General features: G+C 45.4%; 1 protein-coding gene across 3 annotated transcripts; it reads right to left on the bottom strand.

Moving 5' to 3' along the window:
* Nucleotides 1-48,912: 48,912 nt before the first annotated feature.
* On the bottom strand, nucleotides 48,913-142,111 carry LOC146174445 (uncharacterized). Of its 3 annotated transcripts, XM_084584737.1 has the most exons (5): nucleotides 141,885-142,111; nucleotides 132,762-132,813; nucleotides 108,572-108,711; nucleotides 90,272-90,323; nucleotides 85,012-85,249 (listed from the first exon to the last, which is right to left on the bottom strand). In XM_084584737.1, exons 1-5 carry the CDS (start codon nucleotides 141,974-141,976, stop codon nucleotides 85,187-85,189), a joined length of 399 nt encoding a protein of 132 aa, XP_084440863.1. In that variant the 5' UTR covers nucleotides 141,977-142,111; the 3' UTR covers nucleotides 85,012-85,186. The 3 variants fall into 3 exon arrangements, 2 of the variants coding, with proteins under 2 accessions (XP_084440864.1, XP_084440863.1); XM_084584738.1 differs by lacking the exons at nucleotides 85,012-85,249; nucleotides 90,272-90,323; nucleotides 108,572-108,711; nucleotides 132,762-132,813 and adding exons at nucleotides 48,913-49,125; nucleotides 55,344-55,395; nucleotides 61,291-61,342; XR_014702209.1 differs by lacking the exons at nucleotides 85,012-85,249; nucleotides 108,572-108,711; nucleotides 132,762-132,813 and adding an exon at nucleotides 88,580-88,786.
* Between the last annotated feature and the right edge of the window lie 2,068 nt (nucleotides 142,112-144,179).

Raw genomic sequence — 144,179 nt, 5'->3', positions numbered from 1 at the left:
TAGTGACGTTAAATAAATTTCACTGCTTCCTGGACTTTCTAGACAATTTTGTTGCTACCGCGAAACTGAGCGTTACTTCAAATATTGTGAAATATCTGCACATAAATCTTACACATACATTTGATACGTTATATCACTGAAAGGTCGAAACAACCATCATATAGTAGGAAGCATAAGGACACGAAAACGTTAGGATTTCGACAGCATCTTACATTGCAAAATTGGCCTTAACACAAGCAAAAAGTGACGCCGGCCAAAAATTTGGAATCTGACTTTTTGGTTACAATCTTCATAATAAGCAACTTACAGAATTTGAGTTTCCGTTTAAATATTGACGCTCTTTTCACCAATTTCTTTTTTTGTTGGTTCGTACCTCATTCGCAATGCAGCAATTGCGTTTATTAATCTAGTATTGTATACTTATACCTACCCTGTTTTTCTCGTGAGGTGCACAATCCTTTAGAAGGAAATTTTATTTGGCAAAGATATTTGCCCTTCCGCACATACGTTCAAATTGTCTGAGTTTTTAAGGCATATCGCTAAGGCTACATGACTTGTTGGCTGAAGACCCATTACGATGATCTGAACAACAATAGTGCTAGCAGCTCGGTTTTGAAGAGCTAGCACAAATACCGAAATCCACAATGAAAGTTTGTTACGGAAGGCATAGAAGATCAATTTCCTAATTGCATCATTGCTAGGAGGCAGTTGCGACGTTCCCTATAGCCCTCAGCGTAGTCTCTAAATTCCTGCTCACGCATCCCTATCATTTTATTGCTATACCTCAACCCACAAGTTTTGGGTATCTGTTAGTAATTGCGGGTTACCTCTATCACACTTAATGAGGTAGAAGAGCTTTTAGACAAGAACAAATACAAGAAGAATATGTAGAAGGTTTTCTTTCAAGGAGCTGTATGGATGGAAAGAAAATATCCAGGAAAGAGACAGGAAAGGGCTCGTTCTGACTATAAAAACGACGACGGCATGTTTGTACGTGAGCAACTCCCACGATAATCAACCAGTATCCATCCAGAGTCATTGCTGGCAATCGCACCAATTCCGTGAGGAACTGCAGTAGATGGTTCCAATGCTACATAAACAGGAGGCTGACGGATGGTCTAAGAAAAGGGGCCTCATGGAAAGGTGTGCTCCGCAGTAGTGTGCGGTAATTTGTGATCGATGGGACAGTGATATGAAGAGAAGTGCTCCTCTGTGGCTGCGCCGCTGTTGACTGTAGTCTTCTGACCTGTATGTATGTGCTTGCAACAACCCGGATAATCGGGGCTATTGTTTGCACACGATTACTATAGGTCAAGAAACCGCAGAAGCCTGCTGCCGAAGAAGACACGACACAAGATGTTAGCTGTGCAATCGTGCCCGAGAAGGCTGGACGCAAGAATGGACCAATTAATGCGGGGGCGGTGTGGCAGGAAAAATTCAACCTCCGGGAGAACAAGCTAGAAAGCTAGAATTCAACAAACCGAGCGCCACCTGAAGGCGTCTTGATGGGCGTGGTGGAGTCCCTGAGTTGTTTTCTTTGCTTTTTTCTCCTGTTTCGGAATATGGTGTTGAGAGGGTAGAGAGCGCCATTTTTATTCGCCGATATGAAATATTTTTTTGACGCAGTGACCAGTGAGGGGGCACACATATGTCCACTACTTTGCTTTACCTCAATTTAGGCGTCTCATGCTCCTTTATGCCACGTAGTTTCCTCTAGCCATGTGTGTAGTCGCTAGGTGCCTAAACAATTTTATGCCTCAAGCCCCACTGCTTTTCATATGTCCTTGTAATGACAGCCTACTTGCGCCTTATTTAAGGACGTAGGATAGCTTTTAAGCCAGGCGAAAGAAAACAAACCTTTGAGCATTTTCTTTTAGGGAGGCTGCAGGGCGTATCGAGAGCATGTCAAAGAATAAAGCTTGACATCAGCATCAAAAAGAGGAAGAGTGAAAACTTTATAGCGCTGGTAAAATTGCGCCTCCCATGCTTGCTGGCTCCCTATTAGACCCCACCGGACTACAACGTTCATACCTAAAACGTCTGTGACAATAGCAGCATGGCTGGTAACGCATCTTCTGCCTTTCTGAGTCCATGAAGCATAGTGAGGCCTCCAGTCCTCCCAATCGGGAGCGCCACCGCATCCGCGGGTGAAGTTGAAGCCGGATATTTTAGGTGGATTATCTTCAGGTTTGCCTTCTGTGCTTTGCAGAGAGGGCAGGTAGGTGGGATGGGTCAAAATTGACAAAGAAATTGGGGAGAAGATTTGGTTCGCGTATGGCCCCTGGTAACTGTTTACAAAAGTCAGGGGTGTGTACATTTCTCTTTTGGCACGAGCATTCGCACTGAGTTCATCGAAGGCACACGTACGCTGTTTTAGAGCCCCCCGCATAAGGTCCGCCTGTTCCCACTTTGTAGACCCTCGGGCTACCGAATCGGAGGTCTCATGCCTAGCTTTCAAGAGTGCGCGGGTACCCAGGTGAGCTTAGTGCTGCCGGAGGAGGGAGTTCTGGGTCAGTATTTTGTAGGTGGCAGAGTGGACACTGCCCCAGGAAAATTTAGCAGTGCTGTTTTTGAGTTGGGACCCAAATCGCGAGCGCTATAGAGAGTTCTTGCGATATCTTAGCGTTAGTTGAGTGGTAGCCTCCACCATCACTATGTGCGCATTTGACCGGATAGGAGTAGAGAAGGTATCGATGTTGCATTGCACAATTTTTAAATTTTCGTTTTGCGAAATGCTTTACCTCATGGTTTGCTTCAAACTGAACCTCCGGCTCAATTGCATTTCATAATGGCTCCAGCTTACCTCTTTTGGATGATAATTCGGGAACCTCTATTTGATTCTGAAGTAGGAAACATTCTTATTTAGGTGTGGAAGGTTTACTGTATGCTTTTAGGGGTACAGGTGGACACTGGGGGGGCTATGAGTGTTGGGTGACGAGGAGATGGCCAGCCTTGGAGAGGCGGTAAGAGGTTTTTCACAGGCCGTCCCCAACTCATCACACGACTCACAGATACGCGAGAGTGTGTCTACGACAGTGATTGATCCTACACTACATGTTCGGTCCGATCTGCACGGCCTCCTCCAAGTGAAAGATGTAAGCACAGAATCAATAGCCCTAAAATGGGACAGAAAGAATGCCTCAAGAATGCAGCGTCCAGGCTGATATAGCTGACCAGTTCAAAATAAGCAATAAGCGGATTCAGTAAAAAAAAATAAAACAATATTTTTACGCAAGTGGCAGCCTCAAGTGAAAAATGAGACCAGCGTTGCATGGAAAAAAATTTATTTGCCTAAAATATTATAGAAACATAGCGGCGTCGGAAGTCGTCATCATGCTCGTCGGTGGTAATTCTATGAATGCCCACAGAATGTGGCAGCGCTAAATTGAGATTCGGCAAAGAACTATCTAGATAACAGATCGAACGAACCTTTAAAAGTCTGGAACCTTAATGAAACTGTTGTGCCTGGCTGCGAACAGTCGGGAAAACTTTCGACTCATATTGGACTAAAATTGATAAAGGCGCGTTTCAGGGGCCGAATTACGGACTCCGCTCACAAGTTTGTGAGCGTGACGTCAAAATTACGAAGCTGTGACGCAGCAGTGAGACGTCAATCGCGACGAGAATGCGAAATCCTCCAATTACAAGCGACTTTTAGCGTGGCTCAGCCCCGGTAGTCCCGAATCCTCGGCAAACGTTGATGCCACAGTGTGGCACAAAACTGAGCAGGGACCAACTCCTAACTTTTTCTAACACGACGCAACTAATACGCAATAAATAAAACAAACAAGATTTATTTTGGCAAGATACTATTTTTAGCATTGATTAACATTGAGCTCAAGTTGAAGCGTTCTTAGTTTTGTAGTTGTACTTGCTATTAGGTAACTTTTGTTGCCGCGAGGGTGCGCCGGCGGCGTCATGGCGGCCTGCAAGCAAACAGCTGATTGTCCGGGAAGGTGCTGCTTTTTTAAGCGGCGTCTGAAATCGAAGTACCGTGCGGGTGCGGTGAGCATGCTGAAAATCTAATAGAATGCAGTCGAAGTTCAGAGCCTGCAGCGATAAAATTTCATAGAGCGTTTGACACAGAAATGGACAAAGAAAACTTGCGGAAGTGTTTTCGGTCGGCGCCTACTAGTATCGATGAGAAAAGTGCTGAAAGTTTAACGTGCAAGCTGTGTGGTTCTATTTGTTTCTCTTTGGGAAATGCAAGACGACTGTGAAGCTGTAGTGTAGGCCAAAATGAAGCTCCGTGGTTGCATGATCATCTGTTTGTATGTAGCTGGATAGTTTAGAAAAGAACATGATCATGGGAATGCTCCCACACCTGCCGGGACTGAACCTGAAGCCTTCATTCACTGCAGTGCCACCGTGACAGGGCTTTCGATGTAGTGTTCATTGTAGTGTGCTCTGTATTTTTTTTCTTTGTTCTCCATGACTGGGTTGCTTTGCTTTTGAGCGATACCGTCTGCCCACACACCATTTGCTTTGTTTGTATACCTATGGGATTTTCTACTTACGAGCACTAAAACTCGCAATATAATCCATTAAATTTGTCAGATTTACACTGTTTAGCATTAAGCAAATGCGTTCTATGCATCCTAACAGTATATGCAGGCCTGTAGTCCTGAAAGGCTCACTAATGGAGACTGCCCTATGCAAACATTGTACATAGCACTACTTGTGTCATGTTTGTGCACTGCTAAGTGCCATACTTTGCTTCCTGCTTCTGAAATGTGCTAAACCTATGACAACTACTATGCAAGCCTGTAATCATTAAGCAACTAATCTTTTGTGTTTTTCCTCTGTGTTTTATGCACAATACTTTTATTTCTTGCTTCTGAAGATCATACCTGCGATGAGTACTGTGCCAGCTTACAGGCTCTAAAAATGATTCTTGTGTGTCCTCTCTGTGTAGCACAATTGTGCAGCACGTCAAATAACTGCCGATGCTATTGCAGGAAGTTGGTTTCGCTGCTGCATATTCAAGCGTGTGAAATGCTGCAGGAAAATAAAGGTGCACAGTGGATACACGTGCTTCTAAAAAAACTTCTGTGAGGCCTTCCCATTCCGATAGGCATCACAATTGCTGCCTCATTGTGAAACACTTTAATTATGTACTCAAACACATGCACACACACACAAACACCTACATACACGGTTGTAAGCAACAGTGAAGGGGGTGTACGAAGACAAACTTGACTTGACAGATGAGGTGTTTTAACGCATGGTTCGAGAAGATGCATCTTTATCACAACAGGTTTCTGGCACAGACATGGAACGAGAAGACGCTGCACTTGGCTGCCTGTGATGAGTTGGTCAGCTACGTGTGGTATATCACGGCCGATTGCTGTGCTGTGATTGACGCCAAAGCGGTTGCCGCGCCATGGGCAGCTGTGCCAGCCTCTGGTGGTAGGTTCTGTGGAACAGGCTCACAACATGATTCTGCATGGCTTTTCACTAGAGGTATGCATGGCAATAGTGATCCCACTTCCAAGTAGCCAGTGCACAGATGTGACCCTTTCTTGTCCAAGCCAGCAGCACCCTCCTCGTCTGCAGGCAGGCAGGAAGACATCCAACGAAGTTATGCAACAAGGCACATGCTACACGCTCTGGCTGGTAGAGGAACGTCTAGTACTTTTGCAAGCACTGGAAGCGGGTCTTCAGCACGTCGATGCAGTTATCCACCATTAACCTTGTGGAGGTGTATGCCTTGTTCTATAACCGTTATGGAGAGTCCGGACCGGGATTTCATGGTACTGGCAGCCATGTCTTCAACAGGTGCCCCTCTCACCAGCATAACCGAAAATGGCACGCTGTTAAGCACATTCTTCGTCATGTCGTTGTCGACCTCAACAGCCTCATAAACTAACAGCCTTACTGACACAATGGAAGAGTCGCATCAAGTAGCTCATTGCCAGGTTTTGCTGACGATGACATTCATGGGCGTGCAGACAATGAATCATTGAACGTTTCAGCAACACTGCTGTAAGGACAGCCTTGCACTTCATATAGGTATAAATGATGCCCCATTCCTACTCAATACAAGCATCAAACACACACATCCCCATCTTCGTTTCTTACGTAGGCATTTCAACAATGTACTAGTGTCTTATGTTCCAGCTTTTATAAAAGCTCAAGAACGGTAATACATGTGAGGCATGTGGAGCCTACCGTAAATTATCTTGCAAACAGCAGCGCGGCTCAGTGTCGTGAATTCGACGACTCGCAGCAGGCCGGCCTCGGCCTGTGTCATGCCTGTGTGCAGCCGAGAGAGTCGCCAGATGAAAGCATCATGCCAAGATCCCACGTAGGGAGGTTCATGGCCAAAATCATGCTGGCATCTCATATCTGAAACAGGGACATCACAAGGCTACTCGTAGGCGACCGATGTGCCGTCGACAAACCCGACGACGCCGGGTATGCTGCCGTGACGAAGGAAGCCTTTCTTCTCCGCCGCCCTAGCTGCACGCCGCCGCAAACGCTTTCGAACTGTCGGCTGCGCGAAGCCGATGTTCGCCTCGTTGCCAGTAGCGGCTTGGAAGCCGCTAGCAGTTCGGAAAAAGCGCAGTGCACACATTATCTGCCGCCGCACACACAGCGCACTCGGCCGCGCACACCTATCTCAGTTCATCGCGTCGCACAGTCACTGTACTATATCCTTCTCGAGTAGCAACAAGCGTTGAAACATCTCGCCGGGCACATCAAACAGTCTTCGTACACCGTCCTTCGCCGATGATCGCGTCGGGGCGCCGCCGCTACCGCCTCACGAGAACGCCGGCCGCCGCATAGATCGCCGCCATTTTCCCTTTGTGAGCGCTCACAAACAAGTTGTGAGCGGCTCGCGTCGCTCACAACCCCCGCTCACAATTGGCCCGTAGCCAACGTCATCACTTCAAGTGTGTTCATGACGTAAATAGCAGACGTCGATGATGTAAAGGACGGCCAATAGGAAGATTGTGAGTGTGAGTGTGATTGTGAGTGTGAGCCGTCTGTAATACGGCCCCAGTACAAATATGAGTCAGGCGCTGTTCCGTGTGCTACAGCAGCAGTGAAAAGGCTGCATGCTGCTGGCTGTTGAAAACAAGAAAAATAATGCTTTCAATGGCATGCGGTTATATATAGTGCCTTAATGTTCATTTCAATTTGTGATTACTAAAACTATCGCTGCTTTCTTTATGTAAAACTCGCCTTTCTAACAGTCACTGGCAGTTCTGATTTTCGATTGGTGCACGGCCAACATTATACGTCCTCTGCTCAGTGACAGAAGAGAGGCAGATACGTCAAAATTGTCTTTTCCGTTCAACCAGTAGTTCTTTCATAATAAAATTGGACCAGGACCCATTAAACTACGCGCATATGAAGAGGATAACTCTGGTCAGGCACCAATAAAAAGTTTTGCCTAAGATTGGAATTGCGGAAGAAATTAATAAACTTCTCGAAGCACATAACACGCGATTTTTTTAGGAGGAATATGTTTTGACCGGAGCAGCTGTCCTTGCTAAACCAGTAACAGCAATTCTCTGCTCAATCCTGACATAGTGGTACTTCTTCATCTAACACTGTTCTAGCGCCACAATACAGAGATTGAGGAGTCAAAATTCAAGGAGGTAATAGAAAAGGCGTTTATAACGTATTTTTATTAAGTAAACTATTGATGCCATTCTTCACGTGATTGAATTCTCAACATCTAGTGATTTGGTTTACATGTGTCTTAAAGTGTAACCATGCTAAGTTAGGCCGAAATAGCATAACAACGAAAATGATAAAATAGGGAAGCAAGTTTAGCATGGCTATAATAGCTGGTACGTAACCTCGGTTTTAGCAGCAGCCGAGCGGAAGAGGTTGGAGCAGGGCTATTGTTCCAGGTGCAATCACTCCTTATTCGATGTACTTCACAAACAATATTGCGCTACTTAGGTTAAGTTGGGCGTAGACGCAAAAACAGAAAAAATTCCTGAATATTGTATTAAGCACGATGTATTGGTCATACAGATGCAAAGGAGTGGTGTGGAGAGTCATGCTAGCTCGGGGAAGCGCGCAGGTTGGTCGTTTCGGTGGCACACTGACTACTGGCTCGAGGCGAGATACTTTACAAATATGATTGTGGTGATAATCAATAAATAAAAAAAACAATTCAGGGGCGTTGGTCGGGTAAGCTGAAACACGTAATAAATTAAGGACCGTAAACTCTTCATTAGAACCACATCATCATCATTCTGCAATGAAAACCGACATCTTTGATTGTAGGTTTGCCTATAGACAAACTTTTTATCACAATAATGATGATTGTTGGAAGCTCTGTCACAAAAGAAACATTTTCGTGCTTCAAAGACATTTGTTATGAGAGCATTATTGTGAAAATGTGCCGAATATGATTGTGACCTACATTTTTTCGGTTGTCTTGTTTTGTGTTCCGCAGCAAAACTCAGCGCCGAAAATTCTTTGCCTTAGAGAAACGTCTAAAGCTGCACTACGAATATTTTTTGCGAATATACCGAATTATTTCAAAATAAAAAATTATTCATTTTGATTTTCTACTGGAAAGAACGTCATTTCTAAGCTTCCGCAGTTGCTCCTCCGATGGACCTTAAAATTTTCTTCAATACATGGCATCTTCAGAAATGCGAACACATGACGAGAGCATTAGGATAGATGGGTGCTCCGATTCTGTGCTTCAGTTACTGGAACGTATTTACCCTCTTATTCAGACAGGTAGCCTAAAGATGTTGTTCCACCAGGGACTAATTGAAAGAGCGCATTTTGGTATCTCAGCAGCAATAATGCTCAGTAATGCGTAGGGCAGCGCGGGCAGTTGATTTAGCGAATGTTACTTCAAGTATGCTCACAAGGCGGCGTCTTTTGCATTTTTACACTTTCTCAGCTCCTAGAGAATATTGACTTTTTATTTCCGAAAGCAAAATAAAATTTACATCTTGCGTGCCAGCTTAAACCTCCCAGGGCACCGTTCCTATTACTTGCTTTGCTGGCGGCTCCCTCATTTTATGTTCACACTGTTCAAGACGGCGGACGAGTGCGCGCGCAAGGACACATATAGGATGGTGTCCCATATAATAGGCAAAATACAAAAGCTTTTTGCGAAAGCAAAGAACACGACGATGGCGAAAAGGATTACGTGGACCAACGAAGCTTTATGATGATGAAGAAGTAGTCGATGACATAGCAAGCGCTGATTGGTGAACAAAAGACGAAGAAGACGGCGATAAGGCTGACGCGTATCAATGCGGAGGTTATAAAAAGGCGCGATATCGAGAGGCAAGCGGGTGAAAGCCAGAGAAGCGGAGGCTCCAGGAGGTGAGAGACGCCTTGGCTGGGAGTGAGCAACGCTGGCAGCTGTACCGGCGCCCTCATTTTGTACGACACTGCACCGTAGACTCCTGGCTATTTTCGAATCGGTTCCTGGGATTGAGCGACTACTCAGCCACCTGCTACATCCATGGGGCACCGCCAAAGCTCGTACCACCGTCCACCTTCATCTCTCAGAAGGTTCACCTAAACGCCGTCACGAACGCCGAAGTTGCTTCAGACCACGCTTCAACGGAAGACGTTCCATTGCGGGCAACAAGATCAGCTCATTGCAAGCCGAACGCCACTTCGATGCCGACGCCATAGCCTGGACCAACGAAACGCGTCGGCCGCTTCGAACTGTAAGCTCGAACGCTGTCTCTTAGTGGGAGGCATCGTGTCTATCATTAGTCTTTGTAGGTTGTGTTAGTGTTTTGTTAATTTTTTTGCGATAGAAGATGTGTGTGTGGGTGTATTAAATGTTGGTCCGTGTGGATACGGCTGGCGTCTAGTTTATGCTTTCGGCCTGAGGAGGAGGAGGAAGAACATTTATTTCCGCCGAATATGGTGCAGCAGCCACCTACGGGTCCGCACGCAGGTGTCCGGGGAGGCAGTCTGTCGCACCGCGGCCAGAGGACACCCAGCCCCGTCTAAGAGAAGAGGTATTCAGCCTCGGCCGCCAGACGGACGGTGAATCGCTGCGTTTTTTTTTGTCGGATCTTCTTAACGTGGTCTCCCATTCATCGCTAGTTTTAATTGCATCGCGCCCTGGGGCACGAACGCATCTCCATATTATATGATCTAATGTTGCCACATGGCCGCAAAATTTACAAATTTCGGTTTCTGCACCGTCCCTCTTCCGCCCTCTGGCACCCGTCCAACTCCTCCACAGGGGCGAAAAGAAATTTCGAGCTTGGAGTCTTCTCCAGTCGTACGATTCCTTTTTACTCAGGGATCTAACCGGTGGCGGATATATCCTCCGGTCTTTCTTCAGGTTGTCGGTTACATCCCTTTAGGGATGTAACCGACATTCTTTGGTGTCATTCATACATTCTTTGGTGTCAGATGTTGTGGAGGCGTCCGCAGCACCCCGAGGTAGCGAGGAGCGGGCGAGCATGTGGGCAGCCTCGTTACTGACGAGACCGGCGTAATCTGGGGTCCAGATTACGGTCACGCTTTCGGCGAGAGATGACTCGTTGAGAAGTTTTGCAGCACGATTGCTGACTCTACCCTTGCTAAAATTTCTAACCGCCGCTTTGCTATCGCTGATGAAGTGTTTCACGCCTGGTCGTGCAATGGCAATGGCTATTGCAATCTCCTCCGCCTCTACCGGTGGTAGATCTCGGTTTCTTTCTATTCCTATGGCGATTCCAGTGTAATAGGGTGACCGAGGTTACGTCGCCTTCTTTCCCGATCGCTGCATCGGTGTAGGCGACCGATCCCCGCGGGAGTTTGTCCAGTTTGTTAGCGAGGTGCTTAGCTCTGCTTTTCCTCCTCCCCTCGTCGTGTACGGGGTGCATGTTCTTCGGTATGGGCGAGACGTATAGATGCTTTCTGAGTTCTCGATCTATGCTTTCTCTGACACTTTCGCCTTCCCCGGGCGCTAGTAGGTTTACCCAGTCGAGGATTTGCCTACCCGCCGCCGTTCCTGCGAGTCGCTCTCTCTGGGACAGCCTGACCGCCGCAGCTAGCTCTTTCCACTCATTATGCAACCCCATTTTCTCTACAATGTCGTTAGAAGTAGTTATGGGGAGTCCTAGAGCGCACTTCGTGCACCTCCTAATTATGGTGTTTAATTTGTGTTTTTCGGTCTTGTTGATATTTAGGAATGGAGTCGCGTAGCACATTCTGCTCGTGACAAAAGCTTGCACGAGTCTGAGTCTACTAGCCTCCGTGAGACCACTCCTTCTGTTGGACGTCTTCTTAAATACTCTGACTACGAGCTCTGCCTGCTCTTTTGATTTCTTAATCAGGCTTTTGTTACTACCCCTGCGGTTGATAATCATACCTACTATTCTAATTTCATCTACTTTCGGGACTTCGTTTCCGTTGACTTTAATTTTGATATCTGGAGTTATCTTCCCACTAATGCTGGTCATTACCAGGAGCTCCGATTTTTCTGGCGAACAGCATAGACCTACGTCCTCTGCGTGATTGCTGATTATATCTGCTGCCTCGTGGAGCCTGGATGTAATGTACGAGTCGTTCCCTTCGCACATACAGACGGTCACATCGTCCGCGTAGATGCTTAGTTTTAAGTCATCGAGATGGCCAAGCTTACTGGGCAGCTTCCTCATTACGATGTTAAAAAGGAAAGGTGAGAGCACAGCCCCCAGCGGAGTGCCTCTGTTACCCAGCGGGAACTCCTCCGAACATAAGCCCTGAAAGCTGATGATCGCCGTCCTGTCTAGCAGGAATGATCTAATGTAGTTTTAGGTTCTTTCGCCTACTCTAAGCTCAGCGAGCCCGTCGAGAATGGCGTCGTGGCTGACGTTGTCAAAAGCTTTTTTAAGGTCTAAGCCTAGAATAGCTTTCGTATTTTTTTTCCTGAAGTCTCTGACAACATCGTTATGTAGTCTGAGCATGGTATCTTGCGTACAAAGGCCGGGCCTGAATCCGACCAATTCATCCGGCCACACATCATTCTCTTCGGTGTATTTGGTTAGCCTCCTCAGAATAACTTTCTCAAGTAGTTTGCCTACGCAGGATGTTAGTGATATTGGGCGGAGATTCTCCAAGCCCGGTGGTTATCCCTGCTTGTGGATTAGGGTGATTTTAGCCCTCTTTCACTCTTGGGGTGCTTGACCACTCTCCCACACCTGATTTAAATATTTGGTTAGGGCATTGATCGATTCGTCGTCCAGATTTGGGAGAATCTTGTTATTAACGAGGTCCGGCCCAGGGGCCGAGCGTCTTTTTAGGCCGTGCAGCTCCGCTCTGACCTCTGCCACTGTTATGGACGCGTCAAGCTCGCTGTTCGCCGGTCCGTTGTAATCTCTGTAATGCGCTGTGGCGGGGGGAGTTACGTACGTGAACTTGAGCTTGTCAATAAGCTGTTTGTCCGTACCCTTAAAGTTATACCTCGCCTTGACCTGTTCTATGTTGGCGGCCGTTTTGAACTTACTGGGTTCTATCAGGGACCTGAGCAGTTGCCAGGTCTTGGCCCCATTCATGGTGCCCTCTCGTCGCATTTGTTATCCCAACGTTGCGACTGGAGTTTCAGGGCGTATTTTTCTATTTCGACGTTGTGTCTGGCTATCTCTCTCCTGAGATTGCGGTTCCACTTTTGCTTTTTGAGCTTCTTTGTTAGCTCTTCTTTCTTTTTGAACATGCCGAATAGCCTGTTATCCATCGCCTCAGGCAGAGCTTCGCCATTAATTTCTTCGGTGGCCTCGTTTACATCGGTAATTAATTGGGCGGCCCAATTTTGAATGCACTCTATATCTCCAATTTCTTCCCGTTTTCTGATCTGTCTGAATTTATCCCAATCTACTTGGATTTCCGTCCGACACACAGCGGGCTTAACGCTCACTTTCCTACTTAGTTCTACCTTTAGCACGTAGTGGTCGCTACCTAGATCCTGATGCATGTTCGTCCACTTGACTATGCCAGTTCTATGGCAGAGAGTCAAGTCCGGGTTTGTGTCCGCTAACACACTGTTGCCCACTCTCGTCGGGCATCTAATGTCGTTAGCGATGTAGAGGTTTGACTCAGTGATATCTTCCAACAGCGTTTGACCCTTCGGGCTGCTGGTCGTGTAACCCGATTCTCGATGTCTGGAATTAAAATCGCCGGCTATTATTAGTGGGTTCTTACCTGCCAGGCTAATCGGTCTCTTAAATATCGGGCCAAACCTCACCTTCGTGCACTTCGGGGAGCTGTACACATTGACTAGAAATATGCTGCCTCTGTTCTTTTTACCGGTCAGGATTTTCACAAAGACCGTTTCGGTCTCCCTGTTGCCTACTTCGTGCTGGACGACGGCGACGTTGTTTTCGACGTACGTCACGACCTGTGTTTTACTTCCCTTCCAGCTATCGTAGCTTTTGTACCCCGAAAGCTTCCATACACCTCGCGTTTCCTGCAGAGCCACTGCCAAAGGCTGTGTGTTCTGGCTAGCTACGCACTGTTGCAAGAGCCATCGCTTCATTGACAACGACCGGCAATTCCATTGCCAAATTTTAGACGTTTTGGGATCCATTATGATTTTGATATTGTATACCCGATGCGTTTCCCCTTCATGGATCACTCCCTTGTCGTGGCGGAGGGGCTTGCGAAACTCGATGAAGTCGTTAGCTCTGCTGTGTAGGGCCACCCAAGATAGACAGGTCACGGCAGAGAGTTCTGACAAAATGTGATTCACTGGAGAAGGTAATGACAACCCACTCCAGTATTTCCTGCCAAGAAAACCCTATGGCCAGTCACAATACCATTATCGATATGGCGCCGGAAAATGAGCCCCCCAGGTTGGAAGGCGTCCCACATGTTACTGGGGATGAACAAAGGGCGATTCCTAGTAGCTCCAGGACGAATGAAGCGGCTGGGCTAAAGCCAAAAGGACGCTCAGTTGTGGATGTGTCGGGAAGCGACCGGAAAGTCCGATGTTGAAAGGAGATATATCACATAGCAACATGGAATGTAAGATCTATGACGCAAGGTAAACTGGATATCGTCAAGCGAGAAATGGACAGATTGAACATTGATATCTTAGGTATCAGCGAGCTCAAGTGGACCGGAATGGGAGAATTTAACTCCGGCGACCATTATGTCTTTTATTGTGGGCACGAATCCAAGAGAAGGAATGGGGTCGCTCTCATAGTAAACAGAAGAATGGGCAAAGCAGTGCTAGGGTACAACCCCAAAAACGACCGAATGATTTCGCTTCGGATCCAAGGTCACCCTTTCAACATAACAGTTATCCAAGTCTATGCACCGACCACTGCTGCTGAAGAAGCTGACGTTGAGAGATTTTATGCGGACCTACAATGCCTTTTAGACCGCACCCCATCATCAGACGTCGTTTTTCTCATAGGAGACTGGAATGCTAAGGTCGGGAGTGAAGAAATATCCGGAATTACAGGCAAGTTCGGTCTTGTTGAGCCAAATGAAGCTGGGCAGTGGCTAGTAGAGTTCTGTCAAGAAAACAACCTGACCATAGCGAATACTCATTTTCAACAGCACAAGAGGCGCCTGTACACATGGATTTCACCGGACGGTCTGTACAGGAATCAGATCGATTATATTATTTGCCGGCAGAGATGAAGAAGCGCTATACAAGCAGTAAAAACAAGGCCTGGGGCCGATTGTGGCACCGATCATCAGCCTCTTGTTGCCAAAACTAAGCTTCGATTGAGGAAACCGCAGAAAACTAGAAGGCCTTTCAGGTATGATCTGGATCAGATTCCATTAGAATATGCTGTGGAAGTGAGCAATCGATTTCAAGAATTAGATCTAGAAGACAAAGAGCCCGAAGAGATGTGGACTGATGTTCGTGATATAATACAAGAAGTTGCTACTAAGGTAGTTCCAAAGCAAAAGAAATGCAAAAAAGCAAACTGGTTATCTGAAGAGGCTTTGCAAATAGCTGAGGAAAGGAGGATGGCAAAAGGTATGGGGGAAAGAGAAAAATACAAGGTTCTCAATGCGGATTTTCAGAAAATAGCAAGGAGAGATAAGAATGCCTTCTTGAACATACAGTGTCAAGCAGTTGAGGACAACAGCCAATTAAGGAACACAAGAGCTCTGTATAAGACAATCAAAGATATCAAAGGAAGCTTCTGTGCTAAGCTGGGCGTGATAAAGGACAAACGAGGCAAGGACCTCACTGAAGCCTCAGAGATAAAGAAGAGGTGGCAGGAATACACAGAAGAACTGTACAAGAAGGACCCGGATGTGCAAACCCAACATAGGACGGTTGTGATTACTGATCTTGAGCCGGGCATCCTGAAGAGTGAAGTTGAATGGGCCTTAGCCAGCCTTGCTAAGAACAAAGCTAGCGGAATTGATGGTATTCCAGCTGAGTTGCTTCAAAACCTCAACCACGACGCTGTTAACACACTGCATACATTATGTCAAAAGATTTGGACAACCCTGCAGTGGCCACAGGATTGAAGGAGGTCAGTTTACATCCCCATTCCAAAAAAAGGCAGTGCCAAAGATTGTTCCAACTACCGCACGATCGCGCTTATTTCGCATGCTAGCAAGGTGATCTAAAAATCCTGCAAGGTAGGCTGCAGCAGTATGTGGATCGGGAGCTTCCGGACGTGCAAGCTGGGTTTCGCAAGGGCAGAGGAACTAGAGACCAAATTGCCAACCTTCGCTGGATCATGGAAAAAGCAAGAGAGTTCCAGAAACCCATTTACTTCTGCTTTATTGATTATGCGAAAGCGTTTGACTGCGTAGATCACACCAGATTGTGGCAAGCTCTCCTAGAGATGGGAGTTCCAATTCACCTCATCTGTCTCCTCAGGAACCTTTATGAAGGGCAAGAGGCCACAGTCAGAACTGGGCATGGTCTTACTGATTGGTTTCCGATTGAGAAAGGGGTGAGGCAATGCTGCATACTGTCGCCCTGCCTATTTAACCTATATGCAGAGTGCATCACGAGGAAGGCCGGTCTGGACGAGTCTTCAGCTGGAGTGAAGATCGCTGGAAAACGCATCAACAACCTTAGATATGCGGATGATACCACTTTAATGGCAGAAAGTGAATTGGATCTCAAGAGACTTCTGATGCGCGTACAAGAAGAGAGTGAGAAGTTTGGGCTTAAACTGAACATTAAAAAGACGAAGATCATGGCGTCTTGCCCTATCAAGTCCTGGAGCATCAATGGACAAGAAGTGGAAGCTGTGACAGATTTTCTGTTCTTGGGCGCCAAGATTACCTCGGAAGGAGACTGCAGCCATGAAATTAGGAGACGCCTGCTTCTGGGAAAGAGAGCAATGGTTAGCTTTGACCGCCTAGTAAAGAGCAGAGACATTAGTCTGCCAACCAAGATCCGTATAACCCGTGCTATGGTCTTTCCAGTTGCGATGTATGGATGCGAGAGTTGGACTGTGAAAAAGGCTGACCGCCGAAGAATTGACGCGTTTGAATTGTGGTGCTGGCGAAGACTCTTAAGAGTTCCTTGGACTGCCAGAAGATCAAATCAGTCGATATTGTCGACCATAAACCCTGACTGCTCATTGGAGGGTCAAATTCTAAAGTTAAAGCTCAGCTACTTTGGTCATCTGATGAGAAGAGAGGAGTCGCTGGAGAAAGATTTGATGTTGGGAAAGGTTGAGGGTCGCCGGAGAAGGGGTAGGCAGCGAACGCGATGGTTAGATGCAATTCTCGAGGCATTGCAGATGAAGCTATGTGATGTTAAGAAGATAGTGAGAGACCGGAAAGCGTGGCGTGACATGGTCCATAGGGTCACGAAGAGTCGGACACGACTGAACGCCTGAACTGAACTGAACCGATGCGTTGCAAAGGGCTTGAAGTATCGTTTCTAGCACTCCAAATCTCGCCTCGAGTTTCTTATTCAGGTTTAATTCGAAGTCTATGATTTCATCCTTGACTAATTTTCTAAATGCCACGTGCTTTCTGGCTTGTGCAATTACGCTAGTGTCATCTGATTTACGTTTCGCGGGTCTAGCCTGGTCGATATTCATTTCATCTGAGTCGTCACTGTCCCTGCCACAATTGGTCTCGCTTGCCCCACCGGGGCCCCGTATGACGGGCGGCCTGAGCATCGGAGGTGCCGGTGCAGGTATAGCTTTTGCCTCTTTTAAATTTTTAATTACCTCGACTAGGGATTTGAGGGTTTCTTTATTCTCTTTGATGTCTTCTTTAATGATTCTGATTTCTGTGCTATGCTCGGCTTGAGTCTGTTGTAATTCCGAAAGTTCCAAGTTTTTTTCTTCGGAGACCCCGCTAGCGAAGCTGACCGACTTACCGCCTGCGTTAACTTCTTCATTCGTCTTTGCTTGTCCGGCCGGCGTCTCCCCGGGCTTCGGCCAGTGGTTCTTGTCGTCCTTGGGTGGCGGTGGTTGTGGCGGCCCCCTGTTCTTGCTCTTGGATCTGGGCTCATCTCTGGTGACGGATGCGCTGGAGTCTCTCGCACGGCCCGTGGTGCCCGCGGCGTCGCCTCTTCCCCTCGATCTGCCCCGGGTTTTGCGTTGGCTCTTGCTGCTTGTTTTGAGCTTGGATGGCTTCTTTCTCTGCTTGTCGGACTTTGAGAATGTGCGGGGTCCGGTACATGCTTCTGCAGCGGTTGTGCCCCCGGGGGTGGCAGCCGCCGCACAGTACGCACTGCGGCTCGCAATCTTGTTCGTGCCCCTCCGGTGGATTAAGCATTCTGCACCCTCAGAATCGAGGGCTGGTGGGGTCCGGACAGACGTCCGACCGATGTCCCAGGTTGCCGCATGCGTAGCACACATCGAATTTCTTTTTGTAGAGGTTGCACCGGTATAGCAATCCGTTGAACCACACCTCTCGCGGGACTTCTTGGTCTTCGAAAATGATGAGCACGGTTTTGTACTTTTTCCCGAGCCTTCTCGCTCCAACGTAGCCAGGGTTATCTCTCAGTCCCTGCCGAATTTCCTCCTCCGTGACTTCCAGCGGAACGTCGTATATGACGCCCTTGCCGCCGTCCGGCATAGCCGCGTGAGCAGTTGCGTCTATCTCAACTGGCCCGATTTTTATGGCCGTAATTTGCTCGTACCGCTTCGCCCTGCCGAGCTCCGGGGTCATAATTAGTAGGGACTGATTCTTCGGGTTGGCGATGAATCTGTCTTCCCCGTTCAGGTTGAGGCCTGCAGCCGTAACCAGGACCTGGCGTAGCTTCGGTCCCGCTTTCCTTGTCAGCTGATCGGCGCCACCATGCGGTCGCAGCACTACGCGGAACATCTCCTTCGGTATTTTCGATCTGACCATGCCTACGGATCTCTCGGCGAGTGACCTTCCTATCGCTTTTTGCCGCGATTTCGGCCGGAGTGTTCTGAGATTCGTGAGAAAGAAAAGTGGCGAGCCTGCCAGGATATATTTTCTTGATTATATTCTATTTGTCTCGGATCTTTCAGATTTCTCGGCAGCAAACAGTATGGAAGTGGCAATGACATTACATGTGACTCTTAAGCTGGGGGAGGCTGTGACCATATGAGCAAAGAGTAGGCGATCAGCCTGTGAGCAAGAATTGAACAGGTTAAGAGATGAAAGAGCACAGGCAAGTAAGGATACGCGTTGTGAAGCCGCGGAGCTAGAGCGTGGAGCAGAGTGAGAGCGTGAAGCAGCGCGTGAAGGCGCGGAACGAGGAGCAGAAATCAGCGAAAGAAGCGAAGGAATCGGAGTAACGCGAGGTTAGAAGAGTAACGCATGAGAAGTAGCGAGGGAAGCAGAGGAACGTGAAATAAGAATAATTGAACGAGAGAGAACGTTTTTGCTGTGGAAACAACAGCAGTTTATCGGAGAACGCGAGGGGAGCATGGATGACGATCGGGGCTTTGAACTAGGAATCGGAGCGCCTAGATCTATGAGAGTTTGTTCGAGGAAGCTGCTGGCTCCTTTTGATGACAAAGGACATGATTTGGACGCATATCTGCAACGATTTGAGCGGATAGCATTATGACAAGGTTGGGAGTGCTGTGAATGGGCAGCAGTGTTGAGTACGTGTTTAGTCGGGGAAGCGCTGAATGTGTTTGGTAGGAGGCCTGCGTCTGATTCCATGGATTACGATAAATTCAAGAAGGCACTTCTCCAAAGATTCAGGCTTACAGCAGAGGGTTTCCGCGAGAGATTCCGCACCACGAAACCTGGGGATTCTGAAACCGCTGAGCAGTCCGCATGTCGGTCAGCCAATTACTTCGACAGCTAGTGGCTTGAGATGTCGAACACAGAAAAGAGTTTTCAAGGCGTGGGTGACAAACTGGTGACGGTGCAGTTCCTAGTATGATGCAGTCCAAACCTAGCAGTATTCCTGAAAGAAAAAAATTTGGGTTCATTAAAGAGGTTGCCGAGAATGCAAACCAATTTCTCGAAGCTCAAGATCTCAGGAATTTAAGCAAGGGGAAGGCATAAAATCAGAAAGTTTCAGAATTTAATTCAGCACAACCAAGATCCTCTGGCGGGGCTTTTAAGGCACCAACCAGATTTTTCCTCTATAACAGGGTAGGACACCATGCAGCTGTCTGTAGATCTAGTAGTGCGGCCCGAGGAAGCAGGTCGTGGGTGAAGGTTGCAAAAGGAGAGGGTATACTGTGGAAGAATGCCAATATAGAATACAGGACCGAGCTGCATGTGTTGTTCATTTAAAGGTAGAATTTATCACACCAGCCAAAGTTCCACTGCCCAAAGAGCAGCAAACGCCACTGAAAATGGGGTAGAGAGTGAAACGCCCAAGTCGAAACCAGCAATGCCAGTGGTGGTTGGACAAATAGGGTACCTTCATATATTGGTACTTAGAGACAGCTTTGGCTCGGAGAAGCCTAATGAGGAATGAAGACCTAACAGTGGAAGCGACCGCTGTCACTCTGGTGGAAAGCACGGTTAGGTAAATGCCAGAAGCCAGGATTCTAGTGTCAACCTCCTATTATACCGGAGAGCTATTGGCAAAATGCGTAGAGCAACCAATCTACGATTTCATCTTGGGAAACATTCCGGGTGCCAGAAGCGTCAATGACCCTGATCATTTTAGAGAATTATCGATGTTCGGAAGCACCAAAAACGAGGAAAGGAATACGACTGGCTAGCAAGGGGATGGTGCAGTCAGTTTTTTGTCGGCAGTAGAGACCCGAGCGCAAAGCGACAGCCAGAGCGACGCAGCGGCCGCTCCCTAATCCCGTTGCAATTTGTCTGAAAGTAACAGCGAGCGAAATGGCAATTAAGCAAAGAGAAGATTCGAGCTTGCAAGCTGCTTCGATAAAATAGGAGAAATGCAGAAAAGGAGACGGAGTCCTACCTTGTTTCAGTTTCAATTCGTAGACGTCCTTCTTAACAGGAAATGCATATTTAGCTCAAGAACGCAGGTCCAACCGCTCGTGTTACCGAAAGATTTGCGAGAGATGCTTTTACGCTTAGGACGCGAAACCATTGTGACACGACACTAGGGGGTTCAGAAGACGGGGTTCAGAATCGCCAAGGAGTTCTTTTGGCCAGGCGTCCAAAGCGAAGTTAAACGCTTTGTTAGGTCATGCTACGTTTGCAACGCACAATCCCAAAGGGAAGAGTTAGTCCCGTACCACTGGGCAAGGTGCCAACTATCGGCCTACTGTTTCAGAGTGGCTATTGACATTGACCAATCTCTACAAGATCTATTAAAGGCAATAGATATGTGCTTACCTTGGCCGACATGGCTACTCGTTATCCTGACGCCGTTGCATTGAAAACCATTGACAGTATCCCAATTGCTGAAGGTCTTTAGGACATGTTCGCTAGCTATGGGATTTCCAACAAGGTTTTAAGTAATCGTGCATCAAAATTCACGCCGAATATGATGAAATAACTTAACCGCCTTCTGTCTATAAGGCATTTACTAACAATGCCATACCATCCCATGAGTAATGGTCTAGTAGAGTGATTCAATGGGACGCTCAAAAATATGATATATGAAAATGTGCCAGGAAAGACCAACCGATTGGGATAGATACCTTCCAGCTCTTTTATTTGCTTTGGGCTCTCTCCCTTCGAGATGTTGTATGGGAGAACCTTTAGACGCCCTTGACAATATTCAAGGAGCTGTGTGCAAATAAAGAGATTGCAGCGGAGCTCAAAGCGACATACACATGTGTGCTTGAGTTGCGAGCCCAGCTGAAAGAGACATGTAGGATGGCCCATCAAAGGTCTCGAGAGGGCTCGAGAACGCTGTAAAGGCGACAACGACAGGAAAGCCACCAATGGTCACGGATCTCCGGAGAACGCTCTGGCTGAAAGCATGAACTAAACGCCAGCCGCACCTACACGGACGCCCATTTAACACACACACACACACACACACACACACACACACACACACACACACACACACACACACACACACACACACACACACACACACACACACACACACACACACACACACACACACACACACGCGCGCGCGCGCGCACGCACACACACACACACATACACACACAGATGCTAACTCGCAAACAAAATTAACAAAAAAACTAACACAACCTACAAAGACTAATGATAGACACGATGCTTCACACTAAGGACCAGCGTTCCACTTTCACACTAAGAGACAGCGTTCGAGCTTACAGTTCGAAGCAGGCGACGCGTTTCGTGGGTACAGGCAATGGCGTCGGCATCGAGGTGGCGTTCGGCTTGCAATGAGCTGGCCTTGTTGGCCGCAACGGACGACCTCCCGTTGAAGCGTGGCCTGAAGCGACGTTGGCGTTTATGGCGGCGTTGAGGTGAACTTCCTGGGCGATGCAGGTGGACGGTGGTACGGCTTTGGAGGTGCCTTCTGAATGTAGCAGTTGGCTGAGTAGTCGCTCAATACCCCGAAGCGGTTCGAGAACAGCCGTCAGTCTACCGTGCAGCGCCGTAGAACATGAGGGCATCGCAGCAGCCAGCGTTGCTCACTCCCAGCCAAGGCGTCTCTCACCTCCCGGAGCCCCCGCTTCTCTGGCTTCCACCCCCTTGCCTCTCCATATCGCGACTATTTATAACCTTCGCGTTGATACCCGCCAGCCTTATCGTCGTCGTCATCGTCTGCTGTTCACCAATCTGCGCTTGCCATGTCACCACCTACTTCTTCATCTTCTTAATCCTTCGTTGACCCACGTAATCCTTTTCGCCGTCGTCGTCTTCTTTGCTTTGTTGGTAAAAAGCCTCTGTATTGGACCTCTTAACATGTGACAGATGAACATATATATGCTTTTAATGCTTTCAAATCCTCAATAAAAATTGGCCAACAGCTCCAATGCGCGTGCTCAAGTCGCTTCCCCCTAACTGTGTTCCATCGCCTCGCTCGCATGTTATTAGCAACGGCGCAAAACATTTCACTTACTGGCAGCGAAATGTCGAGAATTTAGTTCAAAGAACGAAATACATGTATTTTTCTTGAAGTGACAAATCAGTTGATGAACTCTATATTTCAGGAGCGGATGTGGCCATTAGCGTTTTGTTCTATAGACTAGTCGCGGCAACTTCGATAACTGTCTAATGATATTTTTGGCAAAATGTCCTGCACATTGTGTTTAATGGTATGTCTGTTTTCGAAGTGGCACACGGAACGAAGTTGCAGGAAATACTGCTTCACCCATCGTTTCCAAAACTCACCGAGAAGACGTTGCTGTTGGTGTACCTGCGCACTGCCTCCACTCGTGCGATGATTATTGTTTCGTCGACGGGTGCATTGCGTAGTATCAACGTCAATCTGCTTAACACCATGAGGTTAGGAGATGGCGAAGAACATGGCTTCCTACATTTAACTTAATGAATGACAGCAGCCTGGAGTGGACCGCAGCTTCTACCTCACCCAACGCGGTGAGCAGCTCCTCGAAACGATGGCTAGCGTTTTCCAGAACCATCCTTAAAGAAGCTTTGTGGTTCTCTATAGCCGCTCCCTTCACCGCCCAGGCGTTACACACAACGAGTGTCCAATGATAGAGGTGTTCATTAACTGTCCAGTTAAATTGTCGTTTGAACGCACTTGATGTAGCCGGTGAAGATCGCTGGCAGCACATTCCAAACACTTAGCATTGTCTAAGTAGACATCACGAGGCAGAAACATCTGATCTATTAAACAGCGAAAGGACATCTGGAAGTTTCTGTGAACATGTCACGCCCCAAGTACAAGTGCACTGCCCGAAAGGCAGCATACACGAAGCGATGAACTTAACAATTCGCTCTTCATTTGGCGAGGATATGAGTGGTCCAGCGAAACCAATGCCGTTGACTTTAAAGGGGTTCGTGGAAGCTAGCTAGTTACTCTGAAAAGCTTGAGCAGGAGCACATTCATGATGATTCTGAAACCTTAGCATAGAACAGCACCGGGTCACGCGCTATGTTAAGGTGCGCGGTTAGCAAATCCGACAGTCCTTCGTAACTTTTTCAAGATATTTCAATCCCTTCATAAAGCACTTCGGAATTTGCTCTACTCGTTAGTACTTATGACCAATGAAGATTCTGCGGAGATTGGCTGTCAGTAATGGTGACACTGTGGAAGAATGGCAGCGGGCTTGCGCCCGTCGTCTAATCGCAATTGGGAGAGATTTTCATGGTCTAAGGAATCCTTCTTTGTCCACAAAAGGGCCAAGCATCCCACATAGAAGATTTTCTCTCGAATAAACGGTCGGGCCAAAGATCCCTCACAGAAGATTTTCTCTCGTATAAACGGCCCTTGGTCAAACAACAAATCTCAGCGGAAGGTTTCTCGTCGAACCTATCAGAATTTGTGTGGTTCCGCTTAGATGAGATCTTTGGTTGTCGGCGGACCAAGTGGTACTCCTGCGACAGTCACCTTCAAGAATTTGGAACATACATGCCGTTACATTAACTCGCTGTCTCTTTTGTGTCTTGTGACACAGTCTTATGGCGCACCTTATGAGCCTTGTGTCACAACAGCTGCAGTATGGACCTGGGTCACCTCATTTATGACGCAAGTGACGCTATTCAGAAAGCTAGTCGTTCGCAAAGGCAATTGATTCGTGTCCTATTCAGACATTCTTATCCCTGCCACCGCACGGGGCTATGCAGTACCGTGTGAGTGGACACCCACGGACTAGCAGGTTAGCATGATTGTCTGGTTCGGACATTACCTCCATCTGCAAGAAACACTGATTTCTTTCATTTCCGGCAACCTATTCTGGATGAATGGCTTCCACTTGCCGACATCGCCCAGTATCCACGGCAGTGTGATTAGGGGTGTTTCCGCGTGTGGTATTCAATATCTAATCTCGTAAAGTTGCTGCTACGATAGCAAGCGACCTTGACCTATCAGAGCTCTCATGTGCAGTAAATGCCGAAAAGTATTTAACTTAAGTGGCCCTGCCCAGCCTTTGTGATACCTAAACGTGCTTATCTTTTTATGTTAGCCATGATGTCAGTCGCGGCACCCTATCATAGAATAATTGCATCGCAAACCCCATGCATTTCTGGTACGCTGGATAGTTTGCTTAGTTGTTTATCGCGGACATCATGTGCTTACATCTTTGTTGTATCGACTAATGACATTCGTCTTGCAGGTATTCAAGGTGGCGGTCACCTCACGCGAGGTCAAGTGAACAGGTTTTGTAAATATAACATTGTAATGGTTGTATAAGGGCTAATAAATTGTAGAGGGTCGAATACTATTCAGGCGACATAGTCGCACTAAGTGGCTTCTGAAAAAAGAGGTCCCAGGTTCCCAAACTTTTGTTGTCCCAAAATAGAAAACTGCTTCCATCGCTTCCTGCCGTGCTTGTCTGTAGCTTGCAAACCGTAATTCATAATCCGTCTATCTCCCATAGCTCCCGTGAACGACATTATGATTTGAAAGTCCATCCAAGGTTTGACACCAACACGCATTGCATATGCGGATCTGACTCATGAAAATTGTGCACATTTGGACACGCCCAATGTGGATGTTGATGCGTGCTCGTGTGATACAACGATGATGTAGCTCTTTGTCCGAAAATTGTAGCTGCACTGCATCAATGTTGGGGTGAAATATGAATTCATGGATATCAATTTAGTGTCGCGACGAATATTATGAATTTAAAGGAAACCCTATATTACTTTGGAATGCGAGAACTGACTTCCAAAGCGCAGCTACCCATCCTTTCGTTTGTGAGCTGCCTAGTCGAATAGACTTGCAAAACTGTTGAGAGCAATCGTGATGAAGCCCACGAACTTCCACTTAGCTGTCGGGGCAGCTTCCAAAATTAAGTTGCGCAAGCTGCTTCCATCGAAAATGCCTTCCACGTAAGGGAAGACATTTGCATTTATTGCAAGGCACAGAACGTTTGCGGATTTACGGCGATCTGAATAGGTGCATAGCGTATCGTCATTGTTCGTACTCTCCTTACCAGGAATGCCTGTCTGATCGCACCCGCGTAACACATGCCAGAAGAGTGACAACCCTCGCAGTTGAACAAATGTTCGCCTGTCATGTCATTTAGTCTTACAACAGACTCACCTTATGTGGCAGCGTGCGCAATAGCAGCCGCTGGGCGGTTGCTCATCGCAAGCATTGTGCACCGACTTGAAGCGGAAGGAACATCGTCACGTTGGATGTCGAGAGCGAAGTTATGTGCCGACCGCCTCTCGGGGCTCTTGACCTGTTCTTTGTTGCCTCCTGTATCAACCCCCCTTAAAACCCTACTAGTTAAGAGTCCAAATGGCAACGTGAGTAGCCCTGATCTCGATGTCTGGGTCCTCTCGCAGCCGCTCATAGATTCCTGACCACCTCCCGTTCTTGTCTGCACTTGCCCATTTCTGCTGCCGTCGCTTCCTGTGTCTGGCACCTGAATTTTCTCCCCTACCAGAGGTGACGTAACAAACTCACTATTATAGTTTTATGCAAAGGCCTAGGTAGGTCAATATCATTTGCGGCATCAGCAGCCTCGTGTGCCCCAGTTTTACTGGCGGTGCTGGTGAAGATGGCTATTACTGGGTCGACTAGTTGGAGCGAGTGGCTGAATTCAGTGTAGCTCTGCCCTGAAACTTTACAGCGTGCATTTGGCGCTTAAAGTCTGCGCTAATACGTTATATGAGAATTGGGAGACTAGCCTTCAGAGCTGGGATTCCTTCCGACAGCAGCTTTGGGATAGATTTGACAGGCATGATCTTCGTGATCGCGCACGCCGCCTCCTAGAATCCTCTGTCCAACAACCTAACGACGGCGTGGCCATGTTCGCTGAGTTCGAGACCCATCTTTGTCGGCGGGCTGGTCTCAACATGAAGGAATCGGCGAATTTGCTCCACCTGATACAGGACGTAAAAGAATCCATTTTCGTTAGTTTGGTTCGCAGCTCACATCGAACAGTCGTGGAATTCATCAGTGAAGCTACTATCATTGAGCGAGTCCTGAGTAACTATACCGGCGCATTGAGCTTGCCTACGGTCAGCTTTTCAGGAGTGTGGCTACTTTCTATGGCACCACTGAACACCATTCGGGGCGTGACCTGGTGCGCTAGGTAGTTCGCGAGGAGCTCCTAAAGTTCCACTGAAGTAATACACTCTGAAGGGCTAGTTGGTTCATACTGTTACGGGGTAGTTCAGCTTGTAGCAGATGGCGGACACGGAAGACAAGGCCTTCAAACAGATGTTTCTGCAGGCACCAGCCAACGCTTTTGAACGTCGTCTTCTCTCCAACTCACGAGAGTCTTCTTCTTTCCTTATACGTATGCACCGCCTAATGTGACACTATCCCGCCGGCTGAAAAGCACGGTCCCGGTGCGCATTAGCGTCCAAACCAGGGTCCATGTAGTATGGTTTTAGGCTCGCAACATGGACCGTCTCGGTGAGTGGTGTAAAGGCATGGCGGACGGGATGCAAGGGCGCAATTTCGTATGTCACTGGTGTCACTTGTCGTAAAATACGGTAGGGTCCTGTATAACGGGCAAAAGTTTTTCCGAGAGGCCAACGCGGCGAGCTGGAGTCCAAAGCAGCACGAGAGAGCCGCAAGAATACTCGGTGTTGCGATGACAGGAATCATAGCGACGTTTCTGGGAGTGCTGAGAGGCTGCGAGTAGGTTGAGAGAAACAACGCGGGCAGCATCAGCTCGGGCTATGGCGTAACGAGCATATGAGCTGGCAGTGGTGACAGACGGGGGAAGGCTGTCAAAAGGAAGCAGAGGTTCTCGGCCGTATAGAAGATAGAAGGGGGAGTAGCAGGTAGTGTCGTGACGCGACGAATTGTAAGCGAATGTCACAAATGGCAGCGTTATGTCCCAGTCACGGTGGTCATCAGAAACTTACATAGACAACATGTCAGTCAATGTACGGTTAAGGCGTTCGGTAAGCCCGTTCGTCTGTGGATGGTAGGCAGTCGTGAAAGAATGACGAACGTTGCACAGGAGTAGGATCTCGTCGACTATACGAGCCAGAAAGCAACGGCCACGGTCGGTGAGCAGTTGGCGGGGAGCTCCATGGACGAGTATAACGTCGTTGAGGAGGAAAGCAGCGACATCAGTTGCACAACTGGTTGGTATTGCTCGTGCGACCGCGTAGCGTGTGGTGTAATCAGTGGCCACCGCAATCCATTGGTTCCTTGATGCGGACAGTGGAAAATGCCCTAGAAGATCCAGAACCACTCGAGAAAATGGGTCTATAGGGGTGTCGATTGGCTGCAGAAGTCCAGCTGGTAAAACTGATGGCTTTTTCCGGCGTTGACAGCGGTCACAAGCAGCTACGCAGCAGCAGTACAGGCACGAACAAGGCGCATGTTTGTTCCTGTTTGTGCCAGTGTGTTTTCTTACATCCCGTCTTTTTAGCGCAGTTTTACTCGTTCAATTAAAGTTCCACCCCGCTCGTTTCATTCGACTACTGCTGCTGTCACTGAATCCGTGCGCGAAGAGATCCGCCAAACATTTTCAGCACCTTTCGCTGTCGGAGCCACGTTCCCTCAGGTACGCAGCAGCTCTGCGTCGGCCTACAGCGCTTCGCGCGCAGCATTTTCTGTTTGAATCTCAGCCGCCGTCCGCTCCTCAGCACCCTTCGAGAAACATTCCTATCAGCCGCCATCCCAGTAGGGCCCCGTTATGCAGTCACCAGTTCTGAAGGCACACATCTAGCGCACTCTTGACCAGCGACCGCTCTGTAACCAGTGAGTAGAACCCGGCTTGTATCGCTTTTGCCCCCACCGTGAACTTCGGTCATCGGGATTTTTCTCGTGATTGCCCGCATCCCCGGCTCGGCGAACGCCCTCCCGAAATCAATTATTAGCAAGCAACCCGCGCAACCTCCCCAATCGTCCGGACATAACAGTCTTTTCCCGTTCGCTACACGCCGCTGAGCTGCCATGAATTTATTTATGCGCTGATGCCTCGGTCACCAAGCCTGCGCCGGGGAAACTGAAGGCGACAACCTCAGGGCACGTTGCTGGTGGGCGAAAATGACATCCCGAAGACCCCCTATGACGACTCATCCCTATACTGTAACTAGAATGTCGCCGCAGCAAGAACCGGCAACTTGAATTTTATTTCATTCCGATGACATTGTTAGCGCGGACCTTCCCGTTCTCGCCGACCGGTACCTAGTGACCGTTTTATAGACACCGCAGCAGGCTTTTCAATAATTTGCAAGAATTTCACGGATCAGCTCCGAAAGTTAAAATCTAAATGGCAGGGGCCGCAAACTTGTACTGCTGGCGGTCACCCTATGACACCGACCGGATGGTGCACTGCTCGAGTAACTGTCGCCAACTCAACCTTTGTGGCTGTTTTATTATTCTGCAGTACTGCTGCAAGGATCTCATACTCGGCATCGACTTTCTGCACGAACATGGTGCCATTCTTATTGTTCCCCGCCGTAAGACGCCTGCAACGACGACCGCGGACTCCGAACGACGCCGTGCACCTTTACGCATCGTCGATGCGGATGCGCCTATGCCGCCACGCTCATCTGCCCTCGTCACAGTCAGGTGCGACGACGAGTACTGTTCTGGCGGCATTGCCGAGCAGAACACAGACCTTCTATTACATCTTGGTGTTATGTTGCACGTGCTTTAGCCCATCTGAGCAACGTACTAGCGCATGTACTAATTACAAACTTTGCGAGCGAACGTCAACGTATCGCTAACGGCACCGCGATAGCTTACTTTGAAGGCGTCGCAGAAAAAGCTCACAACTGTTTTCTTCTTGGGACCAACACATCTGCCAGCGAAACGCTTAACGTCGGCCTTGATGTCAATCCCGTTCTATCGCCTGCAGAGGAGGACATACTCGTCGGGCCACTTTCCGCTTCAAGACTGGTTATCCTTCGCCTCCGCGGTTAAACAGACGCCACTGACCAAGCACCACATAATAACCGACGACCTCATACGACCAGTCCGACAGACCCCCGGCCGAGTGTCAGAGCGGTAACGCGGAGCCATTGCTCAATAGGTAGAAGAAATATCAAATTACGGTGTCATAGAGCCATCAAGGAGTCCCTGGCTTTCAACGTTTGTTCTCATTAAGAAGAAAGACGGAAGTTTAAGGTTTTATGCAAAATACCGTAAGCTTAATGGTCCCCAAAAAGATGTTTGCCTGATGCCACGCATTTGTGACTGGTGAGACAAGCTGCGCCATGCGCTACGTTTCATCGCATGATCTTTAGAGTGGCTATTAGCAGGCCGAAGTCGATGAGCGTGATAACGAGAAGGCAGCGTTTGCAGGCAGGATGGGCTTTACAATCATTCGGATTGTGCTTAGCTCCAGCGACATTTCAGCGAATGATGGCCTCAGTTTATCTGGCCTTAAATTGCAAACGTGTCTACGCAACCTGGATCACGTTATTGTATTTTCGCTATCGTTCGTGGAACATCTCCAGTGTTTCTGCACTGGGCTACGGGCTGTCAGATCTGCAGGCCTAACGTTAAAACCCCAAAAGCATCCTTTTGATTATGGACAGCTTTTGTTTTGCGCAACGTCGTGGTTGTTCACCCTGCGAAAACTGCAAGTACTATCAAGATTTCTACTCCGCCCGACAAGACATTCGCTGTTTCTTTGACCTCTGCGCCTATTACTGCAGGTCTATAGAAAAACTCACGCACATTGCCGCCCCGTTGACGCGTCTCAGCCGAGATAGTATCACCTTCACCCGGAACGACGAGCAAAAGGCATCCATTGAGTTAGGGCACCGCCTTCAGGCAACACCTGTGCCTCCCCACTTCGGTGCTCGCGCCGAGACATGTCCACACAGATGCCACCAACGTGGGCCTCGGTGCTGTATTTGTCCAGTGGGAGAATGGACCCGATCAAGTCATCTCATACGTCAGCAGGAATTTATCGCGTGCCGAATCCAACTATTCTACTACCGGAAAAGAATGTCTTACTCCAGTATAAGCGGTTATGAAATTTCGATCCTATCTGGCCAGCACTTTCGCATCGTGAGCGACCACCATTCTCTGGGCTGGTTAACAAACATGCCAGATCCCTCCAGACGGCTACGTGCGTTTGACATGACCATCATGTAAAATTGTGGTCTTCATCACAGCGATGCCGACTGCTTGTCCCGTTCACCTGTCGAGACTGCACGTGAAGACAAAAAACCAGACTTTCCTCTTATCGCCGCCATCGATGCGCTCACTGTCTCGCAGAGCAATGTGACGACGTGGCTATCGCATCGTCCATCGATTTTCTGGAAGCGCGTAATGCGGAAATTCCCCTTCGCTTTGCCAGAGTGCGGTCATCGTTCCGCATGCGAAACAGGGTGTTATACAAGAATAACTTCGCTCTGGCTGGACGGGATGATATCCATCAACGACATGCTAGAGTATTTTCGCGGCTTGTCTTGCAGGCCTGAAATCTTGCAGGCCTGTCATGATGAGCACGCGGCGTGTTACCGTATGTTCGAACTCTGCAATGAATTAAGGAGTTTTTACTGGTCAATCCTAGCTGCTGCAGCACGACAATACATGCGAACCTGCCATGATTGCCAGTGATGGAAAACACCGCCTGTAAAACAAGTAGATTTACTGCATCCTGTACAATTACACGATATCCATTTCAGTAAGTTGGCAAGGATATGTTGGATGCTTTGCCAGATTCTGCTACGGGTAACAGGTGGACAATCGTCGCTACCGATTACCTCACGAGGGTCGCTGAAACGAAACCCCTCCAGCGGGACACGACAGTCTAGGCAATGAGTTTTCATCGAGTGGATAGTCCCGAGTCATGGCGCCCCGACAGTTATGATGGCGCACTGAGGCACTGATTTCAGTGCAAAACTGCTGGAATCTGCCATTCAGCTGAGCGGTACTACCCATGGCAGGTTAGCCGCCTACCATCCACAGACTAATGGCTTAACGTCACATTTTCGTACAACACGGCGGGTCAAGAAACCCCACAAATGACGACCTTTTCTCTATTGTGTGGACGAAAAGTTTTCCCAAATCTGAAAGCGATGTTGCACTGTGACAGCTGTGATAACTAAGTTGGCGCATACCAGTTTACTCAGCACTCAGAGGAAGCCCAACAGCTGGGAAGGGTACGCATCCGGACCCATAAAGGCCGAGACGCCAAACGCTACATTCACCGCCACCGTATAGTGTTTTTTGACCCGGAAGACATAGTGCGGCGCTGGACGTCTATTCAACATTATAGACTATCTGAGAAACTCCTAAAACAGTACTTTGGCCCATTCAGTGTGCTCTGCCAGCTGCGGGAGGTCACATACGAAGTTCTTCCGGACGGCTTTTGGACTACTCTTCGCCAGTAGAAACCGAGGTGGTTCACGTGGCGAATGGAGTCATACGCTTCGCGAAAACTGCCCATTAAGATTATTGGCTTCCATGCCGCATGCTTCTCGAGAGAAATTATTTTCTTAGCTTTTTTTAACTTTAATGGCTCATACTCGAGGCCATGAGTGTGCCCGTCCATCCATAACGCTTTCGTTACGTGCGAAGCGGTAGCTGGCAGCTGGCATAGTCGAGCACTAACTGGACGGAGGGCTTCGGGACATTAAGTTTGGCATTAGCTGCCAACTAGAGCCTCTTTTTTATATGACAGGCTGATGCCAGGGTCACCCTGGCAAGGTATTCACGTTATTCCTATGCTATGCAGACACGTTCATACGTCGCGGTTAAAGCGGGGCTTTATACGTTAGCTGGTAGCTTACGCTATCGTGTCACAGCGATTCAGGCGTCCGTGTGGCGACTTCTATTTGGTGCTTAGTCGAACGCCGCACCACACGGCATACAGAAGCAGACGCACTACCGCAGGCATCAGCGGCGTTTCAATTTGGTTTATAGAGAAAAAAACGCGCAGTATCTGTCAACATTTTCTGGAGACCCCCAAACAGTGTCTCAAGAAAAAGGAGGAAGGCGGGGAGTGAAAACAGAACGCGGTGCCGTAATGAAGATCTCCGGATCGCAGCAGAATAGAGGTTTTTGCCTAATCGCAGTTTAGTGATCCAAAGTGTCCCTAGAATTTTTTTGTATCAAAAAGTACACAGCACTACGTTTTCAAGCCATCAGCGTGCACCGTTCCACGTCAGCATTGCCTAGAAACAGACAAGTGGTGTAAACCGAAAGCTAGGCCAGGAGTTGGAGGAGGAAAGAAGAAGAACGAGAAAAAGAAGCAGAAAAAGGAAAGGGAGAAGGAAAAGGAGATGAAAAAGAAGATAAAGCAGACGGGGAAGAAAAGCACAGGGAAAAGAAAAATAAGAGGTAAAAGAAGAAAATGAAGAGGAGGAAGACGAAGAAAAAGAAGCAGAAAGAGACTAAGAAGAAGACACATCACTCGGTAGTTGGTAGAGGCGAACGAGAACAGGTAGTTGCTAGCACAGAAGGTTCGTTCGAACGTTGTGACAGGGGCACATTAAACCTAGGTGTCTGCAGGACAATTTGCTGCAACACTCATAGCTTTTACTCGAGGGTTCAAGCCATGCTTTAACACCCAGAAATGTTTGTTTTAAATTAATGCAGTCAATTGTTTTAGAGACGGTTAACGCAGCGTGTGCAATAGCAGCCACCAGGCGGCTGCTCATCGCAAGTCTCGTGCACCGGTCACCTCGTGACGTTGGATGTGGAGAGGCTGAAATTTGGTGCCCACCCTCTCTTGGGGCTCTTGACCTGCTATCCGCTGCCTTCGAGGTCAACCTCCATTGAACCCTACTAGTTAAGAGGCCAAACGGCGAGGTGACAATATGTTTGACATGAGCCACGGAGCAGCCACGGAGATGACTCAGTCAAATGGTTCCTGATTGGAACAAAAAACAGGCTTTGGCAGTCTGCGAGATGCGGGCACGTAGAACTGGTGATATCTACTCTCTGCCTCGCGCCCTTTCGTAGGTAATTTTGGTAATGCATCTGGGCTGATGAAGGCATTACCTGACCCCTAGGGCTTTGTAATCAGTCTTATCTACGCTTCCGGCTTCCAATTCCGCTAATGACAGCAATCATTCTAAGTACAGCGTAATGCTAGTCGGGTCTTGGTGTTGCCCGACAAGTGACAAATCTAGTCTGTCTTGAAAACACCGGTTTATTCCAGATAATTTCAAAAGCATACAGCAAGAAGAAAAACATCGGGCGCCACTGCGCTGAAAACATGCAGTCAATGTGCGCGACAATAGACTACCAAGGATAAGACAGAACGAACGTCAGGGCTCTAACACGGCACGATAAAACACTGCGGCGTGAGTAGGGCGGGCGATAGGGCGAAACCGCTAACAGCGACAGAAGAAACATTGCTTCTCGCGTGGCAGCCACTCATGCAAATGCGCCTATGCCATTACTGCAGGCACTGCTTCCGTCTTCGTCTCGCAGGTCTTCGTCCCGTCTTTTGTTCACATCCCGCCCGCCCGTGACGCTGGCTCTGCCCTTCGCTGGCCTCCCGCCGGGCAAAAGCCACAAGCCTTGCTTTTGACGCGCGTGTCTATACCGTCGTTTCCCAGCCGATAACATTCCTCCACAACAGGATTGCTAGCTCACTCATGAGCAGTCGCGCTCCCCGGGCAAATACAAATGCAAACAATAAATAGTGCGTGTGGTTTGAAGTAAAAGCTTGATATTTTTAGGTTATCAGACAAAATATTTCATTTGCGCCTTCCTCGGGTAATGTCCCCCAATAATTCATTAACCGGCAAGTACTTCGCTATAGAGGCTAGCCTCTCAAGAAAAATAATGAGTCAAAGAGCTGCTGGCGAATTTGCGTCTAATTAAAGACTTAATATAAACACTGTTCTGTAAAATCGCGATACTGTTGCCGAAGAAAATACAAATACCTCAAAGTAACTAATGCAATTTATGTATTCCTACAGGGACAAAATGGCAAAAGTTACACCGTTATTAATTTTGTCATTGCAATTGCAGTTTTCCATGGCATCAAGAGAGTGGTTTCGGAATAAAACAGGTGCATGCATGTACCAGTTATTTGAGTATGACGCTTAGTGTGAAATACTATGCCATGAAAAAAATGTTATATTTGGTTGTGATTGCTAATAGCCACCGGCTTGCGGCAAATATCGGAGTTTTCAGCCAACTCTCAGCAATTCGTGAGACTGTTTCATAAAAAAAAACAAATATTTCCATGAATATACTCTGGCCCGGCGGACATCTGCTCTAACACTGCTTCATATATTCGTGTAATCAACAAAACCGCACAAATGGCCTTTTCACTTATGCAGTTGTGTGATCAGTCCGAATATTCGCTTTGATGTCATGAACAAGGCTACGAAATACCTGTTTTTGAAACAAAAAACTCATTTTTTAGAGCTGTGCAGTGAATCCCAAAGCTTTTTTCGGCACGCAACAAAAAATAGGTGCAGGAGGAGCGCCGGAGGGATGGCGCAAGCGCAGCATACAGTGGTTACGTGTCATAATGAATGCAGTGGCCGATTCGAAACACAGGTGCCAATTTCCTTGACTAGGGAGCCTCGGCGCTTCGCTTCGACCTCGGCTAGCTTTATCGCCTGCTTTTCGATCGGCATAATAAAAGGACGGTAAATGTCACCTGTGCTGTCGTCGACTTTGGAAACACTGATCGTCAACCGGGCGCTCTGCCTTTCCGGTCATATTAGGAGATAATTTTTCGATTTTTTTCTTATTTTCATCATTGCCTTAATAAAAGGTATCGCCACGGACAATATGGTTAGACGTGCCTAAAAAACACGGCGCGGCTGTACCAGCAGCCAGAGTTCCGCACAGAGCGCGCGAGCCGACTTCAGCGACTCCAGGCGCCACCTAAGAATCTCGGGAACACCAGGTGGCACTACTCCCCCTCCTAAAAAAATGAAGCAGAGGCTGAGCGCGAGCCATGGGCAATGCACGCAAAAACAAAAGGATCAGCACAGAAGCCAAATAGAAAGCGGAAGTGGGTAAGGTGCCCTACACTACAACGAAACAAGCGCATAGTACAATGCACATTACCGCATGAAATACGGCTTCGTGCGGACAACGTGCACCCATCCGGAACGTGACTGCCGAAGATAGGACTGCACAGTACCCGCTGGAAGAACTTCGTACGTCACTTCCGTGACACGGCGCAGAACTTCGTAAGATCCAAAGTAACGCGACATACGTAGAACGTGATCATGAGCGAAAGCTGTGATAGAACCCTCTTACGCCACCTATGGTTTCAAGACTTGTAGCTTACGGGGGTCTTGGTTCTGGCAGTCTTGAAGCCATAGGTAGCGTAAGAGGGTTCTAGCACAGGTTTCGCGTTCGCTCTTGATCACGTTTTACGTGACGCTGGCGGTTAGACTGGACGTTCAACGCCCACCGCTATGGTTGAGGGTTGCGCTGGTGAACACTGTCAAGGTTCGTATACAGACAGCGTCAACACCCAAGAAAGTAGCAGGTGGGACAGCGGCCGATGTAGCTCAGTTGGAAGAGCACCAGACGCGATATTCGGAAGTCGTAGGTTTGGTTTCGACCATCGGCACGCTGTTTTTCCTTCTACTTTCTGTTTATTTATCTTACCCTTAAACAGATTGCATTACTAATTTATGTGATAGCCGAAGTAAAAATTAAAACAAAAAGACATAGAGCTCAAATACGTCGTGCATAAGCTGTGCCGTAAACGCCGTGCCTTCATCGGTAATGACTTGGGAGGTAGCGCCATGGCACAAGACGATTTGCTGGATAAAATACTGGGCAATCTCAGATGACGTGCCACACTTCACCGCCTTGTATCCACATACCGTGTGAGATAGTCGGTTGTGACAATAATCCGTTTGTTACTGTCCGATGACAGCGGAAATGGGCCGAGAAGGTGAATGGCGATTTGCTCAAACGGCGTCCGGGGAGGCGCAATTGATTGGAGCAAACCCGCTGTCTTGAGAAGCGGCGCCTTTCGGCACTGGCACTCACGACAGCCTCTGACGTAGCGATGAACGACGTCAGCAAGTGTAGGCCACTAGTAGGCTTGACGAACTCTGGCAAGTGGGCGCGCAAAGTGCAAATGGCCCCTAGGTGCACTCATTATGGCAAGCAAAAGAATATCGGCACGGAGATCGGCCGGCACTACGAAGAGGTATACTTGGTCAACAGTGCTGAAGTTCTGCTTGAATGTAACACCATTCCGGAGAAAGAAAGCTGACAGGTTCCGAGCAAAATTGCGAGGGATATAAGCAGCGCCACCCACCAGGTGATCAATGACAGGTCTAAAGTCCGGGTCAGATCGCTCTCGGGACATTAAGTCTGAAGCACTCACCAGTCCAAGAATACCGATCTCGTCGTCCGTGCTCTCATTGACTAAATCGACGGGTGCCTGCGACAGCGGGTCAGTATCTTCGTGGTTCTGGCCAGGTATATACACATGGGTGTACTCAAATGTTTTGAGGCGAGGGCTTCATCGTGCTGGGCGCCCCGATGTTTCGCAGAGGTTAGCCAGCCAGCACAAAGAATTATGGTCGGTGACATCTTTAAACAGGTTGCTATAAAAGTAAGGCTTAAATTTCATGGTTGCCAACACAACCGGAAGGCATTCCTTTTTTGTAGTGGAATATTTCGCCTCGGTGTGGGAGAGCATGCGGCTGGCATACGCGATGACCTTTTCGACGCCAGCTTGGTGCTGAACGAGTACAGCGCCGAGGTCGATATTGCTCGCGACGGTGTTGCCTTCGTCGCCAACGTTTTCATGAAAATGCCAGAAGAGGGCTCGTATGCAGTCGTCTGCGCAGCTCCGCAAAAGCCTCCTGTTGCTCGGAGCCCCACACGATCTTTTATCATCGCGCGTGAGGCAAGTCAGAGAGGCGGAAACCATGAAAAAATCGGCGATGAAGCGGCAGTAGTACGCACAGATACCCAGGAAGTGTTCCAATCTTCTCTTGGTTGCAGGAACGGGAAATTTGGCGACAGCAGAAGTCTTGTCGGGGTCTGGCCTCACGCAAGCGGCGCTCACGAGATGACCGAGGAACTTCAACACTTTGTAGCCAAAGTGACATTTCTCTGGCTTGTGTGTTAGGTCAGCTGGCTGAACAGCATCTAACACTGTACGCAGCCGTTGAAGGTGTTCGGCAAAGGTTTAGAGAACACGACGTCATCGTGGTGAATTAAACAAATTTGCCATTTGAGTGCCGCGAGGACCGTCATTATCTTGCGCTGAAAAGTAGCCGGCGCTGAACATAGGACGAAAGACAGCACTTTAAACTCATACAGATCGTCTGGAGTGACAAAAGCTGTTTTTTCGCGGTCCCGCTCATCGACATCGATCTGCCAGTATACGCTCTTCAGGTCGATTGAGGAGAGGTACTGGGCGCAACGTTGTCTGTCAAGCCTGTCGCCGATACGGTGCAGTGGGTAGACGTCTTTTTTAGTGATGTCGTTCAATTTTCTATAATCAACACAGAAGCGAAGGGTTCCATCCTTTTTTTTAACCAGCACAACAGGTGACGACCACGGGCTATTGGAGGGTTGGCTGACACCATCAGAAAGCATCTCCTGTACCTGCGTCTGAATCGCTTCACGTTCTGTCTTTGAGATGTGGTACGGCTGCTGGCGTATAGTTCGCCTGTAGTCGGGTGTAATTATGTGATGCTTCACAAGAGACGTTTGCCGAATTTTCAGTGAGGTCGCGAAACAAGCGCGGTATTCTAGGAGGAGAGAACACAGTTCGCGCTTCGGTGTTTCTGAGAGATCTGTACTAATATCAAGACGGTCAAGGGAACGGCGCAAATTTTCAACTGCTCCGAACTTAAAACATTCAGAAACGTCTGCTAAGGAGTCGGCAAATGCGATTGCAGTAGCGCGGAAAAGATGACGGGGTTCGTTCGGGAAATTAGTCACCAGGAGCTCAGATCGGTCGTTACGGAGATGGATGAGGCTCCGCGCCGAGGTTATGCCGTGAGTGAGCAAAAGTTACTGGTTCCCCTCAGAGCGGCCATCCCATCAGCGTAGCTCATCGCAGGTAACAGTCACAAAAAGACTGGAACGTGGCGGAATAGAAACGCTCTCGGCGGCAATTCGATCGGCGGCGCGGCGGCGTTGGTGATTCTCGGTGTCAGTATAAGCCGCTTTCTTGGTCAAAAATGTCATTGTACGCTGCCGGAGATCGATAATGACTCCATACCCCCGGAGGAAATCTACACCAAACATACAGTCGTGAGAGCAGTCAGGTATCACGAGGCGGCTGACAACAAACGTGGAGTTGAGAGTTTGAACTCTTGCCGTGCACTGACCGCTCGGAGTTACATGTCAGCCGCTCATTGCAAATTTGAAAAATCAGCGCCAGTGTCTACCAATGCGCCAACCTTATAGTCGTCGAGGACAACGGGTATATCCAGCGAAAATCTATTTTCTTGTGCATGAACTGTCGTCGGAGCCGTCACGTCGCGGTCGCTCAGAAGTCGCGCTGTCGGGGGGTCTTTGCGTGTCGATTGCAAGCGACCTCGCCCCAAGAGGTAGCTGTCTTTAGTTTTCTCGACGCGCACTAGGCGACCGTCGCTACACCATCCAGGAGGAGCTGGTCTGCTCGATGATTGGCGTGGAGAGGGAGAGCGTGACTGTTGCTAGGAAGTTGGCGCCATGCGCTGCTGAGATAAGTAGTCCTGAATCTCACGAGGTTGCTGACCGTGTGGAGGGCGACGCATGTCGATGGGAAATCCGTGCAGTCCCAGGTCTCGATAGGACACTGCCGATACAGATTACCTGGGTCCTTGCAGTGAAAGCCCAGACGCTGGCAATTCGGGGCGCCCCACAGGTCTGCCTTCTATGCGGTGGTTGTCGGTTGTCGATATACGACTCAGTTTGTGCGGAATAGTGAACCTTAATCGGGTGGCTGTAATGCGTCTTAGTAGCCACAGGGCGTCACACCATATCTGCATATGTTGGACGATGGTACTCGACGGGAAAGATGGCGGATCAGCAGATGGTACCGAAGGCCTCAATTCTTGAAGCTCTTCGAGGGCAATTCCTGCTATAAAGCCGACCATCGGCTGGGGAGCGCAGGATAGCGTCTGGAGCTCTGCGCATAAAACAGAGCGGAATTTGGAAAGCGGTCCGCAACCGAAGCGGCGAGTATCGGCCTGTCGTCGGTGTTCCCGAGATTCTTAAGGGGCGCTATAACCCCGCGTATTTATGACAGCGCGACGATTGTGACTGCAACGCATTGACATTCTGCATTGCGTTATTTCTGTCAAGCGTCTATTCTTTCATGAGTTATCGGCATGACACCTGTAATACGCGAGAATTACTTCGTAATTGAAAATAGTTGAACCGAGAACATTGAAAATTTAGCACTACGTTTATTCGTAATGCTGGCTCGATACGGTTGCCGTTTTCTGGATCACACACGTCTCGTGCTTCAAATACTTGTAATCCTTGAGTCATGACAGCAGATGTCGGGCACTTTCTCACTGTATAAAACCCAGGAATAAACCAAAATTTGTATATTTTATTGCCTCAGTTCGTTGCAACCCCACTTGGACTCTCGGGATGAAAATAAATAACTTTCAAGTTACGTTTTCAAACTTCTTTATGCCCGTTGCGATACACAAAACAATGAGGTCTTCATTAGAGTTCACAGCAGAAATGAGCATGACTGCGGGAAAATTTTCGACAGACAACCTGACACGCTCCTTCAGGTCTTCTAATTCGATGGCTCCGTCTCAAAAGCTTCCTTCTTAACCTATTCTCTTAACAAATCGGGCGACCTATAAGGTGAAACTGTTGCTTCGCAGCGCTCAATTCACTCGTCAAGAAAGAGATTTTCCCAGAATTTCAGCGTAGCAGGAAACAAATGCCGAGGAGCTTCGTCTCGCTGAAACGGTATGTTTTTTTTTTTTTTTTATCAGCACGGCCACTGGTATAGCAATGGGCAAAATTCAGACACATCACAGTGTAGCACGCTCTGTTTGTACTTTCCTAGGTGCTGTTCCATCGATAAAGTAAGGACCGAAAATACGGCTATCATAAACGTCACGCTAAACATTTTCTAACCATTTTACCATTTTGTTGACCTTCTCTATAACTGTTTAACAATGGTTCAGATGGTCAGCACAGGCTCCCACATGGCGCGTAACAGCCCCGCCGGCCGTCATGCTTGCGGTGCACATAGCAGACGATGCCTCTGCTAACATGCAGTCCTCGTGCGGCGCATTCGCGTTGCGCTTATAATGCATGAACCCAAGTCATTTGGCCGCCGTCACCGCGCGGAAGAGCAGCGAAGAAACTACGCACAAATAAATGACACTTCGGATGGGCAGCTGGTATACAGCTATCAGCCATTTGGCGTACCACATACAATTTTGTGTGTTTGTAATGAACGAATAAATAATTAAGACATCTTTTGATTTACTAACGATTGCTTTTAGACAATAAATCTGGTTTGCAAAGTTGGGGGCCGCCTTCAGAAATAGCCAGTCCATTTTTTCCTTCAACGAAAGAATTCTGTTTGTTTTTTTCCAAGCTTTAAAAAAAGCCAGTGAAGTACAAAATTCTCACCTGACTAACTCTTTCGTGAGCTATTGATTGCGGTGCTCTCATTCGTGGTTTGAGCGACCGAAATTAGCTGTCGCCGTGACTCGACAGCCCCGCCCATACTGGTAGGCTGGTATGTTAGCGGTAGGCTGGTTTTTTAGCTATAGTTGCAGCGTGCGTGGAGAGTTCGCTGCAGCTAGTCCCACCATGAGCGTGGACTGCTTGATGCGGACGAAGAAACATTGCAAACATATCGGCCTGCCGCGACGACGGGGCCGTGGGGCTAAGGCCCCAGCTGCTTTTGTTCATTGACGTCCCGGTTGAGAGCAGCATGATTATGGCACGTGAATGCGCCAGTAACGGGATATATGTGTATTTCGCGGGCTTACATTAAAGCTTGAAAAAAAAAAAAAGACTGCACGTGCGGCTTTGTTTAATGGAAATAAATGGATTGGCGGTTTCAGGCGGTGTTCTCAAACTTTGCGAATCACACTTATTGCTTAAAGGCAATAGTTAATAAACTATAAAAAAGCCAATAACTAATAGATCATTTCAATATTAAAAAATTTGCTTTTGGACCTTTTGAAGGCTGGCAGCTGTGTACAAGGGGTTTCTCTAGCCTATCTCTAATGTTTTATTTTTTAAACTTTGGGTAAGTTTAGCTTGACCTCCCAGCATTACGCTGCATAATCCATTTTATTTAAACGCGAACACTAAACTTCAGCCAATATTATTGGATTTGAAAATTCAACTGCACGCTCTGAACATGTACAGCAGTTTGCAGCAACGTCTAAACAGTCTGACAGACAAGCTAGCACCTTGGTTTCTTAAAAGCCTTTTAAAAGAGGGTCACCCGTCTGTAAAGCAGGACAATAAAATGAAGAATAACGGCTGGCATTGTGGAGCAAAAACGCTTGAGACGAAAATCAAACAAACGTCTTCAACGCTCTTCCTCACCCTCTTCTTCAAAAATGAAGCGTGTAAGAAAGGGCTATATGACAAGGTTGATTATAGTGAAGAATTATTATTTTTTAGTGCGCTGCATCTAAGAATAATCTCCCAATACATTTGCTTATTCTTTGATTGCCTCCTAAGGCCATTTCTGCCTGGAGTATTGATTTTAAAATATTACTCATTACTGTTATTTTTGCTGTCACAAATCTGGTGATATGGAAGCTGTTAAGTGCGTTATCTCTCACCCAGCCGAGACTCTTGTGAATTCGGAAAACAAAGAAACTGCGAGAGAATTAGGATCAGCTAGGGGTCTCGCCAATAGTACTTGGATGGAGAGAGTGATATCGATAGTACAGACCAGAAAAGAATGAACTCGGGGGCGGAGACGACAGGCCGCACCGTGACGAAGAAGTAAAGCGAAATTTGTAAATATTAGTTAAATATAGTTTGTGTGATTAGTAATTAATAGTCCATGTTATTTGGGAGAAGCGACATTGAAAGAGAAGTAAGAAACCTTTAGGTTAATAAACCTGATCGATAGGATCTTGATATTGTACAAAAACCTACAAACAGGACTCGTATTGAAAGTGGTCAGTTGCATGTAAAAGATTAATGAGAGGTCGTAAGACATCCTTCAGCGTCTAGCTTTTAGGACCATGTTTTTCTCTGCAGGGTATATATGCATAAATGCAGAGAAAATGTATGCTGTAATTTTTAGGCAAATATAGAAAGTGCAGAACATTGCCTGGCATCACTGAAACCAATATGATCCGTTATTTGTTCATTTTTGGGCATCCAGGCCGTCACTTGGCGCGCAAAATGTTATTAGGTTCCATAACTTTCAGCGACAAGTTGGTGCGTAGAATGTATGGGTATTGAAAATAACAATACTCACTCGACAATGACGGCAAACATTAGCAAAACGCATAGCCTGGGTGTTGGTTACATCATTTCTCGAAATCCGCAAGAAGTTTTCTTTCAAGCTAAGTATCGAATTTAAGTTTTTATCATTTTTAATCGTAGGAAAAGTGTGTGGCGAAATAAATCGTTAGCAGCAAGTTTCGCAAATTCACGATTCGATAGCAGTCATGCTTTCGCCAATGAAGCTGTTTCATCGACTGTACATCCCGACTCTTCAGTATGTAATTAGCATTTCCTATTCTATAAGGACTATTATTTCGTTTTTGGCTTCTAAATGTGAGGGGTGATTACTAGGATAGAAGCAATTATATGCACGCTCATATCTTAGGTATTCCCCTAGCGAAAGTTGTGCGAAATTTTCACGGACATTCAAGCGTGTCCCTCGCACTGCTCTTCGCAGCGTAGTTTGAACCGTCAATTTTGATTCTGGAAATCCCAACGCGTTTTCTCCAGATATACAGGATAGAGACACGGTATTCATATCATTACTACGGCTCCAAACAGTGCAAAAAATGACCTGTCGTTTGGCTTGCGGTAAAACCTGGAGTTAGCTGGAGCAATCAGCATGACTACGCTTAGGTTCGGCTTGAAAGTAAAGATATTCCTTTGGCACACAATAGTTTACTCTATGATTTCAGCTATGAGGGATGACCTTACGCATGAGCACCTCTTGTCTTTTATCGTTGACCATTCTCATTTGTGCGTAGAAGACTTCTAGTGGTATGACATCGTCTCTACGTTGAAATCCGGGGCACGCCTCAGTCACAACATGCGAATGCCCTTCTATCCTAGCAACTCGCTGTTGTCATTCGCCTCTACCAGCTACCGAGTTATCTCTCTCCTTCTTCGTCCTCTTCTCCTTCTTCCTCTTTTACTTCTTCTCATTCTTCTTCCCGTTTCCAGTTCTCTTTTCTCTTCTGTCGCAGTGGTTACGACGCTCGACTACTGTTCCCAAGGACGCGGCATTGAATCCCGGCCTCGGCGGCAGTTTTTCGGTGGAGGCGAAAACAAGGCGTCTGTGTGCTGTTCGATGTCAGCGCACGTTAAAGAACCCCAGGTGGTCGAAATTTCCGGAGTCCTCCACCACAGCGTCTCTCATAGCCTGAGTTGCTTTGGAACGTTAAACCCCCCAAACCAACCAACCAACCTTTCTCTTCTTCTTCTCTTTTTTCTACTTCGGCTCCTTTTTCTTCCTGTTCTACTTTTTCTACAAACGCGTGTGCGGATTAATGGGCAGCAAAATTTGTAAAGATGGTAAACGGCGCACCGGACGATATATTCAGAATGCATTTAAAGGTTTGCCTCATACCTCGCTGTTCCGTGGAAAGTAGCACATTTGCTTAACTGGGAGATGTGTAAATAACAGGAAAGCGAACAAGATGCCACACCAAGAAGAAATTCCAGCCCCGACATTGCGATGGAGTGCGAAGATGGTAAGATTGTCAAGGAATAAAAATGCCCTTCCGACCTACATAAAGTATAGGATTTCGAAACAAAACATACAGCCATTTTAACTCAATAAATTATAGAAGCCTGTGCATAAACATGCCATTGTCCGTTTCCTCATTCAAGTAGGAGGTGGAATTGGTCTCATACTGTCAGGTCAGTGAAGGAAAAAGTAATCTGTAGTTAGATGCAGTGAAAAGGCAATAAGATTCGCGGGTGTAAAAAATTGTCGTATATACAGAGGAGAGAATTCTTTCATGTTGGCTTCTTGAAGATGAGAAGAAATTGTCGGGGCAGCATCATGCTTATCAGGTGCGTCTCTCTTTATACTGTTATCTGTTCAGCTCGTTGTTCATCGGGCACAGGACGTTAATAAAAAGATTTGAACGAACTTGTAATAGAAAAACTGCAAGCAGATTATCGTTATGTCGTACTCGTGACTGCACCAGTGAAGGACGTCTGCAGATGATAGGACTCGATGGATAAAAATATTTTCATAAAATTAAGGTGTCTTGATGTGCTTTCCAAAAAGAACAGCCACTAATGCATAAAAGATCAAACACGACAATAGAAGCGTCATATTTTGATTTCACGGTCTGCCTAAAACAGCGTGCTCCGGAAAACAGCAAAATGCGTCATTATCAAGCCTGTTTTATAAATCATCATAGCAGCATGTGCTGACGCTATGGGGACCTATGGCGACAGAATTTCTCCATATTTCTCAATGAGGTTTATATGCACCACTCCACAGCAGCTGCAAGATTTCAGTACCTTCTATAAATATAATTTATATAGAACAATGCTGCGGGCAAGGTTTCTACGGTACATTTCAAATTTGTTATTAGCAACCATACGTTTGTCTACAATGATGACTGTAACAAAACTAATAAGAAGTGACTCCGGCTGAAGCTCGCAAAGCGTCACGTGCCAGCCTGCTCTGTGCTTGGGATAAACTGTCTAAAACATAAAACCAAAATCAGAGCATTCCACGCAATATTAAATTGTTTAGGGCGATATATCTACCAATTAATATTTTCGCAGCTGAAGCCTGACTGATATTTCTGTCAATGAGTGTGAAATGTTTCCTTTGGACTACCAAGTATTTTGATTTGGAAGGAATAGAGAATATCGTGGTAGCTGCGTTTTGGTTGGGGTGAAAACCGGCATAAAGTGGACAAAATTTTAGCAATAACTAATTATTTAGGGCGATATATCTACCAATTAATATTTTCGCAGCTGAAGTCTGACTCATATTTCTGTCAATGAATGTGAAATGTTTCCTTTGGACTACCAAGTATTTTGATTTGGAAGGAATAGAGAATATCGTGGTAGCTGCGTTTTGGTTGGGGTGAAAACCGGCATAAAGTGGACAAAATTTCAATTCAAGATAACGTGTCAAAGAGCATGTGACAAAGCCTACGCGCACGGCAGGGCGGAACGCTGACTTTGGACACTTTTTTCCAGTCATTCACTCCAGGTGCGGGGCGTTATTAATACTCATTATAGGTGGTAGCTAGGGTAAACTTCAAGGTAATTACGGAAAAACCTGCTTTGCAATCCAATCGAGTCCTCATTTGCACTTCTGTTAGATGCATGCCATCCTGTTCTGACTGTTGATGGCTTGGTAACAATTGTTTTGACATACACTCCGCACAAACTGAGCCGGACGGAATGTGACGGAAGAGCTCAGCGAGCGAACCTCCCAATGCGCCCTTGTTATGGAGCAAGTTACCGCGGTCAGGTTGGGAGCTGGCTTTCAAATGAATTGAAAACAATTGAAAAAATATTGGTACGTCCCGTCGATCAGCGTGCGTAGACGGTGGCTGCAGCGCGCAGAAGTCACGACGCATGCTTAAAGCCTGATCACATGAAGATAAAATTTTGCCCCCGCCATGTTGAATTTTCGGGCCATTCCACGATAGCTATCCACCTCACTTTGTGAGTAATTTTTACAAGCTTGGAAGTGAGATTTCCTCGGAAATTTATGATAGCCGCTCTAATTGTACTTTATCAATATATCCTGCTTGGGCTGCGAAACGGATATACTCTGTCCGGCATGAGTACCGAAACGTACAAGGTGCGTCCGGTATGGAAGCTCCATGCCTAAACGGTCCGTCAAGTTTGAGTACCGAAGCGGAGATATGCTCTTCAGTTTGACAATCATACTGAACATGGTTTGTCAGGTACGAGCTCCCACCCGGACCGGTTCGTTTGGTTTCAGAACTAATCGGACAATGTCCGTCCGATTAGACCTGTATACTGTATATAGTTTGTTCAGTATTATCTTCTTGCCGGACTAGCCTGTCTGATTTATGCATATACATGCCCGGTATCAACCTCTTTGATCATTACGCCGGACAGTTCACACCGCTATCAATTTTCTGCTGTAACAGAGGTTCGGTAAAAATCTGTCAGGGATATACAGTATTTTTCAATGAGGCACCCAAAGAAGTTGCAACATTGGTCCCTCTCCTCACACAGTGCACGGGCACCCTGCATTTTCCCTTCACAGAAGCACGTGGTCGAACCAGTGTCTTTCTCTCTGTGTGTGTGTGTGTGTGTGTGTGTGTGTGTGTGTGTGTGTGTGTGTGTGTGTGTGTGTGTGTGTGTGTGTGTGTGTGTGTGTGTGTGTGTGTGTGTGTGTGTGTGTGTGTGTGTGTGTGTGTGTGTGTGTGTGTGTGTGTGTGTGTGTGTGTGTGTGTGTGTGTGTGTGTGTGTGTGTGTGTGTGTGTGTGTGTGTGTGTGTGTGTGTGTGTGTGTGTGTGTGTGTGTGTGTGTGTGTGTGTGTGTGTGTGTGTGTGTGTGTGTGTGTGTGTGTGTGTGTGTGTGTGTGTGTGTGTGTGTGTGTGTGTGTGTGTGTGTGTGTGTGTGTGTGTGTGTGTGTGTGTGTGTGTGTGTGTGTGTGTGTGTGTGTGTGTGTGTGTGTGTGTGTGTGTGTGTGTGTGTGTGTGTGTGTGTGTGTGTGTGTGTGTGTGTGTGTGTGTGTGTGTGTGTGTGTGTGTGTGTGTGTGTGTGTGTGTGTGTGTGTGTGTGTGTGTGTGTGTGTGTGTGTGTGTGTGTGTGTGTGTGTGTGTGTGTGTGTGTGTGTGTGTGTGTGTGTGTGTGTGTGTGTGTGTGTGTGTGTGTGTGTGTGTGTGTGTGTGTGTGTGTGTGTGTGTGTGTGTGTGTGTGTGTGTGTGTGTGTGTGTGTGTGTGTGTGTGTGTGTGTGTGTGTGTGTGTGTGTGTGTGTGTGTGTGTGTGTGTGTGTGTGTGTGTGTGTGTGTGTGTGTGTGTGTGTGTGTGTGTGTGTGTGTGTGTGTGTGTGTGTGTGTGTGTGTGTGTGTGCGCGCGTGCGCGCGTGTGTGTGCGTGTGTGTGCGTGCGTGTGTGTGTGTGTGTGTGTGTGTGTGCGTGTGTGTGTGTGGGTGTGGGTGTGCGTGACGAGTGTCGCAGCACTGCCATCTGTTTTGTCAGTGAATATTTCATGACAATGGTATTTTTGTTGCAGATTCTTCTTGTATGCTCTGCTTCTCTATGACGTTTGCAACGTCCTTGTTCTAAACAAGGAGAAATACTGATCTGTTGGTGCAGATGAGTGGTACGAGCTCTCGGATGGGGACTGGACGGATGGTAGTTTGGTACATGCCGGTGATAAAATTTTTTATCTTCCTAAATGAACGTTATACGGTCACGTTCTACCTCCCGAATCTTATGACTTGCTCTGTCCACCAACAAATTAGACAAGTCATGTTTTCACAATAAAATATTAATTATACGAATTTTACACTAACTTTTTGTGTATAAAAAAACGTGAACAATACTAGTTTTCCTACAACACCTATTAATTGTTCAAAATAGTAGCCAATTTATTTTCTTTCTGAAAGTCAAAAGCTCAGAAAACTGCCTAGAAATACGCACGGGTAGGAAAGAAATGAAGTGATGCTTTGAACATTGCTCCACAAACTGTAATATATAATTTCAAGGCCAGAAACTTGGTTATTTTCTGTCTTCAGCCTGTTCTTTGCTCTAAACTTGTTTTCCGCCCCTTTTCCTGAATTCATCAATATCTTGCTGGACACTGTAACTCTAAGCACTACAGTGATTTACTTAGATATGCTAGCAAACATGATATGCCATTTCAAGTTGCCTTTGCCGTTTCAAGTTAGCTATCAAATATTATACGCTGGACTTTACTGTGTAGTTAAGCGCGGCCAATCTATAGTCTTTCCAGTGCAGTAGTATTAGTATAAAACATTATTCTCAAAAAAGGGATTATGGTGTTAGGACCGGTAAGGTGGGGTACTCAGTCATAGCTCTGTCCGTTGGCTGAAGGCGTTGCCCGATCACTCTCAATAGATAACTTCGGGCCTCTAGGACGAAGTTCGGGAAGGCCGCCTCTCAATCTACCGACGTTAGGAACCCTTTACGGGTTCCTAACTGGTTCCTTACGGGTTCCTAACGGGTCCCAGGCTGGTTTGGCAAGCCTATACTCTTTAATAAAAAGCAGTTTTCTAATCTATTATCTCGAGTATGTATATTTCTTATTTTCCTGACGATTCTTGCAAAAGTCTAATAACTTGCAGTACACTAGCATCTCATGGTAAATTTCAGTGTATAATATGCTCATTTAAATTTTAATCGCTGGAAAACGAGTGGTGGAACAAACAACCTTTGCTGGGCGACAAATGCTCTAAAGGGATAGTCTAAGAAATCCATTCGCAGGTATAGGGCAGTCGTAGCTCGAGTGCAAGACCGCCTATTTTGAAATAAATTGCAAGCGTTACATCCTGCAGCGAGTGCGATAATAACGTTGCAGCTGTTTTTTTCGACTACTATTTAGCTTGCGACTGCTTGACCAACGTTTTTATTCAGGGGCTATGCACTCGATTACGAAATATTCCTCTTGGCAATTCTCTGTTTTGCGCGGGCGCTGCTTGATACGCTGGAGGAAGTGGCAGGCTAGGATCGAGGCACATCCCGAGGGTCGGAGTACTCGTCTCCTGGAAGCACTGACATCCCGGCGGGCAGCGGTGTTTTTGAAGGAGTGGATTGCACTAAGAAGCGAGAAAACACACAAAAAAAAGATCGAGTTATTTTGAAGGACTTGCACACAAATAGGTTATTTGAGAGTCGCCTGTCCACTTCCTGTAAACATACTGCAAATCTCATCAAAGGAAGACTTATTATGGTCATACTTGAAACCACAGGTGTCACGAAATCGGCGCACATATTCATCAAGTCGGCACGGCGCGAGGCCCGCGCGGCGTCGCGTGGAAAGCATGTAGAGAAAAGCTCCCTTCCCCGCGCGGGAGAGCGCGTAGCTTTGTACGCGTTGCCGTCACCCTCTTTCCCATTGCCCGGGGAAGACGGTGATTCATCGGACTGGAATCAGCCAGAAAAATCGAGAATCTTCTATGGGACCTAGCCAATGACGACGCGCGGCTCGACGGGAGGAGAAGTGGGAGCTATAACCAGCGAAGCTATGTGTGTGTGCGCGCTAGCTTTGGCGCATGTTAACAAACAGACGCGGCGCGCCCTATTTAAAGCGACCGCGCCGCTTGTTGAGTCAGTCAGTCAGTCAGCCAGTCAGTCAGTCAGTTCGTCAAGTGTTTTGCGACGTGCTCGCCTGTGTTTCGACTGGACTCCCGGGGATCACCCGCTGCTGGCAAGCCCACGGACTTTCAAGGGAGCGGCGCTCGTCTCGTATGGCGGCCACATCGTGACTCTTGAGGCGTCGGACTGCAACAGTGCCCGGTGAACAATTTGGTGTTTGTTTATGTAACTCTCTCGTGTTTCATCTGTTGTAAAGCCTCTATGTTATTGAATATCTGTGTAATCGCATGTTTAGCGTTTGTTATTCTGTGAACCTCTCGTCTGTGCATTTCAAGTGATCTTGTGCGTTCCGTTGTATCGTCTCTTGCTGTGCATAAATTGTGTTTTGTTTGTTACTTATGACTCCGATCCTTACTCTGGTTTGAACCGGCGACCGCTGGGCACCAAACGACCACCCCCGTCTGTCACTACAAAGTAGTTGAATTCCGGCTGAGCTTGCCACGCAAGTCGAGGGCATCTCCTTTGCGACCGGAACAGCTACCCCCACTCACTCTAAGGGTGTCTGGGAGTGTGCGCACCGTTAAGGGCGCATCGTTAATAATACCCCTCTAATTATTAACGGGTGACAATTAATCTGGCGTCCGCGACAGGACGTTTGGTGCATTCAAGCTCAGAGGACGGAGAACGAGTTGGAAGAGTTTACGAAGAGGTCGTAAACTGTGTAGCAGCAGAGCGATAGCGAGAGGTAGTGCCGCGCGGAAGCGTTTAGGCGAGGTTCGCTAAGCAGTGTTTAGGCTACACCCAGACGGTTCGCGCTTCAGAGATGAATCTGAAAGAGTTGATTGAGGCTGGCACCCAGCTGGGGTTGTCCGGTGCCGAACTGCGCAAATGGGTTAGCCAGAGAGAAAAAGAGGAAAAAGAGAGGGAAAAAGAAGAAAGAGAGAGAGAAGAAAAGGAACGAGAGAGGGCTCGAAAGGAAGCCGAGGAAGAAAGAGAGAGAGCAGAAAAAGAACGAGAGAGGGCTCGAAAGGAAGCCGAGGAAGAAAGAGAGAGAGCAGAAAAAGAGCGAGAGAAGGCTCGAAAGGAGCGTGAAGAGGAATTTCAGCGAGAAAAGGAATTACTTACTATGAAACTTCAGCTCCAAAACTCAGGGAACACCAACGGTTTAGCTGAAGTGCATAGCGCCAGTGAAGGACATAGCAGCTTGCGTATAGACGCAAGTAAATTGATTCCGAAATACGACGAGAGAAGAGACGATCTCGACGCGTTCCTCTTGCGTTTTGAAAGGGTCGCCATAAATGCAAATTGGACAGACAGTGAATGTGCTACCATCTTGAGCACTTGCCTCAGCGGCGAAGCATTAAGTGTGTTTGGAAGACTTCCTCCTGAGGATGCAGGCAGCTATAACAAAGTGAAAGCTGCATTACTTAAAAGGTTTAGATTTACGACGGATGGGTTTCGTGAGAAGTTCAGGACTGGAAAACCTATGGACGGTGAAACGGCAACACAGTATGTTGCGCGACTGAGTCATTATTTCGACCGCTGGACTGAACTCTCAAAAATTAAACTTGAGTATGGCGCACTTCGCGAACTCCTAATTAAGGAACAATTTCTGGGTAGCTGTCACCCTGGTTTGTCGCTTTATTTAAAAGAAAGAAAGGCACATACATTGGATGAAATGATGGAGCTCGCAGACCAGTATTTGGAAGCCCAGGGAGGCGAGAATTTGAGCAAAATTGTAAATTTGGAAACCCCTCGAAAGACCGAATTCCGACAGACACAACCTATTGTAAAGTCACCCCCGAGGTGCTATCTCTGCGGACAACTAGGCCACATCGCACCTAACTGCCGTAAACTCGTAACCAACAATCCATCCTCGTGTTGGAAATGCGGACAGAAGGGCCACAAAGCAATGTCGTGTCCCGGCGCTGACAAGGCAGCTCCGCAGGCGGCATGCGCGAGGACTCTGTCAGAGTCGGAATGTCGCCTGGAGGAAGAAGATGCCGATGGCTTTGTTGAGCTTAAGAACGGCAGGAAAGTCCGCGTGGTGCACGACCTAGAGGAGGAGGAAGCAGAGAAGGTGGTTAATCGGAAGAAGGACAAGAAAATCCGGGTGGTGAACGCCGTAGTACATGCCCAACCTGGATCTGCGGTGAATCGGATGCCGGTTTCGAGGGGAAAGATAGGAAGAAAGTCAGTCTCTGTGCTACGAGATACAGGTAGTAGTGCCGTAATCGTGAAACGAAGTTTGATTCATGAGAATGAGCTGACTGGCGAGAAATGCCCTGTGAGGCTAATTGACGGCTCAACCCAATTACTCCCTGAGGCAAAATTGGAAGTGCAGACGCAATACTATTCTGGAAAATTGACAGCGCTGTGCATGGAACGCCCTATCTACGATTTGGTGTTGGGAAATATCAAGGGCGCAAAATTTCCCGAGGATCCTGATCAAGGTCCTGCGCCTGTGCGCTGCAAGGAATCTAAAAAGAAAAAGGCAAGGCGAGGAAAGCAAGGCCATGAGAAGCCGGAAGAAAAGACTCGAGACATGAAGAAACAAAAAGAAGCACCTCAGGAGGAAACCGAAAAGAAAGAGACAACACGGGAAATAAAGTCAGCAATGCCTAGGCCTTCGTTGATGCAGGCAGCCCAAGTGTTCGTCCTACTTATGGGGGCGTTACTTGGGATATTTCACCTTCAGCGGAAGGAATACCGGTGCCTAGGAAAGAACACTATTACAGTGATTCTTTTTGTTGGTCTGTGCGCATTGACACAGGTTCCCGTGTATCCGTCGGCGCTACTGGTTGTAGGGGCAATTATCGGCACACATTGGTTGTGTGATTTGCAAGAGGATAAGTCCTGCCTCAGGGAATTTTCAGTAGCCCGATCGGAGAACGTAGAAGTGTCTCAAATGCGAGAGCCTAGAGCGAAGGCAGAATCTTTGGCGGACAGAAGCGTGTCACGCACTGATCGCGGGCTGTAATTACGCTCGCAAATTTAGGTTTGTGCGCTTCGCATTTGAAGAGCTGAGTGTTGTTGATTCCTATGTGTATCCGACAACAGTGTGGTGCTATGTTTGTGAACATCATGGCATTGATGTGTGAATTTTGTAATGTGTTATGGCAGTTGTGAAATTTGTGCAATGTGTGGACATTTGCCCCATATATTTGTGAGCGCATGCATGTGCGCGCGATGTTCGTGGTTGTTGTGAATATTGTGGGACAATATTCTTTAAGGGAGGGGCAGTGTCACGAAATCGGCGCACATATTCATCAAGTCGGCACGGCGCGAGGCCCGCGCGGCGTCGCGTGGAAAGCATGTAGAGAAAAGCTCCCTTCCCCGCGCGGGAGAGCGCGTAGCTTTGTACGCGTTGCCGTCACCCTCTTTCCCATTGCCCGGGGAAGACGGTGATTCATCGGACTGGAATCAGCCAGAAAAATCGAGAATCTTCTATGGGACCTAGCCAATGACGACGCGCGGCTCGACGGGAGGAGAAGTGGGAGCTATAACCAGCGAAGCTATGTGTGTGTGCGCGCTAGCTTTGGCGCATGTTAACAAACAGACGCGGCGCGCCCTATTTAAAGCGACCGCGCCGCTTGTTGAGTCAGTCAGTCAGTCAGCCAGTCAGTCAGTCAGTTCGTCAAGTGTTTTGCGACGTGCTCGCCTGTGTTTCGACTGGACTCCCGGGGATCACCCGCTGCTGGCAAGCCCACGGACTTTCAAGGGAGCGGCGCTCGTCTCGTATGGCGGCCACATCGTGACTCTTGAGGCGTCGGACTGCAACAGTGCCCGGTGAACAATTTGGTGTTTGTTTATGTAACTCTCTCGTGTTTCATCTGTTGTAAAGCCTCTATGTTATTGAATATCTGTGTAATCGCATGTTTAGCGTTTGTTATTCTGTGAACCTCTCGTCTGTGCATTTCAAGTGATCTTGTGCGTTCCGTTGTATCGTCTCTTGCTGTGCATAAATTGTGTTTTGTTTGTTACTTATGACTCCGATCCTTACTCTGGTTTGAACCGGCGACCGCTGGGCACCAAACGACCACCCCCGTCTGTCACTACAAAGTAGTTGAATTCCGGCTGAGCTTGCCACGCAAGTCGAGGGCATCTCCTTTGCGACCGGAACAGCTACCCCCACTCACTCTAAGGGTGTCTGGGAGTGTGCGCACCGTTAAGGGCGCATCGTTAATAATACCCCTCTAATTATTAACGGGTGACAACAGGCTTCACCTCCGGACCCATAAAACACTTATTTTGTAATTAGTCGTTCGCTGACTGGGCCCTTTTGTAGCTTATACAACATAAGGCATCAAACTAAACCATTAGATCTTTTTTATGTTTTGTCCTAGCCAAATCTCTTCTTGAGCGATGATGTGAAACTTTCGTCTGTTTTCGTCTTTAGGTGAGCATTGGCACTAGTGAATTGGAATCCAAGCTGCTGTCTGCTCTGTGACAGTTCCAGCATGGTCCCAGGCTCTCGGCGTTTCAGACCCAGAGGAATCTTCTGAGATCAGACGTGGTTTGAAGTGGACTTAGAGGGACAGTAGTGAAACAGAAAACACTGCCCCGTTTTTACTTGTCGTGGCACGTTGAGGATCGCCAGATAGTTTAAATCAATCGTGAAGCCTTCGCCTAGGTGCCCCTCACAGCCTGTGTTCTTTGAAGATGTTCTTTTTCAAACATAACCACTTTATTTTCTCCATAACAACGTACTTTGCACCAAATATCCTTGTTTGCGTGCGTCTGATGCCACTATGGGGCATAAGAGAAAATTACTGCTTTTTTGTCACCCATACTTTTTTTCTCTTTTAGTAAAGATCAAACTTTTCATGCCTAAGTTCGTGGCCGTAGTATGAAATACTTGGAGCGCCACATCACCGCTTAATCTCAATGGGTAAAGTTATCAAATGAGTTGCGTGTTTCTTAAACTATAATCACAGCATTGTTTAAAAACCTTCATTTCAAATTCATCGATACACATTGTGGAAACGTCAAGCACCTAAAGGTTTAGAACCTCTACATTCTTGCAAGAAGTTTGGCAGTATAATTAAAATGCTCTAGAAAATAAACAAAGCCTTTAGGTTGTCCTTTCTCCATGTACGCGGAAAGCAAAGCGCGCGTGTGCTACGAGTTTTCCTGCACCTTAAAAAATTCTATGTAAACGAGATATCGAACACTCACTATGGTTTCTCTCATAACCTAAGTTGGTTTTGGATAAATCAAAATGTTTCACATGAAATCTTCCCTCATGTCTTCATTCTAGGGTATATGTAAACAATAAAGTCAAATATTCTGCGCGCATGATTGGACGGATGGTCAATTTCATTTAATCAAACGAGTAACCCCAAAGGGAGCTGCGGGTGGGCGTGGTGAGAACGTCGTGTTATATTGTTAATGATAGTGATTTTTATGATCCCAGAAATGTTTATGTTTGACGCTCTTTAAGGTTTTATTCTGTTTTAAACCTATAACTATCAACCTGACCTGATCAAAATATCATAGAACAGTGAGGACGGTAATATTGGTGGACATTTATAAACTACTTAGTTTTAGGTTTCATAGCTCGCTGTCATCGGGACAAATTTGGAACCAGTTCTCGTGATACATTTTTAATATCGCCAATGTCTGGCGCGGTAACATTTTATGCACTCCCGACGGCTGTACTAGAGTAAAAGACAACTGTACAGCTTCAAAGTATGCGTCACAAAAATATTAGCCTTACGACTTTCAGGCACCTCAGATGATTTCTTGGTTGAATAGGCCAGCTTTCCCCCCTGCAGTAAAAAAAAGCGAAATACGTAAATGCAAAAGTAATAGTAATCTTAAGTCATGTTAAAAAAAGCATAAAGTCTGCACTTGCAATGTTTTCCAGAGGGGGCAAATAAGCAAAACATGGAAACCAGGCATGCGCAATGCGGCATTTAGGGGCCGCACACTTGAATAATATCTACGAGTGGAGCCAAAATGAATAAAAGGAAATCCGTCAACACAAAAAAAAGATTTCTTTATACTGTTGCATTGCATTGTGTTACATTGTGTCTGAAGGAAACGCCGAAGATGTAGGTAACGCGATGTCCTTCCTCATTGCTCACTCTCTTAAATGACTCTCAAAAGGCAATGACTCTTAAAGGCCAGTTTTGCAGAAGGCATATTAAATCGGTATAAGAGGCAATGGCTCCAAAGTATTATCACTGATGGGTTGGACATGTGGAACAGAGGGGGTTAATAATACGAATGTGTTAAAAGTAAGGTAACTTTGCAGAAGTTGGGAAAAAAGAAAAATATGGCAAAGCACAGAGACGGTAAGGCAGCAGCAGCGACAAAAATAGGTCAGCTTTAAAGAGCGGCATTGAAGGGTAAATAAAAGCCATATAATATAACAAGAAAGAATCACGTTTGGCATTTCTAACCCGTTAAAAACATGAGGAGGATAGAGCCACTAAGCAAAACGAACAGCCTCTCCTATATTGAAGGAGTAGATACCGAATGGGATCGAAATTACACCTGTCTTCCACTGGTGCCCACTGGATTTGAGGTTATATTGACAGTAATTTAAATTGACTAGTGAGGAAAATATATTTCCCCATAACGCGTACATTTTGTAGCATATGTTATTCCAGTTCTTGCACAATTTCATTGTTCAGCTCTGCTTGAATCACTTATTTCATCCAAATCGCACTCCCCTCTTCAACTTCGGCGCAGCTCTGTACCCGGAAGGCAGTGGAAGGGACGGGTCGAGACACATTCCGATCCTTGAATCACTTGTGTCCGCAAAGCACTCACATCCCACCGGGCAATTATTATTTCTTGAAAAAGGATGGCACTGAGGAGGTTGAAAAGAAAGATAAAACATGTAAAGTGGAACACTTGTATTCTAAATCAATGTGTTGAGGTTTTTGAAGCCATTTTAATAATCATGCACCCATGTTCTACACCCTTTCGTAAACAAGAATATAGGCTGCGATTTTTAAAATGTATGAGACCTAAGTGAGTAAACCACTTATTTTGCACTTAAGAATACCTTGCACTCTAAAATAAAAGCACTATCATAAACCATAAATAGCATAAAGGTGTCAAAATTGTAGAAATGCTTTTGAAATACTTTAGCCACAAATTGCGTTTTTATAAACACAAAAACTGGAACAACTCAGCAGAACTTCAGGCTTAAATACCTCAGTTATTCGCAACTCCTTGACATTTCAAAGTAACTAGACTTAAGAACCCGATATCTGTCTTAGCTCAGCTCGTCAGCCACCATGTTGCATTTGTATAAAGAGAAGTATGTAAATTTTATACATGTGTGGGGAAGACTGCTACACTAATTCATAAGAGCTCACAGTATTTGAAGGCAACTCACTCTTGAAAGTGCGCTCTTATCCCTTTTCCTCATCAACAAGTTGAATTAAAGAAATATAATAACATTAATGTCGACATGACCACAAATTATCTTATCCGAAGTACCTAGCGTATTTCCATGCGGTGCACTTGTGCTGGAGAATCCAACTCGCATACAGGAGGTACCGTGCTGTACACGCGGGGCCGGCGGACGGGTACCAACAGTTTTTATTGGGTACACCTTTTTCCCCGGTCTGGTGGTCAGTTCATTGTTTGTAAAAGGCATGGAAGAAAGGTCGAGGACCATAACAGGCCACATATGGGCGTCTGCCGCGCCAGGTGGGTTCATGGTTTACCAATGGCGGAGCGAATCACTGACTATTCGGCGCAACGTTTCGTGAGGCGAAGAGACGCCGATGATGTTACAGTTTCGGCGACAAGGCAAAGACCTGACTCATCGAAAGAATAAGCGGAGCGACATCCTAGAACCGAGTGACAGATTGAGTTGACCAGTCCTCCTTGAGGGAGCAGTTGCTGGACGACACTTCCTAGGGTTGGTTAGCCGCTAGTGTGTGTTGAAACGCAGGACCATGTGACAGGTCCGACCGCCGATTGTTTCCCGACGAATGTAGGTATAGAGGCCACGTGAACGGGTAAACACAGCAAGTGCGCTCGTACATATAGTTAGCAGGTTTATTGTCTTGGCGCTGAATTGTCACCTGAGTGTGTTTCACTGCGAGACCACGTCACCTTGCGTATTGTATAGGTGCGCTGTCTATGCACCATGACATGATGTTCAGGGCTCCTTATCAGGTTGCCTGTATTGCGGGCTCATTCGATCCAAAGCTTTTAGGGAACGCTAAAATATTTTAGCCGAGTAAAACTGCGGACAAAGAAACACCTCGGACTATATTACTATCAAATGGCAGCCTTAACAATGCTTCTTATCATTTAGCATTCCTTACACGCGTCCCTATATAATTAACAAACAAGATTTATATATAAGGCTATTACAAAGCCGAAAAGGGTAAGAACGTTTTCTTTTTAATGCCTAAACCTTAGCATGACATTTACTGCAGAGGACAGAAAACTTCCTTCATTGTTGAAGCTTGAGGGGCTAACATAATCACGTAATTAAGGAAAAATGCTTGTTTCAAAATTAAACATTAGAAAATATAAATTTGGTTTCCGAGACGTCTACTCCCATCTCGAAAATGCTCACAGTGTAACTTCTATTCAGCACAACAAAATCAAAGTATTTGAGCATGTTTTGGAAACCTCTGTTGTGTGTGTAGGTTCAACATAAGGCTGTCTCTTAAAACCCGGTACTCGCTATGTTGCAGATGAGAAGGCATTGTTCAAACCATGCAATATGCCTTCAGAGATGCCTGGATAGCTTTCAAGCATTTAATGTTTGGATTTACATGTTAGCTACATCGAAAACGATAATCATAGAGCGTAGTGGTCAATCGTCCTTGTCCCTGAAGCATGGAGCAAAGTTGTCTTTTAACTAAAACATACTGACATGAAATTCCAAATGCTGAATTTCGCAACCACAGAGCAACGCTGTTTATAAGAGAGGTATTTGAGAGACGCGGTGGTCACCTCGTTCCGCAATATGCAACGCTCACTTCATACTCACAGGCAAGCAAATCTCTCTTGAAACTAATTAAAAGCAATTTAGAACAGATCGTATAGTTTTGGGGGTTTCTGTGATTTAGCGTTACAAAACCTTCATTAACTCCAACTGACGCGGTAGAGATCGGCTAGCGAAATAGAGGCCCCTTAGAGCTCTTTAACGTCCACTGCAATCACGCTAACTTAGTACACAAGTAGTGCGCCCCTAATTTGTGCGACTCCATCTAAAGCCAATGGGCACTGCCACGACTATATCCCCGTCCTCGAAATCTGTATTCTAGTGTCCAAATCACAGAACCACAGACTAGAGGCTGAATTCTGAAGTTGAAGTGCGGGCATCAAACTCTATTTATTTTTCTGCTGCTTAAATAACCGCTCCATGTATAAATATTTGAGGAAGCTTTGTTACTAGATGAGGCGCTAATTGTCACCTTTTGGGGTATTAAATAAAACTTATTTCACTAACAAATTATTATAAAGATATAATGAATGATGCTTAGATAATGCTAGGTCTTTACGTCGTAGAAAATTTAGAACCGCACAGCAAATTGTGAAGACCGAAAATGTGAATGGTGAAGGAGGGATGCGGAGGAGAAAAGGAGGGCGGAATGCAGGGATGTTGACCAGAAAGAATGAATTGCAGTTGGCTATCCTGCACTGGGAAGGAAGAGGAATTAGGGGTTAAAAGGGAGGGTAGAAGAGGATAGGAGGTGAGAATGTCACAGTCTGTCAATCAGGCTAGTAAAGCGAAGAAGTGCCTTGTAGGCTTTGAGCGCAGATGACGTTTGTAAAAGAGAAGGAACCAATTGTTTACAGGTATGTCAGAATAGTGTTAGTGGCTACTGTGTCAGGGATCTTCGTTCGGATGCACTCATTTCAATGCCTACTTTATTAGTGCAACCTTTATTTGTGCCTCTATAAGCGATGAACTTAGGCACCCGCTTATGGACGGCGTATTACAGTCGACATCGGAACCCAGGCAGCCAGTGTAAAAGGCAAGCTGCCTGCCGTGGCTAGTAGTTTCAGTGGAAAGCGACATCAGCCAGAGATAGCAGGCGGAGGAGCAGAGAGGTATAAATCCTCTTTCCGCGTTTAAGGAGAGCTAATAGAGTTGGGGGTTGTGGGTGCTTAACAGCTTGGGAAATTTGGATGGAGTGAAGCATCGTTTTAAACAAGCCTTCAGAAAATGCATTGTTCGCGTAGCGGCAGCGTGCTTCAGTCGGGGTGTAAGGATCCCAGCGGCTGGATTCAGTCCCATACTCCATCCTATATGTGGAGCTGGAGTTGGCAAGGCCCACCAGTGCGGCTCTGTCTTGAGGTCTCGTAATATGAGATAACCCATCTACCAGCCTGTGGTGTCTTCACCTTGTAGCACACATGACAAGAGAGCACGACATATGTCTGGGTTTATTCAAACGCTGTCTGGCACACGAAGAAGCACAACCAAGATCAGTGCAGCTCCTTTTATAACCGCTTTCACCTGACCCGTGACGTCCCACAAGCATGCTGTGAGAGCAATGACACAGCAGAGCCCTTGGTTCGTCATATGCGTTTCCAGCTACTGCCTGCCAGAGCCGTTCTAGTGATCTTTTACACACACGTCTCGCACTATCAACGCCGATGGTGGGTTTTATCAGTAGCACGTCTCTCTTAATGCAGTGGCACTAAAAATAGGGGATACTTAAATGAACGCTGAGCGTATGAAAGCACGAATATTCTATGCTTCAGAATAACAGCTTCAGGGGCGAGTTGGTGCTGCATAGTACCCAGAAATGCAGCTCAACGAACACAAACACGTGAATAGAAACCTTGCGCCTGTGTTATGTTTTCTATTCACTTGTTTATGTTCGATGCGCCGTATTTCTGGGTACTATTCTAGGCTTCAGTCATCGTTAAACTAATTTTTCAGGACATTCGTCAGTGCTCTCTATTTTTCCCTTATGTATTGTCTTCTAAGGCAAACACATCGGATGCTGGGTGAAACCACATTCCAACCTTTTGTATTGAAGTGTCTGCCGACTGCTGCTGATAAGCTAACGTCGCTACCAATTGCTCTTCACACCCCAAACCCTTCGTCACGTCACGTGATCAAGGCATCCGATAACACTAAATATGCCGTACTACATTCTCCCATGACGCCACAAATTCAGGCGGCTGATCCATGGTACTTCTATGGTAATTGCCAACTGCCTCGTTCCAACGCGACAGCTAACTCACCCAAGTCCAGCACGCTGACAACGTCATCATCCCCACTGGCTATTCAACACCGCAATGTTTTATGCCGACATATATTATTACCCATTTTGGCCAAAAATATTTATTGAATACCTGCATATGTCACCTCTCAGAAGCAATGGCTTTTTGTTATCACAAATAAAAGCGAATTAGGCTCTGTGCATTGGGCCTTCAAAATGCTGCATATCTGAGGATTACTTTCTAAAAATAGGAAGTTGCATACACCTCGCCACCTGAACAGTGTTTTTGAAACACTTCGACGTGATACCCCAAAGCATGTATAAAATGTTAGCTGCTTCTCATCCATATAAAAGGTAATACAACTGAATGTGTGCTAGTTTTTGCAAGTGTATCAGAGCATGCAAGACAACTTCTACAGTTGAAATATATATGTAGTGTAAAAGTGTATTCAGGATATATTGCACTCCTGTAAAATTATACGCAATGAATATCCGTCTTACCACTTTTAGGCAACGCCAATGGTTCCTTGTCTGAAGTGGCGAATTTCCAGCCCTGTAAACGAGCAGAAACTTTTGTATTGCCTGCATTTTTTCAGGGCTGAAGAGGAGCCTTAAGTTATATGAGAGCAAAAATGGAATATATAGTTTGGACCAAGTAACAAGAATCCCAAATAAAATGAACATAAACAAGGCAAAGTCAATGTACACTCTGAACGTTTCGCGCTATAATCCTACACAGAAAAAAATCGGAGATACTATGAAACAGTGCAATTGGATATAGCAGATAGATGGCACGTTTTACCACCACATAAATGTTGCAACGGAGTACTGAATTTGGCACTAAAACGTGAGAACAGGCAAGCCGAAGTGCGAATATTATTGACTCGAAGGCCAATCAAAAACCGGCGTGAAATTCAAAAATGTCTCATTGTTGACCCCGAAAATGTTTTCCTACCGTACCAATCGGTTACCTAACCGAGATATCGGAGACAATTCCTAAAATATCGTGTTGGCCGCAGCAGCCGTTACGTTAATGTACATATTCCCCAAATTGCAAAGTATAAATTTATGCACACAAATTTGCGTCCAGCACTAATATTTCGAGTGGGTCAAGCCCAGCCTTCCTAAAATATATTCCATGCAGCAAGACGAAAATCGTCCAATTGTTCCCACCTTCGGTGAAAGTCCAGATGGTAGAATAATGGCTTCATTGCTCTCTGTGTAACAGTGTGTCTTTAGAAACAAATTAGAGCTAATACTTGCATGGGGACAGAAGGAAACACACGCGTCCAAGTATTAGCGCTAATGTCTTCCTAATAATGCAGAACCGACTAGCCCGACAACACGCACTCAACAATACGCAATCACTCCAAAATGTCATAGTAATGTTTTTCATTTCTATTAGTAAATTCTTTTTAGAAATATTCAAATGCACCTGTTGCAAAAAATTATTGCCAAAGTATATGCATTTGCTCAAGAACCTAATTGAATATCATCATCAAACAATGTTTGCTCTGACTATCTCAAATAGTGTACCCTCAATATAGACTAGAGGAAACCCCCGCAAACCAGTTCTTGGGACATATGGGAAATCAGCTCCCCAAAATAGCTACGGCATAGTTATCTTTGCTCATAACTACACGGTGGTGCGAAAACCTTTGAGTAGAGCAGTGCCGATGAAAGCCTACGAAAGGCACTCGATAGTATAACTGCACGTCTCTACAATAGACTGTGAGAAACGTTTTCACGCCGATAAAACAGCAATTCGGATAACAATGTTTTTCTTTTTTTTTTTCACATTTGTGTAAGGACAAGAGGGCAACATGTGTGAAGAAACCATTAGAAACTTTTCAGTTTGTGAAATGTTAGTCGAAAAAGCCCCCCTTGCATCGACTGGAGCTAGAGAGCGAATACTGTCCATTCTGTGAGATACCTGTGAAAGTGAACAATGAATTCCACTATTCTATCAAGTCCAGGTGTCAAAGAGCTCTCTTTCTATACGTCCTAAACTAAAATGCTGGCTGCTTCATGTCAGATATATTTTGAGCGACGTCAACGTCTTGTCAGTGATGGCAACCAGTATGGTAAGAAGTGGTGAATACGGCGGGTAGAATTCCTTAGTCGTCTTTTGTTGTGTACATTTGGGGCAAATTGAGGTATTGCATAAGGTCATCCAGATGATCCTGCATAAAGTATTTAAAATCAATATTCCTCACATTGCAGCAATAAAATAAAAATTACTGAGGGCGGGCACATATGATGTTTCTATAATGCATCTAATGCATTTTCATAGGCAGATTCTCACATCTAAAAGCTCTGCCGACAGAATATTGTCGTAGCGGCTGCCAGCGCACCACCTGACTTAGGAAATGTTACGACTTTTTATATATTCAGCCATATATGTTTTGCAAAAAAATGAACGGTACATATCTCTACAACTAACTACAAAATGGTGGACATCAGAACTGGCAGATTGCGGTGAGAAAGGCAGAAGTGGTTCACTTCCGACTTGCTGCATGGACTATACTTAAGGGAAACCGGGCGTAACCAACCAGAAATATTAGTGTTGGCTCCGAATCTTATCTGCATATAAGTGTAGACATTGACAATTTCAGGAATAGATACCTTAAGGTAACGGTTTCGGCGGCCAACTATAACTGCCGAAAAGCTCTACCACTCCAAAATTCTTGCCGTTATCGTCACCTTATTCCACTGCGAATTACTTAGGTGTGTTAAAGCATCAATATACACTCTGTACCTTCCCTTCAGTTGCGGAAAATCTTCCACAGTATTATGTTCAAGTGGAAATAGAAGAACATCATGCAAAAAATATTCTGCTAATTTGGTATCAGATATCAAAGATCAGCTTCAAATACCACCCGAGAGATTTAAAAATAAGGCCTAATAATGATATCCCTTTAGATATCATGTACCTTTAAACAGTGTTTATTTGCATTAAGGTTTCGTGTGAAAAACAAATAGAGGTTGTATTCCTCTACGATCGATACATAAATAACTTCATTCATATCTGTTTATTTTTACAAGAAGGTTACTTCTTAGGCAGTCGACATCATGTGTCGTGAAATATGGATTTTCCCAATACTGTTTCCTATTGATTCAGTGTAAATTCTGACAGATAACAGGTTTTCTATGTGCGATATCCTTCTAGATTTTCTGCGTTGCACAATGCACTAGTATATAAAAAATAAATTATAAAAAAGAAAATGTAAAAACGTGCATTCACCTTCATAGGGAAACAATTTCATATGATGATTCCTACTAACCTAAATATTTGCCTTATTTATAATAAGAACAGCATATGCTAATGATGTGGACATGGACTGTCTGAACTATAGGTATAAAAATAAGCGGATTCCGATTACTGCATGGTTATTATTTCAAAACTATGTGGGACTCCGTTTAGTGTAGGGCTTTATTCACTATGTGTGACACCAGAGGCGAGCCGAAGTGCGATCATTAAGTAGACATGTCATTCTAGTATAGCCAGTGTAAAATTTCATGCGTTCAGCACATTCGATCTATAAGGTAAACACAGCAAGCAAATGAAAATGCATCGCTAAACGAAGTCATCAAGGCGATGGTAAATAATTAGTCTCAGGAGTGCTTCAGCACTGTGAAAACAGAACTGTCGCTAGAAAACTTCCGTGAGAGCCTGATCTACGGAGTATTAAGAAACCTTTCTTATAGGCCATGGAAATATTCAAACAAGAATCTCCGGACGTATGAATGCGTACCTGTAGCATCTATAAAACAAGAAAAGCCTCGATGCTAAGCAAACAATCTTTAAATAGATATTGTGCTACTGCGGATTGTGAGATATACTCAACCAATAAATGTTCGTTTTTTTATCCCAAAAGACGAGCAAAATTCGAAGTTTTACCTCAGTATAATACATATCAATACATTTCGGATGATTTTGTAGTACAGCAGTGACACGGAATGTTTATTTTATTGCTTCTTATGAGACCTAGCTTCCACGTCGTTTAGTTTGCTTCACTGAATATGATCACAAATGCATCATGGTAAGCTTTATCTCTCTGGACACAAGCTAAACAGCTCCTAAACCTTACAATCAACTGGCATGGAACTTTTGCCCTTTGAGGTCTCCGTCATAAGTACCGCGATGTGCGCAGCACGCTTGTCTTAAATAGAGCGCGAGAAAAATCATTAAAAAGAAATTTGTTGCGCAACATCGAATGTATACACGCTGATATAGTCAGTGCTACCTACGCCCATCAGTCTACAGTATCAATTTCGTATTCCATGAGCTACATTTGTTTTAGCATTTCAATTTTTTCCGTTCTACTATCGGCTTTAAACAATATGTCCTGGAAGAAATGCCTTTCAATTTTTCATTCCAGCTTACGTCCTAACAACTGTGCCCTAAGGAGTAGTGCGAAAAGGAGATATCTTATGCGCTGGGATATAAGTTTACGTATTCTGTGCAGTGCATATTTTCAAGCAATGAAAGACAGTATCTGCCGAGTATACGTTGAAATTCTCCCGGTTATTTTTACCATTAGAAGCCTTTACTTGTGTTTACATTGTAACTAGAGCAACTTAACTTGCAACCAGTCAGTACCCTAAAGACAAAAATGCATTTTTGTTGGTCACCGCAGAGAGAGTATACCTAATATTATATTTTAGGCACTCTGCTACGCTTTACATACTCTGTAAGTACCTGTGGCAGTCCCATTTGTTTATAAAAAGAGGTCATAATTATACCTGTATCGTTTGAATATAAAACCTAAGTCAGCAAAATAGAGGAACAGCCTATACAATAACCATTGATCATGTGTAGTGCGACAACATCAGGCCTGGCCATCACAGTTCATACGATAGTTTATATACACCCAATGGTTCCATCCGTCAAGCATGTCAAGCATTTGTTATTTCAAAAGTCGATTTAAAATTACGCTCAGCGAGGTGCAAATACTCACTTGACAAGAGCTACAAACAGCAGCACAATATGATGACTCAGCGCAGTGCACTTCATTTCAGTCTAACAAGCACAGCTTTGAGTTTGATGGTGCAGCTAGCCAAGTTAAGTAGTTTTCATCGCTCAGTAGAACTGCCTGCTGCTAGAGCGAAATAGAGTAAGTTGAGCGCCACGTCCAATATTTTGAAAGTGTCCGCACACAAAACAAATTCATACATTGACACAATATATGCGAGCAAAGGTCATAAAAAACATCATTTATTAGGAGGCATAGGGAAGCGAAGAAAACTTAAATTTCGACAGTCTTACAATGCAAAGTTCGCCATTATCACGAACATAAAGTGACGGTGGCAAAAAAAAACTGACCTTTCGGCTATAATCGTTATATATAGCTGTTTATTGAACTTGAGTTTATAATCAAATTTTTGAAGCTCTGGTAATCTTTCTGTTTGATTCATCACTCCTTCAGCTTGCAACGGTGGAAGAAAGGCTAGTTGGTAAATCATCTCGGAAATCAAACTAGCGCACTTCAAAACAAAGACACAGGAAGAGAACGACAACACAGCGCTGACTTCAACTGGTTTTTATTAGAGAGTGACACAATATATATGTACGAAAAGTGGGCGTGAAAGAATTAATAACAGCTGAGTTTGCACGTGGCGTAAAACACCGAACGCAAAGTTAAAAGGCGCACGATAACAATATAGGTCAAAGCAAGCCAGAACGGCAGGGCTATAAAAAAATATATATACACGCGAAAAACGAGGAGGCATGTAGGTAAAAACAGTAAAGATGAGACGATCCGAAGATACATAAACTAAAATCGAAAAAAGGCCAAAAAGGAGCATTAAGAGCGATAAAAGCCAAAGGGGGCATTAAAGGCCAAAAGGGGCTTTAAGAGCGATAAAAGCAAAAGGGGGCATTAAGAGCGATAAAAAAAAAACAAAAAGGGGCAAAAAAAGCGATAAAAGAATCAAAAGGACAATTAAGAGAATTACAAGAACAAAAGGGCATTAAAAACCAAAAGGGCATTAAAAACGGAATACCTAAAACAACCAAGGTCAGGCCGCTAGAGGCTGAGGAGTGTACCCGGAATCTAAACATTAAAACTACTGTACGTCTGGTTCAAATATTCTAACTCGCGTTTAGTCAGGGCTATTGAGGGTGTGCTAACACAATTTTGACCTAGCTTTAGAATGTGAGCGGCATCTATGATTTCGCGTGTATACTGATGTGCATTTCTCGCAATGACAGTGCAATTATGAAGGGATGGCTCACAGGGCTGAGAGGGACATTTTAGGCAGTGAACACCTAGGTTTCTTTTCGTAGTATTGTAAACACTGTTTGAGTGTTCCGTAAGTCGTTTGTTTAGGCAACGCCCGGTTTGCCCGACATAGGCCTTGCCACAGCTCAGGGCAATCTTATAGACGACACCAACTTGGCAGGGAACGAAAGGTGCCTGGTGCCGAACAGGGCAGGCTGGCTTTCGCACAGCCGGGGCATTGACTCTGCGGCAAAGCTTGGAAAGCTTGTCAGGCGCCGAGAACACAACATGGACGCCTGCCTTTTGCCCAATCCGTTTGGGCCTGTGGGAAATATTATGAAGGTAAGGCACCACAGCAACCTTGTGTTGATGCTCAGGAGCAGCTCTCACTTGACCCCTTTTGAGCTTCTGCAAGAGGGAGCCTGCTACTGAGGTCAGCAAATCCTCAGGGTAGCCAGCATTAATCAGCCGCTGTGTTTGCTCATCGATGCTCCGGCCCATAGAGTGTACACAAGATTTCATTAGGGCATTTGTGAAACAAAGGTCCACAATGCCCCTCTTAACAATCTTAGAATGGGCTGAACTGTAGGGCAACAAGGACTTGCCCCTTCTCGGCTGGTACCACCAGCACAGGTGGTCATCTGCCCTGGATAGCCTTAAATCAAGAAAGCATAAAGCTCCCTTATCCGGTACCTCATGGGTCAAAACAAGGGGAGAGAGGCACTGTTCAAAGCGAGAAAGCACTTCTGAAACTGAGCTCTGAAAAGTACATTCATTACTAGCCAAAAGGATTAAGTAGTCATCGACGAATCTGAAAATCTTCACAGCAGCTGACGAAGATAGCTGCTGTTCTAATAGTCGGTCATGATGGGCGAGATATATATCACTTAATATTGGAGCAATGCAGGAGCCAATGCACACTCCGCTCTTTTGAATAAAAATGCATTCATCCCATGAAACGAAAGTTGAGCTAAGGTAAACTGTCAAAAGTTCCAAGAAGCCGCTCACCGAGATGCCACAAGAATTCTGGAAGGTAATGGATCCGAACGCATCGATACAACTTTCAACACACAAAAGAAGCTTGTCGTGTGGAATTGAATAGTAAAGATCCTTAATATCGACTGAAAAAGGCATTAGAACATCAGTGGTGTCTTTTAAGAAATGAAAAACCTGTCTCGAATCTTTCAGAAGGAAAGGATCATCTACTGTCAGCACTTTGAGTTTTGTTTGGAGGAATAACCCCAGGGATTTCTGCCAAGTGCCTTTCTCGGTGACAATTGCCCGCAATGGACAGTCAACTTTATGCGTCTTCGCAGCGAAAAATACGTCCAAGCTTTTCTTGTCTGCTGCATCTATGCTAGCAACCAGTCGGTCAAGATTTAGGCGCTTGCAAACTTGCTTAGCGTTTGATTTTACCCTGGAAAGGGAAACCTTATCGCGCCGTATGAAAACAGAAGCTAGAGCTGCAGCTGCCTTTTCACCAAACAAACCTTTGGGCAGGACAACAAAGCTATCTTCTTTGCCACCAATAACGAGAGCTGATGTCCTCTTAAAAATGAAGCGACATAATTGAAGGTCCTAGTTTTGTCACTTAACTTGTAACGTGACAACGCTTGAACACCTTCAGACAAACAGCTAGAAAATTCAGAGTCCGGAGCATGTTTTGCGACCTGTCTCACCATGCTGAGTAGTTCCGGGGGTGACTTCTTGGGTTCGACGGCGTATTTCGGGCCCAGGCTGAGAACACGAGTCACTTTGTCTGGCAGCACCACATTGCCAAGCGTGTGCACATTGTTGTTGAGGCTTGTGTGCTCTTTCGGTGTGTTGGCACGAAGACAGCAGAGCTCATACTGCCATAGGGCTTCTGCAGTTCTGTCAGCGAGCACAGAAAGCTCACGCCATTTCATCTTCGTTCTTCGCGAGTTGTCGAGGCGGTAAAGATGCAAGAACAGAGCCTCACGGTAGAAATGTGCGTGTCGTTGCCACTCGGACCGAAGTATCTTCATGATTCTTGTGTCATCATGAAGGGAAGCCTCTCCTAGGAGGCTTTCGACCATCCCTTCATCATGGCACAAAGTTAAATCAAGCTGCATGAAAGCGCAAACGCCTCTTTCTAACGAACATCTTATTTTGATGCTCTGATCTTGTAACTTGAAGCTAAAGAGACAGTCGAAAACCGAACTTTCAAACCGAAACTTGGAGCGTCTCCTCGGGAACAATGTACACAGTTGTCCTACATCAATTCCTTAAGCCCCAAACATTGTCTGAAAATTGTTTGAAAACTTGAAAAATCATGTGAAAATTTTGAAAAGCTTCGTTATCTACCGCAGTTTTTAAAACTTCAATCCAATCTTCGTTCAATTTTGACGCCGCGGGGCAAAACTATGCTGGCTACAGTGATCAGTTTGATAATGGCGGCACTACATGTGGGAACGTCTTTTTCGTCTCAGCTTTACCCCCTGCAGAATATATTGTGTCAAGTGACAACCGAGAGAGACAGTCCGCACCTGCGTTTTGTCGGCCATTCTTTTATGAATTCCTAAAGCCGTAGTCTTGCAAGCGAAGTGGCCTACGGGCCAGGTGACCAGTCGGATCGCGGAGATTGAGCAACCAGCGTAGGGAATAGTGATCGGTTAATACTACAAAAGGCAGCCCGTGCTGGCAGCAGTGAAACCGCTGCGCTTCGAAAACAACAGCGAGACACTCCTGCTCCGTGAAGGTGTAGTTGAATTCATGCTCGCTGAGTCTCACTGGGGTATACAATCAGAAAATCGCGTTCGTCATAGCACTGAACGAGGACAGCACCAGTCTCTATACCTCTCGTGCCTGTATGCACTTCTGTTAGAGCAGAGGGGTTGACGCAATCTGTTTCAACATTTCATATACTTGCGCATTGATGACCTTGCACTCGGACGGCGTCCAACGGTACGACTTTTGGCGAATTTGGTGTGCATATCCGGCATCAATGCCACGTTTGGTGCGTTACCTAGGATAGGTATGTGAACAGGTGGTCTTAGAGAAGTCAATAACAGATGTGTGTTCCGACAGCAGATATTCCAGAGCTTCATGCTCCGTCACATTAGGGAATTATCATATAATGCAGGTGAGGATTAATTGGGGAACGTGCGGCATGCCGCTCTGGTACATTAGTAACCAAGGGCACATATTGGCATGGCTTCACTAAAGAGGCAAGCTTCGTTCCAGCTGCTAAAAGAACTTGCTGCATTGAGCAATTCATGGACACACAAAAGCGTGATGCCCTGGGTTATCGACACGAAATAGCGAGGTACTAGAAGAGACGTCATCCACAGCTGGATTTGTTACGCCTCACGGACGCATCAGATGTTTCGGTCGCATCACGAGAACACGAAACCGAAACGCACAACATAGACATCGGACGCACGACAGTATTGCCATAGAAGCAAAGCACACTATCGGAAACAAGAGGCTCCTTGAAGAACGCAGGCGGAAGGCAGTCTTCAATAGTGATCTCGCCCGTGCGGCAGCTGGCGATTGCGCCACATATGCGCAGAAAATGAATACCAAAATTACATCATGCGTGGAGTGCGGTAATTACACAAATTTTGCCGAAATAACGGTCCTTCCAAGATACACCTTGGCGCTATACACTCCGACAGGGTACAAGAAACTGGAAGTAACTATGATAAATGGTGCTTGTCTCCCAAGAAAACATGACTTTAAGCACCAGTAAATTTTAAAAAGTTAAACTCATGATAGGAATTGTCGCACTCGTGCCCACAAACGCCACTGTAGAATTGCCATCAACAACACACAGATCTTTTTTTTTCGGCATAGTCACGGAAGGGAATTTTTCTGCGAGTAACATTCGTTCTTCGGCGGCTTCACCTCCGTTAATGGGCCGCGGGGCATATGTATTTCAGGCGACGGCGGCTGGTAGCAACAGTAATGTGATCTGCATTAGCCCGAGCAATGACGCTATGGGACCCATGCAGCAAGAATTGGGGCAAGCCCAAATGGTACTGCCAACATTTGCCCCATTGGGGACCGATGCAGGTTTTATGATGGGTGCCCAGCCCCACTTGCCTACAGCGGACCTACTGGGGCCCCGCATGTTGGGCTACCTGCATGGGCTATGGCATCTTTGATGTCCAGGGAGATTATTATACTCACCCATTTGATATATGTACGTTGCCGAGCACATATTTTATCTGGAAAGTGCTTCTTGCGTCGGTAATATTGTCTTCCAGAATTATGGGGAAGTCGAGGCTCTCGTTTTCGGCTACGCAATACATTCCTTGGTATCGCGAGGGGTTGTGATCACCAAAAAATATTGCTCGTGCCTTCTCTAGGAGGTCGGTGTCCGATCTCTTGAAGGAGTGGGTGAATTATTTGATAGCTTTATTGTTTTCCGATTTCAGTTGGCCATATCGCTTTGTGCTCTTCGGAAATTCCCCCTTATAGCCGAGCATTTGGTAACATTAAGCTAGTCGCGTGGTTCACAATATTGCTGCGCGAATCGTGTCGCGTATTCTTCAACTTTTTCATTCATTCGGCTATCTTTAGTTTTCGTTCCCTATTTGTGATTTCGTCTCTGCCATCGTTCACTGAGGCAGCGTCTGGCTGTCTAAGCGTCCGTCTACTTTGGCATTGCTCTTGTTCACCTTACACTTTTCGTACATTTTCTCTTGTTTCTCTCAGCATGCCGCTCCATATATTCAGTGATTGTATGCCATGTTCAGATTTCTTGCACGCTGCGCTAAACAAGCAAGTCTGTCAGGCTTGCTTGTAACAGCTGGCGTTTTATCCTGTCCGATGCTATTCGCGTTCGGTGGATAAAGTGATCGCTGTCTAGTTTTTTTGTCATGTGTTCCAAATGTAACTGACAGCTGATCGTTACGAACGTGATATCCGGGCAAGTCTCCATGCTCGCACAATTCCTGATTCTCGTAGGGGTGGCGGAATGAGTGATTAGGCTGCGGCCAATAAGGCCCCACAGCGGCATCGATTCAGCAGCCCATTTTGGGATAGAGCTATTTCTCGCGACAACAGCCCGCCTACACGTTGCGTCAGCAATCATTCCTAACTAATATAACGAATATACGGAAGCTGTGGTTTCTACCCCCCAAAGGCAAATGTGGGACCTGCAGCGGTTTTGTTTGTGTTGGCAGCCCCAATTGGACTGGGTGTTTTTTTTGGACCTACAGCCCACTTGCTGTTGCACGCACTTTCAAACACCCCACAAGGGACCGACTGGGGTATTATGCGGACACATCCATCTTCCAGCTCCATTACGGCCGATGTGGGACCTAAAGCACTTTAGCTAATTCTCTCGGGGTTGCACATGTAGCGCCAGATTAGAACTCGCCTCCCCTCCCAGAGAATTGAAGTGCTCCGTCAGGCTTACATTTAGACATCTGCCTGTCTGCCCGTAGTAGCACCGGCCACAATCGAGCGGAATGCGATAAACCACATTCTTTCTGCAGGTAGTGAACCGTTTCTTATGTTACACGGCACGAAAACTATGAAGAGCTGCATCGTCGAGCCCCTTTCTAACTCTGGCGCACAATCATCCTATCTTGTTTCTCGCTGTAAATACAACGTCAACATCGTACCTTGCCTCCAGTTTCTTGAGTCGGTGTGAAACGCCATGGAGGTAAGGTATGGCAACCACCTTCTTTCGCTGTGTCACCTCACCTACATCAACCTGCCCCGTTTTGCTCTTCCTCGAGAGTATTCAAAACACGTTCTAACAGACGAGCGAGACGGACAGTTGGAAAGACTGCCGCCAGCAACTTCGAAATTTGTTGCGAAAATGCATTTTCAACACAGTGATGGTAAGATTTGAGTAATGCGGACTTGATGCATGCGACCGCCAACCCATCCTGCACCAACCTCGAGTGGTTCGATTCACAGCTAAGCAGAGGCTTCCCTGAAGTGGGGCTGTAGCTCCAACACAGGTGATTGTATTCAAAGCACAGGTCCAAATGTATATGTTGTATATGTTGATCTTTAGACAAAAACTTACGTAAAAGACAGGCCTTGACCTTGCTTTTTGAACATTCGTAACACATCTTGAGCCAAACTATCGAAATCATCCTTATTCAAGAAAATAAGGTAGTCATCAACATAGCGAAACGCTACTATACCGAAGGCATCCAAACCTGGCTTCAAAGCGGCGTGAACTTTAGCCAGAAATATGTCGCTGAGCACAGGAGCGACCTGCGACCCAATGCATAACCCTGACTTCTGGATGTACATGCTGCCTTGCCAACACACGAAAATGGAACTAAGGTAAAAGGATAACAGCTCCAAGAAACTAGCAACCTATATACCGCACGCATTAATAACAGCCAATTAATCATAATCTTCAGTGGTGTAGTCTTGCACACACCTTAGAAGTCCGTCCTTTGGTAAAGATTAATATAAGTCCTCCACATCAATGCTCATTGCAGAGCACCTACCGGGATTTCTGTTCATTAAAAATTGTAGTATCTTAGAAGAACTCGGAATCAAATACGGGTCCTCAACTTTCAACAACATTAGATGCTTCTTCAAAAATCCCGAAATCTCGTACTGCCAGGTTCGACATTCCGAAACATTGGTCCTGACAGGAATGTCCATTTTGTGCGTCTTCGCCAAGAAGAAAACATCCAAGTTGGCGTCTGTAGCCGCCTTCAGCCTCAAACTTGAAGCCTTCAGGTTGTGATAATCTAGCCAAGCGAGAGCTTGCTTCCTGTAAGACGATGGTTTCGCTTTCACCTTCCTAAAATTCTTGGCAATCGCAGCCGAGGCTTTTTCAGAGAACCAGCTGTCAGGTACAACGATAAAGAAGCCTTCCTTATCAGATACCATCAGACGCAATCGGTTGTCAACCAGGTAGTCACATACTGGTTTCAGACTGCACCGTGGCTTCTCCTTACAATTCCGTGCCGCTATTACGTCCGTGACTTCACTCAAAAACCGACTGTTCTCATCTTCCGGAACATGATGAGCAATATTTCGACACACCGCCAGAAGATAAACTGGACTTACGTCGGGTTGCAGACGAAACTTTGGCCCACGCTCCAAGATCCGCCTGTGCCTTACATCCAACCCTTCGTCTCCAAGATTCAGCAGTTTACCCTGCACATTTGCGCGCCCCTTCCGAGAAGGCAACGTGAGGCAAACAGTCTTCCACATGATCTTCGTTAGTCCGTCAACCGTCTTGCTGCAGTCGGCTAGCTGACCTCCTCACCGTCCCTTTGTGCGCCTGATTTACGTAATTAAGGTGTAGTTTACAGCAATGGTAAACAATTCTGTCGAGAGTTGGTTGAAGCATATTACATTGCTAAGGCTGAGGGCAAGTGTGTGGCTAAGGCATCAGTTAGCCTTCATTGTAAGGAGTTCGCTCAATTAGAAAAGTCGTTAGTTAGGCCTTGACTTTGAATTAGCTTTGAATTTTCTTTTTCCTCTTCTTTTCAATTTCCTGCCACTCCACCGTTTGGGTTGTGCGCGTGCTTTTCGGAGGGAGTCTTCGTTTTTTTTTCCGTTCAATAAACATTCAGTTGCTAGTCCAGCCTTGTCCTGTCCTCTTCTTCCCTCTGTCTCATCCTTTGGTTGGTTAAATATGAACCCTTACCAACTTGCCTAGTCGTCCACCTTGCTGAATTTTTCACTTTAGCTAAGGCTGCCTCATTTGTGCTTGATGGGGCCTTGTCCAAGTTAAGCTGTTATTCATATTCCAACTGCGCTCAGTCAATCTGCACGGCACCCAGTAGGGCAGCATGTGGAAATTTCCATTTTCTTGCCCCACTAAAGCCGATGTAGGTCCCACAAAGATTTATTGTGAGCGGCCTCATTTCGGATCTATGAGAGCTTTCCATAAAGAGCTCACATTTAGATTGGATTGCCCTCAAATATTCGACAAGGGAAGCCTGTTGTCTGGATGCAGTAATGTTATCTGCATTAGCCTGAGCAATACCGCAATGGGACCCATGCAACAAGGATAGGGGCAAATCCAAATGGGACATGAGAACGTTTGCCCCATCGGGGCCTGTAAACTCCTTTTCGATGTTTTCTTGAAGTTCCCTTTTTTTTTCTTCTTGTTGTTGTTGGTGGTCCCGTCTCCTTGCTTCGCCGAAAGAATTTCAAAGGGCCGAATTAAATTAACAAACTCATTTAATTAAAATACTAGGTTGGATGAATGAACAAACACAGCACCGTAGAAAGAAAGAACAAATAAGACACTGAGTTGGGTCGCCCTCCGGCTTATGAAAGTCCGTCGTCCCAAGCGAGCGTACAGGAGAACGTCCGTCTTCTCCCTCGCTCGGGCCGCAACTCTCCGGGCCACCCATCGCACCTCGTCGTTTTCGCGCGCTTTCCGTTTCCGTGAAAACGTCCTTGGTGTCCCCCCCGTTCACACAGATTCGTGGAAAATCGTAGCCGAGGTCCAGTTCGCCGAAGCGTCCCAACCCCGGCCTTCCCACCACTGGCATTCTACTCTCGAGGACGCGCACGAGATTTACGACCGCGCTTTACACATACAAAAAAAAAACAACACCAAACGAACGCTCGACGGGGTCCGCCGACGGCGTTCGGAGCCTCGCGCGCTAACCACCAGGCCAAACACAGAACGGCAGAGTGCCTTTCAATGCGCGAGACCCCTCGCCCCTCAAGAAAGACACAAAACAAATAACGCGCACAAGCAGGGACACTTCACACTGTAACCCAAAAACAAGAAAAGGTCCCCCCTCCCTGGGTACGGGCGCCGCTCTGCCCGCGCGCATCGCGGGCCGGCTGCCCGAAACGGCAGGAAACACAAACACACACAAAAAGAAAACTCGAGAAAACATGCACTGTTGACGACCTTACACGCCCCTCCTAAGATCGTTGCAGTAACGTAACTGGTTGTTGCACACGATAAATAACACAAAGCTCGTCACAGCTGCATTACAACGCACAAAAGGGAAAGAAAACGCCACTTTCAACAATTAGATATTGAGACACTAAGAGCCCCCGCCGCATGCGAGGTATCTAGCACGGAACCATGCAAACGCGTCCGACACGAAAACATTTTTCAGAGTGGTCCCCATGCCTGCCCTCGGAAACCACCAGTGGGTGGCGACAACTCTGGTGGCCTGCAGGGCCATGATAGAGGTACCGATGATTTGCATGCGCATGTTTTATTTTGCCGCTGCCTACCCTTACTTGCTATGGCACTCTCAGTTTTCCGCCACATCTTTCTTCTGCGCTTCCAATAACCTCCTCCGATCTCCGGTCCCTCTTGGCGTTTTCCAACGAGCGAGGTTCTACCTCCCTCACCGCTACCTGCGTCCAAGGTGACAGACGCCTGTGTTCTCATATCGGGCACCTCGCAACCGCCGCTGCGTGCCTGTTGTTCCAGCGTGTGCCAAGCGTCTGCAGAAAGCAGGCAGTCTGCTTCCTTGGCAGCCCGCTCACTCGTTACGGCGAACAGCGATGCACTCTCTCTGATCTGCCGACCCCGATATACTGCTAAGCTTAGCGGCACTCTAGCGAGCCTGGCTACCACTTCAGCACCAAAAGCTCCCACTAGTGGTATGTTGCCCACCACCTCTACCTGGTCGCTCGGTATGGCGCCCTCTTTAATCACCGTTATCTCTGCACCCGTGTCGATCAGGGCCCTCAGAACCGTCTCGCCGCATCTCAAGTCGACGTATTCTAGTGACGCGAGGCCATCCTTCCCCGATGGCTCCCCGCAAGGCGGAAAGTGGCGGGTCGTTCCCCGTCCGACCGCTCCACTGTCATAGTTGTCGACAGCGTTAAGTCTTTCTTGCGCTACTCTGTTCACGCTTTTCTTATGCGCGTCACCAGTTGCTGGTTTTTTAGGGCAAGAGCGAGCGAAATGTGGTCCGTCGCAAATGAAGCACGCTGGGGATTTTGAGGAGCCTGAATTTTCCTGCGCAGCTAGGCCGGACTTATGCAGAGTTGCTTGTTGTTTGTCAGAGGAGATTCTGCCTGCAACTGTTTGCTTCCTTCCCGACCCCTTACCTTCGCAATCCTCGAAAGCCTCCACCAACCTCGCTATCTCATGTTGCCTCCCCCAACCGTCCCCCTCCTCACGTTTCACGTACTTATACGCCTCAGTGCTCAGGGTCTGCTTCATCTGGTCAGCCACGTGCAGAGAAATCAGGTCCTCTAGCGTTTTGATCCCCCGCGCCGCCATGTAAAAAGCATAGTAACTCTCAATTCGTGACGCGAAGTGCTGCCAGGTCTCGTCACGAGCCGGAAGCACATTGCGGAACTGCCTGAGGTAGTCACCTGGCGACAGACGCAACTCGGGCAGAATCGTCTTCTTTACCAGATCGTAACTGTCGAGCTCCTCGGTTGAAAGTTTAGAAAAGAGGTGTGGGATTCTCGCGGTCACCAGAGGCAAAACTAAATGGCTTCTAACCTCTTCAGGCACCTTATAGGAACAAAAATGCCCTCGATTCCCTCGAGCCATACCGGCACTTCTCGGTCTGTCGGAATCGGGGTGAGCAAACTCTTTAGGCGCTTAGCGAAATACGCCAGCCTCTCTTCGCGCATTTGCCTCCCGCCTGAGTGCGAGCACTTCAGTACACCGCTCTTCAGCTCCAACTGCCGCGTTTTCTCTCGCTCGATGAGCAGCGTGGTTTTCCTCAGCTCCAGCTCCATTTCCAGCCATCGCATAGCTGAATCGGGGGTTCCTCCAGCGCTCCCATCTGTTTCCGCAGGCCCTTTGGTTCCCATTCTCTCATCTGCCCCTGTCACCTCCTCTGCTCTCGAATCTCCGCGACCCCTTCCGCTCATCGCCGCACTTATTATCGCAACCCTTGCGCCGCTACCTGTATCATGCACAATTCCTGTTACTCGCCACAAAACGCACGACACCAGTGGGTTCCGAGGACCAGCATAAGGGCCACTCACCTTTCCGCTGGCGTAGCCACCCTGCTTTCCCCGACTACCGCCTCGTCTGCCGTTCCTGCGCCCGGGCTTTGCTCCTCTCCGCTGCCAACGCGCGATGTAACACTTGGAAACACGAAAGTCCACCGCTAGCCCATTAGCGGCAGATGTCACTTTCACTGCCTGATCACTTGGCTGGTGCGCTTGAATTCAGTTTCTTGATACGCTGAACACCGCTGGCTCGGTCCTTTGGCCGCGATGCGTGGCGTCGTTCGCTGGTGCGCGGCTCGCACCTTACGCGCAGTGAAGGCTCAATCTGTTGGCCACCAGCTGGGCGTCTTTCGATGCTGCGCCGCTAACTCCTTAGCTTCAGTGTCGGTCCGTCGATCTGAAGTGATGGCACGGTCCGTCGGCCACGATGTTGCAGTCTTCTCGTGCTGCCTTCTTTCGATGGAGACCTCCTCCTGAGACGCTGTTCATCGGCCAGTAAGTCTTCCTGCTGAACAAGCTGTTTTGTGATCGCCGAAGGCTGACGGGAGACGGTGATCCTGTCGGCTGCGCCAGTAAACTCCTTTTCGATGTTTTATTGAAGTTTCCTTTTTTTCCTTCTTGTTGTTGTTGGTGGTCCCGTCTCCTTGCTTCGCCGAAAGAATTTAAAAGGGCCGAAATAAATTAACAAACTCATTTAATTAAAATACTAGGTTGGATGACTGAACAAACACAGCACCGTAGAAAGAAAGAACAAATAAGACACTGAGTTGGGTCGCGCTCCGGCTTAGGACAGTCCGTCGTCCCAAGCGAGCGTACAGGAGAACGTCCGTCTTCTCCCTCGCTCGGGCCGCAACTCTCCGGGCCACCCATCGCACCTCGTCGTTTTCGCGCGCTTTCCGTTTCCGTGAAAACGTCCTTGGTGTCCCCCCGTTCACACAGATTCGTGGAAAATCGTAGCCGAGATCCAGTTCGCCGAAGCGTCCCAACCCCGGCCTTTCCACCACTGGCATTCCACTCTCGAGGACGCGCACGAGATTTACGACCGCGCTTTACACATACAAAATAAAAAAACAACACCAAACGGACGCTCGACGGGGTACGCCGACGGCGCTCGGAGCCTCGCGCGCTAACCACCAGGCCAAACACAGAACGCCAGAGTGCCTTTCAATGCGCGAGACCCCTCGCCCCTCAAGAAAGACACAAAACAAATAACGCACACAAGCAGGGACACTTCACACTGTAACCCAAAAACAAGAAAAGGTCCCCCCTCCCTGGGTACGGGCGCCGCTCCACCCGCACGCCTCGCGGGCCGGCTGCCCGAAACGGCAGGAAACACAAACACACACAAAAAGAAAACTCGAGAAAACATGCACTGTTGACGACCTTACAGGGCCGATGCAGGTTTTATGATGGTTGCCCCAGCCCCACTCGCCTACATCGGACCTACTCGGGCCCCACACTCTGTTTACCTGGACTATGGCATCTTTGGTGTCCAGAGACATTATTATACTCACCCGTTCGGTGCATGTGCGCTGCCGAGAGCATTTTTAAAGTGCTTCTTGTGTCGATAATATCGCTCTGCATGAATCCGAACATGGTATAGGATACACGCGCTTTGTCGTCAATGTAATGTTTTAGCCTTACCGTCTTCTACCGATCTGTAAGCTTGCCAAGGCACGCTTGTGCGAGATTTCCCTTATAATTTCAATTTTGATTTTTTGCCAGGTTTAGGTAGCATAATGATTTCGGCGTGTTTCCAGTCTTCAGGAACAATATTCGCCTTCCAGTTTTGGTTAAAAAAGCTTACGGGCTCCTGTATGCGGTCGCCACGCAGGGGTCGTCGCTTTGTTGACTCTGTCGACTCCTGGTGTCGCGTTTCTGGTCGTGTTCCTTATGGTCACAAAAACTTCTTCCAGAGGTATAGGGTGGTCGAAGCTCTCGTTTACGGCTCCGCAATGCATTCCTTGGTATCGCGATGGGTTGTGATCCCCAAAATGTATTGCTCAGGCCTTCTCTAGGAGGTCGCTGTCCGATCCCTTGAAGGAATGATGAATTTGCTAATGGCAGCATTGTTTTCTCATTTGAATTTGGCTATATCGCTTAGTGGTCTTAGAAAATTCTACCTTCTAGCCATGCATTGTGTACCCTTGGGCTAGACCCGTGGTTCACAATACTGTTGCGCGAATTGTGTCGCGTATTCCTCTGCTTTTTGCATACCTTCTGCTATCTTTAGTTTTTGTTTCTTGTGCTTTTGCCTCCGCCATCGTTTGCTGAAGCAGCTTCTGGCTGCCCATACTCGGAGAAGCATCCGTCTACTTTTGGTATTGCTCATGTTCGCCTTACACTTTTCGTGCATTATCTCCTGTTTCAGCATGCCGCTTCCTATCTCCAGTGATTGTATGCCGTGTTCAGATTTCTTGCACATTACGCGAAACGCGTTCAATTCTGTGAGTTTTGCCTGTCAAATCTGGCGTCTTATCCTCTCCGATGCTATTCGCGTCCGGAGGATAAAGTGATCGCTGTTTAGGTTTTCGTCAAGGTTTCCTAATGTAGCTCACAGGTCTTCCTTACGAACGTGATGTCCGGGCAAGTCTCCATGCTTGCACAATTCCTGATTCTCGTAGGGGGGGGGGGGGGGGGAGGGTGTTTAGACTGCGGTCAATAATGCCCCACATTGGCATCGATTCAGCATCTCCTTTTGGGCTAGAGGTATATCTCGCGACAACAGCCCGTATAAGGTTGCGTTAGCATATCATTCCTAACAAATATAACGAACATAGGGAGCTCTAGATTCTGTCCCATCAAAGGCAGATGTGGGACCTGCAGCGGTTTTGTGCGGGCAGCCTCAATTCGACTGGGTGTTTTCTTTTTTTTTTTGACTGACAGCACACTTGCTGTTGCACGTGTTTTCAAACACCCCACAAGGGATCGATTGGGGTATCATAAGGACACACCCGCCTTCCACCTCCTTTACGGCCAATGTGGGACCTGAAACGGTGTGGTGTAGGCCGCCGCCATTGGACTTGATGTTGCTTTTAAACCTAAACCTCAGTTGCTTATTGCGCGTGCCTTCAACTTAATATCAAGGAACCGATTTTGGTAGCATGCGGTCCCGCCCGCCTTCTTGCTGCATTACGGCTAATGTGGGATCTAAAGACTTTATCTAAGGCTGCCTCATTTAGGCTTTGTGAGGGCCTGACCAAAGTGTGCTCTCGTATATAATCTACTTCCCCTCAAGCAACCTACAAGGGGCCAATTGGGGCAGCCGTTTTCTTGTCCTTATAAGGCCGATGCAGGTCCTATAAAGACATAATCTGGGCGGCCTCATTTCGGATCTATGAGGGCTTTACCATAAAGAGTCCACAATTATATGGATGATCCTTAAATATTTTAAAACGAACCCTTCTGGTCTTTATGCAGAAAAGTACTCTGCATTAGCCCCAGCAATACCGCTATGTGACCCGTGTAGCAGAAAAGGGGGCTAGCCCAAATGGCACTTGCCCACATTTGCCTCACCTGGGACCGATGCAGGTTTTATGTCGGTTGCCCCAGGCCTACTTTCCTACATCGGACCTACTTGTACCCCAGATTCCGTGCTACCTGGGTTAGAGTATTTCAAGTAATGCAATAGGAAACTCTATTAACTAAATTTCTATTAAAAGGAGTATGTTATTTACTTACCAAACAGCTTACTGTCTGTTACGTATAAGGTATTTAATAAGGTAATCACTAATACAATCCGGACAACCTTAGACTGCCACCAAGCAAAGGATCAAACAGGTTTTCGGAAACGGTACTCTAATATCGATCATATCCATACCATCAATCAGGTGATAGAAAAATGCTCCGAATTTAGCTAGCCCTTACACATAGCATTCATTGATAACGAAAAAGCATTTGACTCAGTTGAAACCTCGGTGGTGATGCAGGCATTGCAAAATCAGGGTGTAGACGAGCCGTACGTGAAAGTGCTGGAAGATATATATAGCGGCTGCACAGGAGCCATATTCTGCATAAAGAAAGTAAAAAAATTCCCATAAAGAAAAGTGTTAGGCAAAGAGACACAATCTCCCCAGTACTATTCAGAGCTTGCTTAGAGGAAGTATTCAGAGACTTGGAATGGGAGCAGTTAGGAATAAGGGTAGATGGAGAATACCTCAATAATCTGCGATTTTCTGATGGCATTGCCTTGCTAAGCAATTCGGGGGATGAACTGTAAATAATGATTGATGATCTAGACAGGAAAAGTAGAAAGATAGGCTTGAAAATCAATATGCTGAAGACTAAGGTAATGTTCAACAGCCTCGGGAAGGAACCGCAGTTTACATTAGGTAGCGACGTACTGGAAGTAGTAGGCGATTATGTCTACTTAAGACAGGTAGTAACCGCAGATCCGGACCATGAAAAGGAAATAACAAGAAGAATAAGATTGGGATGGCGCGCATTTGGCAAGCACTCGCAGATTATGACTAGCAGCTTGCCGGTATCGCTCAAAAGGAAAGTATACGACAGTTGCATCTTGCCTGTACTCACCTATGGGGCTGAAACGTGGAGGCTAACCAAGAAAGTTCTACTTAAGTTGAGGACAACCCAGAGGGCTATGGAACGCAAAATGGTAGGGGTAACATTAAGAAATAGGAAGCGTGCAGAGTGGGTCAGAGAAATAACTCAAGTTAGCGACATTCTAGTTGAAATTAAGAAGACGGAATGGGCATGGGTGGGACATGTAGCGCGAATAGAGGATAACCGATGGTTGCTTAGGGTAACAAACTGGATTCCAAGAGAAGGAAAGCGTAACAGGGGGCGGCAGAAAGTTTGGTAGGCGGATGAGGTTAAGACAACAAGCCCAAAAATCCACCCTTTTGAGGCTAAGATGTTCGCGGGGGTCAAGTGGATGCAGCTAGCACAGAACCGGGTTAAGTGGAGAAATATGGGAGAGGCCTTCGCCCTGCAGTGGGTATAGTCAGGCTGATGATGATGATGATAATGATGATGATGATGATGATATTTGAAGTCCTGGTGTATTGCAGTGCTGCCGTGGTGTTGATGCATATAAAAATCGGTGTATTGAAGCTGAGGGCAGCACCTAATTACTTCATTAAATTGGGAATTTGTTAATTTGTCTAAGTCAAAACTTAGCCACCAAATTCAATAAATTGAATTACATGAGGTATGGTCTCGAGAAAGCCACCGCTGCGCCATTTTGGCAAAGCATTATTGGGTCGAGAAAGAAACTGCGGGCTGCAGTAACAGCCAACACATTTAGCAAGTATGAAAAAAAATCGTTACCTAAACAAAAGCAGTAGAAGAGGAATACAAATTTATCTTGCCATATTGATGTCGGCAATGCTTCATTGCGTGAACTTTCTATGCAACGGTCGCACGGGCTCTTCCTAAGTTTAATTGTGTGCTGAAATGTATATCCCATTAATTTCCCCAGCATACTTATGCAGCAAACAAAAGACATCCGCCACTGCATACGACGTCTCGGTAATTAAATTGAAAATTTCAAGTCGGTTGCAATCAATAAAGCTTTAGGCATTCTCCTCAAAGTGGACCCGAAATGAACATCTTTTGGCCTTCATTTCTCGAAAAAGGAAAACGTCGTTAAAGAAATAGAAATTGCGAACTTTTGTCGTCATTTTGGCGTCATTTCGAATAAATTAAAGCATGGACCCTATATGCGTTTCAAAGGGGAAGTAGATATTTTCGTAAAAGCGGCAGTTTCATTAAATCGGTTTTCGTTAAATCGAGTTTTGATTTTTCGTAGAGTAAGACGATGCTGTCTCCTTCTTGGTTGCGTTTTGGGTACGGTGATGGAATAAAAATGATAATCACAATAATTATAACATTTTGCTCTTCGTGTTTAAAATCATAGGGTTAATTTTGGAACTTCTATTTATACCACTTTTTAGAAGTTCCAGGTTTATAGAAAAGGTAAATTTCACATGTTTCTGGAGAGGGCCTTGTGTTATTGGGGAGTTCCAAGCTCATCTAAGTGCTCTCACATGCAGCGAGACCACTATGTTAGTTTCCGTAAGCAGCTGTATAAAACTTGCGTTCTGTTTGATGACTTACTGAACTTAGATCACGGCTGCTCTGCTTGTTTTTTGTGACAGTAAACAAGGCAGGTAGTTATATATTTCAATGAAGTTGTGCGGCTGATATAAATCACTAGGTGCGATCTGAAGTAGACAGCCTAGTAAAAATGAAAGGCAGGTAAAAAGACAGCATTTCCTGTCGAAATACCTACTCCTTTTAATATGCACGGGGAGCAAAAGTTCATTGGTTACACTAGGCATTCAAAAACGGGGCAGTGACGCACCACATGCTGGAAACAGGCAATTCAATAGTTTTAAGCATCTCCGCTTTCTCAGAGACAAGATGTTCAGTACCATTTGTATCATTTGTCATGCGCAAAAAATGCATTGGCCACAACTTTGCTCCTTTATTGGAGAACTTCATTAAAATGAGCTGCACTTGTAGTTGGTTGACTGGTCGCAGACATTGGTATTTTGCAACAGCTACATGGTAACGAACCTGTAGTTAAATAAAGAGGAGCACATTTATAAATAATTATAAGAAATTCCTTGATCCAAACGCGATGTGCTCATGCATTTTATGTTTGATTTATGTTTTCTGCGGACAGTGGCTTTGGTGTGTAGGAGAATTGAGGAGCAGATAAATTTAGTGATAAAATTTGGCAAGTCCACATTGTAAATTCGGGAAAAGAGCTTTGTTTCCTGGCTATGACTATGACTTTTTGAGTGTCCTATTTATCACCATTGCAGTAAAACCTAATTCACCTTAAAGATCACTCGCTGTCTTGTCTGCTTCTCAAACATAATAACTCGTTAAAGGCGTCTTAGTAGGAAGTTACAGAGCACTTTCAAAATTTTCTTTTAGTGCCTTTTTCGATAGAGTGAGCTGTATTCACAGGTTGCATAATTTGTATATGGTGGTAAGGCAAGTATACAGCTGTTATTACCATTACAGGTCGCCATGTAGAAATATTTCACATTTTCTATTTCATGATGATATTATATGATATAAGCATATTGCTTCCTTTGCCATAAGTCAAACACGTTTTGTGAGAAAGCTGATGTTTAGAAACGAAGATAATTATCAATGAAGCAATGGCAGAAGCAGCTTTAATGTGCACAGTAGGTTTTTGCAACTTTGTAGTGACAAATAAATCGAAAGATGGTCCTCAACGAGCACAAGTGAAACATCGCTGCCAGGTGTGACGTGGAGCCCACGACCAGCAGCCGAAAGGCCACCCACGGGATGGCGGCAACGTAAGTTTCGTTTGGCTTTCTCTAACAAATTTTCACCACCACCACCACGGACCGCCGGTTGTGTTCGATGCACCATTGGGTAGCCTGCAACGAAAGCCTTCTTTATAAATGAAATTACAAATTGTGAAAATTACTAAAATATGACCTTGACCTGAATAGGTGTAGGTGTGTACCATACTATGGGTTTACCCAAAAGTATTAGGCACCTTCCTCTAACCAAGACTATATCGTAAAGAAAAAGTATGAAAAAACCCCACATTGAAAGGTGATGTCACATGAGTTACCCTTGCAATACTCACAACTTTGCTGTATCACTAGGTTCAAGCCTCTCGTAGACTCCCAAAATAAATTTTTATCCGATTAAAGGGAAAAAGGCTATACCTAGAAAATTTCTGACGATTGACTAAGTCACTGCTTCTTACAAAAATTTATATTCCGACAAGCGCCACGTGAGTCCATTTAGGGTGCATTTTCTAGGCAGCTTTATAGCACTCATACTTTAAAGTAGCATGATAAGCATGTTTGTGCTAAAACATATAGGAACGTTCTTTGTCACGTATGGGATGGAAGCACATCAAACGCTACCCTAAATGGCACATATTTTGACAATTCATCCTTTTTCAAAAATCACAGGTTTAGAACCCATCCAAAATGTTCCTAACATTTCGGACAACAATCTGCAGAAGTAGATAAAGAAAACGAGACAACCTTTAACATTATATTATTCCTGGCAAAGTTATAAAGGCTGAAACCTGTAGCTTCTAAACTATAAAAATAAGCATCAAAACTAAGGCGCAAAAGCAACAAATACACACCATGCTCAAAACTGTTTTCCCAGTACTAAGGCTGTGATTTTACCATAAAAGCAAGCAAATCTCAATACACTGTTAATAACCAATATAGATCATTTGCATAAGCAATATACTGCGGTACCTCCATCTATGGATACAAGTAGAAACTCGGTTGGCAGAGCGCTTATGATTCGCATGTAAAGACGGTAGTTTCCAGTGTAACTTTCGTATTCCCGAACTCACAGGTTTACAGCAAGTGGCACCCGGAAGTCAGCCCCAGGTGCCAATGTTGCAATGGCATAGCGGACATCACCCACATGATATGGAAGTGTCCTAGATTTGGAGAACCTGAGAGAACAGATGAGTAATGGGAGGCATTACTTCTCGAACAAGACAAAAAAGGGCAACGTGAAGGCATCCGTCTCGCCCTGGCCGCTGCCCAGATCCAAAAGATCCAGGTCGACGGCTGAGGGGGAGGACATGGCTGGGACAGAGCTGCGCCTTGGATCCTCCCTTCCTTTTGAAGGCTGCAAATATACTTTATTCTCTCTCTCTCTCTGTCCTCATAGTGCGTATATGATCTTAGCATCTCTTTGTCTGCGTATTGTCTTAATTATGTTGGCTATTTCTTTTTTTTCTAATAGCCGTGTAATCATAAACTGCATTTAGGGGTATTTTTTCTGCCAGTCTTTTAATAGGATTAGCTTCCATGTAGCTGTGTTAGAGCTTGTATTTCCGCACCGTTTTTTATATCTTGCTGGTTTCCTTCTCAGCCATACTACAAAATAAGGAACTCAGGCTGTCCTTTTCAAGGACATTGTAATAGAGCCTACAGCCGATTGTGGACGTGTAGAATGCCCGACTAGTACCTGTTGCAATTATTTATAGTATTGTATATGAAGTGGACGCAAATGTACTCCGATATTTTAACCGAAGAAAGCCTTCATAGTGTCACTGTGATGTCACAGTGTTTATGCAAAAAGTCTTCTTTAAGCAATGCCACCGATATCTCATGAAGTTGCTACTTGCATCGAAGGTGAAAAATCACAAAATGCATTAGTCATTTGTAACGTAATCACGTATGCTATATCTTGCAAGCACGTCTCAGTCTTCATATATGGGTAAATATTTGATCAATGGACAAATATAGTTTTGCTCCCTCATTCAGGGATTCGTGACGACGATTGAGAAGCTATAGGTCACCAGGTGTAATAGCATTGTTAGAATATGCATATTGCACTACGTTTGTAATGTCTTTCATCCCCTCAAAAAGACTTGCCGCTAAAATGTAACACAATTTAGATGTGGGGTTTTTGTTTTGATTTGTGAAAAAAAATAAGTTGTTCAACATGGCATATTTGAGACTGGGTTTCAGATGCTTTTAATTTCAATACAAAAAAAAGGATACCATTATTCACTTTTCTAACACCTAGCATCTAAAAATAACACATTTTTGGAGGGTTCCTTGTAATCATAGAGAAAGACAAATGGTTTAAAATAGCTTCATTTAAGACAGCATATCTGAAAAATGTTGCCGAAGAGGCATCGATTTTTTTAGACCATCAGAAGTAAGCTTGGCAAACGTTTGTTCTCTTAGCAAATAAAATATATTTTATGTCCTCATATATTTCGATTCTTACGTATATAAAGTTGGTAAAAAGCGCTATGTATAGAAAAGCTGCTTTTGCTAGGATGCCATTCAAAATTTTGTTCTCCGTAAATACTACCAATTAATTTCACTTTTGGCGAAGAGCGAATTTTGTGCATAATATATAACGTTCAGCACAATCTGAAGTAATTAGGCAGCTCCATCTGTAGTAGAATCAGCAAGCTATGATTCCTTACAAGTCCAGAAAAATGCAGCAAATGCCCCTGAAAGGAAGTTTTCAAACCATTGCGTGGTGAAGACTGTGATACTATTTAGAGAGCTTCCTGTGATTGCATATTTGGTGACGTGTTGTTCAGTTGTACAGGTTCATACATGTAGCCTTACACTGACAACATACATGTTGCCTGCAACATATGCGTACACCCCTAAGTGCTGCCCGGAAGGCGCAAAAAAAAGCAGTACCCAACGGTCCGTATTAATGGTCTAAGCACGACTTCACCGTGGCTCGCCATGTCATCTTCAAAAACAACTGGGAGGAAATGTTAGTTGAATTGTAACCCACTTCAGACTGGCTAATGTCAGCTACGAGCTACTTTACGTTGACTAGCAGAAAAGTTAAATGACTTCACAAGCTGAACACTAGACATCTTTAAACAGGTTTACGTTTCCTGTGTTCCTCACGATCGCACTGCGCGGTTGCAGATTTTAAAATATGGCTTCATACAACACCTGGCTGCAGAACGACAAAGGCTACGTCGATTTAGGTTAACAATATGGGCGCTATAGAAGCCAAACATACACGAAGGGGCAGAAAGGTGAAGTTGACCATTAATATTTATAAGTGTGTCGAATATTTGCGCAGCAAGCCGAGAATGTTTTTTTTTTTAATTAAATAGTGTGTATCTGTTCACAGCCAGTGCTATGAAGGATGATTACGATGATGCCCGTGATGACACTTTTCAAGTCGGGGCCGTGGGACACCATAACATTTACATAATACACATATGAAACAGCTGTGTTCGAAAATCTCTTTATTGAGCCATGCCATCCTCAAGTGCGAGCACGTCCTCTTCGATGCGATACCGTTTGGGTACGGGCGGGACTGAAACCGGAAGGCAGAGGGAGGATAGCGTCTAGGCACATTCCTGTAAATGGGTTATTTGCCTCCGAAAAGCACTGGCAACCCTCCACGCATTGTTGTCGTCTATTGGTGGGATTGCACTGGGAAGGTGAATAACAGCAATCTGTTCAACAAGAAGATCCCAAAAATACTGCCAATATATTTAACTTGGGAGCCCCATGACCATTGAGGCTTATGCAGGTTCAATGCACAAAATATTTAAGAAATTGTCTACTTATAGCGCGTATTTAACGCCTACAAGTTTTCTGTACTATTTATAGAATACAAATAATTTGTACCTTCCGTGACCTAAACATCTTAATGCATCATTATTCAGAGCAGATTATTTTTTTTTTATCATTGCGACGAGATTTTGCACCCTTTTCAAACAACGGTATAAGCATATTGCTTTAACAACTAAAGCGCACAGAGGTTATCTTGCTTTCTTTAACTCTCACCGGGCTATGTGGCTAGCAAGAACACGGAATCATGTGCGTAAATGTATGGTGCAAATAACACGGGAAAGCTAGACAAACGAAAGAACACAACTTCATAGGGCAGACAAATGTTCGTTTGAGTGAAAATTATTATTGAAGCTCCTATGATTCTTGATGTCATCTTGTCATTCACTGGAAGGAAGGTACATACACACCTTTTTTTCTCTCACAGCATCATCCTCGCCAATTATAAAGATCGGTTAACACGTGACATTAGAGAGGCATTTCAGATTCTCAATAACAGCGGAGGGTGCATAATCAATCCTTCTATTGCTCTGAATCATAAGGAGTTATCCTGTTTATCCGAAAAAGACATCTAACTGTTCCACTGCGTGCGCCACGGCGATAGTGTGCGTCTGTTCCCCGTAATTTATAATCAGTAGTTTTGATTAAATATATGTACCTTTGGTATTTTCCTGGTTAGGAAAGCATTTTAAAACATTTTTTTTATAAAAATTTTTTGCAGATCAGCGCTTGTGCTCTTTGTTTGCCTCATTTTCCCGGGCTGTTTTCACCATGAATCAATACCAATTCGCCCAAATCGCAGTCTTAATTACCTTCATATGTATTAGCCTAATATGCTTTGCATATAGGTGCCGGCCTAATTATCAACAAGTTGTAGCTATTACCTCTACGTCCAATTAAAAATTGAACCATTTCTGCAAGCTTGTATTGAGACAGGACGTTGGCATTACTTCACGCTTACGTTTTTCGTATGTTGAGGAATAAGAAGTAAAGATGTCTATAGTTTTGGACAACTGAATGTAGTTGCAACATAAAAATCGCAGTAATAATTATATTTATATGTTCTGTAATTTAGTTTTATGTCGTAACTATCAATATAAAGTCGAATGGCTACATATATACTAAGAGTGTTTTGATGTGAACCTCAACTGTCACTTCTAAAATTCTTGATGACGCTTCACCGAACGCAGCTGTGCACTACCGGTTATTGAATCTAATTTGCCTACATCAAACGTTTTTTGAAAGTTCTTTGATGGTTAAGGATTTCATCTAAATAAAAATAAAACCGCAGACTAGGACAAATATTTTCGCTTTTAGCTTGAAATGTATCAATTTCCAACTCACGGCTTTCAGACAACGCAAATGATTTCTAGTCCCACCTTCCCATTTCCACTCTCTGTAAGATAAGCATCAAAATAAAGTTATAAGCTGTTTCACGGCACATAAGTGACTGCGGCTATCATGCGCCACGAAAACAAATTCAAAGCGTCAGAATTACAAATGTACTGTTAGTTTTGTTCTAAGTTCCAACACACAAAAAATCAGTGACCAGGGAAATTTTTCACATCCTTTTTGTCCTATACCAACAAAGAAATGGCAAAACGGATATTTCGAAATATAGCTATTTCGCACAGGCAGTTGACATCCCTACATTTCGCAATTAACTAGGATGGGCCCCGTAGGGATCAAGTGCAACTTGCCTCTCGTCACCTCTAGTAGACGCAGTTAAACACGACTGCCCCCTTTAGAGGTTTAAAAAAAAAACAACCCTAAAGACAGCTAAAATACAAAGTAGCACTGCATTATACGACAGGTAAAACAGGACACTTGCGAAAGAGTGAATGTCACTAAATTAAATTTGGTCTGTTCACACATTTGTCTCAGCCGGAAACGCATTTCACACAGATGAGATTGTGCTGAAACAGCTAATTCACAGTTCTGATTCATAACTTTAGTTTTCTGAAACGTCTTTGTAATCCCCCTTGTCAATCCTAAGAACACTGGAGGAGACTGAAGGGACGGAAAACGGCGACAGTAAAAAGTGAACTTAAAAATTGAGCCAAAGATTTAAAATTTGTGTCAGAGACTGAAGTCGTGCGCGCGATATTGTAGCGCAGAGAACAGCTTCAGCCCCCAGTGCAGGCATAACATATAACTATAAGCCAAATCCGCGTTTGCAGGCTGTTACCAGATCTCATACACCAAAAAACGGCACGCACAGTAACGACCGTCCATATTCCCTATAGGTTATGGCATACAACTAAACCGTTTCCAAATCTGAGCAGTAAACTGGCCAGCGAAACAGACTATCAATCCTGTTAGACATGCGCTTTGCGTCATCTAGAAGGTTAAACGAAAACACCAAAACGCAGCAATATCAGGCGGCAGAGAGCACCGAATGATACTCAGACCCAAATTACTCTTGCTTTCCAGGGCAACGTGCATGTCAGAAACAGCAAAAATGTACAAATAAACACGTAATATAGTCGCCAGTAAAAAAGAGCTGTCTAATACCTGCACATAAGCAAACCCAAAGGACTGATAACATCTCAGTTGTGAGCATAAATTGAGTAGCCCTGCATTTTACTCCACGCATGTTAAATTAAAATTTCTCAAACATTTACATATGTATTTTTTAATAATGTTCATTAATAATTTGAAAGCAGCTTCCTGGTCTGGCAACCATTTGCCGCTGGCGTAAGACCAACATTCGCGGTGGCGGCTGCACTCTTGCATGCACGCCGTAGCAGGTCGCAGAAAGCATTTTTTTTGTCTTAGTAACGAGGCCCAAAAAAACAAGGTTATATATGAATCGTCCTTTTTTTTTTAGAAGCCATCACTATAGTGATCCTGGGACTTGCTTTTGCTTCCGTTTAGAGAATCTAGAGGGGGCCGAAATCAAAGGGCGCATATTTCTAATATTTAGCGTGCATTCAGAAGCATATTCTCCGTACGTTATTTAGGTAGCACATTTTATCAACAAGCGCTCTCACATACAAAATTGTAGATATTGAAAGTTTACTTCCACTGTGCGCCCTGCAAAAGGAGGGCGGCGTTAGCGTTGTGTTGCAGATTGCTGTGGTATTTTCCGTCGCCATATCTGCCCAAAAGCTAAAAGGGATACCAAAACATGCATCCGTTGACGCGAGAGCACACCTTCCAACTTTGCATGAGCAGACACAACTTTTGAACGAAACAGTACCTCTTCACTTGTTTAGTCTGGCCACGACCAACGCAGAAAAGTATTCGCTGCCGCCGCCGCCGCCGCTTCCGTTCCGTCATCGCAAAACCCCACGCGATTAGAATGCGCTTCACTGCTCCTACTGAACAAGAGCATTTCAGCCTCCGAGCCGCCGCTGTCTCCGCCGCCACTCCCCCGCAGCCGCGGCGCGAGTGCGACCAACTCAAGAGCCTAACCTGGCTTTTTTCTAGTGCTTGTACAGCAAATAATTCGCGACTGCATTACCATAAATATAAACTATTTAGTATTTAGTGTGTAAGCCCTAAACTTCCGTAGGAATACGCCGATTCACAGATTGCGATTACACCGCAAGCGTGTTTGTTTACACAGCTTTTGTAAACTACTGGATATATGCTGCTCTTTCGCGTACGGCATAAAATTCAAGCTGAGCTAGCAGTGTCAAAATTATCACTTCATTTTACACCAATTGCACCTTTATTGGTCCAAAAACTAGAACAGCGCTGCAAGAAGTACCGTGGATGCTACGTCCCCTGCCTGTGCCGGGCACTGAAAAGCGCCCGCGGCAACTGCCGACTGCGCCCTCCAACCAGGGTCATATCTATGCTTCCCACTCAATGTGCTGCGTGTTGTGAAGATAGAAGTCGTTGACTTGGAATCGCTACTGCCACAACTATACTTGATGATCACATGCAACCGCAGAAGCTTGTAAACCTGAACTCCGCGTTCCCGCGCTAGACCTGCTCGCCGAAGAACGGGCCGGCAGTTCCGTGCTAACTGACAATGCTGGCTACAGTCATTGCTGATGAGAAGGGGAAACTTATAAAATGCCGCTGTTTACTTTCATTTTTGTAACAAGTTTATAGCTGCGGACGAATGCAGCTGTTCAGGCCGTTACCTGTACATTTGTCAAGTTTTCCCTCGGCGTCCGATCTGACCAAAAGAGACCGGGCGACAGTCGGCAGATTAGTTCCGTCGGCGTCGCGTAGCTGAAAACCTCACACTACGATAATAGGCGAACATTTGTCATACTTGCGTCGCCACCGGTGTGATGCGACAGATATGTCCATCGATAAGCTACGGAATCTGAAGGAAAGCCCACAACTGTGACCGTTGCTTATCCTGAAGAACACATACTTTACTCATTTTAGAGTTTTTCCAGTAACATCTTCATCAAGCACTTGTGCATGAGGGACGACCTTGTTGTTACTCGTCCAAAAAAGCAAGAGAGGCGTGTGGTTGATATTGCAGCCTGAATTGCAGACCACGCTCCGCAGCCTACACTCTTGTGGCATCACACGAGGATTTCAAAAGGGCCGTAACTCTCGGAGGGATGAGTTTCCCGATTATGGTTTCTGTCGCATTTTTGTAATATGCGACGGGCTTGGCTCTAGAGCTTTACGAAAAGAATCACAGAATTGTATAATATTCACAGCTGTATAAAACTTCTTTATATCGATTGACAATGTCGTCGCACCTGTTTTTTTAATGCAACCTGTTTTAATGCAAGCACACATGAGAAGGCTATATTTTGAACCCCTCCTGTACGTCATGACTCAGTCCACGTAGACTACAATATATCCATAAGTAACCTAGTGACGCTCAGAGAAGTTTCGAAAATCCTCGCGTGTTGAAGTCAAATAAAAAACAATCAAACTTTTACACATATTTTATTCTTCTTATTATTATTACGGGGCCTTCCCGAGCGATAAATGCCACACTTCAAAGTCAGGAACACCTCATGAAGATCAGGCCACAGCAATACACCAGCTACATTTTCAGCAGCATCGGTCTACCACACAGCACCTAAGGATCCTTTTCTTCATGGGACATCTTCCACTACCCCCATAAGACTACCCCCCCCCCCTCGCTGTGCTTGCTAATTCAAGTAGCGGGAGCAGTATAGCTTAAGAAGAGCGACGTGAACATTTGCGTCGTTGGTGCAGGGAGTCGGGCATTGGAGACTAGGGCATGATATTATAGGTCATGTCACTCAGTTCCTGCAAGACGCGGTAGGGGAAACTTAAGAACGCCTAAGTATCTCGAAGAGACCCGCACGACATGCGGGGAGCCAGAGGAGGACAAGGGAGTGAGGTTGGTAGCAAAAATTTCAATGATGATGGTAGTGACTGCGTTTTTGGAACCTCTGAGACGCCGTGAGACAATCCCGAGCAATGATTCGGGCAGCTTAGCGCATGCTATGGCATCGGAAGCATAACTACTGGAACGAGCTTCGGCAGGCAGTAAACTGCTGAAAGGCATAAGAGAATAGCGGCCAAAGAAGAGCTAAGAGGGTGAGTAGCCGGTTGTACCTTGACGGGACGAAGTGTACGCAAATCTGACTAAATGCGAATTGATATCACACTCGCGATGGTAGTCCGAAACGGACATGTACAGTTTGTCCTTAAGTGTCCGGCTGAGGCACTAGCCATTCGTCTGCAGATGGTATGCCGTCGTGAAATTGTTGTGGCTAGAGCATGCTTTTAGCAAGCCGTTAACAACTTTAGAAATGACGCAGGTGCCTCAATCTGTAAGCAGTTGACTGGGGGGGGGGGGGCATGAAGCAGGATAATGTCATGAGGAATGAGATCAGAGCCGTTACAGGCACATCTGGTCAGGAAAACTGGCGGTATAACTTCTGTTGCTTGAAGATGGTCGCTAAACTTAGCTGCGGGCTTCTTGAGATGGTGGCGCTGGTCACAAGCTGCAAAGTATCGGCGAACAGACCGATAAAGGCCAGACCAGAAAAACCGCCGGGGCACGCTGTCATCCGTGCTTGACACTTCCAGGTGTCCCGCTGTTGTGGCGTCATGAAGTTCGGCCAAAACAGTGGAGCGGAAATGAGCAGGGATGACGAGCACACGGTTCGCGCCATCTGGGCGCATGCCACGTCGGAACAATGTATCATCACGCAGCACGACCATGCTGATGGGAAGGATCGGAGTCATCGGTGCTCAGCTGGGTGATAATGGGTTGGAAGGAAGGATGAACACTCTATTCAGCTCTGATGTGCAGAAAATCTGGTATGAACAAAACTTTGTCATGCTGACTGCCAAACGACTTAATTTGGCAACGTTTTGTACGGATTCGAACACAGTGGCTTGTACAATCTTTCTACCTCCTATGTCAACTTCATTGCCCTTACCACGTATCGTGCAAGGGTGTTGAGATTGTCCTGTCCTCTAATTTCTGTGTGCGTCTTCCTTGGGCGCTAGCCTCTATGTCAGAAAACGTAGTCGTCAGCAGTAGGATAAACTTATTTTGGACTATCAATGCAATGGCGGATAAACGGTCAGTGTCTTGATGTAATCGACCTGACTTGTAGAAAATAATAAATGTACAGTCCTGTAAGAACAAGGTCGGGTTACTTAAGCAGTTCGTAGGTTCCGTAAGTGATGAAAACCAATAAAACTCATGATTTGTCACTATGAAGAAGGGCCTCACAAATAAATTACTGGCGCAGTTTATTCAATGCCCAAAGAGTTCGGTGATTAAATAGTTGCTCTTGGATGAATATAGCAGGCGGGTGGCACAAGAGAGGCCATACTGTGTATGTGCCAGTATTGCGCCAATCTCCCAACCATTGGCGCCGGGTCGAAGTCCCGCTGTCGGCGAAGGGTTAAAATGGGCCCGGGTAGGGGGAGCGGTGAGGGCTGAAATTAGGGATTGAAAGACGCATGCTTTATTAGGGCCCCGAGGGAAGGGCGCGTTCTTCTTGAAGAAACCGTCGCCGGAGTTATTTGTAAACCATCGTAGATAAGAACATAAACTAAGGAAACTTCGTACATCGGTTTCGTAACGCAGAAGTGGGAAATAACTTACGACACGGACATTACCAGTGTAAGGCATGACTCCTGTGGTGTCAACCGAGTTGCTTAGGGCATTTATCTGGCGTTGGCCGAAGCTGCAGAATTTGTAATTGAACTGTAGACTGGCATTACGGAAGATGGGAAGGTTCGTAGTAGAAAGGCGGGGTGGATGGTTTTGGAATATTGGGGAGAATACTATAGCGTCGAGGTAACATAGGCACACGCCTCATTTTTTGCCACGCTGGAGAGAGTCCGTCATACGCTCGAAGGTAGCGGTAATGTTTCAGAGCTGAAAAGGCATAACTTTGAATTGGCAAAAGCAGTCAGAGGTAATAAAGCCGGTTTTCCCGCGATCATTTTCGTCTGCCAATATTTGCCAGCATCTCGAAGAGAGACCAATTGACGACCAACATCTCGCTCCATGAAAGTAGTCCAGAGCGTCATCTATTCGGGGCAGAGGGTAAACTTGAGGATGGCATTCAGGTGCCGGTAACCAAAACATAATCGCCAAGTGTCACATTTCTTTTTATTAATACCGAAAATGATTCCTATAGGCCGCGTGAAGGCTCAAAATATTGTTTTCCACATCTTATCCACTTCAGTATGTATGATTTGGCGCTCAGGAAGAGATACACGATACCAGGCTATACATTCGCCGTAATTTAAGCGGTGGATCACAATAGAAGTTCGGCCGAGAGAAAAGCTGCCAGAACTGAAGATGTCCGCATACGAATTCAAGAGTTGGAAGAGAGCGTGGCAGATCTGGGCACATCTGGATCAGAGGGCAGATCTAGAGCGAACATTTTAGGCATAAGTGGCCAAGAGCAGGGGCACAATTATATGGATGGATTTCAGGTCTGACAACAGAAATTGTGGACTCGTTGAGGGGAAGCAGATACGCGAGTGCGATGCCTTGGGGCAAGACTTCGGTCCAGAGGCTGAAGTTTAGAATCGGCAGGAGGTATGGTTGGCAGTGACGGTGACGAATGTACAAGGCAGGATTACGTCGTGTTGGATACAAAGTCAGGGATAGTGCAAGTAAGGTATTCGTCATCAGGAACAAAGGAAAACGGAGACATTGCAACAAAGATGGCATCCTCGGTTGGCAGGGGAACAAATTCATCAGCGCAGATATGGGAATTCTGAGTGGAGATGTCACACTAGAGCGGGAGGTGCAAGCGTAGAAGGCCAGTGAAGCAGTCGATAGTGGCACCATGATTTATCAAAAATACATGCCGAGAATGATATAGTGAGCACAGCGATCTGTGATAGTGAACAGCTCAGGTTTAGTATGGCCGGTCATACGTACACAAGCCGTGCACATTCCAACTACAACAGCGCCGCTACCATTTGTGACGCGAGCGGCAGAGAAAGCGGTGGGGGTTAAAACCTTGTCCAATCGTTAACGAATGAGATGAATTAAGACCAGAATCTTGGGCTCGAGTGTCAATGAAATCGGGTATAGGCACGTCGTCGCATAAAGGTCATGAGGATTGCGTTTATCAGCAATAGTCAGGAGAGGAGTTTCGGGCCGAGTCATCAATACAGTCACCTCCGGGCACTGCACTGATTAGGTTTTAGGAAGGGGGCTAGAATGGTACGTGAAGGACAGGCGGCGAGGGTGAGGTGATCGGAATAGTTGGGGCCGTGAGCATGTTGAGGGATAAGACCTGTGCGGAATTGCAGTGTTGAAGACGACGGTTGAGTCATCATGTGGCTATGGTAGGCGGGGTGTGTAGTCGTTGCGTCTATCATAAGATAGCCAGGTTGAGGAGGCGAAAAAGAGCTGTTGCGACAGAGGCGGCAACTGTAGCCGATGCGTGAGGAGTGGAGGTGGAAGGGCAATCCGGCTCCGATGGCCTATGTCACCGGCATAGCCGGAGCATAGCTGATTTTTGTGACAGGCGCATGCAACAGATGGCAGTTGCTGTCAAGCCCACATTTCGCCCCTTGCGAAGAGCAGAAGCGGTTCGCCGTGCTTTGGCTGCGTTTTTCTTATGCTCTTTTCAACGAGTAGCGGAAAATTGTTCGCATTTCGGCAGAGCGCGCCCCGTGTCGTGAAAAACGTAAATGTTGTACTCGGATACCCGTCACTGCTGCTTGGACGACCATTTTGGTTTCAGTAGCTCACTACTCAACTGTCAAGTATACTGCAGAGAAGCTGTGACATCACATAATGACGTCGACACCCGTGGAACCTTCCACGAGTACTGCTAGCAATCATCGAGGATGCAACAGTTTTATTTATGGCAACGAAACATGGGTCAGCTCGCTTGCATTCCTGAAAAGGCTGGGCCTGTCACAAATTATCTGGGCCGATCACAAAAAACCGCTTTTTATATTGTCCAGGCACCAGCGCTCAAGCGCTGCAAGCTTCTCTCAAACTTCCGATTTACTTTAAAAATACAATACTTCTGGTGAAAAAAAAAATGCCGTATGAGAGTTTGAGAGTACTGGAGTATGAGAGAAAGATTTTCAACCAAACATGTGCCGGCACTGAAATTTGTATTTGTAATAATACCTAATACTGCTCGTCATAATATTCCACCTTCATTCCAGTAAGATATTTCCTCACAGCATATGGAGTTAGAATGAGTGGCTTGAATATTACGTGAACATTTTTTGTATATTTCATAACATGTTGACTAATGTAGTGAGCAACGTTATGGACAATCGACATGAGCGGATGGTTAGGTATATTGGTCCCACTGCAGCACCGCACTCATAATGATGGCGCTTATCTCCACTTACAGCGCGAGCGTCGTTCCAAACGGTGGTTGATGAAGTTGAAGGAACCCTCCCTCCCCACTGATCCTGCATTCCGACGTCGACACTCCAGTTGCTTCCAGAATATTGTCACTGCACCTCAGCTATGAAACGGCGATGATTGGCGTCTCGCTAGCTGGCTAGCACAGCGTCATCTATCGGTTACCATATTCAGCCTCCCAAACTCATGAAAGATCTGTCACCGCCGGCAGTATCATATCGGCACTCAAATCAGCTGTTTTAATTCGTATTTTTCTTCCTCGGCAGTACAATAGCAAATCTTCATTAGGAGTCATCTTCCCTATAGCAGCCTATCCCTTTCATTTACGAGCTACAACCTACTGCCGACGTGACGAAGAAGATCAGAAGCCGCAACCTTAGGCCCAAGTTAGCCAACAAAGGGCTCTAAAGATTTGGTGGTGCTCGTGTCAGCGTTGGAGTCACTCGAGAGCACAAGAGAGCCATGCAAGAGGGCCCAAGCATTAATAAGAAACGTTTTGACGACTTTTTTGTTACTGCTTTCTCGACGTGCTATTGCGCTGGTATCCTCTCTTTTTAATACCGATTTCTACTTCTCAAGGTAATCAGCGTGGCGATGGGTATCGAGCTCTATAAGTTCCTGCCGTGACAGATGAACAGGAACGATGACAGTAGCGACTCCTCAGCGGTCTGATCGCGGGAAGACGACCACATATGCGAAGGTGACCTCATGCACGCCGTAAGGGTTCACGAAGCGCACGAGATGACTTCTATAGCTGCCAAAATGGCGTCCGAGGTGGCGTGCCTGGGCAAAATGGCGCATCTAGCGGCCAGTCACATACCACCACATTCCCTTACTCATGACATTTAACTTATGGCGAACATAGTTACAAAAATTTCTTCTAGGCGCTGACCAACTGTCTTGTTAATAAGTGCTGGCTCAGTTTTAATGCATTATTCTTTTTGCGGAAACTCAAGAACGATCGGCTTGCATATAGAAAGTGTTTGAGGCCCCTTTGCAGACAATTCGTAGTACTTCTAAGATTGAGGTAATGAAACTGCGGCGACTATATTGCTGCTGGTAGGCGAAACATGAAAGAAACAATAAGGAGAGAGTTCCATGAAATGTTTAGGAGCTAGCCTTTCGAATATCATCCAATCCACAAATAATCTCCCGAGTGTGTCTATTAATACAGTTGCCTTCAATGTCAGACCTAAAGTATTGCTACCTTGATCCGCATTTTGCTCAGTGCAGTGTACTTACGGGGACCGCAAAAGACGAGTTTTCGTCCTAATAAAATTAAAGGCTTGGCAATAATCGTATTTTTTATGCAACATAGCATCGGATTCTCATTTGAGCACCACGAGAGACGGACAACTCGCCACACTTCCCGGTTTAGGTGAGGCTCGCAGCATCGCTACCATTGCCGTGGCGGCTGCAGCTCCTGGCCCTCCACCTGCGCGCAACTTCTACGCTCTACGCCTCTACGATCTGCAATAATTGGCTTTTTTCACCTGTAAGTGCATATGCTTCTACCTCGCAGCGGCTGCCAGTGATTTCCGAGGTGCTGATCAAGGTCACCATCATGAGCCCACACCTACGGGAAAGTCCGGAGCCTGCGTTTTTCCCACCTTGTGTGGAAGAAAGTCCCCCCCCCCCCCCCCCCCCCCCCCGAGCATGTACCACCACAGCTTCCCGTTCTCGCTAAGCTGTGTTGTTGCTGTCTGCTGCAGTATTTCTTTAGTGTTCTCTCCAACTTTCTACTGACCTCCTCGCCGCGCTGGCTGCTTGCTAACCCCCTCACCCTGCTTTCTTATTCTTCAGCAGTGCACCACCAGGCCTATGCTGGCTTCCCAGCTGACGACAGCCTGCATGCTTGCCACCTGGAAGCTCTTGCCGCCCGTATGCCAGTGTAAACACGACGCGTCTGTTTACAGGCTTTCCGTCCACCGCGCACTCCTAGGGCTCTCCCATTTATCTCAGCGTACCATCATCTTTTAAACCGAAGCTGTTGTAGCCGCGCCACTGAGCTTAGCGCTACCGGATGCAGTGGGGCGCTGTTACGTATTCATGCTGCCGTTTTCGGCTGTTGCAATTACAGATCTCTTAGAGCGGACGACACGCGGAGCTCTTCGCGGCATGGCTGACGAAGTGGTAGCCGACATGACAGTAGATGGCAATCGTTGGGCATGCTTCCTATTTGCCAACGCCGGAGACCTTCTGGCGGTCTGCTACGACTGACGTCTAACAAGACTGCTCCTCCCGCCGCGCGCTGCGGCAGCGGCGGCCCTGAGTGCTGAATGGTGCTGGCTCGGAATATCAACCATTGTTCCCTGGACTAGCTAATCAACACGTTCCTAGGTAAACCAACGGTGCAACACGACTGTATATCTGCAGTGCCATTGCTACATCAACCTCTATATCTCTTTTGGGACAGGTTTCATTGGCGCTGGTCATAGCCTACGTCAGTTAGCCTGAGTTACTTCCCCATAGTATCCTCCTATCGCCCAATGGCTTTAAGCAATGCTTTCTAAGAAGATGTGGAGCGAGAATTCCACCTTCCGCACTTATGCAGTCACTATGAATTTTAAACGCGCAATAATGGCTTTACTCAAGGGTATCATCGACGAATTTAAAGTTTACCTCCACAAAGGGCTCTATAATTTTGAATTTAGAAGGTTTACATTAGCTTGCACAGACACCATACAGCTTTCTTGTGCCTCCTTGCTATCGCGTGCTTCAAGGCGTGGAGATCTAAGTGGGCTTATGAATTTCGATCTCCAGACCTGGTTTCTCTGATTATTTAAGAATGCTGCAGCCAGAATTATTGCAAATGGGCTTCCGTGAAGCAAAACATAATGATGAGCAACATCAAGCTTCGGGGAAGGCTTCATCGCTCTCAGTAGCCGAGGCGGAGAACTTAAGCTGATATAAGCAGGTGGAGGCGGTTGTTCCACATGTAATTACGCATTCATTTTAAAACATCCCGAAAAATGCGAACATAAATCAAATAAGCAAAACTGACAGGACTCAAAAGCACAGCGTTTATGAATACAATCTGAAAACATTATTAGTTCTCCTCGGTGACTCCCCTTTCTTATCCGAATTCATGATCATCATCAATATATCAGCTGGAATACCGTCTGCAGGGCGAAGACCTCTTAGATATTACTACAATTAACCCGGTCCTGTGCTACCTGTCCCCTTCATGGATCACTGCCTTGTCGTGGCGGAGGGGCTTGCGAAACTCGATGAAGTCGTGAGCTCTGCTGTGTAGGGCCACCCAAGATAGACAGGTCACGGCAGAGAGTTCTGACAAAATGTGATTCACTGGAGAAGGTAATGGTAACCCACTCCAGTATTTCCTGCCAAGAAAACCCTATGGCCAGTCACAATACCATTATCGATATGGCGCCAGAAGATGAGCCCCCCAGGTTGGAAGGCGTCCCACAAGTTACTGGGGATGAACAAAGGGCGATTCCTAGTAGCTCCAGGACGAATGAAGCGGCTGGGCTAAAGCCGAAAGGACGCTCAGTTGTGGATGTGTCGGGAAGCGACCGGAAAGTCCGATGTTGCAAGGAGATATATCACATAGCAACATGGAATGTAAGATCTATGACGCAAGGTAAACTGGATATCGTCAAGCGAGAAATGGGCAGATTGAACATTGATATCTTGGGTATCAGCGAGCTCAAGTGGACCGGAATGGGAGAATTTAACTCCGGCGACCATTATGTCTTTTAATGTGGGCACGAATCCAAGAGAAGGAAGGGGGTCGCTCTCATAGTAAACAGAAGAATGGGCAAAGCAGTGCTAGGGTACAACCCCAAAAACGACCGAATGATTTCACTTCGGATCCAAGGTCACCCTTTCAACATAACAATTATCCAAGTCTATGCACCGACCACTGCTGCTGAAGAAGCTGACGTTGAGATATTTTATGCGGACCTAAAATGCCTTTTAGACCGCACCCCATCATCAGACGTCGTTTTTCTCATAGGAGACTGGAATGCTAAGGTCGGGAGTGAAGAAATATCCGGAATTACAGGCAAGTTCGGTCTTGGTGAGCCAAATGAAGCTGGGCAGAGGCTAGTAGAGTTCTGTCAAGAAAACAACCTGACCATAGCGAATACTCATTTCCAACAGCACAAGAGGCGCCTGTACACATGGATTTCACCGGACGGTCTGTACAGGAATCAGATCGATTATATTATTTGCCGGCAGAGATGGAGAAGCGCTATACAAGCAGTAAAAACAAGGCCTGGGGCCGATTGTGGCACCGATCATCAGCTTCTTGTTGCCAAAATTAAGCTTCGATTGAGGAAAACGCAGAAAACTAGAAGGCCTTTCAGGTATGATCTGGATCAGATTCCATTAGAATATGCTGTGGAAGTGAGGAATCGATTTCAAGAATTAGATCTAGAAGACAAAGAGCCCGAAGAGATGTGGACTGATGTTCGTGATATAATACAAGAAGTTGCTACTAAGGTAGTTCCAAAGCAAAAGAAATGCAAAAAAAGCAAACTGGTTATCTGAAGAGGCTTTGCAAATAGCTGAGGAAAGGAGGATGGCAAAAGGTATGGGGGAAAGAGAAAGATACAAGGTTCTCAATGCGGATTTTCAGAAAGTAGCAAGGAGAGATAAGAATGCCTTCCTGAACATACAGTGCCAAGCAGTTGAGGACAACAGCCAATTAAGGAACACAAGAGCTCTGTATAAGACAATCGAAGATATCAAAGGAAGCTTCTGTGCTAAGCTGGGCGTCATTAAAGACAAACGAGGCAAGGACCTCACTGAAGCCTCAGAGATAAAGAAGAGGTGGCAGGAATACACAGAAGAACTGTACAAGAAGGACCCGGATGTGCAAACCCAACATAGGACGGTTGTATTTGCTGATCCCGAGCCGGGCATCCTGAAGAGTGAAGTTGAATGGGCCTTAGCCAGCCTTGCTAAGAACAAAGCTAGCGGAATTGATGGTATTCCAGCTGAGTTGCTTCAAAACCTCAACCACGACGCTGTTAACACACTGCATACATTATGTCAAAAGATTTGGACAACCCTGCAGTGGCCACAGGATTGGAGGAGGTCAGTTTACATCCCCATTCCAAAGAAAGGCAGTGCCAAAGATTGTTCCAACTACCGCACGATCGCGCTTATTTCGCATGCTAGCAAGGTGATGTTAAAAATCCTGCAAGGTAGGCTGCAGCAGTATGTGGATCGGGAGCTTCCGGACGTGCAAGCTGGGTTTCGCAAGGGCAGAGGAACTAGAGACCAAATTGCCAACCTTCGCTGGATCATGGAAAAAGCAAGAGAGTTCCAGAAACCCATTTACTTCTGCTTTATTGATTATGCGAAAGCGTTTGACTGCGTAGATCACAGCAGATTGTGGCAAGCTCTCCAAGAGATGGGAGTTCCAATTCACCTCATCTGTCTCCTCAGGAACCTTTATGAAGGGCAAGAGGCCACAGTCAGAACTGGGCATGGTCTTACTGATTGGTTTCCGATTGAGAAAGGGGTGAGGCAAGGCTGCATACTGTCGCCCAGCCTATTTAACCTATATGCAGAGTGCATCATGAGGAAGGCCGGTCTGGACGAGTCTTCAGCTGGAGTGAAGATTGCTGGAAAACGTATCAACAACCTTAGATGTGCGGATGATACCACTTTAATGGCAGAAAGTGAAGTGGAACTCAAGAGACTTCTGATGCGCGTACAAGAAGAGAGTGAGAAGTTTGGGCTTAAACTGAACATTAAAAAGACGAAGATCATGGCGTCTTGCCCTATCAAGTCCTGGAGCATCAATGGACAAGAAGTGGAAGCTGTGACAGATTTTTTGTTCTTGGGCGCCAAGATTACCTCGGAAGGAGACTGCAGCCATGAAATTAGGAGACGCCTGCTTCTGGGAAAGAGAGCAATGGTTAGCCTTGACCGCCTAGTAAAGAGCAGAGACATTAGTCTGCCAACCAAGATCCGTATAACCCGTGCTATGGTCTTTCCAGTTGTGATGTATGGATGCGAGAGTTGGACTGTGAAAAAGGCTGACCGCCGAAGAACTGACGCGTTTGAATTGTGGTGCTGGCGAAGACTCTTAAGAGTTCCTTGGACTGCCAGAAGATCAAATCAGTCGATATTGTCAACCATAAACCCTGACTGCTCATTGGAGGGTCAAATTCTAAAGTTAAAGCTCAGCTACTTTGGTCATCTGATGAGAAGAGAGGAGTCGCTGGAGAAAGATTTGATGTTGGGAAAGGTTGAGGGTCGCCGGAGAAGGGGTAGGCAGCGAACGCGATGGTTAGATGGCATTCTCGAGGCATTGCAGATGAAGCTATGTGATGTTAAGAAGATAGTGAGAGACCGGAAAGCGTGGCGTGACATGGTCCATAGGGTCACGAAGAGTCGGACACGACTGAACGCCTGAACTGAACTGAACTGTGCTACGTGTATTTACTTGACCACTGAAAACTTGATCTTATCCACCCGCCTAACTTTCTGCCACCGCCTGCTCCGTTTTCGTTTCCCCGTAATCCAATTTATTACCCTAAGCGGCCATCAGTTGTCCTCTCTTCGCACTACATGCCTTGCCCATGCCCATTTCATTTGCACCATCCTCGATTGCCTAATAAAACGTTTAGCAATCTTTTCTACTTTGTATTTACATTATTCATATGATCTTACACGTATATTAGAATCCACTAGTAAAGTACGACATTGTAAAAGGTAACTATTGGCCACGTTAAGCTCTGCTTTAACCAGCGGTACTAATTTGCCAGCGTGGCTAAAGGGTAGCATGTTTGAAGTTAGACCCATGCGTCCCTACTTCGATTCTGATTTTTGCTAACTACAATGTTTAGTGGCGTCGATCGCCACCGGCTTCCGCTCTGCGACGTCCCATATGCACAGATCAACCATTTGCCGGCCATCATCATCGGCCGGGCTACACCAACTATAAGGCAAATACACATCGCACGCTGCTCTAATTGTTCGAGATATCCACCAGCTACTTGTACTTCACTCGCCCAAAGTTCCTAGCGTTTTCTCTCCATCGAACTTCATACCTCCTTTTGCTACATTTGCCTTCCTTAGGAATTCAATTTTGTTACCGTTATCTACCTCTATTCTCGAACATCAATTATCTTTATATCGCACTGTATATATGACCCTTGGCCACTTCTTGAGTTCGGCTGTGATATCAATAACTCCTGTTACTGCTACCGTTCTGTTCTGCTTCTTAATATCAGACGTCATTTTCTGTCTTATAGCTCATTTGTGTTGTCCTCAATATAAGTGAACCGTTATCGCTAGCCTCCAACTTTCTGCCCTCTATAGGCAGGTTCAGGTAAGAGAAATCAGCTAACTACTTTCCCTTTGAGCTACGTTTTATAATTTGAATGAACTAGCATGATGCGCTGCATTCTTATTTCATTATTATAATTATTTCCATCCCGTAGCTCTAAAAGGAAGCTACTGCCTTTCAAATGGGCCCCTAGAAGCTGTACAACAGGGAACAAGAAAAACGATGGCAAAGGGGTTGATCGGGCGTTATGGCGGCTTGGGAAAACTGGGCGCATGCCTCTGTCGCAAGAACGTTGATGCAATTTTTAACACAATAAATATTCTGGGTATGGACCCTGATTTCAGAAGCGGAATATGGAGACAACAAATTTTTTATTTGGCACAGCTGTCTAAACATGTTCAAACTAACGTACATGAAAGCGCGACAGGGTGTGCTTCCAGTCTTTGGAACAGCCATTAGAGAGCCATCAGCTCGCGTCGCCATGGCCTAGTTTTTTCTTTCATACTGTTTATATATGTGCACCCATTCCTTTACCGCTTATTGGACCTTACTACCTATTGGTAGTTGCTATTCTCTCCCGGGTATGTTGATCATTAATTTAGTATACTGCACATTAATATCAGCCCAGCCGTCCTGCTTTGCTTGTCTAGATTTATCAGCGAGCAGCAAATTTCAGAGGCACTTTCATCTAACCTTATCTCAAATAGTTCTCAATCTGGGTATGAATACTTCCTGTAATAAAGCTGTGAATAGTATTATAAATATTGTGTATGCTCCAATAACATTTTGTCATGTGGAAATTTAATATCTCCTTTGCGGAGAACTACGGCTGCTTTAAAGTGCTATAAGTATATTTAAGAACTTTTATGTATGATTCCGTCACATCCTGACTGCCCAACACCTGCTTAGCTGCTAAGGGTGAAATGGTTTCCTGTAATCTATCAACTTAGTATATAACAGTTGTTTTAGCACCGTAACCTATCTCCTCATTCATAAAGTGGGTATCATCTATTGTAGAACAGGCTTTACGATATCCTGCCTAACCTCCCAGTTAATTGATGTTTGAAGTTGTCTGACTTAATAAGGTGTGTCTTTTGTAATATGTTCCAAGTAGCGCACTACAAACTAATTGGTCTCTAAATTTTGAACGCATTAACGTCTGCTTTATTACGATTTACTATATGTAGCCAACCATGTTACCTACAAAGTAGCGCCTGTCAGAAGCATGTTCAAAATTATTCCACCACGACATCTCTTCACGAAGGACTTGCTTTCCTCTGGTAACCTATTTTTCTTTACCGGCTTATACTGCTGAGCATTCTTTTCTAGCCCTCATTTTCCACTTTGTCCAACTCATGAAAACATATACTTTATTTTGCCTTCATAAACACTATACTTCTGTTTTGCAGTGGGGATCTTCCTTCTTCGAGTTTCTCTCCTCTTTTGCTATCTGTGTCATTGCACCTTGCCTGCTTCGCTACAATGTAAGTACTTTTTTGTTAAAATAAAGGGGGGGGGGCGGGGCATCCCGTTTTTCTGCTCCTTTCTACAAGTGGTGGAGAGAATATCCTTCACGGGCCAGTGCACGTGTCTTGCGTCGTTATTGCACACAATGCATCATGATCGGAAGATTGTTTATCAACACTGCGGGATAAATAATCTTCCCATCGCCAAAACACTGCTTTCATCTCATATGTGCTATAGTACCAAGTATTTTGTCTTCAGCCCTCCCATTTTTGTCACATAATCTTTGCTGAGGAGCTTCCTTCTCATCATCATTCAGTTTCATATTTCTCTCTTAAATTTGCAGAAAATATTGCATATCACCTTGATAAGCGTGTCCAGCCCTCCAATAAGACTGCACTTTTTATCGAATACCCCCACCCTATCTTTATTTCCAAGGACTGATATTCGGGATTTGCCACATTCACCATTAATACCAGTATTTGGTCTTTCGGTCAGTAGCGGCATATTATTCACCTGGCACGGCTTTTAAATCCATCTCGTCGTGTTATGTTAATCTCCCTGCCTTTCCTCTTCCGCCTTCTTTTCTCGATGTCTTTTTTTGGAGCAATTGTTGCGGTTTTCTGACTCTAGGCAAATTCATAGACAGAAACTTTACTCTATTAGCCGCTCCCACTCCCGTCGTAGTGCACAATTTCATTGAGGGTCTACAAGTGAAGTGAGGTACATGCTTCCAGCGTTAATGCCGACGGTCTGCTCTAATTTATCGATGAATTGCTTGGCTGTAAAATAGTGGAATGATATGAAACATCTTTCACGGCAGGGGTGATTTGAGTAAAATGAAATGAAATATAATAAAAGTAAGGTAACCGAGTATACTGAACCGCGACGGAAACATATAGAGGAACAGAGGTTCCTGCTTATCGCCGAAAAGCCATTTCATGACTCAAAGCCACAGTGAAGAGTGTGACATAGTAAAATGAAAGGTAGGCTGTAAGGACTTCCTCTACTGATTACTAGAAACTAAGCCAAGCTAACAAGCTGCCGTTTTTAGCAATCTCTATACCTTTGTTCAAATTGCCCATTTATTCAGCACTGGTAGATCACATTACAACTTTGTCAATTTTTAACTCACTTGCTTGGGCTGGGTGGTGGTCCGAACGAAGGAGGCAGCGGCAGGCTTGAATCCAGGCACATTCCGGTTCTCGGCGAGCTTACTTCTGGGAAGCAGTGACATCCTCGAGGGCAAACTCGATTTTTTGCAAATGGATTGCACTGAAATGTTTACAAAGTATGTAATCTTTTGCTAAGAGCACTGCCTCAGAAATAGAACATTCGTGCACTAATAGCAGCTTCATGTTGGCTGAGTACGCTCGACTGAGTGCTCTTACAATCAAATCGCTCTTAGTAGACATGAAATTGGGACAACTTGACAACAGCGCAGAAGACCAGACCTCAATTAAAATGAAAAAAAAGATGCTTATTTTTCTTTCATCTTCGAAAGCCACGATATTGCATTGTTAATCCTAAAAACGCTTGTATTGTCGCGCTTTTCTTTCCTTCTGCTCTAGTGTATTGATAGAAAATTCTACTGACTATTGCTTACTGCTGTAAGATGCAAATATATTGCGTAAATTTTCCCCGTCGGGGTGGAGCAGCAGTTAGGGCGCTCGACTACTGTGCCCAAGGAAGCCGGAATTCATCCCGGCCTCGGCGGCTGCGTTTTCATGGCGGCGAAACGGAGAGGCGTCCGTGTGCTGTGCGATATCAGTGCTTGTTAAAGAACCCCAGGCAGTCGAAATTTCCGGAGTCCTCCACTACGGCGTCTCATATAGCCTGAGTCACTTTGGGACGCTAAACTCCACAAACTAAACCGTATTGCCGAAGTGTATCAAAAGATCATCAGTGAAATAATAATAAAACTTTTCTCAGTTTTTGCAGCCCAAGTAAATAAAGGATGTTTGTATTCTTTTCTCATGTCAATAGATATATATATATATATATATATATATATATATATATATATATATATATATATATATATTTATATATATACATATATATATATATATATATATATATATATATATATATATATATATATATATTTATATATATACAAACGACATCATTGGTTTAACTCATCGAGAAAAACATAACAACCTAATCTATTCCCCAAGCTCTTTGTTAGCTGAAAGTCAGTTAGGTATTTTATTCTTCAGGGGCATTTACGTTTTCTAAAATTGCAAAATTACAAAGAAATAATGAGGAGGTGAGGCAACAGGGCGGCTATTTGGTTGGTGCTTCAATGTTTGCCGTCATTGTATGAGGTTATAACTCAGGTTATACTCAATATCTTCAAATGGCTCACGGTTTTTAGATGCTCTATTTTTGACAAAGATCCTTAAGCATACAGCCCCCTTGGGTATTGTACACCGATTACATGGCTGCTGTTTTATTTAATGTGTTAAATTATTAGGAAGTTAAGCTTCACCTTTAATGAGACGACAAGAAAGCCTTAAGGTTCCCCTCAATACGTCCTCCCTCGAATGGTCTTTCGCCTATATGCAATCTCCTACTCGCTAAACCCTTGACTGTTCTGTTCCGCAATTTTATCTTACATAGTTTGTAGCAAGAAATAATGAGCTACTCATTACTGCAAAGGAAAAGCCTAGATAGGTACGTGTAGAACACAGCTTATCAACCCTTATCACTATAAAGAGTTAGCGATCCGACATTATTTTTCAGTAAAGTCACACTGAGCAATAATATAAATTATAACTGAACCATTAAAAATTTCTCAAACCCTCAAACAAACAAGCAGGTAACTCGCACCTATTGCCTAAAATTGAGAAGGTTTTGACAGAAACAATGTTTACTAAAGACATTCTGGGAAGGCTGATTCTTTTTAAATATATAATGATGACGTAAACCCTGTCAATATTTTTATATCATCACCTGGCAGCCCTCCCGACTCGGCTTCTTTCGTTTATGCAGGACACATTTAACTTTGATGACCAGAGCTTAATTATGACTATGCCGACCTTTCAGATGACTGCATTCTTGTAACACTTCATTTTACGGCTCTCTACACCAACGTCTCTATCATTGCAGCTATCGACGCCCTCTCTCAAGCAAGAATTAAAACCCCCATCCTCATGTGTGAGAAGTTTATCGCTGCTTAACCCATTCATGACGTTAAATTATTTCGAGTTGGCTTCAACTTATTACCTACATATATTCAGAACCAGCATAGATACTCGATTCATGCTGATTGGGTTAATTATTCATGGCAGTCCTAGAATCCAAGATACTTAATTTATTCCCTGAAACACTACTCATAGTCTGGCCCTATAGTGACATCTTTGTGAAATGGAAGCGTAGAACGTAAAGGGACATATCGTTCATCTCTCAGTTTAATAGTTATAATGTCAGCAATAAATATATTTGGATGAGGAGGAGGAAACAACTTTGTTGAACACATTTATAAGTGTCAAGAATGTCCTGGGCAAGGTTCACCAAGGTCCACTGATCTTTCAGCTCGTCAGAGGCTAATCAAGCCCGCCACATTACAGGAAAGTGTGGGAAGTGAGCCGATTGAATTCCGACTGGGCGTGAAAACATGCAATGTTCTACGATTGCATAAAGTTAAAAACAATGTGGGCATGCGGGGAAATGTCTGATTGGGGCATAGAAACGATTGGGAAGGAGTCAGGAGTGTATTCAGTTGTATATGTCTAAGAATGCATATTTGCATGGCAGTAAGAAATATATCTGAAAGTTTACGAAGAGATTCTGTAATGTTGTCATAGTGAATGTGGATTTCTTTTTTGTAGCTAGATATAATTGTAAGTGTTCGCAGTTGATTCATTTTACTCGACAGCACGATGTCCGTTGCAAATAGAAAACTTAGAACATCCTGTTTACAGAAACCGAACAGATTGGAACAATACTCATATATCACCAGCCATCATCCAAGATCATCATCATCATCGACTTTGGCCGGCATATACCCCCTTCAGGGCAAATAAATCATCCATATTCTTCCATATAATCAGATGTGCTAGCTGCATCCATTTGACCACTGCGAGTTTCTTAACATCATCCGCCCACCTAGCTTTCTGCCTCCTCCTGCTATGCTTTCCTTGCTTCCCTTGTAATCCAATTTCTTACTCTAAGCGATTATCGGTTGTTCTCCCTGCGCCCTACGCACATGCCCATTTTTTCTTGATTTCCACTGATTGTCTATAACTCGAGGTGTTTTTCTGGCCCATTCTGGACGTTTTCCATCTCTTAAACTTACACCTAACATTTTTATTTCCATAGCCCTCTGCGTTGTCCTCAGTTTGAGTAGAACCCGTTTCGTGAGCCTCCATGTTTAAGCCCTATAGTTGAGTACAGATAACAGATAGCTGCTGTATACTTACCTCTTGAGCGACAGCGATACGCTGTTAGTCATATTCTGCGAATACATGCCAAATAGGCTCCATCTTTCTCCTAGTTATTTCCATTTCATGATCTGGATTTTCGGTTGCTATCTCTTTTAAGTAAACATATTCACCTACTACTTCCCGTGGTTCGCTACCTATTGTAAACCGGTATTCCTTCCCTAGGCTGTTGAACATTACTTTAGTATTCTGCATAGTATTCTGCACATACGGCTCGTCTACACCCTGATTTTGCATTGCCTGTATGACTGGCGATGTTTCTACTGAGCCAAATGCTTTTTCGTAATCAGATTAGCCCCAATTAGATAAGCGAGACTTTTTCTACACAAAGCCCAAATTTTCTTTGCATCGGCTCTAAAATTCTCCAAGTGGTTTCCTTGATGGCCAGATGTCGGAATATGTACTGAGTCAGCCCTTTTCACACCTATATGATGCGCAGATGGAAAAAGCAGGGGCAAGACCAAATTGGACTTGCCTGCTTGATCCCCGAAGGGGGCCCTCATGGGTGTTTTTTCAGTTGCCCACGCCCTACTAGCCCATACAGGCCGCAGGTGGGTCACGCAATGTGCGCTACTCGGAAATTCGTCCTATCAGGACCCGATGAAGCCAGCCCATATTGGGTTGACCCATTAAGCCTACATTCCTTGATGTGCGTAGCCAACCAATTTGGCTCATCTGGCGTAATTTGTACTTTTTTGGGCAGGCCCCTGTAGACGGGCAGTTTGAAGCGAAAAGCTTCGCTGCGCTAGTCGACACCACGCTTCGGTGAGCCCGCGTATGTGAGAGCCCGATTGGCGTCACGCACGGTGCAGGTGGCCGCCGCCTACTCCTTTGCAAGAAGGGAAAGGCGGAGTCTCTCTCACACTGCTATGTGGAAACATGAACCACGCCATAAGCGAAGGAAGGAAGGTGGGAGTGAATGTCGAAAGAGAAAAAGGGGAGTCTTAGTTGGAGGGCTATGGAGTGATTTCGACCACCTGGGTAAGTTTAACATACACTGGCATCTACAGCGCACGGTAAATATCCCCGTGGTGGATATTACTTCGTAGCCCTCCACTAAGACTCTCCTTTCTCTGTTTGCACTTTCATTCCCAAGCATCCACAAATTTTAGCCACAAAATTACAGCGCCGTGCTAGCCAAAAACATTACATTGAAATAAAAGTATTCACAAAGCGTCTTAAGCATGCCGCCGATACATACTACCGATAAAGAAGTGCTGCCACGGGAGTTGGCTGAAAAGGAAAGAAGAAACAAAAGGCTGAAAGATCAATGAGCGTCCGAGGCACCTGAAAACTCGAGAAGAACGTCCCGCTAAACAACGCAGCAAAGCGGAGTCTGAAACACCTAAAGCATAACCATTAGCTTAACCGTAAGCATATCCATAAGTTAAATCACAAGCATGTCCAAGTTAAACTGTAAGCAATCCATAGCCTAAATCATAAAACATAACCATAAGCATATCCATAGGCTAAAATCTTAAAGCATAACCATAAGCTAAACTATCAGCATCACCAAAGCTTTTTGCTTCGATATAACCAGGCTTAACCTTCGCTAAACCTCAGCCAATTTTTTTAATTGATATTTATTGCCTCAGGGCATCAGTAGGGTATGAGATGAAGGATGAATAAATGGTTAAATGAATGGAAAAAGGTTGGCTGATTTTACGAAATCCAGAAATGAGCGATGATGAGGTCCCTGCATCAAAGTGACATGTGAGGCAGGATTGGTTTCTGAAAGGCCAGCTATGCTCAAGTGCCGGATTCGTGTTGGTTTGAGTGCTGGGCAGTCCCACAAAAGTGGTGGATGTCGGCCTCAACATCTTCATTTTTACAGGTCGGGCACCGTGGCCGGGCATATAAGTGTTGGAAGTATGACCACGTATGGCCAATTTTTTTCTTCGCTAGCCCTACCAATTATGATGTAATCGGATGATTCAGGATCTAATGATGATTATGATGATTCATGATCCAAAAGATGTAAACACAATGGGGCTAGCCCTGAGATCGCTTTTGAAGGTTGATGTGGGCACTGTGTGGGCTTCTACAGCTCTACGTGCTCCCATCATGATTGACTTCACAAATATTATAATGCACTAATTTTTAAAAGCTAACCTTGTAGAAAGCAATCTCTACATTCATTTCCGTCATCATTGGTGGAATGTGGGAGCCTACCCTGGTTCAACAAACTGCTAACGCAGCCCCAGTATTAGCTCAGCGGTTTAGATTTGTAAAACGTTTATCTCGACAATTTGTATACGCAGAATGAGAGGATACAGACAAGCGCATGTGTTACAAACCACACTAAACTGCGGAGGGTCGAAAGTTGCGCACTGCAGCCGGATAAAGGGGAGCAATTTTTAAAATACATGGTCTCATATTTAACAGTGTAGGGAAGAGCAGGAGCCCTAAAATGTTGTTTGGAATTCTTTGCGTAAATATGCATGGAAGAAAATATCATGTCCTCAACAATGAAATTCTGAGCTGGTATAATCCGCATTAAGAACATGAAACCATGCATGCAAAAAAAAAAAATGATGGCATGCCGATGGTGTCAGTCCAACTTCGGCCAATGTGGGACCGATGTTCCTAAGTGTGGGCAGCCCCATTTAGGCTTAACGTGATTCTTCACCTTTTTATGGGCAGCCACAATTGGGCTTGGTGACAATTTGCCGCATATACCACGCATCATATAGCAGCTGCCCTCAAATACTGTACAAAAAACCCTTGCGGGAAATGTGTGGGCTTCTAAGTTTCCCAGCTCCAAAATAGCTGATAACGGATGTAAAGTGGTTGCATATGGGGCGACACAGCAGCGCTAGCAGTTGTTGTTTAGCAATGTGTCCAATTTTATAATGCGTTGCTCTCAAGTTGCGACAAGCGACTGGGGGTTCAGGCTGTGGATGCACACGCATTTCATCACCATTTAGTCTAGTGGAGGCATTTCCCGCCGAGATACGATATTTGTTTTGCACTTGTATACAAGTTGCCTAAACGGAAGTGTGCTTGAAGCATATGGGCACGCCCGTCTTATAACTCGGGTAATATCAATATGGATTATACAGCGGATTTTGTGGTATAGAGCACAATTCATGTTTCACCTGCCATCAAACGCTCTACAACAAACTCCTGCGGAAACCATGTGAGGACGCTAGTTTTCCATCATCGCATGCCTATGTGGGACCTCAAGCGGTTTTTCGGGGTTTCCGCCGCTTTGTTACAAGACGTGTTTTCAGCATTACGTCAACTATTACAATTAGGTTCCGCTCAAGTCGCCGAGATGGGACCAATGGGCCCCGCGCGTGGACGCGCCCGCTTTCCAGCCCCGCCGCGACAATATTGTCACGTCCTAGCCAGAGGACGGGACGATGAAAGCAACCGCAGGTTAGCAGGGTGGGAGCAGGAACCAGCGCGATGGTGGGGACACCCAGAACACCGAAACCATCACCCGCATCAGCGTCTTCTTTCTTCATGGAACACTCGCATTTCCTTTTATTCGGCTACACTACCTCCCTCCGAAAGGAAGCATCGCCCTAATGCTAAACACAAGATTAATTAACCGCCGCGCAGAAGCACACACAGTCTCGGAACGTTTGCTATAGCAGAAGGAAGGGTTCTCGGTGATCACTGGTAATACGGCTAAAGGCGCACTACGTGCACAATGTAAGGACGCGAGGAACGGTGTGACGACGGTTGCGTTACGCAGGGAAGCACCTCGTAATTAAGTTCACCGACACGACGAACAACTGTGTACGGTCCGAAATACCGCTTCATAAGTTTTTCAGAACACCCTCGACGGCGAACCGGTGCCAACACCTACACCTTGTCTCCGGGACGGAAATTGACATCACGTCTCCGGAGGTTGTAGTAACGAGCATCGGTACGCTGTTACTGTTATATGTGGAGTCTGGCCAGTTGCCGAGCCTCCTTTGCGCGTTCGCATACTAGCCATGCATCATCGGCTACGTCGTCTGGCGGTGCGTGAGGCAGCATAGCGTCAAGCATGGTGGTGACTTGGATTCCATGCACCAACCAGAAGAAGGACATAGGGTGGCCTCCTGGACTGCGGTATTATAAGCGAACATGACATAAGGCAGTACCTCTACCCAGTTCCGATGGTTGACGTCCACGTATATGACGATCATTTTGGCTATAGTTCTGTTTGAGGATGATAAGCTGTTGTTCCGGGATGGCTGGTGCAGCTAGGGCGCAAGATCTCCTGAGTGAGTTGCGCCACAAAAGCGGCGCCAGGGTCAGTAATCAGCACCGCTGGGGCACTGTGCCGGAGGACAATACTTTCGATGAAAAATTTGGCTGCCTCAGCAGCCGTTCCCGACGGTAGTGCGCGGGACTCCGCGTAGCGTGTTAGATATTCCGTGGCTGTGATAGTGTGCTTGTTGCCTGATTGCGACGTCGGAAATGGGCCCACAAAATCCATTCCCATCGTATGAAATGACGCACTCGGTGGTTCGATTGGCTGGAGAAGACCCGCCGGTCGCGTAGGAGGTGTTTTTCGCCTTTGGCACTCGCAACAGGTTTTTGTATATTGACGCACGTACTTTGCGAGTTTCGGCCAGAAATATTTTTCTCGAATACGCGAAAGTGTTCTGGTGTAGCCTAGATAACCAGCGGTAGGATCGTCACGGCACGCTTCAATGACTTCACTGTGCAGGTCTTCCGGCACGACAAGAAACCACGATCTCTGGCTGCTGCCGAAATTCTTCTTGTACAAGACACCATTCTGGGTTTAAATGCGAAGAGAATAGGCAGAAAATCCCGAGGTACCGCATCTTCGTCTCCTGCCAGATGCGCTATCACTTGACGAAGCTGTGGATTCTGTCATTGCCAATCGGTCATATCGTCAGGATTCAAGGCCCCATGGAAGCTGCCTTCCTCATCTGCGCCTTCTGGCGATTGTCCCACGGGTGCCCGAGAGATCATGATGTTTTCTTCGGATTTATGCACGACCGTGACTTCTTACTCCTGTAGCCGAAGGCTCCACCTTGCAAGCCGGCCCGCGGGATCCTTAAGATTTACCAGCCAGCAGCACGAACGATGGTCGGTGACCACACGAAACGGGCGGCCGTACAGATAAGGCCGAAAGTTGGTTATGGCTGAGATGATGGCGAGGCATTCTTTTTCTGTTGTCGAGTAATTGACTTCCGCGTTGGAAACAGTTCGGCTGGCGTACGCAATAACCCGCTCAGTGCCATCCTGGAATTGTACAAGCACTGCCCCTAGTCCTTTGCTGCTGGCGTCCGTGTGGAGTTCAGTGTCGGCATTTTGATCGAAGTGGCCTAATCTAGGAGGTGACTAAAGAGTTTGCTTTAGTTTTCTGAATGATAACTTTTGCATGCTACCTTTTGTAAGCGTTATAATCGACGCTCACACGGTCACTGCACTCGTTGACACTGGTGCCGATTACTCGGTATTCAGTGGAAGGTTATGTCGCCGACAGTGACCACCCAGTGGGATGGGCCTCCGATACAAACCGCAGGAGGTCACCTCATAATGCCTGTAGCATAATGCACCGCCCGCATCGAAATTCACGGTGAGACGTGCCACACCACATTTTTGATCATATAGAATTGCTCCAAGATTGTTATTCTAGGAATGGACTTTCTCCGTGAATATGGTGCAGTAATCGATGTAGGGCAGAATAAGTGGACCCTCCGAGCCCGTTCTCCATCGCCAAGATTTCGTACAGCCACCCCAGTTGCGCTTAAAGTAGATGCCGAACATGTGAACTTGCCACTGCTCTCGACAGTATTCCTACCTGTTCGAGCCGAGACCGCGGCATGTGGCGAGGGCCTCCTGGAAAGAAATATACAAATGTTGCTATCAAAGGTAATTGGTGTTGCGAGAGGAATAGCCGATGTCCAGGAAGGATGTGCCAACATCTTCGTGATGAACTTTAGGAACGAGTCGCAGCACGTGACAAAAAAGGCATTTTTAGCCCATATAGAAGAGATAAGCGGCGCTAGCGGGACTGTTGTAATTCCTGAGTAGGGATATATCCCAGAACAGCACGAAGAAATTCCTTTGGAACTGGACATCGAGAAAAACCTTGAGCCCGTCCCAGACAAGCCAACTACTAGAACTTTGGTATCGTTACCGCGGGAGTTTTTCAACGACATCCAGGGTTCGCCAGAGGACCGTCGCGAAACAGAATTATTGTCGATGGTGCAGCCCACCCGATTCGCCAACCACCGCACCGTGCCGAGTTTCCCAGAAGGAAAGAGAAGAAATGCAGGAACAAGTGCGGGAAATGCTACATGACGATGTCATCCAGCCTTCAAACAGACCTGGGCCGCACCTGTTGTGCTGGTAAAGAAAAAAGACGGAACTCCTCTTTTTCGGCTACAGTATGATGCGTCTGTGCATTTGTGCTGGGTACCCCATCTCACTTGAGGGAATAGTCCTGCACAGAGGCGACATTTAGGTTGCACCTGCCCTCAAGTTCCCTACAATTAAGAGACATTTGTGGGTCGTATGCGGACATGCCTGCTTTTCCATGCCAAAATCGATATGGTGCGGACAGCGGGTTTTCGCGGGCAGCTTCAGATGGGCTTGTCAAGGCATTTTCTGCATAGAGCCCACGTCCATGTTGCGCCTGCCTAAAAATAAATACATGGGACCACGGCGGGTAACATGTGGACACGCCGGATTTTCATTCACACCACAAAATATGAGGACCTAAACTGGGTTTGTTCACGCGGCTTAACTTGGGCTAACACGACATTTTACCATGGAACACATATTAAGGCTGGATCTGCCATCAAGTACCCGACAAGGAACCGATGCGATCTAGGTCCTAAAGTGTGGTGAGCCCTGGCACAACTGATGCCCATATGGAAGCCACATAGGGTCAAGAAAGGCAAGCCCCATTTCTGCTGCCTCACATATGGCCCATGGTGGCGCCAACATATATGTTAGAATGCTCGCACGAGCCTCATCACTCCCAGCGGGGCCCACAGGGGCTGCCCGTTGCGTGCTACTTGGTATAGTTAACGGTGTTCGATGAACAGTATGCTAGCCACTCTTCGCTGCGCTCACTTGAGCGGTGCTAAGGACACTTCGCGAAAAGGCACCAAAAAATAAAGATCTAGAAGATTGTAATTGCACGGCCGCTCAATGGAAGCGCATTTGATGCGGCCCGTCACTACAGTGACTAGACACTGTACCGTCACGTCGCGCCTCAATGGCTGGGGAAGCGCGTATTGGGAGAAGTTACAGTTTCTGCCATCATTCTCCGCGGGGGCTCCACCACTCCATGACGAAGCGCCGCCGGCACAGACGAGCAGACGACGCGGAATGAACGCGCTCGCTGTGTTGGCGCGTGTTTTCCTTTTGACTACTCAGCATAACTGCGTGATTCTGATAGTTCTGCATGCGTGTCATCGGTGCCTGTGTCAATAGCGTCCTAAGCGTATGCAGCACATGTCAGGCAATGCTGTGTGCCGCTTTGCACCACGAAAGCAAGAAAAGATTGGTTACCATGAGTTCAAGTGCAATTCATAACGTCGAGCAGCATGACAGAAAAACACATCTCGGGAGGGCTTGGACAGAAAAGAAAGTCGGTGGGAGCTGAGTGACAAGTCACTGGTATACTCACTGCACTTCACACATGACGAGAACAGGAAGAACAAAAAACTGAAGATCCTGCTTCCTTCAGCCGTCTCTCCGTGTTCTAGAACTGCCCACATTATAAGTTAAGTTACTCGCGGGATCATGTTGAGCCAAACAACCTCGAAAAAATGAATGTGCGCAGGCCAATAGATATTTTTTCCTCACTTGTTATAGCTACACTTCATTTCCTCCTTGGCAACCCTCCGTGTCATCCTGAAGCATGTGTGTTTAAAGCTAGCTCTGCCACGATTACTTTTATTACAATGACACCAAGTGGTATGCCTTGCCCAACATTGTATAAGTGAAGCCACGGAGACACCAAGAGGAGCCGCTCTATTTGTCAGATGACGAGTGGCTCTCTTGGTTAGAGTTGGACTTTGCCATATCGAAGACATTCAGGTCTAACGAGACACCTCGCAGCAATGGCTAACCAGACGTACGAAGCAACAATCATGACAACCAGATCCACAGTGGCGCAAACTAAGTACCTTCTTGATCACATCAAGTATCAAAGGAAGACGAAGCTGAAGAAACCGTTTAGAAGACGTGTCGCTGAGCACCGTGGCTACATCGTGTCCAGTAAGATTTCGAACTACGTCTGCAGTCCGCGCCCACACAGCGGCCATCAAACTCTTGAAGAAGAGCATAAAGGCCAAACAACCCGTGCGTGGCAAGAAGATCGTCAAGGACACAGCCCTCCGGGTAGACGCTGCAGAATGCCGACGCGGCCTTGCTGCTAGGCCTACTGGGGCTCCGCGGAGCCGCAGCTCTGATAATATGGCAAGAATGGGGACGCCAATGGACCCTCCGGTAGTCGCTGTGACTTCTGCAAGCAAAACGGCAGGCTGCGGTAACGAGCCTTTACCTGGAGCTAGCACTTGGCCACAGAGCAACGTAGACATTACTTCGAATACGAGGACAACGCTCGGGCCGCTACCCGAGCTAAACGATACACATCAGGCTATGGATGTGCAACAGGAAGTCGTCACTAACGCTTCTCAACGGACACCCCGGCTGGTCAAACTACCTGGGCCACCAGTCAACACACCACCGTCAAAGAAGGTAAGGGCCGCCCCTGATAAGCTAGCATCTGCTTATCCAACATCAGCCTTGCAGAAATCCTTCAGAGTGCATATCAGACCTACAGTGCAGTTTGACATCACTAAGATACCCACCAGAACAATGCAGAGAGTAATAGACGCAGCGCTTGGTACCACAGGTTACCAGGGGTTTGTAAGCCACAGGGCATGTAATACTGTCACAGTACATTTAGCCACCATTGAGGATGCACGCAAAATGACCACAGTAACACAGATTCCAATCACGACAGAGGAGTATCTTCCTGTCCAGACGTATTTTGCGTCAGGTCCAAATACTCAGTGATGTGTCCTCTATGACCTAGACCTACAAGATTCCCCGGAGCCGGTGGCCAGAGACCTAATATCAGGAACACATACTGTGTTAGCCGCACGTCGTATGGGGAACAGAGGCACTTTTCTCATCACATTACAGGGACCACATACTCTTCCGGACAGATTTTACTACAACGGCCGCATAGTGCGACTTAAAACGTACAAACCTAGACCGGCTCACTGTTACAGGTGCTACAGAGAAGGCCATATGCAGAAATTTTGTCCATATGGAGTTAACCCCGAATACATAACTGAATCTGGAGAAGCGAAAATCAAATGCGGCCTATGCAAACCTGATGATCAAGATATCACTTATCTCAGTGTCCGACAAAAAAGCGAAAGCTTGAGTTAGCAAGGGCTGGACGTCATAAACAATATGCACCGCTAATGGTTAAAAACAGATTTGCAACTCTGGCCGAACAGCTGTTTGATGACCCGCTAGAAGAAGAAGAGCCTGTTGAGGTGGTTGCACAGAACAGTGCATCTTTTGCTTCTACGCTAAAACATGGACGACGCACAAAACGGAGCACAGTGGCATTCACTGCTGATGATTTTCCGGACCTTAAAGACTGCACAGGCCAGCAGGATGCAATAGAAAAAGAAATTGCGATGCTTTCAGCACAAATTGCACAGCTGCGACAAAAGAAAGCACATATAGCCCAACGACGAAAGGAGAGCTCAGAAAAACAAAGAAACGCTTGCAGGCAGTACGACAGCAAGGTTAGTGGATGCTCTGAATTGTAAACCTGCCGATAACATACCTATTTGGAAGGCGGTACTGGACACACTTACGCAACTGACACCTCGTTCAGAGCAGCTTACATCATGGATAGAAGTAGCCGAAACAAGTGGCAACAGATTACACAATGGGACTGCAGAGGGCTCTGTAATAAAGTTGGGGAAATAAATGCTAAATTATTGTACGGCAAGCTACATTCATGGGCGTTCTTGATACAGGAGCACAATAGGTTATATACAATAACAGGATATATAGGGTACCAGTGTCCTTCTTCATGATAAACGAGCAAGAGCAGAAGCCGAAACACCAGGAAAAGCTGCAGTTTATATTAGGGCCAACATTCCCCAAACGCCACTTGACTTGATCAAGTGGTGCAACACTCAGCAGGAAGTAGTTGCTGTACACACGCGTCCGAACAAAACGCCCCTTATATTAGTGTCCGTTTACGCTCGGCCAAGAAACACAGTACTTAATCTTGGATGGGTTAAGCATATTCGCCATTCATACCCTGGAATTGCGATACTAATCGGTGGAGATTTTAACGCTCCGCACACCGTATGGGGATATGATTACGATTCTAAAAGGGGTGATCAAGTTCATACTGGCTTCACAGAAATGGAATTTACACTGCTAAATCATCCAGGAGTCGCAACACTACCTGCAACACCAACACGCTCACCTGACTTGTCGTGGTGGAAGGGCCCTGGTGCACCACAATGGCAGGCGGAATTAGATGCGTGGGGTAGTGACCATGTCCCCATTAGTATTGGTCTTAATTTGGGACATATGAATAAAATTGGAAAGAAAGCGTCTGTTACACATTGGGATGGTGTACGGCAGGATACTCGAACGCATTCAGTTAGCCCGAATACTCTCGTTACCACCCTTCAAACGGTACTCAAGGATCACACCATTACAACTACAGTGAACGAAGATCAGCCAACTCCCGACCTGCACCTACTAAAACTTTGGGCATGCCGAAACCGGGCCGAGATACAGGCTGGTCGCCATCCTGAAGACGTGCAAAGAAGAATTGAGTTAAACAGAGTGACGGCACAGGCACGCCGATATAAACAACAGCTGGCTCATAGAAGATGGGATGAGTGGTGCAGTCGTTTGGGCTCGGGAACGACTAACAAGGCCCTCTAGAGGACTTTCCATGGCATGGAAAAGAGGCAGCAGGTTAAAGATCATGCAGAAAGTATTAGACTCGCATTACAGCTTACACCAGAGGAGTTTGTAGATCAGGCTACTGCCCTTTTCTTCCCGAACCGCGCGCATTATCCGGCGCCTTCACCGACAGTGGATGCGGTTGATAAAACAGGAATAACATTACCATTTACCAAATTGGAGTTATTGGCTCCTATAGAAGAAGCGAATGGTAAAACTGCGCCTAGACATGAAGATATTCCTTATGAAGTATTCAAGAATTTAGAAGGAGCCGCAGTTGACGGCTTGTTGGATGTCGTAAATGAGGTATGGCAAGGAGGAGACATTCCACTCGGCTGGAAACACTCGGTGGTGGTAACAATACCAAAGGCTGGGAAACCTCCCACAAGTCTAGAATCTTTGCGGCCTATCTCGCTAACACCCACAATTTGCAAAATCTATGAAAAGATGATAGCCACCCGCCTGTCATGGTGGTTGGAAAGTAATAAAAAATACCATGCTCGACAAATTGGGTTCCGAACAAACCTTGGGACAGAAAATGGACTGGCTGTGCTCGCTGAAGAGGTCATACACGTGTCGCCTTATAGCCACCTAGTGCGCACTGTAGGGGCTACCGACATGGCGAAGGCATACGACAACGTGTTACATGCCAAGATTCTTAGCAACATGGAATGTATGGGCATTCCCTTGCAGGTCATAAAAGCAGTACATAATCTGCTTAAGGACAGGACGTTTTCTATCCGGATAAAAGGAAAACAAATTGGCAATTACACCTCGAACAGAGGCGTGCCACAAGGGTCAGTGTTAGCACCTTTATTATTTAATATCGCACTGATCCCATTGGCGTGGAAATTAGCTAAAATACCAGAAGTGGGGTTCATGATATAAGAGGATGATGTCACGATTTGGTCTGTTCATAAACAAATTGAGAGACAGAATCGGCATCTGCAAGAGGCTTTAAATACCATAAATGAGTACGTGCAAAGTGCAGGCCTGGAATTATCACCTCAAATGTCCAGTTACATTCATGTTGCCAACAAGAATGGAAGAAAACAATTGGCAGCGCAAAGAGTCTCCCTAAAGATTGGAAATCAGGCATTGGAAGAGGTGGACGAGTTGAGAGTTCTTGGCCTAGAAATTCACAAATCCGGCAAAGAAAAACAATGGCTTCATAAGGTGAAAAAAGTAGCTGCGACTTCCTTAAACTTGATAAAACGCATTTCGTCTAGGGGAGGAGGAGCTCGAGCGGACATGGCAAGACGTCTTGTACAATCAGTGTTACAGCCGAGGACACTATACCAGGCCAAATTCCAAAGACTCACGAGGCGGAAATGGGCGAAATTGGAAACAATAAATAGAAACGCAATGCGCACTATCAGGGCCTTACCAAAACTTACCCCTATCCCTATTCTCCAAGAGTTTGCACAGATAAATACGTTGACAGAATGAACTGAACAACGAGAGGCAACAAGGGATATGAAGCGAAAGTACATTACGCTCATAGCATCCTTGTACAACGAAGTGGCAGTTGGAACACCACCAATGGCTGACTCCCCTCCGTGGGAATTCACTACTATCACGACAAACAAGACCACTCGGTTTCGTCGCAAAGAAAAGCTGGCATCTCGACCTCTGGTTGATGCACTTCCAGGTACCTTAATTGCATATACGGACGCATCAATTATAGAAAATGGCGGTACAACAGCAGCTACAGATCCAACACACAGCGAACTAAAGGTACATAAAGAATATCTTTTAGAATACCCGGACCCGCTTGTGATGGAATATGCAATCCGCGATGCTATGGAGGCCATAAATAAAATAGATTCGATAACAGAAGCCCACATCTATACAGACTCCTTGGCCGCCATAAAACAACTGAAGAAAGTGACGAAGACGCTATGTGTTACCCAGGAAATCCACGCACTCAATAAAAAAACAAAGATAAGCATCCAGATACATTGGACACAAGACAATGCTGAGAACGCCGAGCAGAGAAAAGTTGACCACCTCACACACGAAGTTCCACACACTAATGCGCCCCCCACCAGGCTCCCTTTCGATGCCCGCTCCGCTGTTTCCATTTTAGCATCCTCTTTAAGGAAAAGTACACGTGCCCTCATTCCCCCGTGTACATTCCCACTCCCTCGTAACTTAACGAAATTGGAGGAGGTTTCCCTTAGAAGGATAAGAGCTGGGGCGGCCCTTACCCCGTCGGTAAAATGCCGATGGGAATCGCAAGCTGACATCGGACCAACCACATGCCCAAAGTGTTCCACACCAGCTGCAGAAGTGGATGTTCGCCACCTGCTATGGACTTGTGCTGGGACAAGGGAATCAAGGACACAGATTCTGCGCGAAGTGGGTCTAACCACAACAAGGGAAGAGGACTTTTCTAAATGGCTCACCGACAACGCTAAGAGCGGGAGCCTGCTCCGGTTCCTCACGGAAGACCATTTACATGAGTTTATATAATATGCCTTATGGCAAGTTTGAGTACAAAAAAGAAGTGTCTTACATCAATGTCTTCTGTGTGCCTTACTAGTGCATTGCATTTACCCGAATCTTATTTTTAGCTTCCGATACGACCTAAAGCAGGCCCTCAACAGCGGGCCTACAGTATTCCCTTTTTAGCAGCCTAAGGCAATTCAAAGACGGGAACGACAGAGTTGACGCAATGGCTGCAGTTTTCACCTCGGAGACCATACTGAAGGTGCCACTAGCGAAAAAAAAATCGAGTGAGATTATACACTGTTTGCCATGCTTTCTGCAGGTTGGAATCTTGCAAGCGAAAGTCTGCAAATACACTTATCAACAATTAGGCAGCTATAAAACTTGGCATTTGTGATTATGAAAGTCGTACCTTGCCAACTGCCATCACATCTGCTGCGAGAGAGTTTTCGAGTCAGCTTGGATTCATTCATGTGTGGTGTGAACCAGCAACTGACATAGAGTTAGCACCAAATGCATTCTTGGCTGGTTACCTTGCACGTTCATTTGAAGAGAAAGTATGAATATTTTTATAGCATTTCATGAAACATTTTTATTTATTCTGTTTTCAGTCCCTGCCCGTGTCTTCATAATTTGTATAATACCAAAGTTTAAATATATTTTAGGGCTTACTTTACAGTGTCTATACCTTACTTTATTAAATAATTCCCCATCCTTTTATTAACTTTGTGCCTTGTGATTCCTGCAAATCCCTTGACTTATCAACGCCTAAGGTGTATGAAAATTACCATGCACTACTAAGGTGATGAAGTGCCCGGAGGTCAGAAGAATCAGCAAGTTATGCAACATGCTGGTTTCATCCCTTCTACCCGATTTTGTGCAATTTCCGGAATTGATTTGCGAGAGAGAAACCGCAGTCACACTAAGGACCTAATCAAACTAATGCGACCACTGCTGACCAACTTAACAGGCAACTTCAATCTGACAGCGGAAAAAATCACGCTTGCGCATAAACCTTTTTTGAGGAAAGTTCTTCGCTTGTAAAATAAGCTTGCGTGTCTTCTGTGCGTCACGCGGCTTCATAATCAAACGAAAAAAAATTGCCTGAGCTTGTGGGCGTGTCGTTAAACTGGCTGTCTTGTGTTGTTTTTTTAACAACAGTTTGTGTAAGCTAGTATGTTTGGGTGGTGGTACGCACTTCAACATTATTTCCAGTGAAAACGGAGGAACAGGCTGGACAATAATGTTCTCACGCTACGTCCTGAATTGTAAGTTTCCAGAAAAGTGCACGCTGAATAAATAGGCCCAAACCTTGCCCGATTTAAAGATTGTAATATCTAATACGTAATTAGAGTGGCTGAAACGCAACTAAATGTGTGCGCACTCAGCGAAACACACGACTGCCTCGATTCTCGTTGTAAACGGATGACATGCCGCTATGACCTTATCATTAGCAAACTAGCACGTAGCATCACATAATGTTTGAGACGCCGCTCATGAAGCCTAAACTGAGCAAGCGCCGACCACGCGGACGCCGAAATGAAAGCACAGCCACCGCCGCTGAGCGCAGCTCTGCGCCCGGACTCGTCACGTAGCGGTGGCGATGAGAACTAGGCGCAATACGGCTCTTGCCGGGCGACGCGATGGGCCGCACCCAAGCTCAGTTCAGTTCAGTTCAGTTCACTTTATTTTCCTTTCAAGTGAAAGTGGAAGACGAGGCAAAAGGTGTGTAACCTGACAAGGCCTCGTCTCCCATGTGCAGCTCGCAACAGGCAACACGTTACGACGCATACAAAGGGAAATGTCCTGATTAACAATACAGCAAATTAAAAAAACAAAAAATAGATATACAAGTTACATAGGAACACACAATGCAGTTTACAGTATAACACCACCTTGGAGCGAAACAAACACATAAGAGAATATGCGACAGCGCGAAGATGAGAACAAAAATGCAATAAAAATATGGATCTGTATTTGACTGGAAATATCATGACGACATAGACTGTAAGGAAAAAAAAATCAAGAAAAACGAAAACTGATCATTTGGATTCAGATGGGTGCACCTATATTCAATAAATATATTCCGTGGTCTTTAGGAATGCTTTATATGCTGATTTGAAGGAATTAAATGGTAACGTAAGATCAATCCTGTGTTCATGAAGGTTTAGTAATTTTACTGCTTGATATTCAATATCCTGTTTGCCATAATTGGTTCTGGCTTTTTTTGTTTTATGTACAAGGGTTCGAAAGCTATAATGCGGAGATATATCTGTGTACCTTGTGTACAGCTTTCTTTTATGGATGATTTGCATCAGTTTAAAGTAATATACCTTGTTGGCTGGTAATAAATCATATTTTAGGAAGAGTGGCTGGGTTGGCAAGTCACTTATTTTACATTTGTAGTTTTCAAATAGACGTAGAATGCGCTTCTGCAGTACAAGCAGCCTATCGTAATTTCCTTTCGTCGTGGTACCCCAGACTAATATTGCATAAAGTAGACGCGAGTAAAATAATGTGTAATACAAAGTTTTTTTAAGCCAGAGAGGGATAAGAGGAGCTATACGGCTAATACAACCTACGGCACGGGAAAGATCGGTTAGAAGGTGATTAATATGCGGAGTCCAGGATAAATCTTCGTTAAACCAGACACCTAAAAATTTTTGTGTAGACACCTGATCAATATATTCCATTCTGTATTTAAGTGTAATGTTTTCTTTAGAAACTTTGTTAACTGGTTTGAATAGTATAAACTTTGTTTTGTGCGTGTTCAGCTGTAAACTATTGTTCTCGAGCCAGATAGACAGCTGGGATAGGTAAAGATTGGCTTCCTTTTCGATCCCCTGGACATTTTTGCCCGTGAAAAATATACTAGTGTCATCAGCAAAGATGGTTATTGGTTAAAAGTGCGCCTCGATTGAGCGGCCGTGGCAATTGCCTGTGGCTGAGAAAAATTATATAGTTTTTCACATCGAAGTTATAAACCAGCGACTAAGATCCTTGGAGCTTTGCCAGAATATACACGTATCTTGTTTCTTTCTTGGCACGGGAACCCCATAACTCGCATGTATACCACAGAACGTACTGTGGTTGATTGCTTTTGCTACCTCTATAAATGTAGTCTATTCTCCCCATGGTGATTGAAACTACCATGTGTATCTACTTCAAGAGCTCCTACACTATTCTATCCAACATAAAATATCTATCAATGTTCCTCCTCTTGTTTATAGTATGGTGTTCGCATATATTTTGGTTGGCTCTAGATATTTCTGCACCATCGGGGCACTTCAACAAATTGGTGGTGGCAACATTTCCGAGTCCTCTGCTATACCATTGTTTCAAACCTTAAACTACTTGGGGACGTTAGATACTATAAACCAAACCATGTGAAACAAAAAATTTAATCCTTTCCGGGTAATCGCCTTCGTTATGCTCACTGATGGCGGTGAGTCTTTTACAGAAAAAATCGCCCTCCTCTGCTTGAACACGCAGCTGCGAAGTCCAATTTGCATTTTATAAGCACTTCGAATATTGTTATGCGTCCACTGAATCCAGTGTAAATCGAAGCCACTAGATTCCAAGGCACTAATCGAAAAATAGTATATTCTGCTTTCGCTTCGTAATTCATGGTACTCAGAGCATTTAGAATGTACTATTTACAGAAAATCATATAAAACTAAATAACCAAAGTTTCAAGATTTTGTTGAATAATCTAATATTCTATGGCAGTGTACCGTGCTAACAGACTATGAAGAACACTGCACTGGAAATTCAGTTTGTCAGGCACGCCGCTGATTTTGACTTTACCGCTCTTCAATGTCTGCTCGCTTTGAGGTTTTTTAGATACCGCTGCCTTGAATACAGCCCGCAAGCATCACAATGATCACCAACAGCTGCGTGGGCATATATATTGGGCATGAAATTGCAATATAATTTCGAAAATGCATTTCTAAACAATTTGTCAACTCATTTTACTTGCTTTTATGTCTTAGTGTCAGACTTTAAACGCAATTTTCACGAGCCGCACTAAGAGCAGATTTCTAAGCTATATGGTGATATATCGATGCACTTTTGAAGAACTTGGACAAGGAACAGGAAATGACCAGAAACACACGTGCGCAAATTATCAACATAAAGTTTATTGCGGTATACATGTGTATGCAACTTTTGATGCAAAAAAAAGTCCCAATTGTATCAGCCATTTTTCAATAATCAGCCGCCACTACGGGTTTATTTTGACAAGACAGACCCCGTTTTGAATTTACTTTTCAGACTTCTGTGCTTATCAGGAAAGAGCCACTATTGGGACGCTTACACATGGCTATTTTTGTTGAGATTCCGTACAATAAGCCTCCCAGAGCTGCCTGATTAGCCTGCCCCCAGGTTCTAGCATAACTCTAGTCTTAATAAAATGGGTTTTCAATTTTTGCATCTTTGCGCCGTGTGGCGCCAGATTTCCAGGTTCATTATTCAGTAAACATTTGCGCTGATGTCTTTAAGCCTTTCTTTAAAGCATCTGCCTCTCTGCCCAGGCATGTTTTACCAAATCACAGCGGAACATAATAGATTACTCCGCATATCTCGACAGCTCTTGTTTTGTAAGACACCTCAGGAAGCTTCAGCTACAGGCCTCTGCTCGTCATTTACTATAAACCAACATTCCTTTTACTTTCTGGGGTCGGTAAAGACAACTTGCACAGCATGCGTTTGAGAGATTTGCTTCAATTTATAAGAACTTACATGAATCACGGTAGTACTACTGTCCCCTTTTTCAAATTCTATCCTTTGAGCCCTTGTTTTGACTAGCCATTCAAACGTATTCTGGCCCACGGACACAGCCATAAGTGTTAGATAACCGGTTTTCCCTAATCTCGCTGCCTTCGCGGTGAAACGGAGTCAGCCTTGTGGCCGCAGGACGTTTTAATAGCCTGATCTAACAAGGAAAAGCAACCTTTCGCTTCATTAACTTCTGTGGCAAGAGCAGTATGGCAATAAGCCGATCTCACTGCGCGTTATCCGTGTACAGCTTAAGTTGTGCTTAATAATTAAAGTCACTTAAAAGTACTCCTGGGTACTCTTTTTGGGAAGTTCATGTGCAAGCGTAAGACTTAAGTATGCTATATTTAGTTGTTTCAAATTTTTCTCTCCTAGGCTGGAAACGCCAAATTTCTTCTTAGCGCAGATAAATAAATCCGCTATGTATCTGATGTACTCTGCAACCCCAAGCGGAGAAAATGTTTTTTTTTTTTTTGTTTCCAGTCTCTTCTGGCAAACAAGATGCCACAGAGCAAGGTTGTGGTCCCTGAAAGGGATGTCCAATCGTTTGGGTTGGATATGAATTCTTCCCACTCGATACACAATGACATGACTTATGCCTCTGCCAGGCCAATGAAATCTGTTACAGGGGTTCATAAACATGGTGTAACCGTATTCTTCATTGCACATTTCAACCCTTTCTAGCACCTGACCCCAGAAACCTGAGTACAATAGGTCCGTAAATGTTATGGAGGCTCATGTCACTTTAGGCTTTTCATTCATATACTGGATAACCTGGTTCGCATTTCAGCCAGGTTCTCCTGTCTTCAACTAAAGATCGAAAAAGGGCGCTTGGTCTGTGTTTATTGTAAAGAAAGTTTCGGGAGTTAGCTTCTTGGTGCGCAGCTATTTCTTTGGAAGTACATCGAGACAGATACTCTTCATAGATAAGCAGCTTGGATCGAATAGTCCTTAAATTTTCTTTCTTTTCGGGTTTTCTTTTGATGGCATTTTGAGACGCGTTCAATGCCTTTGCTAACAGTCGCTTGCTTCTGCTATGGCGAACAATCCTCTCTAATCTTACCCCATTGTTATGGAAAAAGTCAATTGTCTTCTTCTTCAGATACAATCTTTAATCTTTTTTTATTGTTCTTTCTTTTGTATTTCATTTCTGTCTTAAACCAGAAGCCTGTATTGCTGACCCCAGAAACCTCAGTACAATAGGTCCGTAAATGTTATGGAGGCTCATGTCACTTTAGGCTTTTCATTCATATACTGGATAACCTGGTTCGCATTTCAGCCAGGTTCTCCTGTCTTCAACTAAAGATCGAAAAAGGGCGCTTGGTCTGTGTTTATTGTAAAGAAAGTTTCGGGAGTTAGCTTCTTGGTGCGCAGCTATTTCTTTGGAAGTACATCGAGACAGATACTCTTCATAGATAAGCAGCTTGGATCGAATAGTCCTTAAATTTTCTTTCTTTTCGGGTTTTCTTTTGATGGCATTTTGAGACGCGTTCAAGTGCCTTTGCTAACAGTCGCTTGCTTCTGCTATGGCGAACAATCCTCTCTAATCTTACCCCATTGTTATGGAAAAAGTCAATTGTCTTCTTCTTCAGATACAATCTTTAATCTTTTTTTTATTGTTCTTTCTTTTGTATTTCATTTCTGTCTCAAACCAGAAGCCTGTATTGCTGATGTGAAATCATTCACATTACAACGAACTGAAGAAAGGTGCTAAAAGGCAGGCTGTGAAAGCCGTATTTTGCGTCCCACGAAAATTCGAAAGAAAACTTTGGTTACATTAATGGTGTTTAATATCCTGATGCGATTCTAAGTGTGAGACGCAGTAGTGGAAGCCTCCGAAAATATTGTCTACCTGAAGTTTTTTAACATTCAATTACATCGCATAGCAAACAGGCGCTTTGCTTCCTCTATTGAAAAGCAGCTACTACTGCCGCGATTCCACGCCGCTTCCTTGGGCAGAGTAACTGAGCCACTATAAGGATTGTGCATGAAAATAAATGAAAAGCAGAAGCCTGTAGTAGAAACGCAGTGAGGTGTTATACAAAACGAAATTTGTCTTGTGTTGCGAAGGAATCTTTTATTAGATATAGCTCTCATGGGGTCACGCATACGTTACACAGACGGCCAGATGCCTTAAAGAGGGGCTTTAAAAATATGAGAGCAACTGTGGCCAGAATATCGCACCTGTAAATCTGGCGTCACCCTAAACTGGACGCATAACGTGCACACCCCATTTTCATCAGAACTAAAATTCATGGACGGTCTAAAAATAGTTCAGTGACAGGGCTACTGTAAGAAATCTGGAAACGAAGGCGCATGTGTAGGTGACCCAAAGGTGACACTTTCCAAACAAGGGAAAGAGTTCTTAGCAAAAATTATCTGTAATGTGAAATGGGGCCGAAGTGTCAATAGCTATGACAGCCCAATTGCTGATTGTGTCAGGTTGAAACAAATATTTTATTCCGGTGACATATTTGTGACTGCCGTAATAGAATTTTGGTTGATAATTTGTGTTCCTCTAATGCGCGTCATTTTCTCTTCATTGCTCAAGTTTCTCAAAAGCAATAATGATATGCGCCTGTACGAAGAGAGAACTAGCCCAATTTTACACACTAATTATATCCTTATAAACTACAGCGGCACTTGTATGCCGAAAAGTCTGTCACGCTTTATTGGAATCAGAAATGCAAAATTTATTCTTACGGCTTTCAAGCAGCGCAAATGATTTCTCGGCTGAGATATTATGTTTCCTGCCCTGAAAAACGAAAATAAACCTATTTTACAGATTGTATTGACGCAATTAATGGCAAACTTATACAGCTTCATTATCTACAGTGCGGTGCATTAACAGCGGATAATCTACCTCGGTTAAGTAGTGATGTAGGTGGTTTTTGTAGGTTATGGCTCACGTGCACAACTTGAGCGGATAAAGATAAATTATCCAGTAGCCCCTTCTATTTCCAGCGCGAATGATAGTTTGGAGAACACATTTATAATTTTTCTTTGTGTACTTCATATACTCGTGAAGTAGTGCTTCTATATTTAAATTCTCTTTCATGTTTTATTGAAACATTATGTGTAGAACTGTGTGTGCTACCGTTGCTTCGTACAAGGGGCACAGTACCTGTCAAACCACTAACCGGCTTTCTGACTGCGTCTTCCAGCATGAATAATTTTTAATAAATTTTGATTTGAATTTCAATTTCAGTCAGCATATCCACTTTAAAAATGTGTATAAATGAAATTGTGTAATGCGTCAAGTAAAGTTTATTGAGTGGAATATAATTTAAAATTATCAGTGTTAGATGTGCAGCCATAGCGAGGTTTTAAACCGCAAATATCATTTGACATTTGCGTTGCCAGTCAATAATATGACATCGCAGCTGACATCTAAAAGAGACACCTTACACAGGTGTGACCAATTGTTGGCGTAGAATCTTTAAATTTGAATATCTTGGCTTGTCTCTGTGTTATCAGTGTCATAAACTACCAAAACGAGTGTCTACCGCTAACACCTCTCTGCTTTCGCTGTCATTGGGCTGCGGACTTGCCATTTAAGAAACTGGTGGCTTCCTACCGCAGATACATAAGCATACGAGGTTTTACTTTGTCGGAAATGCCACAAAATGTGCATAGCGAATTCTCAGACTACCCGCGAGTTTACCTATCTCGACAATGCCCCTCACGCAGCTGTTTGTGTATATTTCACAACGTGCATACAAAATGAATGGAAGAAGCGGCTCTAGGACAAAGCGAGAATTACGCGCTGCGATGAAGCCCGGCGGCAGCAATCAACGTTTCACGTGCGCCAAACTTTCCAAAACCACGCGCCACCTAACGCGAAGCTGAATATTCTTCCAAACAGAGGGATGGAGTATACAGCATTGCTTAAATTCGTTAAAGCAGGCACAGGTGTTCAGAAGTTTCATATCTAAGCAGCATCGAGACAATTCTTCACAAGCGCTGCTCATGCTGCAGAAGGCATTCGAGGTATTTTGCATGGCGCGTTTGCACCGGATTAGAGATTTTAGCTGCAGCATAACCAGATGAAGTCATTGTGCTTGTTATGGTTACAGCGCAGCTCGTGGTTCGTGCCAGAAAAACTAGACAGTGCACTGGGAAACTAACTACCACTATTCACTTAATGAGTATAGAAGTGTAACAGCTCTCTCTCCTTATAGTTGCTGCGTCGGTGATAATTCTTTACTACCGAAAAAGAGGCGCCGGTAGTAAAAGTGCAAACTGTAATGCAAAGCAGCTCAATCAGCGGCTGTTCCCAGTTGAGCTCATACTAAATGCATCTAGGAGCGTAATAACGTTACAATATTCATTGTGAATAAACTCCTTCTTCGGAAGGATGCAAAAATTTCCTAACACTGTCACAACTATTTCCGAAATATACTTTTAGTAGCTGTGCTAACGTACTAGTTGCAAAAGGAAGCTAACAATTATACTAATCATCTGTTCAACGCTGACGTCTTCTTTATATTCTTCCTGTGTGTGTGTCGACACTGAACAAGGGCATATTTGCGTTGTGCAATGACATCGTAAATTATTTATTTAGTTAGTTCCGGTATTTTATTGCCGTCATCGACAGCTTCTGTATTCTGCGGAGCGTTATTCCAGTCGAACGGCGTTACGTGAAAGCTCTGAAAGATCATCGTGCTTGGTTTTCGGCCAACTGCCATTTCCTCCATTGGTCTGTTTTTAATGAATGCGAAAAGCAAGGCACCCGTGTCAATGCGATGTCAATGAACGGTACGCAACTCTAGATAGTCGAAATGTGCGGCGCCTTGCACAACGGCACCTTCATAGGCTCAGTCGCAGTGTTACAATAAACCCCATGCATCCTACCAAACTATGCCGTGAATTCTTATTCTTTTTGTCCCTTTTAATTCGCAATGGGGATCTTTAGTTCGAGCTACGCAACTCGCAAAAAACTCGAAAATGTAGGTTTCAAGTAAACTAGGCCGATTTTTATAGCAACTGACAGCGTGCTAATTGCACAATTATTATATATCTCGTTGAAAAGAATAGCTGACATTCTACATCATTTCTCGCAAGCTGCTATTTCTAATGCGCCAGACCTGAAAATTCTTGGTAGAATTTTTTTCGCTATCATTCTAGCCCGCAGCGGCTGCGTTTTGGTATTTATTTACACATACTGCAGTCATAGAGACCAAGCAGGGGGGCAACATTCAAAAAGCAAAAATAAAATCAAACACTACGCAAATCCAGCGTTCCGGCAACAATAAAAGAAGAAAACCAAACAGAGGGCAATGATATTGTTAAGTTTACACATACAATAAGACACTCTTTTCAAAAGCAGCGGCATCCTGAGCCGAAAAGACATTTGCTGGCAGTGAGTTCCATGTTGTGATTGTTCGGGGAAAAAATGAGTTTTTGAACGTATTTGTGCGTGCAAAGTACGGGGTAAGGTTATGGTTGTGGCTATTGCGTGTCTGTCGTGTAGAACGGGGGGATATATAGGGAGCAGCATTAATATTAAATTGACTAGAGTAAAATGAGTACAGAAATTTAAGCCTTGCAAGTGCTCTCCTTCTTTCTAGAGTGGATATGTTCTTCGTAGACATCAGAACGGATGGCGAGATAGAGCTATGGTAAGCGTTAAAAATGAAACGGACTGCTTTTCTTTGGATCATTTCAAGTTTCCTTATATCCTTTTTTAAGTGCGGATCCCATACGACGGAAGCATACTCAAGTTTCGGACGAATTAGTGTGTTGAAGGCAAGTTGTTTAAGTTCAGAGGGAGCGTGTTTTAATTTGTGTCTTAGAAGGCCGAGGTTCCTTGAAGCAGACGAGCAAATGCTATTAATGTAGCTGGACCATGAAAGGCGATTTGTAATGGTGACTCCAAGATATTTGTATTCGCTCACCTGAAGCAGTGGAAGATTGTTTATTGCGTAATTAAAACTGTATGGCGCTTTCTTGTTAGTAACCTGAAGAAGAACCGATTTGTCGCTATTTATTTTCATGGACCAAAGGGTGCACAACTCTAGGACATTATTAAGATTTGACTGCAAGCATTTTTGGTCGGTAGTGCTGCTAATTTTCTTAAACAGAATGCAGTCATCTGCGAATAGTCTAATACTGACTTCGGACGTATTTACGGAGTTAACCAAATCATTGATATAAATAAGGAATAAAAGAGGCCCAAGTATGCTGCCCTGAGGCACACCAGAGGTAACGGGTAAAATACCTGAATGAGATTTTTTAACATCGACGGACTGTTTTCTGTTGGAAAGATAGGTTTTAATCCACCTGACAAGTGCTGTTGGAAGACCAAGATGTTGAAGTTTAAAGATGAGCTTATTGTGCATGACGCGATCAAACGCCTTGCTGAAATCTAAAAAAATGACGTCAACCTGTCCAGCATTGTCAATCGATGAAGCGAATTCATGCACTGTAGTGACGAGCTGAGTAACCGTAGATAAGCCTCTTCTAAAACCATGTTGAAAGGGAGACAGGATGTTATTTTTTTCCAGAAATGACATAAGATATTTAGATATGACATGCTCCATAAGCTTGCAGGTACCTGAAGTTAGCGATATGGGACGGTAATTGTTAACGTTCAAACGATCACCTTTCTTAAAAATTGGAACAACGCGAGCTAAGCGCCAGTCATCAGGGACAACAGAATCTTTTAATGAAAGTTCGAAGAGGCGAGTTAAAATGTGGGCTAATGGTTCGGAATAACGGCGCAGAAACTCATTAGGGATATCATCAGGCCCCACTGCCGATTTCGTTTTTAAGTTTAGCAGCATGTTTAGTACGCCTTCATAGCTTATAAAGTCATCTGATATATCAGATCCAGATACCTGCAGTTCCAAATCTTGATCACTCGAGGCAAAGACAGTGAAAGAAACTATTGAAGTGATTTGCAATATCCACAGGAATCTCCGAGACCATGCCGTCAATAGATAGCTGTTTTACCTCATCTTTAGAATCACGTAGGTAACGCTAAAACTTCTCAGGGCTCTCTCTTAAGAATTTGGGCAGTGCCTGCGAAAAGTAGTGTTTTTTTGCTTCGGAAAGCTTAGAAGCTAGCTGAGTTTTCAGCGTGCGAAAACAGGTAGTTTTATGACCGCTTCGTTTAGTGCGTTTAATTTTGCGATGCAAATGAATGATTTCTCTAGTAATCCACGGATTAGGCTTATTTGTACGTACACGCTGGTTGGGAACGAAATTTTCAATGCAAAAGTGAATAGTGTCCTTAAGTGTAGTCCATAATGCTTTGACGTCGCTAGGCAGGTTATCACATAAATCCCAGAGTTTGTCTAGGATCGCAAGATCATCGGCACGTGAAAAATTTTTTACAGTGTTATTGTTCGCTATCCTATGGTTTTTCTGGGCATCAAGCAGCAAAGACAAATGAACGCTTTTGTGATCAGAGATAGCCGTGTCAACATACACACTGTATTCAGATAAACTAGCGCTGACAAATACCAAATCAAGAATTGAACGAGCGTTACCCACTTCTCTAGTATGCTGGTAGCGGTGATAGCGGTGGTAGCGGTGATAGAGGCTACATAGTGTGATGTCTGCGCTAGTCCAGCATTACCGGAGCCCTCAGCTACGGCATCAGCATAGCCTGGGTCGCTTTGGGTGTCAAAGTTATATAAATAGAGCAATGATGCCATATAAACATTGTTCAGTCTGGTGTCAAGCACTTGTCACTCCGTTACCGACCATGATGTTTCAATGTACAAACTCACCCCTCACACCATCATACTTTTGACATGATCGTCATACTTTGGATTAAAAAAATTCAATTCTTATGATGCGGCTAGCGCCCAAATTTAGTGCTTGTAAAAACTTCGTCCACGTGCGGACTACACTGCCGATACGCTGCTGAAGAAACTAGCTTCATATTTCCTGTATTTCTGTGCTGCGCTTGCAACAAAACCGACGGGCGACGGCGTGGAACTAGATGAACACCACCCGCCGCCATAGAAGTATGCCGGCAGCGAACAATATGATTCCTTTCGCTTCCTAGTTGAGTGCGCAGGCTGCAGAAAAGAGGGCGTCTCTCATCCACAGCGTCCATATTCTGCATACAATGCGCCTCACATTCAAGCATACGCTTTGCCTGGCCTAGATATGCACTGATATCTGTTTCGTGTTGAAATTAAGTGAGAACATGAAACAGTTACGTTGGCATAATTGTAAGCAATTCGAGCGCCTGATTGTGTGCCAGGTAAGTACAAATATCTCAATGTGTGAATTTAGGTGTAAGCTTCCATATTGTTGTGTACACTGCATAGACATTACTCTCAATGTTATTTCCAGCACTATGCGAGCTATCTGCCAAAAACCCTCTATATTAAATACTGTGTCGACAATTAGAAGCGGCATTGACAGTTCACGCAGAGAGCAATGCTTCAAACAATGAGCGTCTGTGGGTTACAAAGGGCTGTAAATTGATTTTCAGGGTACTCGAAACCCGCACTCAAAAAAGGAAATGTCGCAGTGTATCGCTCGTCTCTATGCACAAGTCTGCAAGGTTGCTAGCAGGGATACTCAAAGAGTGCTTCTTAGTTTCTAAAAGCGAAAGAAACGCGAAAGGAGCGCGGGAACGAACAGTGCGCGAGAGAAAGGGAGAGAGAGACTGCATTTGAGGGGGGGGGGGGGGGTGGTTACTTGATGGATGGTGGCTCCAATACAAAGTGCCTAGAGTGTCCGACGAGTTAGTGGCACTTTTTTGGGGGCAGTCGAATTGTTTCTAGAGGCACGCATACCGCTTCTTGCTGCATGCATACCATGCATACGCATCGCCTTTTCCTCGAGTCCTCATCAGGTCCTGGCGCGCTACCTATCAAGCGCGCTTTTTTAGGCTCCAGTTTTGTTTTGACTCATTCCAATCTCTGAGACCTTCTCCCGACTTAGGAAGCAGTCTATGCAAGATTGCTACAAAAAATCGCTCAACTTCCTCCCCCATGTCTCAATGGGTCCTGCACCACTCCCATTGGTCTACAAGAAATCCCTGATAAATACAGGAATAATAACCACTGCTATAGGACCTTTATTGTTGCTGTATCAAGGCACTCTGGGTTATTAGCAAATATGTAGTTTACTAACTTACTATTGGATAAATTTCGTACTACTATAAATATTTATACATCTGCAGTGTGTTCGCTGCGGAGATTGGGATTGCTAAATGTATGCTTCTCAGCCTAATGCAGCTAACAGCAATCTGCCCAAATCTAGGAACGCTATAACTAGCAGCTTATATTTATGGAGGCGCCATCGATGCTGTCATTTCATTAAATATGTCGAAAATTTGTCAGTACAGACTACCGAGAATAAGAACGTTGCACGACCGTCTTAATGACGCATTGAATATTTCGTGTCAGAAGGTGTTTTAAAAAACAAAACATTTTCAGTGATTAAGCACAGCAACGAGCCCACTGACCTTCAAGGCCAATTCCGCAAGTCTGTGGGATTAAGAATTCTGCAAAATTATTACTGAAGGCTCTGTAAAATTATCAACATGTATTTAATTTCTTATTTGCTCACCACGTGCATTTTCAATATTGTAGAACCATGTTACTGGGCCAAAATCACCTGGAGCTGTTTCGTTCTGTGCACAAATCGCGGCGTCAATGAGTTTTTAATTCCTTATAATTGAATACCAGGTGCATCTCGCATGTTTGTAGCGACCAGTGCAGTGAAAGAGACCCAATTTGTTTAGAGCGCTAAATGCCCGAAATACAGCACATCTGCTTACAGCAGACATGCCAAAATGGAATGACACAAAACAACCGCTAACATGGGCAACGAATCCCGCAAGACTGGATTGATTTAATAATGGTCTTTAGTGTGATGTTGTCAACCGTTTTTAACTAATGAAGTTTTCTCTTTATTTATTGCTGCAATTTATGGTAATTTGTTACGGTTCTTATCCATGGAACGAACTAATGACTTCAAAATCTTTAGAAAGCATCTGTTCTTGCTTAGTAAGTTATTTTTGCTCGAATCAGCATTCTTTAATCACAGCGATTCCAGTATGTGGTAGATTATGTATGTTCGAGAAAAAAAAGATAAGGAAACAAACTATCAGAAATGAAGCACTAGAAGGCAACTGCCTTTCTTACTTGAATAAACTGTTCCTAAAAGCTTCAACATCTATCAATAATACCAATAAATCTAACGAAAGCATGCAAGTTGTTTATTCATAATGACAGCACTGAGTAAGCTAATTGTCTTTACTAGCAAAATAGATAATACCTTAAAGATTCAGGATGAAGGGCAGATTACTTATGCAAATGTCTGTGTTTCAATAAATACTTATTCCGTCTTCATTACACCTTGCTAGCAAGTCTTTATGATTGCTAAATATAACGGTGTAAGCAAGTTAAATATCTTATTGAGCTGTCATAAAAGACATCGCGTCACGTATTATGTACAATTTGTACGCAGTTCAAGGCAATTTATGTGTTTTAATTTATTTTTCGTAATGAAAAAATGCATATAAGACACGTTTGTCCAAATATAAGAAAGGTTGTAAGCTAGCGCTCATGTTGCATTCGTTCTCTCCTCTGGGGCTTTCGGCCACTCTATAGACTACGAGCCCATTACTGGTATTGTCAACTGAAGAAGCTGTTAGATGCATGCTTATTCTTTATTGAACATAAAGATAGCTTTCAGTAAATAGTTAAACGATGGTTACACAAGAAACCTAGAGCTTTTTAAAAAGAGTTTACGCTGCAGCGAGTACCAGTCTGCTACCTGGTCACGGTTACTAGCCTGTCATTTACTCTCTGCTGTCGCTACGAAACTAGCAATATATGCAACACGTGCTTACTAAATTTATCTTATTAGCTCTTTATGCAGCAATAAAAAGAGCTACGCTGGGTAACAGTCGTCCTGGAAATACACCGAACTTATGTTGTCGTTCTTCACAATTAGTCAGTGGACATGTATTCAGCCTTTTTCATGGTGTCATGCTAAAAACGTTATTTCTGCAAAACTTTCATATCACACCTGTTCACTAAGACCCTACTAATAATAACAGTTATAATAAGTATTATTATTTTAATTTTATTAGGATAAATCTATTTATTCGGTTAAGAGTTGCGATGTTTATTACTTCAATGGCCAAATTTCGAAGGCGATGTTTCACTGCAATTTTCATTTACCTCAGAATTGAATTAACTTTAGAAAACAAATTGCACGAAATAGGGGTCCACACTACGCAATTCCGGAGCATCATTTTCCCGGAATGCAGCCGGGGCAAACTTTTTCTACTGCATATCTGCATCTCGCAGCTCGAGTAGACTAAGCTACTTAACAAAATGCCGTTTCGCTCCTTCAATGGAAACTTAGTGCCTGGAAGAATGTACAGAGAACAGCGTCCATACGCCCAGCTTTTCAGTCGCATACTCTGCTCGTATTACTAACTTCCTCAAAACAATTCGTGTTCATTGCAACATTGCTTTAAAGTTCATTTAGGCACCTGCAGTCACACAATCTTTAAAACTGCAGCATTCATTACTCGCAAAGGAACCTCTCTCCCCTTGCTTCTAGTTTACCGGAACCTGGCAAATGTTGTAATTCGATCTGTTAGTACATTTTACGTCTTTGTAACAACAGGTATGAATGCATTGCTGCTGCCAAATTAAGCCAGGAATGAGGATGTGTAAAACGAAAAATATCACAAAGGACGAGAACGTAAAGCAAGACATGTCACCAAAAAAGTTTTCTAACAGTCTGTGCATTCTCGGTACTCTCTTTTACCTTCAGAGAACGTGCTCTGGAGGCTTTAAACTTAATCAGTACGTAGGCGGCTGAGACGATTATACTCACTGTACAACCGTGATAAAGACCACAAGTACAAGGAGACGCAGAGCATAGCACTTCATACTGCAGCAGCAATCCATGCCTGGAGCTTGGAACATCGGCGAAAAACTTGCTAAAGCCCTGATTTAAACAATTGGGTGGCTTGAGCTGTTGCTACAGAACACGGCAACATCGAATCTTATTCCTAATATGGCGAATATCTCAAGCAGCGAAGCAAAGGTCGCCGGCTCCATTGTCACCTCAGAATAAAAAAAAAGACAAAAAGCATTATAAATTGGGCAGTACTGCGTGTGTGCAATGTTTTATGCTAAAGCATATATTAAACGCTATCTTAGATACAGAAGCAAGCTATAAAATAACTATGACCTTTAGAACAGTCTTAGAGGCAACAAAAAATTACCTTGCCACAAAATATGCTTTTATCCGTATTTTGAATTTTGAATTGTGCTTAGTCACAGCGATTCGTTACAACTGTTTTTAAATCCGCAATGTTTAGACCACTGTGTAATTCTTGCATACATGCAGCTCACTAAAAAAGGCCGGGCGCCCTCACAATCCGGACCGTGCAGATTGCTCGTCGCAGTGATGTACAATTCAACAAAGCCCTTTGCACACGCAATCACTTCACGATCTCTGTTTAAGTATATCTTATCCCGTGTTTCAACATAGCTACGCAAGATTTATGATATGAGACAAGAATAGGAAGCAAACAAAAATTTTATGGGTATAACTTGATGACTTTAGCTTTTTATATTTAGGTCGCGTAAATGAATATAAGAGTCTTGTTATTAAAACGTCAGTCCTGCAGAGAACAGAGCTAAGATAACCTGCGTAGTATCTTTTTCACAGAAAGGTATCGTAGTTTTTGCTTAGTTATTTAGCCGCAAAGAGTTCTAACAAACGACCAAAATTTCAAGAAACTTATTAACATTGACTTTTTAAACGCTAAACTGATTCAAAGTTGTAGTCTCCTCCGTCCTTGTATTGCGACAAATCCACCCCATTATCATTGTTATGTACGTTTGCTTTGTCCTCAATGTCGGCATCGCCAGTGCTGCAATCTTCGCCGTCGCTGAATACTTGGCCGCCTGTATACAGTGAGGGCTAAGGCTCTGAACTAGCTTATCTGTATAGGTATCTGCATTTTGATTCTCTCATAAATATTTCATATATAGGCTGAAAGAATTGAAATAGAAGTATTCAAAACGTTGTTTGCGTCTCATACCTCATGTTCTAGAAAGCAGTGTAGCATGCTGGCTATATGGGGTGATGGCAACCCTATTTTACTGAAAACGTCTAAGTAACTTTTATAGGGGTGGAGAAGTCATAACTGACCATTAAAGAGCAGTATGCCGAATGTGGTAAAGTATTGATGAGACACACATGCTCAGCCTTCAAGGTTGTGCGTTAAGAACGTTAATGGCTCACATCTGTGGCTGCTTTTGGAGATCCCCGTTAGTGCATATACGCTCCTCTGATCGTTATAAACGAAAACCTTCATAATTACCGTTTTTATTCTATCGAACGCTTCTACGGCCCCATTCTGACGCATATGTAAAAGAGTTGTTTGGGAAAAGGTATCATGACACAAAAATTTGATACAACCTCTTTATTGCATAATATCCCTAATGTGCAAAGCAAATAAGCCTCACAATGGCAGCTGAATCGGAGCTGCAGGTGTTTTTGAAACTCGTATGTTCGTTGCTTCCTGAACAGCTTGCCGACCTGGCGACCGGCGAAGCCGGTCACGGCAGAGGCCGACGACGTGTCGTCTGTTGCATGTTCTGTGCACAAGCAGCGTCAACCGCGGTTACGCGAAGCCGCAGTAATGTCGGTCCAACAGCAGTCATGCAGCTTACCGAGGTTACCGCAAACTGAGTTTTCGGCGACCTTTGTTAGCACCTTTAACCTAGGGAATAGTGGCATCTGTGGGCAGGATTTAGGTTCACGCCGATATCCGAGTCGGAAAGGCGCCCGAGCTGAGCCGCTGGAACAGTGTACACATTGTACACTGAAACTCGTCTCAAAAGCAAGTCATTACGCTGTGCGACGATACTTTTTTACAATCTTCGCGTACCGCCCGACAGCTCAGCAACGTAGTGTACAGGGCGCAGCTCACTACATTGAGGCACCCAATACCCCTGCCAGCATCGTTTACGTTGCTCATTGCTAGGCCCAAGACAGGGCCAATCCGCATCAGGAAAGTAGACGATAAGGTCATGATGCTGCCAACACTGGATGTCGCAAGCTTACAGCAACGGCGCCCGCGATCTCAAAAGATGACGGCGCTCTGGCTGTCTA

This window comes from Amblyomma maculatum, chromosome 11, assembly GCF_055883805.1.
Source record: "Amblyomma maculatum isolate TAMU_Amacu chromosome 11, ASM5588380v1, whole genome shotgun sequence".
Lineage (NCBI taxonomy): Eukaryota > Metazoa > Arthropoda > Arachnida > Ixodida > Ixodidae > Amblyomma > Amblyomma maculatum.
Note: the sequence above shows the minus strand (reverse complement) of the source record. Positions and strands in the feature narration are given on the sequence as shown.

Bases quoted from the DNA above. Each gene is read 5' to 3' on its own strand.
- LOC146174445 (XM_084584737.1), bottom strand. From the start codon at position 141,976: ATGTTCCAAGCTCCAGGCATGGATTGCTGCTGCAGTATGAAGTGCTAT. The intron at 132,814-141,884 runs GTGAGTATAATC...TTCGTTTTTCAG, and splicing joins GTCTTTATCACGGTTGTACA to GGCAGGAAACATAATATCTC. The intron at 90,324-108,571 runs GTGAGTTAAAAA...CTTATCTTACAG, and splicing joins CCACCACCCAGCCCAAGCAA to AGAGTGGAAATGGGAAGGTG.